Source organism: Elgaria multicarinata, chromosome 2, assembly GCF_023053635.1.
Source record: "Elgaria multicarinata webbii isolate HBS135686 ecotype San Diego chromosome 2, rElgMul1.1.pri, whole genome shotgun sequence".
NCBI lineage: Eukaryota > Metazoa > Chordata > Lepidosauria > Squamata > Anguidae > Elgaria > Elgaria multicarinata.
Genome location: NC_086172.1, coordinates 54,035,398 through 54,162,860, shown reverse-complemented (window position 1 = coordinate 54,162,860; position 127,463 = coordinate 54,035,398). Strand labels below are relative to the sequence as shown.

The 127,463-nt window shown below is 41.2% G+C and overlaps 2 protein-coding genes across 4 annotated transcripts; one reads left to right on the top strand and one right to left on the bottom strand.

Annotated features, from left to right (window-relative positions):
• Positions 1–20,366: 20,366 nt before the first annotated feature.
• On the top strand, positions 20,367–81,992 carry LYPD6 (LY6/PLAUR domain containing 6). 2 transcript variants are annotated; one of them, XM_063116577.1, is made up of 5 exons: positions 20,367–20,398; positions 68,949–69,138; positions 74,632–74,730; positions 78,475–78,605; positions 81,726–81,992. In XM_063116577.1, exons 2-5 carry the CDS (start codon positions 69,021–69,023, stop codon positions 81,885–81,887), a joined length of 510 nt encoding a protein of 169 aa, XP_062972647.1. In that variant the 5' UTR covers positions 20,367–20,398; positions 68,949–69,020; the 3' UTR covers positions 81,888–81,992. The 2 variants fall into 2 exon arrangements, with proteins under 2 accessions (XP_062972647.1, XP_062972646.1); XM_063116576.1 differs by lacking the exon at positions 20,367–20,398 and adding an exon at positions 20,899–20,956.
• Positions 81,993–114,658: 32,666 nt separating this feature from the next.
• MMADHC (metabolism of cobalamin associated D) lies at positions 114,659–127,212 on the bottom strand. Of its 2 annotated transcripts, none has more exons than XM_063116565.1 (8): positions 127,132–127,212; positions 124,519–124,730; positions 122,685–122,829; positions 122,180–122,397; positions 120,305–120,413; positions 119,824–119,954; positions 115,886–115,972; positions 114,659–114,899 (listed from the first exon to the last, which is right to left on the bottom strand). In XM_063116565.1, exons 2-8 carry the CDS (start codon positions 124,531–124,533, stop codon positions 114,705–114,707), a joined length of 900 nt encoding a protein of 299 aa, XP_062972635.1. In that variant the 5' UTR covers positions 124,534–124,730; positions 127,132–127,212; the 3' UTR covers positions 114,659–114,704. The 2 variants fall into 2 exon arrangements, with proteins under 2 accessions (XP_062972635.1, XP_062972636.1); XM_063116566.1 differs by having other exon boundaries at positions 124,519–124,562; positions 127,132–127,189.
• Between the last annotated feature and the right edge of the window lie 251 nt (positions 127,213–127,463).

Genomic DNA, 127,463 nt, shown 5'->3' with positions numbered 1-127,463 from the left:
AAAAATTGCAAATGTTAATCCTGTTTGTTTCAAGTAATTGCAGCATGCAGAGAACAAATTAAAATTGAAAATGGCATCTTAAATTTATATTATAGACATTTTCAAAACCTCCCTCTTCTGTTTTTACTTCTCCAGTGTTCATACTGGGAACTCAGGCTTCCAACTCCTACATATACAAATGTGTGTAAATATATAGTGCACTTATATCCATGGCTCAATTGGATATCTAAACTTTATTTTAAGAGCAGCTCTACCCCATTGTATTTTACTTATACAAATACATTTTAATTACAAATTTTACTTACACTTCTACTGGACGAATATTTCATCATCTGCATTTCTAAGTGCTCTCTTGTTGCTCATTATAAAATGCTTTTCTACTTCCTACTTTAGCTCCAGTTATCACACTAGCATTGATACATCAAAAGCCAGACAAATAATGTTCTCCTAATGTACTTGCTATTTAAATGCCTGCAATGTACAGGACTTATGATATGCAAGGAAAGACTTATTTGTCAATTGCTGTTTACTCTCCTTACACTATGCTCTGAAAGAAAGCCTAAGGGAGTTGTACTAAATCAGGGTTGGGGAACCTCCAGACAGAGCCAGCCCTCCCATGAGGTGGGGTGAAACTCCTGCCTCAAGCTGTGCAGTGGGAGGAGCCGTGAACTGTTCCATTCCCCTTGCCTCTGCCAGGAGGAGATCCCTGTCAGTATGCATGTGTGGGTACATACATACTCCATGGCATAGAAACCTTTCTGAGGACAGGAAGCAGGTGGCATTGCTCTTCAAAATGCTGGCTAGGAGATCCTTCCTGAGACCCAGGCACTATGGGAAGGATGTTCCAAGAATTGCCTGCAATCTTTTCATCCCATGTAAGCAAACAAATCCAGGACCCAAACCATAGGAATTCCAACTGTGTTGACAAGAGAAAAGTTAAAGTATGAGTGTAAAGATGTTCTTTCAATATTCTGCCTTCATTATGTGAAGGAAGTTCCACCATAACTGTTCCTCAAACCATTCTTGTTCCCACACACATTGTATTCTTTTTACCTAGTGGCCCACAACAAGGAAGACAAGACAGGTCATTTTGGGTTGGACTTCACAAGACAAAGGTCAAGAAACCAACAACCCACATGCTCAGTAGAAACACTAATAAGTATTATGTGGGGAAAATAATCTTTTGGAAGGTGAATGCTAAACTGAAGATGATGACAAGATAATTACAGACTTGGAGGTATGCAGAAATGGTTAAGAGTGTTTGAGCAACACTGGATCTGGTCTCGGGAGGTTTTACTTTGCAGCAGGCGTAAAAGCAATTTGAAATGAAACCTGATGGGTGTGAAATAGCGGGAGAAACATCTGTTGTCATCCAAATCAGCTCCCTGTGAGTAGCCACGCATACAGACAATAGAAACACTCCACTGGTGGTTTAAAAGAAAACTTTACTTCGCAACATTTAACTTATGTCCTACAATGGGATGGCTTGGTTCAGCCATCGTAGTCAGCATACCATGCAGGTGGGTAAAAACAAGAAGGAAGGAAGGGTAAGGAAGGAGGGAGGAGACAGGAAGTAGCAAAACAAGCAGCAATCGCCTCTCACCTTATAGGTGTACATTAATCCTTTAGCTTCAGGTTCAATGACCTGCACCCCGAGTTCTGCTAACAACATCATGGTAGTTAGTATTTGAACTCCAGGACAATGGGGGTGCCTAATAGTATGCATAAATGGAGGAAGAGAAATAGGATATCCAGGCTAGGATCCAAACAACTAGGCAACTAGTTCCGTATGTACAAAGTGGCTTTGGGACCGGGGTTATGTGCAGCTCCTCCCATCCACCCTCCCTTGGAAGCTGCCTTATACTAGGGCAGTCATATGACTGGGATCAAACTTCTGGACCTACAGACCCAGGACTCCAAGTCCATATGGCCTTAACCTGGAGGACAATTCATAGACTTTATATAACTCACACCTCTGTTTTATTCTCAGGAGCATTGATATCCCAGCATTCCAAGCTGTCACTCTTGTTATCTGTTTAACATCACAGCTATTGATGAGGGTAGAAGTCAAAACGTCTAGCTTTAAATATATTTTGAAAGTACTCTGTTGTTAGTATATCTTTCATATATATGTGTGTGTGTGTGTGTTCAAGTATATATGCATACATATATGTCATCATGAAAACTAAAACAGTTTCTATGCAGTGCAACTTGAACTTCTCTATGTTTCTGTCTGTCATCAATATATTTCAAACCCATCATTATGCCTGTGTTCTAGTGAAGCATCTTTGGAATTTTTCTGGCCTTAGGCAGGCTATCTCTGTGCTCCCTTAATTGACCTTTAACCCCCTCGCTTGCCATTCTGGGATTGGAAGTGTGTTTTGCTTGAATATCACACACATGGATAATTTTCAATGGAACTAAAGCCAGCTGAATTACAGGTTGTCAGAAGTGAGGGGAGGCACTGGGTCTCTCAAGAAAAGAACCATTAATCAGAAAAAATGAGGTAATAGTTTATCAATGAAAAGTGCGGGCCCCTCATCCAGCTCCTTTTTCTAGCTTTTGGGATCCATCAGAGCTGCGAAGACACAATGCAATTTTGAGCTGGGCTGGGCTAATCACGTGGTGGCAAATAGGAATGTGCATTAGCTGCTAGGCAGGCAGCTCGGTTTTAGCTGCAGTAGTATAAACACATTCATAAATCAGATTTGCTTGCAAAGATGTGGATTCTCGGGTCTGGAGTTTCCATAAACATATTGATTTGCACTCCTAAACTTCCCCAAGAGGTAAAAAAAATTCCCAGAGGCAACCTTCTACACAGTATTGGTTTCTCCAGTGTCAAGAGAGTGTACTGAAAATGCACATTTTGTGTGATACAAATGTACCACCTTAGGAGGTAACCAGACCGTTCTATTCTGTAAATCACCATCAGTTCCTCTAAAGTATTTCTTCTTTTCAGCCAGCTTCAAAAACTCAAGAATTCTCGCTTTTCCTTGCTGGTTGCATTTCAAATTTCCAAAGCATTCCTTCTGCCACCAACTTAAGCAGGTGTGTTGTGTGTGTCCAATACGTAAGACCAATACTTCAACTGAAGCAAATGATGGTCCTCTACTTTGGACAAAACCAAAAATCATTCCCATTAAATATTGCTCCAGTGTTAACCCACTGTTCCTGCTTATTTCTGTACATTTAAAAAAGAAAATTGAATTCAACCAGTATAACTTATGAATAAAAATCTCCACAAAGACAAATCAGAAGTTCTGATCATGACTTGCCCTCCATCTGCTATAGTGGTGCTTCCAGATGCAGAGGGTTCCCAGCACTACCACTCAGACGGCCTTGTACAGCTATTCTGCCTTCCCTCCATAAAAGCTTTTCTGTGGTAAGGGAAAAGATGGAGGTAGCACTGGGGAAATCTGGGAGGCTTACGAATAGAAGATGTGGTCTTCTGGGCCCCCTGCAAAAATCCATGAAGGAGACAGAGCGATGGCATGATAAAAGCCTTATCATGCCCAGGGAGCTTCGGCTATTGGGCGGTATAAAAATGCAATAAATAAATAAATAAATATCTGAAAGCACCCATAGATAGGCAGGTTCAGTATGGGGCACATCTGGACTAGATTCACTGACTGCATTTAATCTTCCTCCAGTTTTCTGGTTTCATTCTTTCTTTTTTACGGGCCATTTTTTTAAAAAAATGTCAATGCTTGTTTCATGTTTTGCACAATAACTACGTTGAAATGTAGTTTCTTCTTCTGGAACTTTTAAGTGCATTGCAATTACATTAAATTTGCTTGACTCTGCTGGAAGCCTTTGAAGTGAAAGTGAAGAAGAAGGCAGCAGTAGGCCTCGAAGTTGATAGAATCTGTGATACACCAGACAGCTCAATAGCTCTGTGTTCTGCCTTTTGGATGTCTTCAATATTCCCATTGTTACCTTATTGCTGGTAAATGCAGGGAGATAGCACAAATGGAAGACCCACATTAAAAGACGACGACGACGACGATGCAAAAGCTAAAATGACATGACTTTGCATCTAGCCGTAAAAACAAAAAACAAAGACATAATTCTGCTTCATGAATAATGGAATGATTTCTTCACAAAACTACACATGCTGTTATCAGAGATAAATGATCGTATGGCATCCGTCTAAAGCTGTATGACTACGTAACTTCGTAGATTAAAATAATTTGGTATTTCTAACAAAGGAAAGGATGCTCCATCTGCTACAATGGTATACAGCAGTGGTTCTTAATAAATGGGATGTGATTCAGCCCAAAGGTGCAATCCTACTTGCCCTGCATATAATGAGAAGCACTTAAGAGCTGCTCCTTAAGAACTTGAATAGCTCTGTCAAACCATCTCTGTGCTGCCAGGCACAGAGAATTATAACCAGGGGGCTGTCTTCGTGGTGGTGGGTTGGCACCGTCTCCCTCTCAAACCCTGCGCTTTCCAATCCTGATGCTGAGGAAGTAGTGCAGGGGTTCTGGGCTGCCATCTGGGGGCTAGAGCCCCCCCCCTCTCCCTGGTGGAAGGCAACCAATTGCTGGTTCTTTCCACCAGGCACTGCCTCCAAATTGACCCCCGATTGGCCACCATTTGAAAAAGTTGTATTGACTTTTCAAAGCTACATTTGAAAAAGTTGGGGTAAATCCCAACTTTTTCAAATTGTAGCACGGTGGGGATGCCCCGCGGTGGCTGCAAAGCAGCACTTGTGCCCCCTGTCATTATATTCAAGGTGGAGTGGTCCTATTATGCTTCCCCTAAGAGCTGGAACCTGGGGAAGAGCAAGTTGCTGAATATTCCCAGAGGAGTTGAAGAAGGGTCTCATCAGCCAGTGTGGTGTAGTGGCTAAAGTGTCAGACTGGGAGTCGGGAGATCCAGGTTCTAGTCTCCATTTGGCCATGGAAATCTACTGGGTGACTTTGGGCCAGTCACAAACTCTCAGCCCAACCCACCTCACAGGGTTGTTGTTGTTGTGAGGATAAAATGGAGAGGAGGAGGATTATGTATGCCGCCTTGGGTTCCTTGTAAGAAAAAAGGCGGGATATAAATACAAAAATAAATAAATCTTGAAATGAACCACTATGATCTGTGCTTTGCAGACAGTCCAATGAAGAAGGAGACAGCTGCAATGGTTCACATGAGCGTCCACAAGCTGTTTTACACCGTATGTGAAAGTGGCCTGGTGGGAGCATTCTGTTGGTTCCTGTGGGGTGTCTTTACATACTCTTTTATTCAATTGGCATTTTATGCTTGTGAGTTGAGAGCAACTGGCTGCATCCTTAATTTTTTAAAAGAGACCAGTGGTAGCCTGGACAAGCAGCTGATAGTCATCTTTCCATGTGTTAACTACTTTTAGAGATGTTCAAACTGATTTTATAAATACAGTCTTTTGTGGACCAAAGTCTGATGTCTTTAAGATGTGTTGTTTTCATTGCAACAGACTAACATGGGCATCCCTCTGGAAGTTCAAACTGATGTTTTAAAAATATCTTTGCTGTGTATTAGCCCAGGCAAGTAGTGATATTTATTTATTGCACAGGTGGCCAATCTGCATGCCAAAATATCTTTCTGTACTGCCCAGTTCACACATGCAGAACTACACAATCTCCCACATCCTTCAGCCACATGGACCATCTGTTCAGCGGGACGAGGGGGAAGTCCGCAAGCCCTACTGTGCTCATAGTTCTTTGGAGAGACAGAAATTTTTGATTTAAAATATTTTTTCTATGTGGAGCCCTAAATGTATCTTAGTCCATCAAATGAGATTCACACACACACTGCCAATTTCCCACTTTATACTTGACAGAGTTCACACAATGCTTTCTTGATGCTGTGAATATTTCATACCTCCTGACCTTGCGATGACACGTCCCTAATGCATGGCCGCCATCCAGCATTCCATTTATAAAACAATATTATCCCAGTGCAATTTTTGCGTCCTCCGAGTTGCTAGTCTACACAAAAGCAGTTAATGAGGCAGCATCCATGGCCAAACAAGTAATCTGGGCCCAAGTCCAGGCAAACACTTAAGCATGCGGGCACATTGAAGCACATGAGTAGACCAGGCAATCCATGTGGAAATGGTAGATACAGCTTTAGTATTATTATGTATGTGAAAGATGTGTAATATTTGGTTAATCACAGATAAGTCTTGCTACTCTGTGAGCTTCTTTAGATGAGTGTTTTATAGTACGCTCATGACTGGCCACCCATGGAAGCCTGTGGGTCATTTTGATGATGCAGTGATCCTCCTGCATGTTTTCCATTCCTTCTGCTTTTTCTTCATTACAAAATAAGACTCCGAAACCTGACTTTTCTGAATTATACTGTTATTTCCTGCTGTGTGGAGGAGAAATTGTGCTATAAAAGGCCCACTAAAAGGCCTTGTCCAACTAAACTGAATGGGGCATGTGGTCACTGCTTTCTTCCCTGCATGATTCTACTCATTCTTATTGCAGAAGAGAAGCAGGAAGCAGAGCGACAATAAGGAAATGTGACCCCCCCCCATCTGAAAAGGTCCTGTGTCCTAATTTAATGTGCTTAATTTTTTGCCTCTTCTCAGGTTCTGTCACTTACTTTTTAACATGCCTTAAATGTAGGATGATAAGAAAAGCCGTTCTGAATCAGACCAAACACCTGTCCAGCCCAACATTCTGTTAATACCATGGCCAACCAGCTGCCTATAGGAAGCCCACAAGTAAGACATGAGTGCAATGGCACTCTTCCGGTTGAGTTCCTCTGCAGCTGCTTTACAAAGGCAAAGTGCCTTTGTGGGAGATAGGAGATAAGGAAGGTAATATATAGCCATAGGCATATTCTGATACTGGAGGTAGCACATAGCCATCATAACTAGTAGCCATTGATAGCCTTCTCCTCCAGGAATTTCTCTAACCCCCTTTTAAAGCCATCTAAATTGGAGGCCATCACTACATGTTGTGAAAGCAAGTTCAATAGTTTAACAATGCTCTCTGTGAATAATAATAATAATAATAATAATAATAATAATAATAATAATAATTTATTTATTATCCGCCTCTCCATTTTGATCGAGGCAGGGAACAACAGTAAATATAAAATACACAAAACTGAATTAAAACATAATATACATTGTTAAAACATCCTAAAATCATTGTAAAAACATCCTAAAATTACACTGGATAGCCTGCCGGAGGAGATCAGTCTTAATAGCTTTCTTAAATGCTGATAGACTGTTAAGTTGATGAGTCTCCTCCATGAGGCCATTCCACATCATGTCTCCTCACACTCAGCCGCTCTTCTTCTTCTTCTTCTTCTTCTTCTTCTTCTTCTTCTTCTTCTTCTTCCTCTTCCTCTTCCTCTTCCTCTTCCTCCTCCTCCTCCTCCTCCTCCTCCTCCTCCTCCTCCAAGTTAACTATGTCTTCAGTTATGGTAAGTTGAGAATAAATAACTGAATGGAATTTCTTGCTAGCAAAAGATCTAAAGATAAATTAAATGACAGTCTGCTGTCAACAATATTATGTTGAGGAAGAGCCAATTTATTCATCGTGGAACTTGATGAAATAAAAGATATAAAAAAAACATGAAAACGATGATATAAAAGAAATGTAAGAAATTGCTTTTCTATGCTCTCCAGTAATAAATCTTTCTTAACATTTTTGAGGTGAGACGAGATTAAAGGTATTACGTTGATTATAATTTCTTCCTGATGTAATGAGAGCCAAAACATATTAATCACAATTATGCATCACACTCATAATTATAACATCTTTCGTTCCAGGATGCGGAACCATATCACGAACAATAATTAGGAAATTAATTTAAAAACTTGTGCACAGCTACATCTAACACCCTTGTTTCCCTGATGCTAGCCTCCCCCAACCTGGTGCCCTTCATCTAGTTGTGGGTGATGGGAGTTGAGTTGAGATTCATAGATACTGGAACTTGAGGCTATAATATGATTTAATGTTCTCCGAAGCTTTCTGGAAGTGGTAAGTTTAACGCAACCAGGACATTCTCTGTGTGCTATGGCTGGTCCTTTGGATTAAAAACTGAAATACCAACCATAAACTATGTCCTATCCCTTCTCCAGATGTGTGACGTACTCTATGAATCCAGATCATCTAGCTTCTGGACTGCTTTTGGGACAGAACCTGCTTTGGTTGTGCTGGTAGACTTACATCACAAAAAAGAAAGGAGGAGTCTTCCTCTGTTAATTCTTCTAGACTAGCCATTCCTAACCTTGGGGTCCTCAGATGGTATTGGACTGCAACTCCTAGCTTTCCAATCCAACATGGGAAATTATCATGATGATGGGAATTGCTGTCCAACCACATCAGGATACCTATGGTTGGGACATTTCAGTGTCTTTCAGTACAGTGTTATCCTTCTGGCCTGCCTCTGGAATTGGGACATGGCATTGTAGTGATTTTTCTCTTCCCTGGAGGGTAGGTCCTAGACAGTGGTACTGGCAGATTATTGAGCACATTTAGATGAGCACTCTTAAATTCTTCGAACACAAGGAGGAATAACTCCTGAAGCAAGCTACAGTCTGCCTGACTTCTAATTCCTTTAAACACTTTTGTTTTAATGTCTGTGACCATCTCTACATTAAGGCAAAAAATGCACCCTTACCATTTCTTCTAGGGTGACCATATGAAAAGGAGGACAGAGCTCCTGTATCTTTAACAGTTGTATTGAAAAGGGAATTTCTGCAGGTGTCATTTGTATATATGGAGAACCTGGTGAAATTTCTTCTTCATCACAACAGTTAAAGCTGTAGGTGCCCTGCCCTCTTTTAAATCTGGTCACAGTTTAGCTGAAGCATAGCTCCTGCAGCTTTAACTGTTGTGATAAAGAGGAAATTTCACCAGGTGCGATATGCATACAAATGACACCTGCTGAAATTCCCTTTTCTATGCAATTGTTAAAGATACAGGAGCCCTGTCCTCCTTTTCATATGGTCACCCTAATTTCTTCTTCTTCTGGTGTCTTTCTGCATTGACTATGGCTCCTTGAGACAAACGGCAACCATGTGATTTGTTATTGAAAACTTCCCCTCTCCATAAAGTTCAACAAAACAGTGCCATCTAGTGGCTTTATTTTATCCCACAATAATTTTAAACAGTGCATTATCTCTGATTATATTTAAAGCAAGAATATCGGGGGAAAGGATGGGGGACATCCTGGAGGTTGACAGTGTCATGTAAAGGAACTAGAAACCTCTGTGAGTGGCAAGTCATGAATATGCAATAAATCGCTCATGTAGAGAAGCTCTCTAAATCTAGGCTCAACTTCCACCAACTTCTGTACTTACATAAAGTACAGAAATTCAAAAGTCCCTAACTAGGCCATTTGGATTTATTAAAAAAGATCTTTTTATTTCAGTTTAGAATCTTTGTCTACTTTTGAATACTTAAGTAGTCCTCTGAGGTGGGCCTCTTTTACTTCCAAACTAATAGGTACTTGAACTCCCGAGTATTAAAAGGAATAATACAGCTGGATCATGTACCTAATGACCGGCTATCTATCTGTTGGAAGAAGAAGTCAGCTTGGTGACCTGTTGCTTTCTCCATTGGCCACTGCTTCATGAAGAAGGCCCTGGGACCCTTCTCCCCTCACAGAGGCCATTCCAACCAACTGCCTTCTGGTCAGGACAGGAAAAGAAGTAAACAACCATCTCTTCAAATAGACTTTTAAAACAATTTTTAATTACATAAATCCTCCCTCCTTATCCCTTATTTCATGTGGGTTATGTCTTATATTTATAAGGGCAGGGACTTACATGCCATGTATCTTTGCATGTCATTCCTGGAGCCTTTTCGGCTAAGGAAAAGGTTTTACATGCTGTAGACAAATTAATTAATCAATCATTCAAAAAGTTTTGGACAACTCAAGAGGACCCTGATTGAGCACAAGATTTATTTATTTTATATATATATATATATATATATATATATATATATATTTGAACAGAGCTACTTGCAAGAAATACAAATGGCAAGCATTACCTTAAGAGATGGATCCCCCCTTTTTCCCTCTCACACAAGGCCAGATCTACATCAAGCAGAATATAACACTATGGAAGTGGTTTGAAAATGGTACATGGAATGTGTGATGGGCCCCAAGAATTGTCAGTGCATTTCAATACCATTATGAAGCAGTAGTGTAGATCCTGCCTAGGAAAGTTATTCAATATACTACTTCATTCCCCTTTCCCTTTTGCATGACCTGCAAGAAACACTGTGGCAAAATTGCAAGGCGATGAGAGTGGATGTGAAGAGGACTATACAATAAGAAGTACTATGAAGAAATGTTTTCAGAGGCTGGGAGGGGATCTACACTAGTATATGAAACGTTGTTTTTACAGTCATTGAACGTTTTGTTTTTGAACTATTTAAAACATTGCAGTTTTTAAAACGTTTACTTACATTTTCTCTTTCTGTGGGAATGCATTCTTTTTGGGCACACTAAGAAAATAAATCTGTTTGTTCTATTTCCCCGTCTGCCAATTTCCCCTCCCACTTCCTCTTCTCTCCACTTCAATTGCCCCTCCACCTACAAACATGCCTCCCAAAAGTGAAACTGGAAGTGGCTGCAAAAAAGAGGCTTGAAAAAAAAAAAAAAAACACGGTTCCAACTTTGGGCGCAGAAATTACATAAACACACCCCCTCCAGGAATGCGATTGGCTAATTAAGAAATACAGGAAACCCATTTAATACGATGAAATCAGCCACATCATAACAAATAGAACTACTTATTTCAGAGAAGTTCAAAATAAAAACCGGAGAACAGACAACAATAAAACGTCACAAACTATATGTCATGTGGCATAATACTACGAAACGCACACTTAAAAACGTTAAGACACATTCTAACTTGACTAGTATAGATCTCCTCCAGATCTACACCAACCAGGATATAACACTTTGAAAGCAGTTTGAAAGTGGTATGTGGAGTGTGTCATGGCCCCCAACAGTTGTCAGTGCACTTCCATACCTTTATAAAGCAGTAGTGTAGAAGGATTTGGAAAGAGCAGACTGAGGAGAAAGAAAGCACATGGGTGATTGGAGAGAGAGAGAGAGAGAGAGTGTATATCAAGGAGTTGGGAAAAGTGAGAATAGGAGAGAAAATCTGGTGGTGGGTGGAAAGCCCAGGAACGTGTTAGGGATGGTGGTGCTAATTGTACAGTAATGTGAACACACTCTGTAAATTTCCTATTGGCAACTCTTGGTAATCAAAGCTAACTGGTGGATAATCATAATCATAATATCATAGAGTTGGAAGGGGGCTATAAGGCCATTGAGTCCAACCCCCTGCTCAATGCAGGAATCCACCCTAAAGCATCCCTGACAAATGGTTGTCCAGCTGCCTCTTGAAGGCCTCTAGTGTGGGAGAGACCATGAAATCCCCCCTAGGTAACTGGTTTCATTGTTATACTGCTCTAACAGTCAGGAAGTTTTTCCTGATAGCCAGCTGAAATCTGGCTTCCTGTAACTTGAGCCCATTATTCTATGCCCTACACTCTGGGATGATTGAGAAGATGTCCTGGCCCTCCTCTGTGTGACAACCTTTCAAGTATTTGAAGACTACTATCATGTCTCCCCTCAGCCTTCTCTTCTACAGGCTAAACATGCTCAGTTCTTTCTGTCTCTCCTCATAGGGCTTTGTTTCCAGACCCCTGATCATATCCTCATTGCCCTCCTCTGAACATGCTTCAGATTGTCTGCATCCTTCTTGAAGTGTGGTGCCCAGAACTGGACACAATACTCAAGTTGAGGCCTAACTAGTGCTGAATACAGGGGAAACAGTACCTCATGTGATTTGGAAGCTATGCTTCTATTAATGCATCCCAAAATAGCACTTGCTTTTTTTGCAGCCACATCACGCTGTTGGCTCATATTCAGCTTGTGATCTACAGCAATTTCAAGATCCTTCTCGCTTGTAGTATTGCTAAGCCAAGTATTCCCATTTTGTAACTGTGTGTTTGGTTTCTTTTTCCTTTGGCATAACAATTGTTTTTCCTGGAAAACAGATAATGTTAAGTAGTATCTCATATGCAGGCAAGAGGAGGGGAGGAGGAAGAAACAGCAAAATGTGCACCATTTTTTCCCCTTTTACTCTCCATTAATTTCACAACTACTGGTCCCAACCCTTGTAAGGCTCAGGAAGGATTTCAGATGATGTTGCAGAAAGGTGAAGCTGTGTTTATTGGTTTGCTGTAGGTGTTCCTGAGATGGAGATAGTTGCATTCCATTTCTCCGGCCTAAGTTTGCATAATAAATGTCTGAAGTCTAAACTATTGAGTTGTAAACTATGATTCATTGCTGCCCATCCCTTTTCTGCCTCGTGGAGTAATTATTCTTTCCATTTAAAGACCGTTAAAGGTGAAATGAAGAAAACAAAGATGCAATCCTCGGCTGGCATTTCCTAATGAGGTCTTACAGCTTTTCCAAAGCTTCTCATGAATTTGCACCAATCAGAGATTCCAGCTCTGCGAAAGACTGTAGTGATCCTGCCTTAGAAATATTTTTACATTGTCCCAGTGTTTTCTGGCATGTTCCCAGTGCAGCTTCTTTTTTTGCATACTCTAATCAAGAGAGAGAGAAAGAGAGAGAGAGAGAGAAAAGGAGGAATTAAGTTCATTTTCCAAAACAAATCAAATAAGGCTTGTGTGGGCATTCTGGAGAAGCCACAAAATCAGCAAATTTCTCTCTTTTTAAAAAAAAAATCTGGGTGGAATGAAACAGATTTTAGAGCATTAAAGACATGGAAAAACATTTCTTTTAAAAATGCCTTTCTTAATACAAAAGCAAAAGTGCTGTGCTGCTTCAAAGACTAAGACATTTCTTATGGCCATATTGGCTGGGGATAATATGGAATACACCAGGTTGGGGAAGGCTGGTATAAGCTTTCATGGACCAGGCTCAAAGTCACACATTAGTCTTCAATCAGTGTTAAGTTTATATCAGTTTCTAATGTGAACATTAAAACCTACATTTGCCCAAAATGCACATTGCAGTTATAAACATTTCTTTCACTACTCAAGCCATGAAGGGCTTTTTAGGTTAATGCCAGCACCTTGAATTGCACCCAGAAATGAACTGGGAGCTGTGAAGCTGGTGCAATACTGGTGTGATATGGTCATAATGCCCAGTTCCAGACAGTACCCAAGCTGTCATATTTTGTACTTACTGAAGTGTCTGGACTGTCTTCAAGGGCAGCCCCACATATAACACATTGCAGTAATCCAATCAGAAGGTTACCAGGGCATGGATCACTGAAGCCAGGCTGTCACTATCCAAGTAGGGTTGTAATATGCATACCAGCCTAAGCCACGGAAAACACTTGTGCCTTTAGTGACAATGCTGGATATAAAAGTGTAACCCCTTCTAGAATAGGTTGAATACCACTCAGTTGAAATACCCACCAGCAGTACCTCCATCTTGTCCGGAATGACCTTCAGCTTATGGGCTCTCATCCAGTCTATTACAGTGCCAGGCACTGATTAAGCACTCCCACTTCCTCACCTGGATTTGATGAGAAAGAGAACGTTCCAAATGATCTTCCCCAGGCTTTCATGTAAATGTTAAATACCATGGGGGACAAAATGGGAATTTGCAGGACTCGAAAACATACATGACATCAAGTCGAGCACCACCCAGCATCACCTGCTAGAAACAGGCATCCAACTATGAGAGAAATCACTACAAAGTTGTAGTCAAACAGTCTCTTGAGAAAGATACCATGGTCAATGGTATTAAAGCTGCTGAGATGTTCAGGAGAATCAACAGGATTGTGCTCCCCGTGTCCCTCTCCTGGTAAAGGTCATCCCATAGGGCACCCAAGGCAGTCTCCGGGCCAAAACCAGGCCTAAACCTCAATTGAGATGGATCTAGGTAATCAATATAATCCAAGAGTGACTAGATCTGATCAACCACCACTTGCTTGTGCACCTTGTCCTGGAAGGTGAAGATAGCCATTGGCCTGTAATTCAAATCTGGGTCCAGGATATTTTTGTCAGAAATGATCTCACTCCTGCCTCCTTTAAGGGACCACTCTGTCCTGTAGGGAAGAATTTATAAGTGTTCAGTTCAGACTTGTGCAGGCTGCAATCCAATGGAGTGCTTGGAAGTCAATGGGACTTACATCTGAGATATGTATAGGATTGCACTGTAAGTGGGATAGAGAAATGAACGATATTTATAAAACTGTGGAAGGTGTGGAGAAACTGCAGAGAAGAGAGTGTTTGTCCCTTGTAATATTGGAGATTTGGGTTGCCTGATAGGCATCACAGTTAAAATGGATTCCCCCCCCCCCCCAGTTGTATGCTTTAGGAAGTGTTTTGGGAATAACATTATTTAGGAAATACAATGAAAAGGTCACCATTAGTTAGAAATATGCTTTAACCACAGATTGTTCAACATTTCAATTGGGTAGAAACATAAAAGCTCAACATGACCTTAAGTGAAAAACTCTTGTTGACAGCTGGTATTCTGTGGGGATCGTGAAAAATCAAATGCTTTTAGATGTGAGTCAAAGGATACACACAGACAAATACACATGGCTGTATGAATTGTCTACAGACAAACAAATTGCTTTCTTGGGCACTCCACATATTTTTCCATTGCAAAAGTGAATATTCATGGAGGAGGTGGAAGTAAGGAGAAGATGAGTAACAAATGAGACAGACAAAAGTCTGAAAGGTGAAGAATGAAATAGCAGGCAGCACTAGATAGCATTTTGAATTGCGAGAAAGAGTGTAACACTAACACTAAGCAATGATCAGTTGCTAACCACTGGGCAGCATAGATTATTCAAATAGACCACTATGGCCATTCTGCAGAGCATGGATTCTCAGAGTGGGTGTTTGGGTGGATTAACCCATTGTAGGTGGTGGAAACATTCCACAGACAAAACACAAACCCATCCTGTGTTCTGCCAGAAAATAAATTGTCATGGCCTAGCGTTATGTGTGAACCCAGCCAGTGTGTACAACTTTGTAGAAAATGTCTCTAAAGAGCTACTGTGACTTTTAACTAAAATTGGTATTCTCTATAAAAAACAGAGGGGCCTTTGCTAGACTTACCTGAAAATCCAGGGGGAGAGGAGGGGAGACCTCGCATTGTGAATAACGCGAGATCTCGCCCTCATTTACACGCAAGGCATGACGAGCTCAAGAAGAGAGGCACCGCGCCCGCCATGTTTTAATTTTCTTAAAGGGCCGGTTGCGCACGAGTGCAGGAGCGGAAAGGTAAGTTTTTTTTTAAAAAAAAATGGTTTCTCTGCTCCCCCCACCCTAGCCCGAATGGGCGCAGTGCTCCTGAGGAGCACTGCGCCCCGTGCATGGCTCCTGGTTCTGCATGAGTAATTACGCGGAGCCGGGAAAAGTCGCGGAATCCGGCCACCAGCCCTAGACCACGGGAAAAACCGGGCCAAAAGTGAAGAGCTTTATCCTGGAGCCAGGGAGGGATCATCCCTCCCTGATCCTGGGATCCCCTGTGCGTTATCTGGACGCACGGGTGATCCCAGGTATCAGCCTGGGAAAACTGCTGGTCTAGCTAAAGCCTTAGTTAAAACTGTGTTAGCACCACTTTTAACTGTGGTTTACATTCTGTAGTTTGGGTATCATGGGGGATTTGTGATAAGGAAGAGTGCTTTGCTCTTGGCTTTGATTTTTTACAGATGAATACAAGATGCTATTTGCCAAGCAGTAATTTTTGCCCATTTTTCTGGGCAGTTGGTCATCTGTAGCATCTGTCTGTGTGGAGAACTTAATGTCACCTATTCATTCACTTGCTTACATTGGGATGAATCCTATCTTCTGCCAGAAATGCCCTTCTGCATTCTACACAGAGCAAACAGGTCAGTCTATGGAAACTGAATACATGGACATAGATCAAATGGCAATACTAAAAAAAAGCCAATTGGGGAACAACTTTAAATAAATCAATAAAAATAAATTTGTTAGTCTTTAAGGTGCCAGAAGTTTCTTTTTTGTTTTTGCTGCAAGAGACGAACATATCAATAGACATCAGAGGCCCTGCTCTTTGATTGCCCACCATTTGAAGTTTAGCAGTTAGATACAAGAGAGCTGGTACCATTTTTGTTGTGGCATGAAGACTCCAGACAGCCCTTCTCAGGGAAGTCCTCCTGGACCCATCTTTACTTGCCTTCTGGCATTCAGTGAAAACAACTTTACCTTTGTCTCTTTCTACTGAAATGCTTTAAGTCCATATTGCATTGTTCATCTGTTTCATCTTGTGTTTAGATTGTTTTTACAGATGCTGTTACTCTTAGCCACTTCAAAGATTTTTTTTAGATGAAAAGCTGAATACAAACAATTAGAAATTAATAAAAGAGAATCAGATGTATTCTGTAGACAAGTGACTATAGAACTTTTGAACCCCACCCACCTCACCCACACAGAGGCAGGGACTTTGATGTCCATCTCAGTATTTGGATAAGTTCATATGAGAGGGGATAGTTCCTAAGGGATCCTGGCCCCAAATAATTTAGGGCAGAGGTGAACTTGTGGCTTTCCAGATGTTGTTGGAGTACAACTCCCATCATCCCTGACCACCGGTCACTCTGGCTGATGCTGAAGAGAATTGGAGCCCAATGACAGCCAGAATTAACACTTTAAAGTGAGCCCCAAAACAATCTGGAAGCTAATGAAGATGGCTTAATACAGAAGTAAGGAGAGTGCTTAAACCATGGTTATGTAGCCATCATGGTTAGGAATGGTTCACATGACACACTAAGCCATAATGCTTAACTCAAAATGTTTAACCATCAAGGTTTAGTGTGTTGTCTGAACAGGCTGATCTAATCCAGCCTACCCCAACCTGGTGCCTTCAACTCCCAGCAGCCTCAGTCAGCATGGCCAGTGTTGGGAGTTGTAGTACAAAACATTTGGAGGATGCCAGGTTAAGGAAGGCTGATCTAACCTGCTGGCCTGAATTAGTCCATGTGATTACACACACACACACACACACACTATATAGTATGAGAAAGTTCTGAAAAGAACAGACTTTTCCTCTTTAGGTGACTCCAGAGTGAACATCAAGGATTGGGCCAAGATTTTGTGTTCAGTTTAATTAAAATTTATGTAAGGACAAATAAAACATGACCAATGAACAAGATTTTTCCCTTACATTTTGGCTGCTCACTTCTGCAAGATGCTAGAGACCTGTGATTTCATTCGTGGGAGAAACCCGAGAAATCCCTGTGGCCTAGTTATATAAACTGGCTAGCTTCCTGTGTTGATTTATCCAACAGCCAATGAATTGTTCACACTCTTTCCCACTGCCTGGATTGAATTATGTACTGCTACAGAGATCAATGCACTCTGCTTATTTAGGTTTGTCAGTATCCTTCAGTCTTCAGAACCTGAAGTTTCCAATACCTCAATCAGAATAAGGGGGGAAAGATAAACATCAGAGCTCAAAGCTACCTAGAAGCTATTTCCAGAGGTGGCCCAACACACTTGATGTTTGAGGCAGAAAATCCAAATGCTCTCCCCAACACCACCAAGGGTGATAAAAATAGAATACTATGCTAAATAACTGACATGTAGATACCCTTTAATAGTACCCCAAATCTGCTGCTTCAGCAGGCTAGCCCTTCAATCTGACTGCCCTTCAGCCTCCGTGTACAGCCATGAGAGAAATGGCACCAATACAAGCTTCCCTCCTGGAGCAGGAGGAATGGGGAGGAATATAGGGTTTTTTTTGGTCAGGACTATGATGGAGAAAGGGTTAAACCTGCCTTCTTGTTTCCTGCAGTCCAATGAAAATTGCTCCACCCTACGCTTATTAATTTGTTGTTGTGTTCAAGATGAAGCAGCAATTACCTAGTGTGATACTGGGCTCTCCCACACTAGAGGCACTCAAGAGGCAGCTGGACAGCCATCTGTCAGGGATGCTTAACTGTGGATTCCTGCACTGAGCCGGGGTTGGACTCGATGGCCTTCCAAATGTACTGCTCTATGTTTCTGTGATTCTAAGTGCCGCACTTATTGTCACATCTAATTTGGCTCAACAAAAAACTCCTTAACTTGGTCAGTTAAAAAAACTTTTTCTCATTAAAGAGGCATCTAGAAGGAGAATTGTTGTGTGATATATTTTGAGCGTGGATGCTAAAAAGAGAAATCAACTCTGGTGCTTGATAAACATGTTTATCAAGCACCAGAACATTTTTGGATTTAAAGAATAAAATAACTTTTAACACATTTATCAAGCACCAGAGTTGATTTCTCTATTTAGCATCCACGCTTACTGGTGCGTTTTTCCCCTACATCGGCATATAGTGATATATTTTGAAGCAGGGCCTGTTTCAGATGATGGGGAGCCTTTGGCAATATGTCCTTGATGGCTTCCTCCCAGTCCTCCACCTTCACACTGCACCAGCACCAGCACCATGGCAGCAGGTCCAGTCTCAAGAACTCTGCACATGGAGAGGGCTTTCAGGCAAGCTGAGACGTGGCTTCTCCTTTGGATTGGATCCAGCCCTCTACACTGCACTGCCCAAAAGGAAAGAGGGAGTATAAAGGCAGAGGAGTTGGCCACTTCTGTTATAGGTCAGCCATTGTGGTGCTAAGAGGGTGATCAAGGGAAGGCCATCTGATCACTTGTTTGGGTAGGCAATGAGCTGCCACCCCTTTTCGCCTTTTTCTGGGTGGCAGTGCTGGGCTCAATCCCCACTGCCACTGGAAGAGGAGAGGTGAGCAAGCAAACAGCTGCTCTTTTTGCCCATTTGGGTGGATGGCCAAGAGATCCATTAACACTTGCCCAGACATTTTGCTGCCTGAAGTGAAGGATAAAATTTCTCCCTTCATCCCATTCCATATATGGAAACTGACCAATGCGATTGAGTAGTTTTGCTTCAGTACTGGAGAAGGGACAGTTCTGCCTTCCAACACCTCACTGCTGCACTGCCATCCCCTCAGCATTTGCTGTCTGAGGCAGCCACCTCACTCTGCTGAATGGCAGGGCTGGCTCTGCACCTGCTCTCTGAAAGCCATTTCATGTCTAAGTCGAAATGCGCGGCTCCCTTCACTTCTCTATCATCGCTCCAACGTCACTTCCTAATGACAGGAAGTCATTAGGCCCATTCAGTCTGGTAGGAGACAGCAGCAACTAGACTTTTTCTGGGATTTTTTGGGGTGCAATGAAGGCCAGAAGGGGCGGAAGAAGTGTGAGAGGCAGACGACGTCATGTGAGCAATCCGTGAGTGCCCAGTAATGAGTGTGCAGTAAAACGCTCATTGGATGGAGCTTTGAGTCTAGTTCGGGCAAGCATGAGCAGGTGATAGTGGTGTCAATAAGGTAGTAGTGTGGCGGTAACACAGGGGCTCCTCTGCTGCTGGCTGCTGGTTTTCATAGAAATCTAGCTGTGGTAGGTGCCAGTGGGCTTCCCACAGGCATTGAGAGCCTTGGCAGATATCTATCCCTTCTGCCCCTGGACACTGGCCCTGCTTTGAAGAGTTGAACTGTTCATTTGAGATTATTTGGGCAGTATCTGTAGTTAATGCCATTGGTTGATCACAGAAGCAGATCTGTAAGTATATAAGGATTTGAAGTTGGATTTGGACAAAGATCAGACGGCGCAAAGTGCACAAGGATGCAGCGGACAAGGGAGACGGAGGTTCATCAGACAAGTGTTTTATCACATGCACGCTACTGCCCACTTACGGATCTGCGTGCGTCCTTTAGAGCACAACATCCACCTCCCGCTGCCTGCAGCTCCCAAATCCTTTTAAAAAACACAGAAAGGAATGTGTCACAATTTCCTGCTGTGTTTAGGAAAAGTGGCGCGATCAAAACCGCTCACTGAATGGGCCATGTGCAAGTTGTTTACTTCCTCTTTCCTCTCCTTGAGAAACAGGAAGTAATGAGGGATAAAAGCGTGAGCGGCGAAGCCACAGTAAGGAAACGTGTTTCCCGTCCCCCACCTCCTTGTGATGGTAAAAAGGAAAGAGGGCAAAGAAGATACTCAGAAGAGGAAAGAGCATAAGGAGTCAACAGGTGAAGCTTCATCTAGGATGGCCCGAGTAGAGGATGAGAGGTTAAAGATGTACAGGGAAGGAGTCATGGGAAAGAAATTTGGGCAGGAAGGGATTTTACTTGCCTGCTGGGAAAGGTGGCTCCGATTGGTTGTCACAATTGGCCTGTTGGATCAGGAGAAGACAGTTCCAGACTTTCCCAGCACCTTGTGCCACAAGCTTGAAGGGGCGGAGGGAGAGTGGTGGCTGCCAGGGAAAGGTTCTTCCCTCCGTTACTAGGGAAGTGGATCGGCGCCGGGCTCAGGAGCCCCTGTGTGAAAGCCACCTCTCATCATGGTGGCTGCAGCGAGAGAGGGGTTGGCCGTCGCCGTAGGGTAACCCCCAACGCTGCCCTCGTCCCTTCGTCGGGTGGTGGTTAAGATCAGGACGGCTTGGGGAGCTGGAAACGTTTGGGGGGCGGTCGGGAGTGATTGCAGCTCGCGGGCTGGGCAGAGGTTGCGAACCCGTATGAAGGTTTGTAGTGTATCTCTGTGCATGTGTGTGTATCCTTATGCGGAAATGGAAGACTTTCAGAGCTTCGGTGAAGTGCAACCCGTCCAGAGCGATGGTATTTTAAACCCACTTAACCCTGGAAGAGCCACGGTGCTGCTCTCGACGCGATGCATTGTCTGCTAAAGCCCTGCCGTGCAAAGACTTGTTCTTGCTCTCTCCCTCTTTAAACTCGGGCGACAAGCCCTGCAGCGCGTCTCAGCGCACTCTGATCAGCCAAGCCACGCTAATTGGGCAGCCAATGGCGAAGCCGCCCAAGAATTTAGCGTGGCTGCCCGCGCCCTCATTGGCTGGCTGGAGTGTCTGAGAGGCTGAGCGTTGTTCCATCGCAGGACTGCAGTGCACGCCGCCAGCCTCGCTGCATTGTGCGCTCGTGGGATGGGGCGGCTGGCCGGAGGCGGGGGTCTGGTCACCGAACCGGTGAGTGGAAGGCTTCGGTCTGTCCGGGCTTGTTTTCGCGAGCACAAAAGGGAAAGGAGGGTCGGGGTGGGAGAGGATGAGGCACGTCGCTGTCTGGGAGAGGAGCTTCGGCTTTGTCGGCTGCTGCGTTTCCAAGCGGGATCTGCAGCAACAGATGAAATGTTGGGGAAATTGATCGGCGCTTACCAAGTGCACGATCAAGAGCGCGGTCGCCCCCCACACCCCGGTCTTGTGTCTGGCTTTTACTTGGCGCTGCAATCGTGTCATGACAGTTAATGGTCCAAGGTGTTGACCAAGTGCAGGCGGGCTGGAAAGGGCAGGAAATAAAATGCACGCCTCTCTCGGGGAAGTTTGGAGCTGGCGCTACACAAATGCATTCGAGGCTGAGTTCTCCCAGATAATAATGCCATCGAGGAGAGAGGGAGAGAGAAAGAGATTCCTTTAATTATTGAACAAAGTGATTTTTATTTAACTTTTCCCACAGACTGGAACATATTGTACAGCTTGATGGCTAATTAACTCAGTTCAAAAAGCATAAAGACATATAAATGTGGATCTTTGAGGTGCAGCTGTATTAATTTTAATTAATGAGACACCCTGGTTTTAATTGATTTTCCATTAGAAAGCTCAAAGACGAGACTAAGTATACACCTCAGTAACTACAAATAGCGCAGTTCAGACATTTGGATTTAGGGCTATCTAGTGCCAACGATTTTAGCCGGACGGTTTATTTGGCATTGCTAAATGTAAGCTGTGAAATATTCTTGGTGAATGATAGTTAAAGATGCAAAACCATATCAACACCTTTTTATATGACAGGTCCAATGGTTCACCTTTCCGGCCATTTTCAGTAATTTGAGATACCTGCAAATGTTTGAATGTGTATGTATATTTTCCTGTGAATTCCACATGTTGCTTCCCACAGTTCAATGTAGAGCATTTCATCTGTGAACCTGAGCAAGATGCTCTTCTCACTGAAGAGAAGACTTGCATCCGAAATGAATAGATGGAGGGTGTTGCATGCAGTGTATCTAATTTAAGGAAAGATGGATGCAAAACACAGTGCAATCCTGAGTAAATGTATAATTTACACAGACGTAAATCCCACAGTGTTTGTTGCACACAGAATAAATTCCACACCACAGTATTTATTGCATGCTTACCTGAAAGGAAACACCATTGAACACAGTGGGGATTACTTCTGGGTAAACATATGACGCTATTAGGCATTGATCGTAAATACATTTACTATAAACTTGTATTAGTGACATAAAGACTAATTCATGCAGGTATTTTATGTAGTACTCTGAACCAGCTTTCCTCACCTGGGTGCTCTCAAGGTGTGTTGGACAACAACCCCCATCATCCAACCAGCATGATGGGAGTGGTAGTCCAACATATTTTGATGGTTACAGGTTGCGGAAGAATCCTGCAGATTCTATCCTGAATACCATCTTGCGACTTAAAAATGTTTATCTGTGGTTGTTGTAGAAGAATAAATATAATCTTTAGTTTATACTATCTTGGGGCATAACATTTCTTTTATTCAACTTAGAGCTTTTATTATATTAAGTGGTATATAAATACTATTAATAAAAAATAAATAAAATAAATTTAGCACCTGATGGAGACAAGTCTCTCTTTCTGATAGAACTTAAGCATGGGGAAGCCTTATTATTATTATTATTATTATTTGGTTGTGTTGAGTGTTTGGTAATACCTTTTTCTGAAGTCACTTCTTTTGAAATCAAAATAAGTCTCATTAAAGTTAAGTCTATTTTGAACGATGGAGCTAAAAGGGACTTATAAAGGTTTCTAAGACATAACATGATAATAAAAGGGTATTGGTGAGATATACAGGATGTTTTCCCCTCTCCCTTGTAGCCCAATGCCCATCTGCTTTGAGATTTGGGAGGCGTGTAGGAGGATGAAGTGGGAAGGACCGCAAGGCGAAGTCCCAGAACTAGACTTGTGTGTCCTTGGATTTAAGTCATTATTTGATTGGTCTGTTGTATACATATACAATCAACCATTCGACCATTCTCACGAGTGTGTATATGATTTCAGCCTTAAGTTTGCTGCTAGGGAGCTAGAGAGCATGCACATGTTCTTGGGACAAAGCCCCACTGAACATAGTGGGATTTACTTCTGAGTAAACATGCATCGGATCAGGATGCAAGGGTGATTTTGCACCGCCATGTACATCACTTGATACAACATCAGGTAACTTATACATGTGAATGAGAAATGAGGCAAAGTGAGGCCATTAACTGGTTCTCAAGTAATGATGTATTGATGCTTATAATTGCCAGATGTGTCATAATAAAAATCTTTAGAGGCAAAGAATGTTGATGTGTTTTGATTTGGTAAAGTAACTAGATTGCTATACTCAGGCAATATTTTTAACCATTGGTTGGTGTCTTTTTAGAAACTCTCTGCTTTCCTGACTCTCAGTTTGCACATTTGAATGAGCAATTACAGATCTAGCATCACAAACAGAAGATCTGTATTATCTGGCATCATCTCAAGCTGTACTGTGATTCACATATGCAGTTTTGAAGTTAAGCAATGAGACAGTGAATGTAAGGATATGAATCTCTAAGTGGTCTGGCTTCATGTATTTGTGGATGGCTGATATTATAGACAGTAGATATGTAGCACTGAATGATGAAAGGCAGACTTTAGGCTTGTGTGTGATCTACTTTGGTGTTTTTTATTATTTATTATTTATTTATTTATTACATTTCTATACCGCCCAATAGCCAGAGCTCTCTGGGCGGTTCACAAAAATTAAAACCATTCAAAGTATAAAACAACAGTATAAAACCATAATATAAAGTACAATATAAAAGTACAATATTAGAATCCTCAGGTTCACAATAAGGTGCAAAATAGTGACTTGAGGGGGTGAACCAAATTTAAAATTCAGGGAGTGAATTCAATTACCTACTGCATCCCTCTGGACAAACATAGCATATACAGATCAGTGATGCTAATTTTGGGGAGAGGGAAAACATTTTTGTTGTTGCTATTGTTAAGTGACTGAGAGTCAGAAATGTTGCCAATCTGTAAGTAGATCCTCGCTATCTTTGGCCCACTCTGGATGTTAAAACTTTAAATTATACTTTCAGAAATGTTGGCTCTTTTGGATCTGCTTACCTTTAGTCTCTTGGTGATTGCCAGACATTGCCAGATTTTAGAATTTCCTATGGACCAACATGGTGAACTTCATTTTAGGATTCACTAATTATGGCATAGAAACTTGCATAGATAAATAAAAGCCGTGTTGGTCCGTAAGAAATTCCAAAATCAGACAATATATTTATTAGGATCAACCAAAAATGTACTAAATTGTAAGTAAGCTTTTGCAAACTCCAGATCTCTTCATCACGTTGGATGTTACACTAAGCAGAATGGTTATTTACACATATGTATATGTAACTACAAATAATTATACAATATAGGGCATGATCCTGCAAAGAGGGGTAGTTTTGAGTTCTGGTAGGATTAAATATGTACTTCACTGTGCAGTTCAGTTTATGTCTACTCAGAGGTAATTCCCATTGAACTCAGTGGGACTTACTTCCAGGTAGTATGCATTGGATTGGGGCCTAACCCATCTCTTCTTAAAACCAGTGGTCTTAAAATTCCATAAATGGCCAGATTATATATATTATATGTACTTTATATTTGTGATTCCCATGATTTCTTACACAGCTTTCCTGGAAAAATACATTTACATAGTACAATGATTTAATGGTTTGTGATGCCATAGCTTATGTAGCTCTCATTCATCAAATAGATAAGGCCTGTTATGAATCAAATAGTTTTTATTTTGTGAATTTGAAATGATCTATAAAACCTGGAAGTACTGTAGGGGTTGTATGCAGTGGTGGACTTGCACAAATGGAAAGCACTTCCACTTATGTAAGGTGGAGCATAGGATGTTCACTGACTACACCAACCCAGTGCAGCTTCCCATAGTCCCTGGAAAGCTTCTCCTAAGAGTTGGAGGACTCTCTGGAACAGTACGGTGTATGTCCTGGAGGACTGCATTCATTAGAGGCAAAAATTGGGTCTCACATCTTGCATGAGCAGAAGTGTTTCCTGCTAGCCACCATTGAATAAACTCATGAATTAGTTTCTGTTCTACATAGTTGAAATCAATGAGATTGTTAATTTAACAGAAGGTAGGAAGAGGGATTCATGCAACATGTTCAGTAAACCATCAGTCCACATGCAAACATGAGCTTGGGTGCTCCCCATCCCCTCTTTTCCAGTGCATCCATGAGGAGAAGATCAGATGCTTCCACTTCCATTTTAGTGTTATGTCTGAGTGCTAAATTGTGTTTAATCTTAACTCTGCTTAGTGAAAACAAGCCAGCTTCCTAAACTTTGAATTGGTGTTGAGTTGTTTCCACACAGTGGTTTAGACATAACACATATAAATCATATTTTAGAGTTACGAGAACAAGCATGTTGAACTTCTGGATTGCGTGGTTCCACTGCCATCTGAGAGGATGCATTCAGAAACGTTTTTTTTTTACTGTTTTAGTTTAACAACATGTTACTGTGTTAACTGAACTCTTACAATTTCCATAGTGGTAGCCGTGTTAGTCTGTGTTAATCTGTATTGCAGCAAAAATAATATTGTGGCATCTTAAAGTCTAACTGGTTTATTATAGTATAAACGTTCATTGACTAGACTGAGTCCACTTCCTCATTTATATGAGGTGTTACCAGTTTCAGTTATATCAGACAAAATGTAGTTAGTCTTAATGATGGTTTACTGAACCAATTCAAAATCAAACTGTGTTATGATATAACACTGAACAGAGGTTAATTGAAACTTCTGAAACAAACACAAGATGGATTTCACAAAAACCGACATCCCTACATTGCCTGTCCTGGAACCCTTGAGCCTGAAGGAAGTCACTGGATTGGATTAACATCCACTGAATAGAGATCTGTATGATGAAAGAATGGGATGACTCTTCAGTGCATAGTAGCTTTCTTAATGAGCCAATTTAAATATTAATAGAGTATCTGGGTTGCTATTTCCCTGTGGCTTCCGTACACACTAGTGTGGCAATCCAGTGTGTATGTAATCAGCAGATTGTTGGGATGTAACCACAGCAGCACTGCAGTCCTCAACAGGAGACCCAGCACTATTATGATTCTGTCTCACGTAAGTCTCCAATTTAGATGTTACTCAAGCAGTGTGGCAAGAAGTCAAAAGGAGCCAGCAATCACTCTGGTCTGGTAACATATAAAGTGACTCTTCCATGTATTAGAACCTGTACATATTTTTGGCTTTCATATCTGAAAAATATTATAGGCATTGCTTAATACTCTTCCAATTAAATTAGTTGGAATCTCAGCAAGTTCAGGTATTTGCTTAAATATGCTTTAAAATATTCAAATCCCAGGTGGAACAAAGTGTCAGTGGCTCGCCTAAAACGAAACAATGAAGGAGCCAATCTATCCTCTATAGGGAATGTGTTCCTCTATCCTAAAGTTGGTGCGTTGCTACAGAGAAGGCCTTGCCCATATGCTTACCAACCTAACCTCCTAACAGGGGCTGTTTTTACACCTGCCTTTTTTCCAGGGATTGTCCCGGGATCATCCCTGTGCATCCAAACGACACACAGGGGATCCTGGGAGCAGGTAGGGATGATCCCTCCATTTTCCTGGGATAATCCTTAGGTGTAGAAAGGGCCAGGGACTCCAAAACAGATCTTAAACTATGAGCACGGTCATATGGTTGCCATTGCAAAGCCACTCCTCTCTGGGTGATTTAAGTATTAATTACTTACTTAACGTGTGGGTCCCAGGCAGTCTTCCATCCAGATGCTGACTAGGTTGCATCCTGCTTAGCTTAAACAGTGGACAGCAATGTTTGCCCTTGGAGCATTTTCCTACTCTAGATCACATAAGTCCATCAAGATGCCCATTTCAAAGACAAATGGACTCTTTGACTGGGTTCAGACAACATGATAACCAACAGTGGTTTAAATAGTTGAGTGTCAGTTATTTAACTCACCGTGGGTTATCGTGTTGTGTGGAGGGAGGTTTTTTTAACCAACGGTTGGTTATTTGGCTCAAATAACCAACGCTGTGCAGAGTTGGCTATTTGAACCAGCGTTGGTTATTGTGTCATGTGGAGGGCACTATTGGTTATTTCCTCAGCCACAATTGGTTATTTCTTCAGCCACAGATTCACAAGCAAGAGTAGCCAAAGTGATGGTGGCTGCTCTAGTCCAGCTGGCAGGATAGATTTTCAGGAGCAATGGCTGGTGGGATACTAGCAGGAGGACTAGGAGGAGAGAGAGGGTGGGGGATGAGTGAGTCAACTTAGTGAGGACTAATAGTCAATTCAAGGCTGATCCTAATCCACACCATGTTTGATTATTTTTATGTTGTGTGTGGATTACCCCCCAGATAAACAACGGTTGAATTGATTATTACCCCTCCTTTGACTATTGTGTTGTCCGAATGCAGTCTTTGTAAGAACTGTACCTTGTTGTTTGATTACTACAGCTTGAATTAACAGCTTTCTTTGTGCTTCCTGAAGTCAGAATTAATCTTCTTTTGTCTTTATCAGAAATTTGACATCTTGCGGTTAAAATGTATGAATCCTAAATTTAGTCTATGCAATAGTCAGTATTTAAAGAGCTGCCTACATTTTTTCTTTATTTGCATGGCTACAAAATAATTTGTTTTATTAAAAATCAAATAAGGAACCATGCTGAATAAAATCCTGACAGGCTTTCTGTTTTAGTTTAGAAAATGAGTTTAACAGTAGTGGAATTTCTTATCCTTATTTAGGGTAGTTGTAAGATTCCTCTGGCATTTCTTTGTGTGGGGAATACTACAAATATGTACAGTTCATGTATTCTAACCATCAGAAGTAGATGAATGGTACATTCTACACATATTCCAAAAGCCCTACAATTCCATCTTATGTATTATTTGCTGCTGCTGAAAACATTTAAGATATATTTAATAATTCTGTTTTATGGCGGCATATATGATAGGCATGATAATGACATAATGTTGGGTTTATGGATTTTCTTAGAGCCAAAAATGGTGGTGTGCCTAAAAAGAGGGTAGAGACACCCTCCCCTTGTCGAGAAATATTTGACCCCCTGTGTCCCTCCAAACTCCCCAGACCAGTGGGAGTTGAAAGTAGTGGGTGTTCCATGTATAGTCTTCTAGATCATAGCTATAGTAGTACATTTTCCCTCCGTCCATCAGCAATCTGGCTAGGATCCAGAAAGCTGTAATTGACTTAGTTACCCCCGAAACCCCTATCAGTAGTACCAAACATCTGAAACAGTTTTTGCCTAACGTATCATATGTGTCAAACTGTGTATACTCTCTCTTGACTCTCTTTATAGGCATTTTTGGAACAGTAAAGAGAGTGGAAATCTGTTAACTAGACTGACTAATGGCAATAGTTACAGAAACATGTGCCTTCTAAATATAAAAATAGGCATGCTATCGATTCATATATCAACCTTTCATGACAAAATCTCTGCTGGATTCTTAGAGCTCTGCAAGAAATTGGCCTTATCTAGTAGAATGTCAACATGAGGTTCTAAATGTTATATTGAACACTGATCTACGCCTGCAATTCAAAGAGCCTCTTAGTACATATGGAAAGTTTGGAAATTTCCTGTCCTGCTTTCAGCCTTGTGCCATATTGATTGCTTTTATAGAACATTCTTCAGCCTCCAGGATCAGCTCTTCATTCTGCTGTGGGTGGGAATGACAGGCCTGAAAACTGTGCATATGGAATTCCGTCTGGATCTTAGCCTATTTAAAGAGTTGTTGACAACAGTAGTACACTTTTTTTCACCCTGGAAAAATTTCTTCGGTATATTTCTTCTTCTTCTTCTTTTTTTAATAGAAGGTTTTTCAAACAAAAAAGAAGAGTAAATGTAAAATTCAGTACACAGTGCTTGTGTAGTTTAGGCTTATAGCTTTTTTGAAATACGGCTAATGTTTTTATAATTACTGTTCATTGTAACACTACTAATAGTCCTAGTAATTTCTAGAATGTAGATGAGTTGATGCTTAATAAGCATTTATTTGTGTGTTTTGTCAAGGACCAAGTAATTATGAACATAGGAGATAATGTTTTCACTTCAAATCTCATTGAAATTACTAGAAATTAGAATGTACCTAGAATTTTGTGGGCCAAATGTAAAGTGATTTGGGAGACTGGTATGATTTACTGTGGTGGAAAATGAATTTGATATTTTATGTTCAAATGTTAATTATTTTGATAGTGCTCAACCAAAATGTTAATGAATAGAAAAGCCCAAATTAATTAGTATAGTTTGGTACATGCGATAGGAGGGTGTTTTTTTCTTATTGTAAGGAAAATAGCAATGATTGTATCTTCATTCTTAAAACACTGTTGTTATATGTTGCAAATATGTACGCATAAGTACTTCTATCTTGGATGTATAGGGAGATTTTATGTATGGTGAAGAGTAATATTTTTAGCATAACATAAAGAGCAAATAGATGTGGACCGTAATTGTTCTATTTTGAATACATTCTTAGTACTATTGTTACATGCTTGGCACAGGTGCAGACTAAAGCTTTGATTGTACTAAGCAAGTTTACAAATGTCATTCTCTTTCATGTGGCAAACACTTATAATCAGTTGAGTAATCATGTAGTTGTGTTTCGGAGCTACTGGAACCGTTGGCCATTAGTAAAAAATTATTCCATGCTGCCAAGTCAATGCTTGAACTAAAATAGCATTAGTATAACAGCTAGACCAAGTCATGCTATATGCTTCCAGGACATCTTGCTTAACAAGAGAAGTTCTAATGTTCTAAGCCTGCAGTCTGAACACACCTTGGATTACATCCTATTAAACTCAATGCAGTTTACCTCTGAATAGATATGTATAGGACTGCACAGTGAGTAACCTTTGCAATGTATTGTACAATCTGCCAGATATTTCTCAACCTTTAAGGGGAATGATAAACAGTTGTCCCATAGGCAATATCCATACAGCTATTGGTGATGAGAATGGAAGAGGGTGGCCTGAATTTACTTGGAAGGGGAAAAAATAAGGAGTAAGCATGGCCTGTGCAACGAGTTTCCCTTTACTGAAACTGTTTACAAATGACAGTAAGTTGGCCTGGAACACCCTGTGTAGGACCTGCACTGGGCTATAAAATTTGATGATTAAAACTGTATGGTTTTACAAGCAACAATGTCCCTCTTAATTCCTGCATTATCTGTAAAGTGAGCAAGGAGATCAATTATACCTGATAATCAAACAAAGCTACTAGTTTTTCTCACAGTTCAGGAAAAAATGTTTGCTTCATAAAGTTGGCTTTCTTATTAATTCCCTTCACAAACAGACTTAGGTTGATGAGATCTTCGTTCATCTGTCTCTGTCTCCTTCATGACATGTCTTTGAGGAACAACTGTTATATTCCATATCTTCTAACTTGCACTTCATTGGCTTTCTGGAGCATTCAGTTATCTAAACGAACATTATCAAGAACTCTGTATTTCCAACCAGTTAATTGTGTTGTTTGTAATTGATGCTAACAGCAATATTGCCTAAATAGTAAACCAGCAGAGAATCTCAATCGCACTCAAATGCTGATGAATAAATAATAGGAAACTAGCAGAGCAATCCTAGCTCCTAGATCTGCTGGCTGGCATGGATGAGGATAGTATGGAGATGCCTCCACATTGTTGGAAAAGAGCTCTGGAAAGCTCGGAGGGTATAAATCTACTGCCGGTGAATTTCCTTCATAGAAATGCAAGCTAACATATTAAAAGACCCCTCTGTTGTGTTGCATTCTGTTGTGTTGCATTCATCGACCAAGGTTTATAAAGCATTCACTGTAAGGCAGTGCTCCTCAAGAGCAAATGCGCATTAGTTCTTAGGGTTGTGATGCACTTGATTCTGGCATGGCATGCCACACAATAATTGGCTTAAAGGAGTGATTCCTCCCCACTCCTTCCTAGTATTACCTTAGAGCTCCACCTCTCATTTTATAACCAATGCAGAGTTCATGGTGGCCACTTCAGATTAATTCATGCTGTGCCTTTTACGTTGTGGTGAGATAATAATAGGAAGGGAGTGTCTTACGTCAAAACATTTGGGCTGAAGTGTAAGACTAGAATTTGACAGGCTGTGTAACAGCTTGATCCTGTACACCATTATTCAGAAGTAAGTATTATTGGCTTCAACAGGACCTAATTCCAAGGTACAGTAGTGCAGACCAGGCGCTGTATTTACTGTGCATCTGGGGATAAATTGTATGACTACAAGGATATCTGTCATTAGGGAGAACATGATGGTAGCTTGTGAAATGTGATTCCAAGGACCTTTGAAGGCTGACATGTGGCTGAAATGGGGTTAGGGCTAAGGGGCTTCATACTAAAAAAGTTGGTCTGGGCAAAGTTTGAATAAGACCACAGGTAGAATGTAGAGATGTGACAAGCAGTGGTCTGCATGCCTCAAATGACATTTTTATATTCTTTGCGTTTATTTTTTATCTGATTGCATATGGTTAGAAGATACAATGTGCTCTTGGATATGGTTTCCTAAGTAAGTTCCTTGGAGGAGGAGTTTCAGTTAGGGGATTTGTAAGGTTCATTATTTCTTTACTATTTTTCAGCTTTAAGCCCATATATCATTACATTGTAACAAGTCATACTGTAGAGAAGGTAATGTTGAATTTATATGTGTTTCTGGTGTCATCGGAACATTGCTAATATAGGCTCCTTTGCTCATCTTAGACAGTTTTTGTACTGGTGTTGACTTCAAGGGCAACACTTGGAATGAAATCCTCCACTTGAGCAGGGAGCTTATTTGACTTACGTTTATACTGCTGAAACTGGCACAGAATTGATATGACTTCATATAACTGGCAAGATAGACTCAGCTCCAGGCTTTATGGAAATGAAATCCATTTACAAATAATTAATGTAAATGGGTCCTTTTTGAGTTGAAGAAAAGGGTGTATTAATCTTTACTGCTGAGTAAGTAGGTGGCCATTCTATAAAATAGTTAGCTTGATCCATTTCCCTATACCTTTTTCCATTTGTGAAGCTAGTTTTTTTCTTTCGCTTACAAGCGCCAATGTGGTCTAGTGACTAGAGTTTTGGACTGGAAGTCGGGAGACCCAGGTTCTAGTCCCTGCTTGGCCGTAGAAGCTCACTGGGTGACTTTAGGCCAGTCACAGACTCTCAGCCCAACTTTCCTTACAAGGTTGTTGTGAGAATAAAATGGAGGAGGAGGATTATCTACACCGGCTTGGGTTCCTTAGAGGGGGGGGAAAGTGGGCTATAAATGTAATAAATAATTAATTAATAAATAAGTAGAAATGTAAAATTCCAAGAGGTTTGGAAGGCATGGAAAATTCCATTTTGTTGTTGTTTTTTCTGGAAAAAAACCAGAAATTGAAATATTACTTCTTTATCAAACCTGAACTTATTTTTTCCTGCGTTAACAACATAAAATGTAGCCTTTATAACTTAACATATAAAATAGTACTTTTTGGCATTTTTATGAAACTTACAAAACAGTGTCATTTACTTAGATATTGTAGGCCATCTTTTAGGGTAAAAGATTCTCAGTGCAGCTTACATAAAATAATACTATGCATATTTATGCAGAAGTAAGACCTATTCTGTTTAGTGAGGCTTTCTGCAAGGTAAGCATGCTTCAGATTGAAGCCTCAGAAGTATAACTGCCTTTATTTTGTACAACCAAAATGGTAAATATACCCAATTCTGCATCCTATTCTACCCACCTAAGCTCATAAGCTTTATTTTTTTGCCAGCTTGGGAAGTAAGAAAAAAAATGCAAGTAATAGAAGCCATTCATTTTGTAGTAAACAAAAGTGTGTTTGACAGTCACAGTATTAATGACTAGCAGCATATTTAGATATTGAGTTAAACATCATAACAAAATTGAGTTCTTCATTAGAGAATTATTATTCTGTAATGCAGATTGCCTTACATAAAAAGTCATACTAGACATTGTGAATCAAACTTTGCTTTAAAAAGCATGTAACTCCTTCCAAAAGAGAATATTTCATAGAAAGTTCTTTTTTCGGTGTTCCCACAAATTTCTAGTTTTTCATAAAGTCCTTGTGGGTGATGTGAGGAGAAACAGAAACACATCCTGTTCCAAATGTTCCATTTTTCCAGGTGTCTTTTCAACTCTGCTTGAGAATAGAATATCCAGCATCTTTTTCTTAAATAGTTTCATTTGAAAATAGTGTGTCTGTTCCAGGAGTAAATGGAAATTGGTTTCGAGAATTGCAGCCATTGGTAGCTCAACACAACACAGAACAAATGTGCATAGGATGGGGGAATACTGGTGATGGCGCTTTGTCTCTGACCTACATGTGTTCACTCTAATGTCTAAAGTGACCCTTCAGTAAATCAACAGAAGATTTGTCATGGATCTCAATTTTTGATGAGCCTCAGTGGGTTATAAATTAGGCCCTTAGTATATGAGTTACAACTTCTACCTTGCAGACATAAAATTTGTCCTCTCTTGTCCAAAGGACAAAACCTGATAGTCTGCAGATGTGTAGCCAAAGACAACACTGATACATTTGGGATTAGGCATTGGATTAATATAGAGTAGTGGCTGGAATTATGTCTAGTACAGATTCTCAAGATCGTTGACGTTCTTGCACAAGGCACTGTAGTGGAACCTGTGGAAAACAGGAGCCTCTCACCATGCCTTTGACCGTCTTGGATGCTCTGTGCAATTTGAGATGATGCTGGGACCTTTCTTGGTCTTAGGGGGCAAAGCAAATGCCTGCTCTCATTATCTTCTGTAACTGGCTCTTAGTATGTCTACTACAGATTTAAGAGATTCCCTCTTCCCAAGAAACCATGGAGGTGAGTCAACAGTAGGGAGCCCTAACAGAGAATTCTCAGAACCCTCACCAAATTTACAATCCCTAGGATTGGCTAGTGGCAATCTAGGATAATCAGGTTTCTAGGCACTTCTTCCTTGAAACAACTCAACTATGTGGTGTGTTGTTGTTTTTAACATAGGGAACCCATTTGTCTTTAGGGGATATGTGCAATATAAAGTTGACACCTTATGACTTGGAGGGGAAAAAAGAAATGAAAACAAATCTCATGATCTTTCATAGTGGTTAATTATTATTTGGCACTCTTCATCTTCAAAAGCCTTTATGAACGTTAATAAATAATCACACAGAGTCCCTGAGGAACAGGCGAGTATTTATTATTGCCACATAACACATGGGATTCTAAGGAGGAGACAGTGATTTTCCCCCTTCTCACCAGAACCACTAATTATAATCAAGATTAAATTTGAGAGGTTGATGTCTGACAGGTTCGTCTCTGCCCCTCCCCCTCCTGTAAAAGGCCTGGCTACATATTCTTGCTCCACGCTATGCTCCTTTTTGGCTGTCTGACTGGGTGAAGATACTCTCTTGTGATGCCTGGATCTATAAATTATCTGTTTTCTCTGTTTTAGAAATTAATGGCTTCAGTCCCAGAATAAAATTAAAGTGGAAAGGGAAATTAAGTAGAATCGGTCATCACCATTGCCGAGACCTGTTCAGCTTCTTTGCTACTGGCTCCTTCTCCATCTCTCTGTCTCTGTCTGTCTCTCTCTCTCTGTGGCTCTTTTTCTAGAGTCCAGCATGCCCAGGCAGGTGTTGCAAGGTAAGCAGTTAATGAAAGCCATGGGAGAATGAGGAGTGGGGGATGGAGGCAGAATTGTTCTCAGTTCTAGGGTTCACATAGTGTAGAAACAGTCTTCTGGATTTCCGTGTTTGCAGTGTGTGTGTGTATGGGAATCTACCAAACGTCAATCTCTCAAGTCTAATCTTGGTTATAATTAGTCGTTTGGTGAGACGTCACTCATCTGTGGTTTTGTGTGTGTGTGTGTGTGTGTGTGTGTGTGTTTGTTTGTTTAAAGAATCACTGGGGCTTAAGCCTGTGTGCATGGGGGAAAAGGTGGTGCTGGTAGTGATGGGAAATGTGAAGTCGGCACCTAGTTGAAGTCAGTCTCTTGGATCCTAAGATAAATTAATTTAAGGATGTTCATAGTTTCCCATCCTTTCCTCCTACCTGTGCCCTCCAGTGCTTTGAGTAGGGGTCCTGAGGAGGATCCAGACACAGGGGGAATGGTCCTCCAGCTGCCCTCCAGCTGCTCCACTGCCTCTGCCCACGATAGCGCACTGTTGCTCCCGGCAGCAGGAGCGAAAAGGAATCACTCTGCTGGGAGTCTCTCTGCCAGGAGCCACACTTCAAAGAGGCCAGGAGGAAGCCCCCCGAAGGCTAATATTGCCTCGTAAGCCCCTCCTCTGGCTAGTGTCACCACAAAGCCCCACCAGTGCTGGGGCTTGAGGAGCGTCTCCTCATCCCTCCACCCCTTGCAATAGCCTCCCTGTGATCAGGCAAGCCAAACGTGGAGCAGGGCATCAGTGTCTACAGTGCTTAAGTAAATGAATAAAAATAATGTCCTTTATGACTGAGTATTCAATAAAAGTTTTCTTAAAACAAAACCAAAAATCCCTGGGTGGACACCCTAATGAAATGTGCTGCGCACACTTATGAATTCTGCTCATCCGCTGTGATGTAAAATCTAAAGTCCTGTAAGCTGCAGGAAGTAGGAGAGGATGCGAAGTGAACATTAATTATTGGGTGGATTAGAAATGTAATAAATAAAATAATAATTGGAAGGTATAGGCGCTGTCTCTGGGCCAGGCTCTGGCAATCACATTTTTGAACGGGCCTAAAGACTTGACAACTGAAGAGTTGTGGAGCAGGGAGAAGCTTGGCAGACCTGACCCCTTCCATTGTGAAGCGTCTATGGTCTCTTTCCTTTTTCCTCCCTAGGCTCCTTTGGCAGCAATTCTGCACAATTTTGCTGGTGGTGGGGACCATGCAGTCTCTAGGCAGCTCCTTAGGTTTTATGGAAGACTAGATGTGATCTCCTTGGCCTCTCCCTCTATAAATTACTTCAGTGTGACGGCTTGGATAAAACGTGTACATAATTCTGTAGCAGTGAAATCCAAATATATTAAGGGTGCAATCATGTGTGCATTTAGACAGAAAAAAGTCCTACAACTCCCAGCGGCCCCCAGCTAGCATGGCTGGCAGTGGTAGGACTTTTTCTGTCTAAACATGCATAGCATTGCGCCCTAATCGAAGTTTCTAATTTAGCCATGCAAATCTTTCTTCTTTTTTTTTACTTGTTACAAGAATTAAAACTATATAGGCTTCCTGATCTTGATACTGTTCAAAAAATAAATATTTCCTGCATTGTCAACAAATCATTTTGTCAAAGCACTTATTTCAGACTTTAGAGTGCAGAAAGTATTCAGAGTAGTTTTTAGCACCCCAAGTTGTGTCAAATAGTAAATACGCATTGTTGGGTAACATTGAGTAATGTACAGATCTGAGAACTTTGTTGTTGAACCATGGTTGCACACTGACTCTCTGGATGAAAGGTCTTCAGTTGGGCACCCTGCTGCGCTTCTTAAATAGCAGGGCTCCCACCAAAACAAACAGGCTTTTCATGACAGCAAAGGTCCTAGTGTTTTGACAGCTTTGTTCAGACATCACATTACACTATACTGAAAATGGAAGCATTTGAGTCAATGAGTGTTCGTGGATGGTGTTCTGTTAATGACTCAGAGCTGAATATTTACATTTCAGTTAGAGGAATCTCTGACTCAAGGCATCAGTTCTGCATAAGGCTCTTCTGTCATCCTTTGCTCCATGTTATGTAGATCCTTTGGTGATCATTGGGTCCATGTTTCACATCTTGCAGAATCCTTGCATTTTAAAAGAAGTACTGGATTTTTAAAAGTAGTTGGATTTTTGTTCTGCCTCTCTACAGTCAAAACAGGCTACAAATATATGTCATTGATGCACCCTTTCTTAATACATCTTAATGGTGAAAGAATGGCACAATTTAGAGAACTGAAAGTGTGAGGAAAAGGACAAGACGGTAAGTTATCTGCTCTTCCCCTACCCTTCTGGTTAAACTACTTTTATTATTTATTAAAATAATGTGTATGCCAGATTGTATCAGTTTTTATATTCAAAGTGACTAATGGCAAATATGATGACCAGAAAAAAATATATAAATAAAAATACAAATGACTCATCACAGAAACAAATATATCAGCAGGCCTATTCCCAAACAAGATCAACAGAGGCATTCTTTAGAAACACACACATTTTGACCGTGTGCCAGAAAGCTAGTAGTAAGATAGTTTCCTTATGCTGAAGGATTTAGTCCTGAACATCAGCATTATGTTTGTCTGCAGTGTGAATACAATGTGTCACCTACAACATTGGTGTAATTTATAGATCACTAAACCTATCCGAAGTATTTAATTTCCAGAGAAGCAAGTTTTAGGATAAGGTTAGAGATCTTGACACTTATTTACATTATATATAAATGTTTTCAGACAATTTATAAAACACATTGTGCTGCAGAGCGTATTCATTTGGCTGTTGACATTTCTAAGAGTAGATAACACTTGGAGCTGAAGAGAATTGGGTACTAGATAAAGAATGCTAGTGAGGTAATCCTAATGAAAAATATCTGTGTTGTTCTACAATTTTAGAGAGATCTGTTCTTCCTTAACATCCCCCCTGCAATTATCAGTGTCTTCTTATATTACTCTGGGTAGAGATCTGGTAGCATGTTGCAAATCCTTTGAGATGTTCTTATACAGCATATATGTAAGAATGTAACTCCTATATAGTAGCAGTTCAGGCTGTAATCATGCATTCAGTTAATTTGGTGAAGCACATTATCCTAGTTCACACATAACACTATTTAACTCAGGTTTTGTTGCCCTACCCTGCGTTTGTCTGCAGATGATTGAGCAAACTGCATTTTGTTTGTTTTCAATACCTGGGTTGTTTGTTTAACTCCTCCTTTGCCTACCTCTCCTCTGTCCCAAATACCTTTGAGGCATGTATTATTGGCATGTAGAGTGGCTGAGTTTTTGTCCACTCTTGCCTGCTGTTTCTGTAGTCCCTCAAAACAACCCATGGTTCTGGATTCACATGTAATGACAATCCATGGCTTAATCAAGCCAGAATTCAGAACCCAGCAGCAAACCATGGATTCTCTTTTTGTGTTGTTCTTGGTTAACAAACTATGGTTTGTTAGCCATGAACAACACATCATGACAACCCAGGATTCACACATCACGAGAACCTGGGATTCAACAACCCAGACCATGTGTTAACATTATGTGTAAAATTGAAGTATGCTTTACATCTTTCTTTGGATTTTGTACGTAATGGCCCTGCTGTGTCTGAGTGCACAAGTTGCCTAAGTAAAGACCTTATTATGGAGCATGAACACTTGTAGATGTGTCAGTTTGTGTGATAAGTTTGTGTGATAAAGTACAAGTTCTGTTTCCTCCAGTCTCTCTCCATTATCTAGATGATAGCCCTGAAGTTGGCCCTTCCTGCCTTTGGTGCTAGCTTTGATCCAGCACAAGTCGGATCAGCTACTCGCAGAGCCTCCCCTTCTGGGAACCTTTCTATAGTGGAAATGTGCTGAGTTGCAACCTCCCTGATTCCAGCCTTCAGTTGGAGTGGGGCTAAAGTGCAGCTTTCCCATTAGCACTAGGTTTATGCTTGCCATGCTTGTTGACTTAAGAGCCAGTAAGGTGTAGTGGTTAGAGTGTTGGACTGGGCCTTGGGAGACCTGGGTTCTAGTCCCCACTCTGCCATGAAGCTCACTATATGACTTTGGGTCAGTCACTGACTCTCAGGCTAATTTTATTTATTTGCAATATTTATATGCCACTCCCCATTCAGAATTTTGAAGCAACGGACAAATAAAATAAGAATAAAAACACATTAAAAATCATTTTTAAAAAACACAAAAGTGCAAAATAAACCATGGCTGGTCATTAAGGGAAGGCTTCCTGGAACAATGACATTTTCAAGAGGCACTGAAAGGAATACAAAGTTGGTGCCTGCCTGACCTATATCATAGGGTTATTGTGTGGATAAAATGGAGAGGACATGTAACCTACCTTGGGTTCCTTGGCAGAGGAAAAGATGGGATATCATCACCATCCTCCTGCTTGAAAGGGTTGGGGTTAGGCTTACTGTGGATATGTTTGAGACTAAACTTACTGCATTACAATAACTTTTTTATTACTACTTTAAAGAAAAAGCAATGAAGATGTACACTCTTGCAGTGGGGGGGGGGGAGTGAGAACACATCCTGCGGAGAAAATAAGTAAAGCATGTGAGGGCCTGCAAAAATCCATGTGGCTCAGAGGCGGCATTTCCTCTGAGTTCAATGCTTCTTTTGGTAAGATGCAGCACATACTAGTACTACTTAACGGATTGTGGGAGGCTGGTGCTTTATCCCAGGAGCTCTTAGGATAAAGGGTTGGCTTCTCAATATTTTTCCATCTGATGGCAGCCTTGTTGAGGGAGAGAGACAGTCACACCTTCGTTCAGTCAGCATATTTAATTCCTGTCCCAGGGGCTGGCACCTTACAGACTGCCTTTTACTGATGGCAAGAAATCCTTGTGGAAAAAGTGAGTTATACATTTAATAATAAAATTCCATAGAGGCATGAGGAAAGTAGACATATGCAACCTTCATTAGGGTCAGGTTGGGAACTTGGGATCTATTCAGCCCCCTTTGATATTTTCCTGCCATGGATAGAAACTCTCACCCACCCTGCAGGACCACCTATTTTTCATCTCTTTGTCCATCTGCATGCACTGTGGCTTTTATGTATAAGAAAGATTTGCAAAATAGTGAGTTTTTGTAAACATTTTCTTTTATTATGTTGTGTGGTACCCAAAACTCATTCCAGCATTGTTTCCCTAAAGTGTAGTAACCAGGACAAAATTCTAATTAAGGACATGGCATATTTATACAGCCAATTAATTGTTTTGAAAATATGAGGGCTGGAATTGTTTTAGAAAATGTCTTTAAACAGCTTTTGTTAGTGGCAAGTGTGTTTGCCCAATAAATGTGTGTGCGTGTAGGAAGTGAATTTTAATGGGAAAATAATAATGTTTACAATTTAAAAGTAATGTCTTGGGGACCTAAAACGCCTTCTATAAATGTTGATTTGTAGTATATTAACGTTTGTTTATGAGAAGGTCACAGTGCTCTGTAGCTTGTTCTGATTGTTTCCAGGTTTCTCTGTTGAAATATATTGTACATTATGTTGAACTAAATAGGGTTGTTGTTTTTCCCTGCACATGGCACCTGATCTATTTCAAACTTTCGATTACCCCTGGAGTATTCTAAGCATTTGAGCATGCTTAGAAGTTTCATTTCTTTCCGTGTACTTGTAAGCAACTGTATTAAATGTGCCTGATTGTAATAAGTATAACAACAACAAAAAAGTTCTTCGCAAAGAGATTCTCAGATTTGTGGATATTGCTGGAAAAGGGACTTCAATAAATTCCTTCCTTATCTGTGACAACGACCTGTCCAAGCTGACTTATAATTAGAATTTCATCACTTTCTTCAGGGCTTTTGTAACACTGAGCTACATCGGGGAAGAAATCGGTGGGGAAATAAGTGACGTATTTTATATTTTAATAAAGTTCAACATCCAAAAATGACAATAAGGAGCAGCCGTACTGTAAACATATTTTGCTTTACCTCAACAAGTGCCATTTAGATCACCAGGTGCAATAGTATTAAATGTTCTGCAGAATGTTTGTTTCTACTTTTAATGCCAACCACTCTGAAAGTGCTAAATTTAATGAGTGACTGAACTTTTTTTCCCCTGAGGGAGCTGTGGTTGATCCTAGCCGTTTTTACAAAGTTTATCTTCAGCTTGAAGTAACATTAGTTAAGAAAGTAGTCCAAATTTTAAATTTTAGATGAAGTATTTTGGTTATACTGTTTTGTGGGAATTGTGTTTCTGAGCAATATGCATTTCAGTATTGGTAACACACATTCTGCTGTTACAGGGAGAGAAAACCCGTCTCTCCATGAAACGGGGTGGCTGTGTAGGAATCTATGTCTGGAAATATGGGAAGAGTAAGCCCTGCTTACTCATGCTTCCTATCTTGTGGTTCTTTGGAATGTCCGAAATAGTTCTGAGTAGGATGACAGATGGTGCTGCAACATGAAATAAGATATGGTAAGGATCCTTATATGAGTCTCCTCCCTTATAATAAATCAGTGGCAAGTTTCAAGGAGAAGGAACCATTGGCCAGAGGCTTGAAATTTCACATGATGGGGGGGAAAACAAAAAATTTCATGTTCTTTTTAGGAATAAATTTAGGGAAGTAAGGCTTCAATCCTATGTATGTTTAGACAGAAAAAAATCCAACAATGCCAATCATTCCCCAGCCAGGTTGGAGTTGTAGGGCTTTTTTTTGTTTAAACATACATAGGATTGCACCCTAAGGCAGCAATCCTATGCCCATTTACCTAAGAGCATGCCAATTGAACATGTATTGCAGAAGTGGGCACCACACAGTCCATGGACTGCATGTGGCACCCCATGGTAGTTTTTGTGCTCCCCACTGGGTCCCCTACCAGTGTGTCGGCTGCTGCCATGTTTCTGGTTTCTAAGTAGAATCAATTTTAAAAGCGATGAGGGGGAAGGAAAATAAATAGAAATATATGGCTGCTCTAACAGAAAACTATGCACTATTCATGCTGAACATTCAGAATAGAGGAATTGGCACTGGAGAAAGATGTGGGAATGAAATGGAGTCTGGGATGATGCTCATCTGACATACCGTATTTCTTCAATTCTAAGATGCACTTTTTTCCCCATATAAACATCTCTAAAAACGGGGTGCGTCTTAGAATTGCAGGTGTTTCTTAGGTTTTTTTTTCTGTTGGTGGTACTGAAATTAGTGTGCGTCTTACAATCGATGGCGTCTTACAATCGAAGAAATACGGTATGTTCCAGTTTAATCTGAATGTGTTGATTTCCCCGCTCTTATTCACTAGCTTGTGTATATACACCCCCACATCTAATGGAAATTACCAGTATGGACGCTGACAGGGTTTGGCAACGGGGAAATTGGTACCTCCGTATGTTATGCTTTAGTAGTGTTGCTCTGCAACATTCCTTTCTCTGAACAAACTGCCTTTAAATGTGTAGCTATAAAGACTGATCTCTTCTGGCAGGCCTATCCAATGGAATTTAGGATGCTTTTAGGATGTTTTTAGGATGTTTTTTTAAGGATGTTTTAACAATGTATATTATGTTTTTAATCAGTATTTTATGTATTTTATACTTACTGTTGTTCCCCGTCTCGATCAAAATGGAGAGGCGGGTAAGAAATATTATTATTATTATTATTATTATTATTATTATTATTAGATTAAACTTGTTTGTATGGGGATCATAGCCTTCTATAGGCTGGCTGCAGTGCAGAGAAGTGAACATGGAGACAGGCAGCTTGAATAGCCTAGAGTGCCCTCTGTGCTAAGGATCTGTCTGGATAGCAATATATGTCCCTGTTCAGATGACACGCTAAGCCATGGTAATGAAGCATTTTGAACTAAACATTATGGCTTAGCATGTCGTGTGAGCCATGACTTAGTGTGTCATGTGAACCACTCCTAGCCATGGTGACTATATAACCATGATTTAACCATTTTCTGCAAAAGGGTTAGCAGCCTAACCATGGCTTAGCATGTTGTCTGAACAGGACCTATGTATGTGACTAGCTAATGCTTGTACTAGTAAGGGTCATAACCGTATCACATGATCTGTCTGTGTCGAGGAACTTCCAGGGTTACTCTTAAGCATTTGTATGCCATTTTAAAAGGTAGAAATGTTTGAAATGATGCTCTGGCACATAGTTTTGTGTTACCCCAATTACTGGTCATGTTTGTGTACCTACCCCTCTTGAACTCTTTCTTTTCCATTTCTTTATAACTTTTGCCAAGCAGTCACCTCAGAAAGATGCTAATCTTTTCTGCTGTCAGAAGCATAATAGCCATCTATGCCATTTCTCCGAACCTAGCTGTTTCACAATCACATCTGAAGTTTTTTGTTCTTGTTTTGTACTGGCATGTTGTGTCAAAAGCATTTGCAGCGTATGTGGAGGAATATATTAAGAAATGAGAAGTTGAAAAATCCAGAGTTGGTGGTCTTGGGAGAGAGAAGCACAAGTTCTGGGACAAAAGCAAAGAAAATGTCGCCAAATCAATAATGCTTTAATCATGATTAATGTCCAGTGTAGTTATGATTAATGTCCTATTTAGTTTAGGGATGTGACTGTGAGTCTCTGAGTGACTAACTTTTTTTGAATTGAGTTCTTGTTCTGGGACAGTAAAGATAAACAGTGAATTGAAATAGGCTGTGATCATATTTACTTATTTTACCTACAGTGTAAGTAAAGGGTGTGGTATAAATGCTGTAATTTTTATAGCATTTATACTCCACCATTTAGCCAAGAAGGCTTCTAAAGCAGCTTACAAAGATAAGTAGTATGACAGTTTCTGCCCTTACAATCTAAATATAAGACATGACCCACAAAGAAAAAGAGGCGGGGAAGGAGGATTTGTATAATTAAAATTGTTTTAAAAGTCTGTTTGAGGAGATGGTGATGGTTTGCTGCTGCTTCCTCTCAAGCTCACAGGGCAGTTGGCTGGAATGGCCTCTGATATCCGCAATTATCTTCAGGTAAGGGCATGCAAAAGAATTTCTCTAACCGAGGGAGGTGGGAAGTGGCGTAGAGAAGAGCTGCTGGACTATTCTGGTCATAGCCTCAAGGCTCTGGCACGTGTGTTGCTCAGCTTCCTTTTGCCTCTTTCAGAAAGAAATAGAAGGCTCATTTGCTCTTTGGGAGTTGAGGATTATTCATATTTCATTTCATATCCTGCTTTTGTTTTCATCATGAAACTTTGTGCCATTCATACGTACATAGGATTCCCAAGCAATCTCTCATTCAGGCACTGTTTTTTGTATTATTTTAATGTGTTTGCGTTGTGAGGTCTGAACCAAACGTTCTGCTAATCACACAAAGCAGAGCTCTATGTGCTTGGCTTGCTTACTTGTATAAGCACACACACAGCCGATTTGGATCAAGACTGTGGTGATTCTGGAGAGGGGATTTAAGCTTCCCCTCTCTGTTTTCAGCCCTAAATCCCCCCATGTCTCCATTGGATTCCCCCCTCCCGTATTGCCATGGTCCTTATCCGAATCAGCCTGTACGTGCTTACACTAACTGTTGTTGTGCATTTGACAGTGGCTGCTGAAGTCTCTGCACAGCTGGGCCCGAGCCATTGAGAGTTACTTGGGGGTCCTTAGAAAGCTGGGAAGTGGGGACCTGGTTCTCCAGGGGGAAGAGTTTTATTATTTCAAATTATTTTTTAGACTGCATCTCAAGGTGGCTTATATTTTTTTAAAAACCCACAATACAACAACAACAACAACAACAATAATTCAGTTCAATTAATAAACACCAGTAGTTAATATTACTGAACATCCAGCTCAGATAATGCTAAAAAACCATCGACATAAAACATAACTCAAGAGAGTAGGTGTTAGAAATATGGCAGGTTCTTGTCCCTGACCTTAGGTACGAAAGACGAGCGTAGAAAAACACTGCAGAGGACACCACGTATCAGTATACTGAGGTGCGACTCGAACAGGGTCGGACCCTGATCGGAGCTTGCACACCACTTTTATTCACATAGGGTCAGCTGACAATGGAAAAAGGGGAGTGGAATGAAGGGGGTGGGATGCACAAAGAAAAAGGGGAGTGGAATACATTTACACAACCTGTGTGAGAGAAGTGGGATACAATTATAAAACCTGTGTGAGAGGAGTGGGCTAAACAGGATACCTTTACCTAATCCCATCTCCCTTCCCTGCCATTCCACATCTCTCTGGAATGTGTGAGTCAGCCACTTCCTCTTGCAGGGTCCACAGAAAGCACAAAGGGCAGCTTAGAGTTCAATTAACCCCTTCATTTCTTACAATCCCCCCTTTGAGACTCACTTCCTCTTTAAAATGATGTGAAGTCTCACTTATTTCTTCTACTCTCACGGGGTATTGTAGTGTATTCTTCTCTCAAGTCTCGATCTTGCTGGCTTAGGGTCATGTAGGTAACTCTTATTTGCTTTTGAGTGACTGACTCAGACACATTACGAATCAAAACAGTAAGGCAGGGAATACAGCATGGCAATAAAAGAAACAGTAATGACACCATGAGCACTATGGGAACCAGACTGTGAAGCCATCTAATATCAAGCAACCATGACCATAACCAAGAAAAGATAGAATCACTTCCTTCGTTCTTCTAAGGACCTTCTTGAATCAGCGTTTCCATATGATGGATAGTGCGTTCAATACTTGGTGCATAATCAGAAATATACATACAACAATGGGACTTGATCAAAACACACACACTTCTTTTCGCGGCTAAAATAAAATCAAGGGCTTGGCGATTTTGTAAGGCCACATTCTTAATTTCACTTTGTTCTTTGGCCAACATTTTAACACTAGAAATTGTATCATTGAGCAAACTCTCTGTCCAATTGGATAATAGGTGTAAGTCTCTATAATTAAAGGCAACTCCCACTCCTGGAATTATTCTTCTAGCAACCTCCGTCCCTCAATTAAATCTTAAGGGAGAGTTAACTTCCCTTCGATTACGAAGCCTTCTTTTGATTGTGACCTATGATGAATAATTAAAGGGGATAGCATGCACTACCAATCTTTTACTCCCCCCCTTCCCGGTGGAACATGCAGACACATCTAACAATCAGATACATTTAGGGTTTTTGACAATTGCTTAATATCCTGAAAATATGCATTTTTCTCTCATAAATGTTTTTCTTCATATTCAAGAGCATATACCTGGGAAAGAATGGTAAGGAACAACACAATTTTTGCCCACACTCTCATGATTCTACAATTGCGAACTCCCCAAATATAACTGTGAGAAGCACCAATAGTATAAAAAGTATGAGTGCAAATATTCTCTTGTGTACTATTGTCCGTGAGTGTAGATTTTAAGCTTAGCCCTCCCAAGGTGCTTTGAAGTATATGTCTTTTCTTTGCTGGCTTCTTGTGTGGGACCCCTGTCGGCTCCCGGTACTGCGGCAGGGGGACCTACGTTGGTGTCCTCAGGGATGTATGATTTTAATCTACAACAATGTGTCCATTTAGCCGATCCCAGCAATTTTACACAGGCATGCGTCACCAGTCCAACCACATATGGCCCTTCCCAAGACTCCCCCAAAGTCACTTTATTCTACTTGTTCAGCCACACTCGGTCTCCTGGCTTGTATTGATGCAAGGGGGCGTCCAAGGGAAGTGTCTGGGTCGTCACTGCATATTCTCGAAGCTGTGAAAGACAGGACTGCAAGCCAGTTAAGTGTTCTCGTAATTGGCTGTCTCCTATCTCCCATGTAACTCTAAATGAATGTGGCCGGGGAATGGGGGGTGGAAATCCAAAAAGCATCTCAAAGGGAGACACCCCCAACCCCTTTCTGGGCATGATTCGAGCTTTTGTCAGGGCTATTGGTAACGCCTCTACCCAAGACATCTGAAGTTCTATTTGTAATTTTTGCAACGTGCTCTTCAGAGTCCTATTCATTCTCTCAACCTGCCCTGAGGCCTGAGGCCTCCAGGGTGCATGCAGCTTCCACTCAATTTGCAAAGCTTGTGCAAAAGCCTGTGTTACTTTTGAAGTAAAATGAGACCTTAAGTCACTCTCTAAACATTCAGATACTCTATACCTGGGGACAATCTCTTGTAACAGTTTAACAACTACAATGCAAGCTGTACAGTTTCTACAAGGAAACGCTTCTACTCACCCCGTAAGCTGGCAAACAATAACCAAAAGATATTTATATCCCTTGGAGGGCGGGAGCTCAGCAAAATCAATTTGCACTCGTTGGAAAGGGTAATATGCAAGCGGCCGACCACTTGGTGGCACTTATTTTGCAGAAGGTCCAGCCTTCTGACATACTTGACAACTCTGGGTGACCCGCTTCGCTGCCATGGTGATCTCTGGGCAAAACATTTGCTCTTTAACATATTCAATCAGGGCTGTCATTCCCGGGTGCCCCAACTGGGCATGAATCATTACAGCAAGGGGGTGTACTAAGGCCTCTGGGATACAAATTCTTCTATCTGGGAGCCCCTTCCATCTTTCTGGGAGGTCCGTCACGGTCAGCTCTTTTTCTAGCGGCCTCTTGCGCTGCCTCATCTGCTAGCTGGTTTCTTTTTCGAAGGTATGGATCAGTGCTCTTCTCGTGTGCCCGCACATGCACTATGGAGACTTTTTCTGGAAGCTTGACAGCCAAAAGCAGTTGTTCTAGCAAACTCTGGTGTTGTACAGGCTGTCCATGTGAAGACACAGACCCCCGAGTGGACCAAAGTCTAGCATGGGCGTGGCAAACCCGAAATGCATACAAACTGTCTTTATAAATGTTCACTTCTTGCCCCTCTCTAAGTTCAAGGGCTCTCATTAATGCCACTAACTCAGCTGCTTGAGCTGAATATTTACTGGGCAATTTCTCCAGGTACTTTCGAGCGGGTTTAATCATGATTACAGCACATCCGGTATATCTCTGTCTATCTTTAACAAAGCTGGATCCATCCACAAACATCTCAAGGTCTGGCTTCACAATTCACCTGGTCCCTTCTTCTGCCCCTCTCCTTCCTTCTAAAATGCTGCTATCATCTTCACAGTTCTCTTTTCCTTCGCCCTTTCTTCTTCTTCGTCTCTTCTCTCAAACACCCCCCTTGCTATCTCTAGTAAGGCCAGCAGGGGCAATCTCAGAGCTCCCGGAGTCTTTTGGAGCTTTCTCTGAATATCTGGGGCAGCCTGCCCGATACATTGCATAGTCATTAAACACAAATTCTCTGGTAGGCTCATATCAAGGTCCGTATATTCTTCGAACTCTGTCTTCAGCCTTTCCAAAAAGGCAGCTGGAGTCTCATTCTTCTCCTGCCTGATATCAAGGGCCTTACTGAGATTCGGGGCTTTCCTGGCTGACTTTCACATTCCTTCTAGTAGCAGAGAAAAATATCTCTGGTGCCTTTCTCTTCTTGCATCACTATTCACGTCCCAACCAGGGTCTTGTGTAGGAAGGGCAGCTGTAATTTCATTTTCAGTGGCCCCAGGCTTCCCGGACAGAAACTGCACTCTTGCTCTTGCCAATATCGTGGACTTAATCTCCGGCAGGCAAGAATTAAGGAGCATTTGGGAGTCATGCCATGTGGGGCAGTGGGTACTAGCGAGAGATTCACTCTCCTGACACGGATGCCATGGGGCAGTGGGCATGGTATATGGAGGAGGCACAAGATCATCATCTTCTCTTTGCTGAAACACTTCTTTTTTCACAGAATGTTTCAATGATTCTTCCTGAGGTTTTATTCTACGGATCACCATGACAGGGTTGCAGGCAAACACCCATTTGGGTGGTGGCTTAGAGGTGACCACAGTCTGCCAAGGAATCGATATAGGGAAATTGATCTAGTCTCCCTGTGTCTGTCACTATAACATGAACAGCGCTAACAAGTGCCGGGGAGAAAGAACCCCCCTTTTGGCCAAGAAGGATACAGAACAGGCCATTCTTTTTCACATAAGTGCTGCAACCTATCCCTCTTCATCTTAACACCATAATCACCACAAAATGCCTTAAAATTCTTCAAACAACATCCTAGAGGCGTTTCCCCTCCTGAACGGGACTGTGCACCACCCATCGTGACGGGGTCCTAGGGTCTGCTCCCAAACACTCTTGCCAATCGCTTTGCTCCTCGCCGGCCCTGATCCGCCTTTCAGCTTGCAATCAGAGAACCGCAGCTAAGAGCTCCACACTCGCTCGGACCGTCGGACCCTGCTCGGAAGGTCTCCTTAGTGTCCTTCAATCAACTCCACACAAGCAGACCCTGCCCTCCCTCTATGTGTCTGGCGTTTCACAGATCACACTCACCGGGTCTCGGTGCACTCCTTCCGTTCCCTCGGCCGACCCTTTAGGCGCGTCTGCAGTGGCTCGAGCCTAGCCCGTTTCCGACCAGTGGGTTCTACGGAGCTCCAAAGCGCGGTCCCACGTTGGAGAGACAGCTGAACTCAGCCGGTCGCGACTTCTCTTCCACCGTGCCTTCGCAGCTTTGGACTACCGCAGCCCACTCAGGGACGGATCCGAGTCACGGCACCAGAAATTGTTAGAAATATGGCAGGTTCTTGTCCCTGACCTTAGGTACGAAAGACGAGCGTAGAAAAACACTGCAGAGGACACCACGTATCAGTATACTGAGGTGCGACTCGAACAGGGTCGGACCCTGATCGGAGCTTGCACACCACTTTTATTCACATAGGGTCAGCTGACAATGGAAAAAGGGGAGTGGAATGAAGGGGGTGGGATGCACAAAGAAAAAGGGGAGTGGAATACATTTACACAACCTGTGTGAGAGAAGTGGGATACAATTATAAAACCTGTGTGAGAGGAGTGGGCTAAACAGGATACCTTTACCTAATCCCATCTCCCTTCCCTGCCATTCCACATCTCTCTGGAATGTGTGAGTCAGCCACTTCCTCTTGCAGGGTCCACAGAAAGCACAAAGGGCAGCTTAGAGTTCAATTAACCCCTTCATTTCTTACAGTAGGGGAAATCAAGTGGGCCTTCAGAGTTTTACTAAAGGCTTGCAAAGATGGGGCCTGACAGGTGCCAGATGGCAACTCAGTCTAGAGATGTGGGGTCACTACGGAGGCGGTCTCCTCCCTTGTATTCACCAGCCTAACTTGCCCTAAGTGGCGATAAGTGAGATGGGCTTCTGTTGCTGACCGTAAAGTGTCGGCACACTGATAGAGGTGAAAGCCGTCCTTCAAATAGAACCTAAATCATTTAAGGCTTTAGAGGTTAACATCATCACTTTAATTTGGACTCGTAAATTCACTGGCAACTAGTTCAGCTGATGTAGTAGAAGTGTCACGTGAACTGACCCACTGATGTCCACTAGCTCTAGTTTTTGACATGGCCAGTTTATTTCTGTGCTGATGCCTCTTTCAGCTCATTTGTGTTAGTGGCATGCAGCAAAGGAAGTTACTGTTCTGGTGCAGCACAAGTGTACCTGCAACAGTAGTAGCGACGGGTATGTGTAGAGATTCAAACACAGTTCCATGGTCACTGCTCTGCAGGGTCCATGGAGGTTATCAGTGTGCATTTCAGCACAGGTTGTGATATTTCAAAATATAAAGGAAGCATGGTTCTTGGTGCAGCGATTGACAGATGCACCTTGCAGGAGTATGCCAACAGAGGAATGATTCAAAACTTCTAAAGAGATGTTACCTCCATTTTGTCTCAATGAATTTGTCTTCATTTGAGTATATCACTGCTGAAATTTAAGCTTAAAGCCAAGCTGGAAATCTTTATATGGTTGGCTAACAAAAATTACCCCTAACAAATTATAGGCCTTGATCTGTCAGGACAAAGGACAATCTGGTTTTGTTTTCTCTCCAGATCCCTCCATGGTGGACTGCTGTGTTGATATATGTGTATCCAATATCATCCGGAAGGCTAAGGGAACTTATGCTAAGCTATAGTCTAGTATACGAATAGTGGTAGCGGGGATGGATTTGATCTTTATCCATTTTTGTTAGCTATATATACATACATGTCTAATTTCTGATAGCTTAAAGAATAATAATTGCTTTCAACTCTAGCAACAAAGTGTGCCTAACTGCACAAGAACATACAGTATGAATATAAATGCTGCGTTTTGGTGGCTAAGGACCCTGGGTCCTCAGCCACCAAATCATAGGATACAGAGGGTGCCTCGTACAATAATCCTTTAATGAGGCTAGAACTGGAAGTTTTAGTGGAGTAACACAAAATTGATCTGCGTCTCTGCCAAAACAGCTGCACAATGTCAAGAAGAAGGTGCAATTTGAAGTGGAGTAGTAGTAATTAGGGAGGGCTATTTAAGCTCTCCTTGGCTTCTATTTGTCTCTTGGCCCAGAGTTCTGGACCCATGTTAATTATGATCCTCCAGCTAATTTTATATATTTCCAATTGGCCTTTCAGTACAGACCAAATTGCTTACTTGTATTGTGTTGCAGGGAAGACATCGCTTCAGTAACTAACATGCATTCAAGTCATTCTTATACTGAAATTGATGCTATCATGTTTAATATTTCAGTGCTTTAATCTAGCTTAAAGGAATGTCAGCTTAAACTCATTCTCCCGTACTTCCAGAACAGCTGTGGAAAGATCAGCTCGGTTGAAGTGGTTGTTGCTGCTAGCTCTGTGAGGATGCTTCAAAGCTTTCTGAATCAGTGCGTATGGACTCACCCCCCGCCACCCCCCGCCTTTTGCTCCAGCGCTCTGTTAACAAATATAAAATATTCATTTGGTTCTTGCTTTCTGAAAATGAAGCTCCCAAATTATTAATGTGATAGGAACAGAGTGCGGTAAGAAGGCTCGGTTCAGAGGGGGTGAAATACTCAGACACAATATTGTCTTGTACATATGTTTTACTAAAACAATCCAAATATTTGTGTCAACCCAACTGGTGCTTGTGTGATTTCTAAGACTGCATGCACCCATGAAAGCTAATAAATGGAGATATTAATGCATAATTACGCTTGTTATGAGCTCTAAAGGTGGTGGTTTTATATAGTAGGGCATAATACTTTTAGGACACAATCCTGTGGGTTACACCCTTGTGAGATGGAAGCCTTCAAACATGGAGGCTTCTATGTATCCAGTGTACTGCCAAGCTGCTGTTGACAGGGCAGGAGGCCTTTTCACCTCTGTGTTTCACTTTTTTCTCTTGATGGGACTCTAATCCCATCTAGAGAGGGCACACTGATGGACACAAGACTGGAACAGGAGACACCATAGGATTCCTTGTATCTTTAGATCCTCGTTGGTTATAAAAAAAATGCTATAGGCATAGACTTTGTTTGGTTTTCTCAGCTTGAATTTAAAAATGGGACAAAAGTCTTGAATTGTTTAGGCAGTCTTGATGGCTGATACATCCAAAGATATCCTTGAGCTTTAAGCTTATTCCTTTAAACTAGTACTTGCAGGAAGAGTGGAAAAACCAGTCAGAGACTTAACTGTTGTTATTGGGGACCCCAGATCCACTGCAAGTTGGTTAAAAATAGAATTTGGACAGAGAAAAGGCTTCTTCCTAGCATTCCCAGTAAGATCAGCTTGGGACCTTTTGGTAGCCGATCTCCAGTGCTTTATGTTCTCTGCAGGCCTTAGGCCTTAGATAGACCTAAGGTTTATCCCAGGGTCGTCCCAGGGTCGTCCCTGCCTGCTCCCGGGATCCCCTGTGTGTCATTTACATGAACAGAGATGAACCCTGGACGATCCCGAGCTAAACCTTAGGTCTAGCTAAGGCCTTAATCTCTTGGATGGTGCTGGCAGATTGTGTTGTTTTATGCATAAAACCTGGTTCTGGATTTGTGGGTACTTTGTTAGGGGATAAAGCTTCTCTCTGGATATACAAGACAAAGGATTAATTTTAGGCAAACGAAGCATAAAAGCAGGGGGCTCTGGCCATAGAAACTTAGAATAGGTGCCAGAGCAGAGTGAGGATTTTTCCTATGTGAGCATTCATGATGGAAGGAGGGCAACCCTGTTTGTTTTCCTGGGCCTCTTGGTGGCTTTTGACACCATTGACCAAGATATCTTTCTGGAACACCTGGTAGAGTGGGGCTTTCGGGTGCTATTTTGCAGAGGTTTTAGTCTTTTCTGTTGGGTCCCCAAAGATGGTATTGGGGGTTTGCTGTCTGACTCCACAGCTATTGGTCTATGGTATTTCACAGGGTTCTGTTTTGTCTGCCATGTTATTTAACATTTACATGAAACTATTGGGAGAAGACATTTGGATCTTTGGAGTAAGGTGCCGCAAATATTCTGCTGACACCCAGTTCTATTGCTTTTGGCAGTTAACACCAAATAAGAAGTCAAAGTTCTTTGAACGTTGCCTGAATTTGATAATGGGCTGGATGAAAGTGAACAAGCAGAGGTTAAATCCAGGCAAGACAGAGGTGTTGGGCATTAGAAAGCCTGACTCGGGAATTGGTATTCAACTATTCTGGAAGGGGTTGAGCTCACCGTAAAGAATGAGGCCCTTTCGTTGGAAGTGCTCTTTAGTACACTATACCTGGATGTTCAGTTGATGGTGGTAGCAAGGGTGCATTTGCACAATTAAGCTTGATGTACCCTTCCTGAGTCAGTCTAACTTAGGCTCAAACTAAACATTCAGCAAATCACACATAGTGGAGCTATGTGTGATAGTTTTCTTTGCCTTCATATAAGTGAGAGCCAGTGTGGGGTAGTGGCTAAAGTGCTGAACTGGGAGTGAGGACATCCGGGTTCTAGTCCCCACTTGGCCATGGAAACCCAATGGATGACTTTGGGCCAGTCACAGACTCTCAGTCACCTACCTCACAGGGTTGTTATTGTGATGATAAAATGGAAAGGAGGATGAGGATTATGTACACCACCTTAGGTTCCTTGAAGGAAAAATGGTGGGATATAAATGCAATAAATAAATAATAATAAATAAGGGTGCAGATTGGGATCCTGACACTCCAGGGAAGGGAGTATGCATTAAACCTTTCTCCCCCTGCCTCCACCCATTCCTCCTTCCTGAAAAACACCCAAGCAAAATGAACTGCTGCCTGAACTCTAGAGCAGGTACGGGATTCAAATAAAATTTTACAAAGGACTCAGTATTCTCAATGAAAAGTATCAAGGTAATCCAGGTGGTTTCTGAACCTGTTGACCTGGCTGGGGATGCTTCACAGTTGAATCATATTTCCTACCAAGGCTCTGGATTTGCCAGTTCAAAGGTTCCCTGATGGTTTAGTTGGCTAGATCGTGGCATGGCAATTAGGCAGGCATTTGCATAGTAGCAGGGACCAGTTCCCTTTAATCTAATCCAGCGCTGGCAACTTGAGGCGCTCCAAATGTTTTGGCCTATAACTTCCATTATCCCTCACTATTGGCTATGCTGGCTAGGGCTGATGGAGTTGAAGGCCAAAGCCTCTGGAGGCACAAGTTGCCCTTGATCTAATCAATGGAGGGAGCACATACACACTGTGGTTTCCTGTGTCTCTGTGTCCAGAGACTTCCTGGTGACCTTATTGCCATCCTTCCATACTGCTGCTTCTGAAACCAAAATGGGTTCCTGAGCTAAGGTGTCAAGATAATGCCATTTGAATACACAGAGCACTATACAAATGACAGGCTTTGGATTGGAGCTCCAGGCCTTGCTGGAGGCAGGTAGGAGGATTAAGTTTCCAGAAGTCAATACTAGAGTTAGTGGCTTAGAAAGGCTTGTGTTTATTTGAAGTAAGGCTAGCAATTAATAGATAAAACTTAGATTTTACCTTTCATTCATATATTTGGCTTACAAAATGACATTGATGGTTAGAACTGAAGAGGCTGGTGTAGACATCTTTGCAAAATCTAGATGGGGAAAATCTTTTGAAGGTTATAAATAACTCATCGGTTGCTAATCATATAAACAGAAGTACACATCTGGTTACAAAATTAAATGGGGGATAAGGTGTTTTCTGTGGTGATGCCACTTCTTTGAAAATCCCCTTTCTAAAAATGTCTGCTTGGCTCTGTTGTTTAGGAACCAAGTGAAGAACATCTTATTTTCTTGGGCCTTAAAAAAGAAAAGAAACCAAAACTCAAGGTTTAAGTAGTTATTACTATGTCTACTGCTGTTTTCATTTGCTGCTGACTTTTTGTTTAATGGTGATTAATCTTATTTTATGATGTGTTCAATTTTTTATGAGCAGCTTTGAATCACTATTGGAGGAAAAAGCAGGCTATATCAACACAAACTTGGTTAAATTATGAAGAAGGCCACGTGTGTGAAAGAGCATATTTGTGCGTTACTTAAAAATTTGCCGGATTTTCTACTCTGTGAACTTCACTTGCAGCTTGTAATTAGCAGCAAGACTAGATGGTCCACTTTTCAGAGAGTAATTAGTACACTAATTGTGTTTGACTGTTTGACCATACTTGCTTGCTGTAATTGAGGTGAGTTGGTGAACTCCTTCACCATGTCTGCTCCTGGGTCTTACTGATGACAATGTGATATAATGAAGCCTGCAAGGACGTCAAAGCGGCTAGAATATATTTGACCTTTCCCAAGGCTCGAAAGAGAAGCAAAATTGGAAAGTAAAAAATGAATGGAGGTGTTGGGCGGAGAGAGATTTGTAGATGGGAGAAAGACTTGAAACGCAGTACAATTTTAGGCTGTTGTTAGAAATGTCAAAACAGCCAGCCCTGGAGAAAGAGAGAGAGAGAGAGAGAGAGGAGGGATTGTGGTGGTGGGGAATAAAGACCAGTAGAGAATGAACAAACAGAAAGAAACTTCAGGAGAATTGTGGGATCTAGCATCACTAGTGGTTTATTAATTAACACATTGCTTTTCAATGGATGGGTTGTAACTCACAAATGTGCTTTTTATATTGTATTTTGTATTTGGGTTTTTAGATTGTTGGATGTTTTATTATGTTTTTAATAGTTTTAATTTTTGTGAACCGCCCAGAGAGCTTCGGCTATTGGGTGGTATAAAAATGCAATAAATAAATAAATAAATGAGTTGCACCCAAACCTAAGTTAAGTCATAGCAGTGGCATCACCACTTTTTTAAAAAGAGTGTCTAGGGGCAGAGGGAGATGGGCTTCCTGTCTTTTTAATAGATACTGTATGTAGCAAAGGGGATTTCAGCAGACACACCGCATATCTTATCCCTACCTGAAAAGCTTCATCTCTAAAAAATCTATGTGCTGTTCTGTACAACTGTCAAGTTACAGGAACCTGTACATCTGGCCACCCTAAGAGAGAAGCAGGAAGGTTGACATATATGGTTAAAAGTGGGTCCCTTGTTGTAGTTGAAAGGTAGGTTCTGGGATAGATTTAATGATGCTGCTAAATTGGAGCGAGTATGGGAATAGCACTCTGAATATTTATGTTTTATACTATATTTTAAACATCTGGAAAAGCTCTCATGTCCTGCTTTCCATCTGCTATGACCTCTCACATCCTTTTCCGCACCACTACTTGACAGATGGACATTTCTCAGGTAATAACTCTGATTTGGGTGGTATTCACGCAGATACAGGGCTTTGCCTTTTATCCTTATCGAATTTCATCCGCTTTATTCCTCATTTGCCTGTGCTTGTCCTTACTTTGGTGGAAACAAAACAAAACCCTTCCAAATATAACAGTAACAGGAAGACTCTCAGTATTGTGAAACTGCGCCATGTGACCATTGTTATGAAGGTTTTGTCTCTCTGTGTTTCTCTAGTTACAGCAGTTATACAACAGGGTACAATAAAAGGTTATGAGAAAAGATGCAGCAAAGAGAATGGTCATAGCCAGCATATGTTTTGCCTATGTTATATTTGCAATACAGCAGTTTGTGGATGCTGCACCCTAAATCCAGTAGTTGTATGTTCAAAATGGAGTTGGCCATTGCCTGATTTCTAATGTAGAGGTTCAAGCCTACCTTGAGGCTGCATAGTCTGACCTGAAATTCTGTACTGTTAATGTCCAGTGCATAAAGAGTGATTGGAGATCATAAGTCTGTGGCAAAGGCTAAGTATTTTGTACTATGCTCAGATAACATATTCATGTTGTTGTTAATGCTTTGCCCTTCAAAATGCATTCTAGGGCAAAGCTGGCTCAGCCCTAGGGATGTATGATGTTAATTTCAATTTGTTTTTGACTAGGATTTACCCCATTTGCACCTTCCAGAGTGAGCCCCGACTCAAACGCAATCCACAAAGTCCAAACATTGCTGAGGGTGCAATGTGATTTGGAGACCCCAAAAAATATGTTCAGCAACTTGTGTATATTTGAAAAATATGTACTCTTTAAAAGTGTGCACACTTTTTAATCAATGGGAGAAGAATGCTTACATTTCAAAGTTGCACACAATGAATGCTTATATTTGGAAAAAAGCTCATAAAATATGGGCCTTTGTGTAAAAATAAAATAAAATAAAGATCATAATCTGATACTTACATGAGCTTCGAAGTGGAAATTGGAGAACTTTGATGAGCCTGAGTTTTGCGTCAAATTTATTACTACTCAGGCCTGATTCACACAGGCAAACAGCATAACGACATGGTGGTGTATTGAAATTTGACTTGAATGGGGGCTGTTCCACATGACAAATTGTGTGTGGTATAGCTTGTCAAGTGACCTCAGTAGTCCTTGCCATCACATCCCCAAATATATTTTTTTAAACGTTTATGGTGGGTGTGAAGCCTCTACTGGTGGAGACATCCATTTTAAATAATTGCTATGCTGATGTTGCAGATAAATTTGGCTTTTGGATGAATCCCCTGTTTGTAATCAGTTATGGGAGAAATGCAAGCTGGGTGGAGATGGAAAATTAGTCTCGCATAAGCTCCGTAGCCATTTAAATGTACCAGCATGTTTAAGTTAATAACATGAAAGATGCCTCTTTTTCTTGGCCATTAGCCGAGTATCAGTTATTTAAGGCTGGAGCTTTGTGAGAGGATGGGTAACCTTTACCTCCTCAGGTGAGAGATGGGGCAGGGATTATGAGAGGAGACCCAGGTGAGAGATGGGGAAAAGATGAAACCTCTCGCTGCCAACCTGCGTTTGTAGGCGAATTGTGGGGAAACCCATGTGGCCTTTGTGGAATGGTGATTTATCTAACCTTGTAGGGAGCGTTTTCAATATATCTTTGTTATGCTTTATTCTTTCTCCTGTTTCACATTAAATTGTTGGATTAGATTAGTTTATTTGTACTGTTCTATTCAATATTGATGTATTAATACTTGTATTGTGTATGTATTTGCCAGTATTATGGTTGTTTATAATTGTTCCTATTGTATTTTTTTAAAAAATACTGTTGCCTTTACTGCTAATCATTGGTTATGTTGTGAGCTACTTTGGCCACAGTTTTATTAGAATGTGGCATGATGATCCTCATAATGCTAAACCATGATTTAGTGTTGTGTGTCAACAGTCATTTATATGATACCGTATTTCTTCGTTTCTAAGATGCCATTGATTGTAAGACGCACCCTAATTTCAGTACCACCAACAGAAAAAAGCTTTGATTCTAAGAAATAATAAACGCACCCGCGATTCTAAGACGCACCCCATTTTTAGAGATGTTTATATGGGAACAAAGTGTGTCTATGGGCGTTACTAGACGAGGCTGTAGCGCGCGTTACCTTCGGCAGTCGCGTCGAGGCTTCCAGATGACATTCACGACGATCCGTCGTTATCCTGGGGTGAAGCCTCTTTATCCCGACTTTAAAAAAGTGAGTTCAAGTGCGCCTTTTCCTGCCGGGCCGCGGTAATTCGGAGTACGTGTGGGAGGATGTGAGGTCACTGAGGTCAGCACTGGTCAGGAAAAGGCGTGCTAAGGGGAGTGGCCAGCGGCTTCGGTCAAGCCGCGTCCGCCATTTGCGCCCAGCCCGCCAGCTGGGGCAGCGCGGCGGAGCGGCTTTTTAAAATTATTTCCACAGTGACAGTTAGCACAGGACCGGAGGACCGGAAAAGTGGCTGGTGCGCTGCTGGGGCATGTGCGCCTGTTTTTTCTACTGCAACCTCTGCGTGGGTCAGTTTTCGGAAAGCCGAGCATCCCACAGTCCGCCTTCATGGGGAGTTGGTGACTCCTCGCGGTGGGCAGCCACCGTGGCCACATAATGGCGGTGCTGTACGCTGCCTGTTGGTGTGGGTACCAGGCTGGCAGAGGGCAGAGCTGTTTGTGGGCTGCTGCCATGGCTACGGCCAGATGTGGGTTGGCTCCTTGGGATGGGGCAGAGGGCACAGAGGCGGTCATCGGCGCCGACACCTCAGAGGCATGATGGGAGATGTAGGCACAGAGTGCCCATGCAGACGATTGACCTTGGGTCATATTACACCCCCCACGACCCCCATCAGGAAGTGACCGCATCAATGTTGATCCTCAACAGCACCAGCAGCACTTCAGCTGGCACTGGCACTGCCGCCGGCGCCGCCGGGGCTGGCGGCAGCATCGCTGACGGCTGCGCAAGTTTGCGGTCTTTTGGACTTGCGCAAACCGTGCGGCGAGCGAAAAAAATCAGGCCGGTGTGGCTGCGCAACCGTGCTCGCGGCGGCAGCAGCACAACTGGCGCAAACTTCCGCCACAAATCGAAGGCAGGTGTGGATGATGAGGCGTCACGGCTGAATGGGAAAATCCGCTTTCACCGCTCCTCAACGGCGGAACACCCGGTAGGTCTAGCAAAGCCCTTAGAATCAAAGAAATACGGTATATATTTTCAGCTTCAGTACATTGGCATGGCATATGAAGGCTTGGCTTCTCCTAAACGAATAGAAGTCTCCAGAGCTAATAATGTATTACACACCAATAGGTGTAACTGAATCCTGACAGGAAATTTGACTGGATAAATACTAGAAGATGAGAAAGAGTGCTTAACACCCCCCCCCATCCTTTGCGTTTCCTGTCGAAATCCCCTTACTCTCCACTCCGCCAATGGGGTTTGAAGTGCATGTTTACAAACGATGAGAATAAAATGTTTCTACTTCTGGATGGGATTCTGCCTTTTGGGCTCCGCAGCTTTGATAACCTAGCAATGAAACTCCCTCGAAATGTTTATTAAACAGTCTAGGACATGTAGAGAATAAACTACACAGGAATGCTAATGTAAGAACACACAGAATAGGTCTACCTATGGGCTGATGGATTTAATATTTTTAGGCAGTTTCATCGTTTCATTAAAATTCTTTTGTTTTGAGGGTGCTAAATGAGCTGTTTCTCTCAAATACAATATCAGAGAGAAATCATTTTTCCCCATGAAGAAAATCACGTGAAATACATTGCCTGACTCTTATCTCCCCGCACCATTTACAGCAGTGCCACTAGCAATTCTTGTTCTTTCACAGGAGACGGATCATATTAAAAATGCACATCTTAAGTATGTGATTAATTATTGGATTGGATGCACTAATTATTGCTGGAAAGCCTAAAGTTAAGATATTTTTAATCATTGGTGGGAAAGGTGTTGCACTGAATACATTCTTATAACAATAGAGATAAGGGAAAGATCCAGAGAATCCTGCTTAAACGCCTCCATAGAAGGCACCTGAAGTACATTTGGGATGGGGCGAAACACTCTACTTTTGAGTTAATACTTGTTCTGGTTGGATATTTTAGCAATTTACTAACCTAGGGCATGTCTACACCATGCCTGTATCCCGGGATCATCCCTGTGCATCCAAATGACACACAAGGGATCCCGGGAGCAGGCAGGGAAGATCCCTCCATTTGCCTGAGATAGATAATCCTTAGGTGTAGAAAGGGCCATAGTCTTTTAACTCTATTTTGAATCTGTATTTTGAGCCTCTGCATTGCTGCTCGGTTGTACTTTTGGTTGTATTTTTGTATTGTGATTTTATATTGTGGTTTTAAGCTTTCGTAGTATATTTTATACTGTGCCTATGGTTTTAACTTTTGTGAACCACCCGGAGAGCTTCGGCTATTGGGCGCTATAGCAATGACATAAATAAATATACTGTAGCCAAGGAGACCTGCCAGACACTTAAACTGGAATGTTCCCATTTCTGCAAGTGATACTCCATCTGGCTAGTTGTAGCTCTTGTATCAGCAAAGGACTATCTGAGATCAAGGGCTAGGTGCTGGGTATGGTTAAGACAGAATGCCATGAGACACTCTGTAAATCCAGCCTAACGTTCAAGGGGATTAAAAGTTTCATTACTGCTGGTGCTACTGCAGCGCATGGGCAAGTCTCTGCTACAGTTTATTATCCCCAGCCTTCTATTGTCTCTTGGGCGGGTGATAGCAAAGACAGCATGTCGCCATCTTAATCAGATCTGACAAATGAACAATTGTGTTGCTGCTTGGTGAATTTGCCTGGGTGACTTCAGTTGCTCTGTTTCAGAGCAAAAGGCCAGGGAAGAGCAGGCCCGTCGAGCATTGGGGGAAGATGTGTTGGTGCTTGCCGCGAGCTAGGTAAGGCTGAGAGAATTTCAAGTTAGCCAGGATTTCAGGCCTGAGTGTCGGGAATAGCTTGTGTGTAGTGTGAATGAGCTAAATAAGGTGCAGGATGTTCCTCCACTGCACTGTGAATCTGCAGGGTGTTTGGGTCACTTTCCTGCAATACAGCTCACTTGCTAGAACCATTTGGATTTGTTTTTAACTAAGGGCGCAATCCTATGCATGTTTAGGCAGAAAAAAAGTCCTACAGCTTCCAGCATGCTCCATCCAGTATGGCTGGCTGGGGAATGCTGGGAGTTGTAGGACTTTTTTTCTGCCTTCACGTGCATAGGATTGTGCCCTAAATGTATTCTTGATTGAAGATGCCACTGACTTGCTCTCTACATAAAGCACAGTGTAATCACAATGGTATGGACTAATCCGGCCTTCCCTGATCTGGTGCCCTCCAGCTGTTCTGGACTATAACTCCCATCATCCCTGACTATTGACCAAGTTGGTTTTGGCTGGTGGGAGTTGAAGTCTAAAACATCTGGAGAGCACCAAGTTAGCGGAAGGTTGTTAGGATATACGAGCATAGATCATTTTGTCTCAGCATAAAGGACTAGATCATACTCCCCTTATACAAATCTATGATGCGACTGCACTTAGAATATTGTGTACAGTTCTGGTCACCGCACCTAAAAAAATATATTGCAGAGCTGGAAAAAGTGCAGAAAAGGGCAACTAAATGGTCAAAGGACTGGAGCATGTCCCCTGTAAGGGAAGGTTGCAACTGATGGGATTGTTTAGTTTAGAACAAAAGGGGAGTAACAGGAGACATGTCAGAGGTGTACAAAAATTATGCATGGTGTGGAGAATGTGGATAGGAAGGCATTTTTCTTCCTCTCCAATAATAGTAGAAGCTGATTGGAGGGAGATTCAGGACAGATAAAAGGAAGTACTTCTTCACATAGCACATAGTTAAACTATTTGGTGTCACATGATGTAGTGATGGCCACCAATTTGGATGGCTTTAAAAGGAGTTGGATAAACTCCTGGAGGAGAAGGCTATCAATGGCTAGTAGCCCTGATGGTTGTGTGCTATCTCCAGTACTCGAGGCAGTAAGCCTGTGTGCACCAGTTGCTGAGGAACATGGGTGGGAGGGTGCTGTTGCATTATGTCCTGCTTGTTCATCCTTGTCCAATGGCTGGTTGGCTACTGTGAGAACAGAGTGCTAAACTAGATGGACTTTTGATCTGATCCAGCGTGGCTCTTCTTATGTTCTTAACTGTTTCACTTGAAGGGTTGCCTTTAACCAAATTGTTTTGCCTACATTTTAAGATTGGCAATAGGGGCCCTTCTCCCTTGCTGTCCTCTGACAGTGACTAGGTTGCCAGATACGAAAGAGAGGGCCTTTTCTAATGTACCCTCTTGTTTCTGGAATCTATTACCAACTGAAGTCCACCAAGGCCCATCACTTCAGCCCTTCAGGCCTCAAGTTATTTGTTTTCCTTGGCTTTCTCCTGTATTATGGTATTTTACAGGATTGCTGATGTTTTTGACTGTGTTGTTTAGTATTCTTGTGGTTGGATGTCTGTTTTACTATTGTCACTGGCTTCTATTGACATTGATGTTGAAAGTTGTATTATTATTTTTATTTTGTGAGATGCCTTGAGAAGTTTTTGTACCTAAAAGGCAGCCTAAACATATTTTAAATTAATTAATTAAATACATATTAAGGGAAGATGAATATTGAGAAGCAAAGCTATAGAGATACTTGCAAATTATGCAGACTGTTGAAGTGAAGGTGAGAAGAAGAAGGAAGCCAGTGAAGTAAATGGTATAAGGGGAGTAGAAAATGTGGAGTGAGCAGAAAATGTAAGCCAAGAAGCAACATTTAAGACTGCTTAGAAAGGCTTTCAAAGTAGAGGGAACAGTGGCTGTAGAGACGGACATGATTGCAACTATATTGATCTACTGAATATGGACTTAACAAGAGCAGGGGCATATAGAGAAAAAGAAGAATCAAATAAAACTTGGAAATTTAAGTTAGAGCAGTCTCAGTTGGATGAAAGCGAAAAAAGAGTTAGAAAGACTCAGAAGAGAGTTGTAAGAAAAAGAAATAAGACACAGGGAAGATCACATTTGAGAACTTTCAGACAGAAAAGATGGAAGTGAAGGCAATAAGGACAAAAGATCAGGAGATGAACTTTGTTTAAAGAAAGGAAAGGAAGGAAGGAAGGAAGGAAGGAAGGAAGGAATAGATGTATCATAAGGGAACATACCAAAAAGTAGGAAGGGAAAGAACTATAATTATAAATATGCAATAAAAAGGCGAGAGTCAAAGAAGCAATAGAAAAGAGGAAGAAGGAACTGGATTAAGTATATGTGCAGTATTAGGATAGATCCGGTATGTTAATTGGGAGAAAAGTGAAAAATAAATAAATTAAGTTTGTAAAAGGATAGATAAGATAAGGATGAAGAGATGATGGGCGAAATCTTATCCAGAAAGCTCACCAAAATCTAGGGGGAGAACTACTTTCCCCAACCTGGTGCCCTGCAGATATGTTGGAGTGCAGTTCCCATCATCTTCAGCCAGAATGTGCATGCAAAACAAACATAACTACATAACCAGTGCTTGAATATGGTTTATAATGCTGGCTGGGAATGGGGATTGCATTTCAACACATCTGGGGGGCATCCAGGTTGGGGAAGGTAATGACTTGTTTGGTAGAAAAATGCAGGGGAGGATTGCAAAGTTAATTGGTAGAAAGGAACAGGAGTTGCAGAGAACAGACTGTGTTTGGTTTTGGTTTGTGTTCATTAGTTTTTACAAACAGAAAAATGTAAACACCCTATTCGGGAGGATCTACCTCTACCTTCAGTCTAATTATCGGCTGAGCTGTAATCGCTTTCAAACCAGTCAGAGGTTTTAGAAATCCAGTTAATGGGTGACTTTGATTTTGAGTTGATCTGGAGAGGATGGCAGCTCCTTTAGCCTGGGACAGACTGTCCACACCAGTATTCTTTTCTCTGTCCTCCCCTCTTTTAGGTAGAATATTGCTTCAATGAATATTATTATTAAAGCCCCGATTACGTAAGAATTTTTTGTTTTACTGGGGTTGTTTTCTGACCTCCCGGCACTGTATAAGAAAACATGCACTTTCTGGCAACACTTTATTATAACAAAATATCAGAATCATGTAGAGTGAAGCACTGGAGTCCGGTAACCCCTTGTTTCATTTCCCTCCACCGGTTCTTGCTTTATTTGCTTCATAAAAGGAACCAGCTTCCAAATATGAATTGCAAATAGATCACCCTCCATAGTTAAGTATGTAAATGTGTTTCCACTATGACAGCAGCTGTGACTAAGACCCAGATGACTTGTCTGCTAGGCTTTGGGAGCTGGTGGTAATATGCATACAGTAAGTTAGAATAGCTCTGCCTTAGGGCAGTTTTAGTGTATTTACTGCTCCCTCTCCTTTCCCTTGAGATTTTGCAGCTTGCTCTTTTGATCTGCCTTTTATCTCCAGTTCCTGGCTTTATACACTCATGAGCTTTTACAGCACAGCTGTAAAGAAGAACTTGGTGGCAAGTTGCTGGTTATATCCATTTTTCTTGTTTACTCCAGGGAATAAAAACCAAGTTCTGACACAAAAACACCAGCTCAATGTGCAGAGAAGACACAAAATGGCGAAATATTTTCCATTGGCTTGTGCTTGCCTCCTTGAACCTGGACTAATTGCATTATAAGAATTAACTTCTGTAATAATATATATGGTGACTCTTGTACTTGTGCGTTCTTCAACCTGTAACTTTTGTTCATATGAATAATTGTTCCTATATATACTGTACTTTTTTGGTCACTATTTTAGCTTGTATGCCACCCAGAGAGCAATGGTTAAGGTGGTTTATAAATTGGAAGGAATGAATCCTTAACTAATACTGCTCTGTGTTCCCTGCTGAGTAAAATACAGGGCGCACCAGCTATTTTTATAGTGGCAGTGCAGACTCTCAAATCTGGAAGCATATTTTCCCTCTGTAGATTGTGCCCCATGTATGCTTACAGCTACAGCTACATCTTTTGTCGGCAGGGACTTTCCCCTCAATTTTTCAACCTTATAGAGCAGGGGTAGGCAACCTTTTTGGGCCCATGGCCACATTTGCAAATTTGAGAAACAGTCCTGGGCAACACCAGGACATTTTATTTATTTATTTATTATGGGTGCATTTTATTTATTTATTTATTTATTTATTTATTAAATTTATATACCGCCCCACAGCCAAAGCTCTCTGGGCGGTTTACAAAAGTTAAAAACAGTGAACATTAAAGAGTATACAAAATTTAAAACCATCAAAAATAAAAAAAAAACCAACAGTATAAAGCAGTATCCATTGCTGATGAAAGCAATGCACTCACCTACCATCTTCAGTTCCTAATAATGTCTCTGAACCTCACATGTAGCCCAGAGGCATTCAATGGACCAGAAGATGGGAGCAGAGGGAAGTCCTCACTTTGCTTTGAAGTGATCCCAGCTGCCAGTAAGAAACTTTAAACAACAAAAAAGTGGGAGGAGTAGGAAACCTTGGCAGACATCAAGAAAGGTATCTGAGGGCACACTAGTGCCCACAGGTACCATGTTGCTTACCCCTCTTATAGGGTGGCATGTGAAGGCATGACTGATATGGCGTTTTTGCCTTGTCTGGATTTCTGTCTGGACTGCTTTGGGTTTCTTAGCTCCCGCTGAATTGAAATTTGATTTGTGTGTTTGAATTTTAAGCCTTTAAGAAAAGTGGGGTAGATATCCTATTTCTAGTATTCTTTACAGCGTGTTCACCCTCCCTCTCCTGGATTGTACAAATTCTGTTGCTTAGAAAGAGAAGTCAACAGCACTCAATGGCTTGCATGCAGCAGCTCTTTCTAATGTCAGGGTGGGGAGCCAACAGAAAAGGTTTGGCAGGATGGACTACTAAGGATAAAAAAACATCATTTACGATTGCCTTTTATTGATGAGCAGGGAGAAGGATGTGATTACTGCCAGTAGTTAAGAAGCTTCTAGGGGCCACATCTACACCAAGCAGGATATGACCCTTTGAAAATGGTTTGAAAACTGTATAAGGAGTGTGTCCTGGGCCCCAACAGTTGTCAATACTATTATAAATAGTTTTAAAGCAGTAGTGTAGATCCTACTAGGGATCTGCTTGTTAAACCCCCAGAACAGCCAATCTCTCCTGGCAGGCTGGGTGAGAGAACAACTGATCAAGCTGCCATGTTGTGTATCAAGCTGTCATCATACACCACATGAGTGGGTACCCTGTCCAGTTGGGATGGCAATGTGGAGACTTCGCCACAGAGGACACATTGGGTTATTCACTGAAAGTGTGAGGTGAGGTGTAAAAAGGTTGCTGTTGAAGTGTGATCTTTGAGGTGTGAACATCATTATGACAGAAGTGCATAATATGCAGTAATATGCAATCTCATCTGTACTGCATGTTCTCTCAGACTCAATATGCAAGAGGCTGTCGATGTAGACTACAATTAAAACGTTAAACTGCCCCAGAAGAAACTGTCGGAGAGCAGCTTTGATATTGGAGGAACACTAGATGTGGTAATAATGAATAGGTTGCTTTAAAAATTGTGGGGGCAAAATGTACACTTAGCATTGTTTCGCTCTCTTAATGTGTTTTTGAGGAATGTGCAGTGCAGACAAATGGTAGGCGTGGTGAAGGAATTTCATTATTGAAATGAGTGCTCAAGGATTATTATTTAGAGTCCAGTCGTTCATTTTTATTGCCTAAATGTTATTGCAGGCAGTGCATACAGTGATGGCATCCCACCTGATCAGAATAGCAAATGTGTCACTTTTTGCAATGAAGGGTAATTAGATGACCTCACCAATTCTTTTTTTTCTGCTTTTAATGTAGGCCAATGTACGTATAGCTTGTGGAAAGCACCTTCCACTAATCTTTTATTGTTTTGTTTCCTCTGAAGAATATATGACAAGAATATGTGACAAGAATATGGAAGTTGTTCCAGTTCCTTATTTAAAAAAATGTAACTCAACAAAGGGACTTGAGGACATTTCACATATAATCACTGTATTTTCTTCTGTAGATTTCAATAGACAAGAATGTGCATTTTATGTATTTATTTCATTTCATTTCTATAACTGCCCAATAGCCAAGCTCTGGGCAGTTCACAAAAATTAATATTTACTTCGTCTCTACAGGCGTATTTTAATGCAGTTCAGCTTCGTGACTCCCAACTCTAGATGACTTCTGAACATTGCTTCCTATGTGTCCCTGATCGCTTTCAGCACTCAGTTTGGTTGGCATGATTTAGAGGGCCCCTCTTGTGTCATTTTTTCAAGAGTGGAAACAAGGATGGAAAGTCGTTGCGAAAGCCTACTGCAGAAATAACAATTTCTGCACCAGAATATTGGGTCCATTATGTGTGTAGCCACCGCTTGTTGGACAAACTTGTTTTCCAAACCAAAAACCAACCCCTTGTCCAGCCAGTGGACACAGCAAGGGGCCATCACTTGTGTGGCACCTCTTCAGAGAACCTAGTCCCACCTCATTACCAGTAATTAACGACTGCAAAAGTATATGAAGGGCTAGTTCACTCTGCTGCATTTGTCATGTGATCATGTCATGTACTGGTACGTGTTGCGTAGAGAAAGCATCTGGATGGTTTCACTCTTGAGCAGTTCTCATGGAGCCGCTGTCACATACGAATTGGAGCCAAGCATGTTGCTTAATTAGAATTTCTCGTAAATTACTTCTGGAGCAAAGATGTTTTAACTCTTGGTGGGACTTGCTAGTGAGAGATTGCTTGAGGAAGCATCTCTGTGATTAGGGGTACAAATCTCGGCGTAAAAAAAGTGATTCCTAGCGGTTAAAAATACTGAGCATTGTGGCAAAAAGCACAGGTTTCACTGTGGCTAAGGCTATAGACTGTTAACAAGAACACAGTATTTAATCTTCCTCTCCCTTGTCTTTCATTGGCAATTGCCCAATAATAGTCTCTCTTGATTTTTTTAAAAAAGGTAGCTGGTAATTTTTAAGGCATTAGCTCTCGGTGGACTGCAGGGCCCTGCTTAATAAACAGAAGGTCATGTGGACTTTTATCAAGTGTTCTAGGCTTACATCTCTTTGTTGCTTTCCCAGAGTCACAGATTTTGGCTCCAATCCCGAGTCCTGACTGGGGATTTTACTTTGAGCATTGTGGTGGATAGTTTTTTTTAATTCTGTGGACAGAACAGAAGCAGTTGCACTAATCAGAGACTCTGTGTTCTTGTTTTCATGCCCGTGAGATAAAAATGCACAAATTCAATGGAAATCCAATTAAGCCTTGTATTTATCTTGAAGTGAAGAATGCTTCGTATATGACATTTACATTCATTTGCTGTATACAGGTATGCAGGGGAGGGGGGCACTGTATATACTAGATGTACACACATTGAGAACATGCTGCCAGCGACAGCTTGTAAATTGTAAAACAACCCTCTATAGTCTCCATGCATGGTGGCCTTGAGTCAGTTCAGTGTTGCATCAGTTCCAGCAGTGGCTTTCTATCTTTTCTGAGTAGCAGCTCCGGATCCTTGGCAAAGGTCCTTTCTAGCTTTGCTACCCAATGTTCTTTAACACAAAAGTGAGGAATCTGTGGCAATCCAGATGTCGTTGGGTTCCTAACTCCCATCAGCCCCAGACAGCATAGCTAGAGTTCAGGGATGATGGACGTTGTTGTCCAACAACATCTGGCAGGCCATAGATTTCCCAAGCCTGCTCTAATAGATGTGAAGGACTGGATCTTGGAAAGAATATGCTCTTGCCCTGCTTTGTTAAAACAGAAGTTGGACCATATTGATCTGCTCTGACATGGCAATCAAGTTTGGAGTATAAGATATGGAACAGATCCGAAAGCCTTCAGAGTCTGCAGTGGGTAGTACTTCTTGTCTAGTTTCTCTTTCAGTAATGTGCAGATGTGGAATTGAGCTGTTGGGTTTACTCGCCTTTTTCGTTTTTCTCTGTGTCCTTTTAGGTGCATATATCTTCTGGATACAAGGAGAAAGTTTTCCCAAGAAATCCGCATGTTTGAGGCTCCCCCTCTGCAATGGAATCTTGGCCTACGCTGGCCTGGCTCCTGCTCCTTAGCTTGATTGTGGATAGCCTGAAGGGAATTCGAGCCCGAGACTTTACAGTGAAAGATATTGTCTATCTTCATCCTTCAAGTAAGACTCACGGAGCAGCTTAATATAATAAGAGGCCCCGTCCCTGCACTAAGGAAAGGGGAGACCAGCTAACATTCAAAGAGCAGAAGCAACAGATGTATGAATAGGTTAGCTTTTGCAGAAAACAAATGGCTTTCCAAAATGGGAAGATATTGTGTAGTGTGGACACTTATTTTGTGTTAGGTCATTGATTCTGGTTAATTTAAACAAGACAGCATGGTAAAACATGGTTTGATCATGGCTTGTTTCAATAAACCATAGTTCAAACAAACTATGGTTTATCCTTTTGGGGATGTAACAGTAAACTGCTGTTAAACAAAAAACAGGGACCAGAGGCATGCTGGAGGAGAAGAGGAGATGGGGAAGTGTGCAAACCTGAGGCTCATTCATGTAGTGCTAAACTACGGTTTAGCATTCTGTCCAAACCAGGCCCTTTATTCCAATATATTATTCTTCTGCAATAAGGTTGGCTAACTTGTAGGCCAAAGCATCTGGATGGTTACAACCCCATCAGCCAAGAAACGCTCATTCAAAAGAAGGGACTGTTGGGTCATACAAAACTACACTGGGGTGAAAACCTGATTAAATGATTAACCATTTTGACTTTCTCAGACCCAAACTTCATTTTAATATGTAGCATGCAGCTTTGCCAGTGCTTCCACCCGTTCTTACTCAAAAGTAAGTGGAGGGAAGCTTATCTGGCTTGGGACCCTAATGTTGGGAGTAGGGGAGCTTTGAACCTTTGCCCCCTGCTGTGGTCCCAATCTGGTTTTCCACAACTGCATCCTGCCATGGAAAAAAAGCCCCCATTCACTTCAATGGAAGCTTTTTCCCCTCCTATGCAATTTGCAGGTGCAGGGAGCCCAATCAGATTTGGAGCCACAGTGGAGGCAAAGGATTAAATCCCCACCAAACTGGGTCTCCTGAGATTATTTTTGAGTAAGAGAAAAGCACTGATGTATCTACATGGCAAGCTGGATATCTGGGAGTCATCCCAAACAGGTAAAATGAGCTTCTAATATAGGAGGAATAGAAAAAGCAAACTGCCATAAAAACATGCTGTATATGCTTCATGTAATATTAATCCCATCTGTAGTGCTTTTTAATCTATCCTTGCTCTTTCTATAGTCACCGTGGTGTTTGTTCTTCAGTGTTTCTCCTTCCTTTCTCCTAACATTCATAAATCTCCAATGTTTAACCCACATTTAAGACACACTTTCATCTTCATGGGTTTTTAAAAAAAAATGAGGTAAGAACAGCTTTGCACAACTACGAACAACCTCTTTTTTTCTTTTCTTTTGCATACAACTTTAATTTGTTTTTGTTACAAAGAAAACAAAATGTTTATCTGTGCTATTTTCTTAGTTTGATATAGAAGGTGCATTATCATTGACTGTGAGACTTAATGGCCAGATATGGTTACAGGCAATTTCTGGGCACTGGGCAGTTTCTTTGTATTTCATTTAGAATAGTCCTCTTAACGGAATTGCGGCCTTGTGCCCTGAACCACAGTCTATCAGGCTTATTAACTTCTCTGATTGTGAGCCAAACGAGAGTCTCTCACAGTTGTTGCGATTCTGCTTTGAAGCTTCCTTTTCAGTACCAGTATTTAAATAAATAAATAGCAGTGAGGAAAGTACCAGGCACTTCAGGAGCTTTTCTCAGACGCTCACTCGCCACAATGGTGTGTGTATGTGTTGTTTGTAGATAGGAGGAGTCCTAACAGGGAGTCCCAACAGTGGGAGTTGCTTTCTCTTTGAACACCGGCATAGTCCCTTCAGACTGTAGCTACGTTAGCTTAGCTTTCCTCTCAAACATACACTTGGCTTAATTCAAATGCCCTGAAAGAACCGAGGACCTGGAAAGCTATGATATCAGTCCAGGTTCAGTACTCTCTTGAATATGGTTTCTGCATTCAACCACTGTGTTTTCAAAGCTTTTAGGATGCTTTTAAATAAAAACACACACAGGGAGACCCTCTTATGTGGGATGCAATTTGGGATAATAGAATGTATAAATTAATAAATCAACATCAAGGGAAGAAATCAGTATAATCAGAAATAGTAAAAGATCTTACAGAGGTTTCCTTGGGTAAGTGTATAAAATTATTAAGCAACAGGCATGTATCTTTTAATCAATAAAGTACTGCGGAAGAGAATCTCAATGGCCTTCTGTACATTTCGAACAGGATATAATTTTTCTATAAAATCATCACTTTGCTGGAACCCAAAATAAGTCTTCCTCAGTCTACAGTGCTACGGTGAGAACATTCCGGCTGGACATCAGAAAAAACATCCTGACTGTTAGAGCAGTACAACAATGGACCCAATTACCTATGGAGATCATGGCTTCTCCCACACTATACTTGAAGGGTTGTCACACACAGGAGGGCCAAGAACTCTTCTCGATCATCCCAGAGTACAGGACATGGAATAATGGGCTCAAGTTACAGGAGGCCAGATTCTGGCTGGACATCAGGAAAAAACTTCCTGACTTTTAGAGCAGTACAGCAATGGAACCAATTCCCCAGGGAGGTAGTGGGCTCTCCCACACTAGAGGCATTCAAGATGCAGCTGGACAACCATCTTTCAGGGATGCTTTAAGCAAGGGGTTGGATTCGATGGCCTTATAGGCCCCTTCCAATTCTATGATTCTATGAACTCTCCATATTATTTAAGCCTTATAAATAACTTGTAACAACTTGGAGAAGAGGAAATCATTGATATTTATCAAGGATAAAGCTGTCATGGCTGCCCGTCATGATGGCTGTTTATGGCTTGCTGTATCAGTAGCAGCTTGTCTCTGAATACCAGTTACTGGGAAACATGAGTGGGAGGGTGCTATTGCATTGATGTTTTGTTGTGCATTTCCCACAAGCTTCTGGTTGTGAAAATAAAATACTGGATTAGATGGACCTTGGGTGTGATCCAGCATAGCTGTTCTTACATTCTTATTGGCACTTGAGAAATATATCCAGAGCTGACGGTGCAACTACTCTTTGCCTTAATAGTATAGGGTCATATCTGTTGTATCCATCTGCCAGTGGAATGGACACTGCTGGCAGAATGGATTCCCCCTCCCTGCTGCAGCGCCCTGCTTGCCCCCACATCTGTTCCAGAAGAACACCTTTGGAGAAGATTTGGGAGATGCAGAGGGATACAGGTTAGGGAGTGAAGGAAGACAGATTCCCATTGCACAGGCAGAAGTCCGCTTGTGAGACATTGGATGTCAACCATAATGCTCTTCTGATGTGAGGAAAGCAGATGACATGTGTTATCTTTGTAATCCTTACAATAACTTTGTAAGGCATGACAGTATTATCCCCATATTGCTATTACACTCACATCCTGCTTGTGAGTTTCACATAGCAGCAGGTTGGCCACTGTGGGAACAGAATATTGGACTAGATGGACCCTTGATCTGATCCAGCATGGCTCTTCTTTTGTTCTTATGGTTGTGGAATAGAAGGTCTAATTCTTCCCAGTGAGTTTAAGGCTGAGCTGAAAATTGAACTTTGGGTTTCCAGCTCATAGCTGTGCTGTGCTGAAAATTTTGATTATTCCATTTTTGGCATTTTGTGGAGGGTGGGGAAAAATGAAAACTCTAGTGAAAGAAACTGGGAGAGGTGAGAATTTTGAAGAATTTTCTCCTTGGGGAGTGGGACAGGGTTTCTGCAGACCTTTTAAAGCAAAGGAAGTTTTGAGGGGGTCTGCTTCGTATTTTTTTAATTTAAAAAACAAAACAAAACACCCCTGGCACTTGCAGGAGCCCAGGAGTTCTTCCTGAATGCCTATTAGAGAGAGTGAGATCACATGGCCTCCAATAGGCATTCATGAAGAACTGCCAGGCCCAGGGACTGGGGGTATTTTTTAAAAAAGAAAGAAAGAAGACCCCTAAACAACTGGTTACACTTTTAAAAAGCTATGTGAAAACGTTGTGCCCCTCCCTGAGGAGAAAATTCTCTGAAATTCTCCCCCTCTCTATGAAATGGTTAGAAAAAACAATGCCTCTTTCGCAGGGAGAGAAAAAGCTCCTGAAAATTGGGGACAGGATTCAGCACAGCACTACTTTTCACTACCAGTTCTCTATCTGCATGTTAGTACTCTCTATAGCTTTTGTGATCTGTTTTCATTATGATAAAATGCAATTGTTTGGCATGTACTTATCTGGCACATTTACTCAGAAACCATTAATCTGAGTGTGTGGGGGGGTGGGGAGAGAGGTATAGTTGTCAGTATGTAAAAACCCCAGCACCCTCACTATATGTAGATTTGGGTGCTAGACAACTTTTTACTTGTTTCTGACTCTTGTACTTTGGCTATCACATTTTTTACACAGACAGTTCTTGCTGCTTGGGCTGTAAAAATGTGTCTGAAACGTCCGTTGCTCAGTCCTGCTAAAATTTTGCGATCAGAAATTATGAGACATCTTAATCCATCCTTCTGGACTGATGCAGAATTCGCCATGTTCAGTCTATCACAGGGCTTCCTGCAGGAGGAAAATATGATACATGGAGAACCAGATGTGGAGAGAGCTTGGTACAATGGGGTCTCAGATGCCTTGGTGTTAGAATCATACTCCTGGGCATCATATTTGTAGGTCCTGGAGAACCCAGGCCCCAGATTCCGTCCCTTCCTGCAGCCCTGGCAAACAGCATAAGGACTTCTTTTTGTTTTTTCTTTTGGAAGATACTGGTTCCTTCTCAGAACATAGGACTGAACTATATGAGTGTTCCAAAGCCCAAGGCACCTTTTGTGAACTAGCAATGATAGTTATGATATATGAAGTTGATGTAGGCTCCTTGCCAAAGAACAAGCACTATAATAGTTTTTCATTTTTCCAAGGAGGAGGAAAGTTTTTGTATTTGTGATGGCTTCTAGAGAAGACAATAGCAAAAGTCTATACTTGAATTCAGATGTTTCGGGGGTGGGGGGAGGTATAATCTGCCGATGGACGTATAGTAAACAGCGTTTCTGAAAAGCAGATGGTAACGTGCGTGATGTTGATTGAAATTTTATGAGGTCTTTGCTTGGGGAAACAAATTTTGCATACTAGCATCTTACCCACGCTCTTCTTTTGAAATCAAACATAGCTCACAAATGAACAACAGAATCTTAGGACTGGTTTCGATATTATATGAAAGAGCCAATATGTCTCTGTGTAATGAGCCAATCAGCCTTTTGGTTATTATCCAGACGAGTCCTCTGAGGCACCACCCACAATAATGATAATGAGGATGATGATGATGATGATAATAATAAATAGTAAGGTAGTATTTCCTTTTAGCCAAATCATGTTGGCTTTAACTTCTCTTGTTTTGACTAGACGTGTTTTAATTTTTTTCCTGCTCACTCCATCATTAACATTTAACTTTTGTGTAAGTGTGTGAAAATCAAGTACAACCAGTTATCTCTCTCTCTCTCTCTCTCTCTCTCTCTCTCTGCTCCAAATGAATTTACAAGCTAATTTCATTGTTCCTTTAACATATTTCAGCCACTCCGTACCCTGGTGGATTCAAATGTTTCACGTGTGAAGAAGCAGTAGACAACTATGAATGCAACCAGTGGGCTCCAGATATCTATTGCCCAAGAGGTAAGCAAGCTTTATGTTGTTAGTGTATACACTTTGATTTTGTGGGTCGATTCTTGAGATGATAGAAATGTGCTACACAGATGCTTCACGTGAATCTGATCCCTTTCCGCCACCCTACGGAGTTATTCAGGGAACAGGGAGAGCCTAATCTTTGGCATGCAGGTCACGCGCCTACGTAGGGACCCTTATGCTGCTATGCATGCACAGTTCATCCAAGTATGTGACGTATCTTGAGAACTGCTGTTTTCATGAGTAATACAACCTTAGATATTCCCTTGCGTATTTCGGAACATGCCCCTACATGACTTCCTGGAGTGGCAAGGAGGCAGTGTTCATGCTTTACAGAGACCTAGCAAGGCCTGAGGATGTTTGGGGAGGCAGGTAGGCTGGCTGGCTGTGGAAGCCGGCAGAACCTGTCCAGTTGATTGCTTGGAAATTCGAAGTGAGTTGTGCCTCTTAAATCTTATTCTACCTCCATTTTTTGGAGGTTGGCAGCGACTACAGACCATTCCAGATTGGTGTAGCACTTACATGAATAGACGTTCTCATTATCTCTCCAGCATGGATGCAGTGACCACAAACCTTGTTGCAGTTCTATTGACTGGGATGAGACAAGTTGTGTTCATCCGAAAGCATTTTAGTTCAAGGCTACTTCGATTTTTAAAGAAACCCAGACATGTTTAATCAATGTTTGTGCATATGTGTGTGTGTATATATCTACATATATCTAGAGCAGCTTGTTTCAAGGCATTTTAACTCACCTGTACTGAGAGCATTTCTACACAAGCGATTTATTGCACGCTCATGATTGGCCACTCATGAACATTTCGATGACATCGTCAACCTCCAGGACACTTCCTGTGCTTCTCCCCCCATCCCACTTTTAAAATAACACAGAGATAATCAGCTATTTTTTTTAAAAAAAAGTGCAAAATCACCCCTGTGTAAAGTTGGTGTTGCACTATAATTCTGCTACTAGATATTATTATTATTATTATTATTATTATTATTATTATTAATAATAATAATAATAATAAAATAATATATCACTCAATTTTTTAACACAGATTCCAGAGTGGTGAACAAAGGTATAAACAGCAAAAGAAAAAAGATTAAAAAAAGAAATTAAAATTGTTCAGTTTAAAAACAAAGGAACCAGAAAAACAGTGGCTGGTCAGTTGAGGAAGGCTTCTTGAAACAGTTGTTTTCAGGAGGTGCTGGAAGCAGCACTTTTTCACTGAAGTGAATGGAGCATGCAGTGAGAGGAAGTATGTGGCTGCCTATGTTAATGGCACCAGAAAGCAAGCGGAAGCAGAAAGCCCCAGTAAAGCAGCGGGATCTTTTTTAAAATGTAGAGACGCTTATAGGGCTCATCTAAACCAAGCAGGATATTCCACTATGAAAGCGGTATATAAAAGGCCGGAACCACACCAAGCAGCATATAGCAGTCTGAAAGGGGTAGATGGTCTGTGAAAATGGGCCCCAACAGTTATCAGTGCACTTTAATACCACTATAAAGCAGTAGTGCGGCTTCTGCCTTTTATATACCACTTTCAAAGTGGAATATCCTGCCTGATGTAGATGAGCCCATTGTCTCTCAGACTTCCCGTTGCTTCCAGTTGGACAAACAAAGGACACTGAGATGGTTGACAGAAAGGGAAACTACTGGGTCTATAGAATCAGAACTCTTAGTCCATAAGGCCTTATTCTGGAGAACAATTTATACACTTTATACCACTCAGACCTCTGTTTTTGCTTCCTAAGAATGCTCCTCTCCCAGGATTCCAAACGGCTACTTCTGGTATTCATTTAACATGGCAGCTATGGAAGCCGAAATGTTTAGCACTCAATATATGTTGAAAATACTGTGTAATCTAACTTGAGTGTGTGGGTGAGTGGGTGGGTATATGTATGTGCGCACGTACACACTCACACACACATATGCCAGTTCCCAATGTTTTATTTCTGTCCTGCTCAGAATGACTAGAAGCAGAACACTGGGAGCCAGTTGAGAGGAAGGAGTGGAAGGCAATATATTGGAAACTCAGGAGGGAGGGAGGGAGGGAAGGCAGGTGGCATGTCTTGCTTTCTCCTGCTAGGGGGAATAATAATAATAATAATAATAATAATAATAATAATAATTCTTACCCACCTCTCCACTTGGTTGGATCGAGGCGGGGAACAACAGTGAATACAAAACACATTAAAAACTGATTAAAAACATATCATACGTGATTAAAACATCCTTAAAACATCCTTAAAACATTCTAAAATTTCACTGGATAGGCCTGCCGGAATAGATCAGTCTTTATTGCTTTTTTAAATGCTAAAAGACTGTCAAGTTGGTGAATGCATGATAGAGGAAGGATGCACTCTGCCAGGTTGCTTGAAAAGGATCATGGCCAAGAGAAATCAAACAGGATGTTCCTTTTCACCATGCTCTACCACAAAATAATGCCCATTACCATGCATATGACACTTTATTGAGCCCTTACCTAAGAATGTCACTATAGATCAGCTTCCTTCTGCTTGGGTGAGAAACAATAGTTTGTGGTAGCAACCACATGTATTACAAGGGGCTGTTTAATAAAACACAACAAAGTGAACAGAAGCTCTGACTTCTGAAAATGTTTTCCAGCTTCAAAGAGACATGAATTAGGACATTAAAGCAGAGCGACTAATTAGGCTGCATGACAGCTTACATTTTTGAACTCATGTTTTCCATTACTCCCCCTGAATTCATTAGTGTAGCTTTATAAGCTACCTGCTTTTGATGATCTAGCTGAGATACACTTGCCATCGTTAGGCTTGTATTAAGCCTCTTTTGTTTTATCTACTTTGAAGGACATCAGGAGTCTTTTACATTTTCGTCACAGCAGGATTGCTGCATATTTACAAAATACGGGATTTGAAGGCTGGAACTGACCAGGTGGAAAATCGAATACATCTTTTATCTTTGCCACAAAGGCTCCAAAATCTGCTTAGGTCCACAACTATTGGATGACACTGTATGCACTTAGTGCCGTTTATTTAGCCATAAAATGATCACAATACGTGGCAAACAGTGGGTCGGATCCATTGCTGGCAGTCCACTAGTGCTTACAAAGTTGCAGTGGCAGGAATGACCACTAGTGCAATGGGGAGCTAGTGCTTGCTTGCCACAGCAACCCCCCAGGTTAGCGTTTCCGGTTTGGGACAGGTCAACAGAGCTCCCTTCCATGAGCTCTACTGTCTAGCTTGGGCTAGTTTCCAGGATTTTATAGCAAGTACTATTTTCCCATGGCACTAACGGTCATTCCTCCTAGCGCAGTGGCACTATTGGATACTGCCTAATGTACTTTGCAGCTAGACGTTTGTCATCTTAACCCAAGATAGGACTCCTTATTTCTTAAAAGTGGGCAGCAAGTTCTTCTAATTAGTTACCCCATGGACATTTAGAAAGAATACAGTGTAATGGGATGCTTTTTATGAGCAGGTGACTTCAGGACAGCAAGCCTGGAGGCATTCGTCTTTATTATTCCCCCCGCCCCACAAAGAAATGTCCAGAATAGGAAAATGTTTAAAGGACCAGCATTACATTAATTGTGCAAGGGTGAGAGGAGATGGGTGAGAGATATAAATGCAGACGTGCTTAAGTGTACAAGTGGACGTTGTCTTGGGAATTTCCCAAGATTCTAGTTTTGCCTTCCAGTATTAAAGCGGAAGTGTGGGTACAGAAATATGTTTCTCTGTATTTCTTGGTAGCTACAAGATACTGCTATACTCAACATACACTGGAAGCCAATGGAAAGAGTGTATCTGTTACCAAGCGATGTGTGCCACTGGAGGATTGTTTGTCTACAGGATGCATAGATCTCCAACATAAAGGACTGAAGGTAAAAAGCAGAATTTAGGTGTATTGATGCAAGCAAACTCCAAAGCGTAGCAGTTGTATATCACACACAACTATGATGCTGTCATTTAGTTACAGCACTTTATATATAAATATATAAACAGATCCAAATGATTTGAGGTGAGGTAACAATTGATATGTTAAATGTTCATACTGTGAACATTTAACCAGAGAGCTTCGGCTATTGGGCGGTATAGAAATGTAATAAATAAATAAATAAATAAATGTATAACTAAGTAGATGTGCTTGCTAGACACACAGATGACCAAGTGGAACCGTTTGGAAATTTACGGAAATGGAAATTCTCAACTGATCCGCTGATGCTACAGATGGGTCCCATCCATGGATGCTACCAACATGGTTGTAGGCACACAATGACGAGTTACCATTTGGAAACGGTCATCTGTAATTAACCATTGAGTTGAATGGGTTCATTTTAGACACAGTAACATTTTAGATACGAAGAAAACTTTCTGTAGAATTCTTGAATAGTTTTACATTTCCTCTGAAATTCGCAAAATTGTGTTTTGCATTCCTTTCACAATTTGACAAAGATTTTTGAAAACACACACGTACTTTTCTTACCAGTTTCCTACGTTTCTAAAGAAATAACTTTATACATGAGCTTTGGTTAGCCAGATTAACCATTTGTTGCAACACGATGACTCTGATTGAGAAACCTACTTTAGGCATGGTAACAACTTCCAGGTGTTCCACTTCAGACTGGAAATGAGATTACACTGAATGGAGTTCTTCCCATGCCCTGTGTTTTTTTTAAGGCTGTAGACACATCCAGTGGGATTTTTAACTTTTAAAAAATCTTTGAATTGCAGGCCTTGATGCCACATCACAGTTTGCTTTTGAAAGTCCCTCTGCATACATATGCAGACATTCTCTCTCTCTCTCTCTCTCTCTCTCTCTCTCACACACACACACACACAGTATTTTCTTACTTTTAAAATGTGTCTTGGTTCTTAACTATGTGTGTGTGTGAATTCTATAGAGCAGGGTGGGCTACTTATGGCCTTCCAGATGTTTTGGCCTACAACTTCCATCATCCCTACAAGCTCAGGCTAATGGGAGTTGTGCCAAAACATTTAGAGAACCACAAGTTCCCCAACCCTGCTGTAGAGCTTGTGCTGTAGCTGTGTGTAGTGCTTTGTCCCAGCAACTCCATGCCATAACCAAGGCACCAGAATGTGGAGGCTCTGCTGTACATCTCTAAGGTGTACAAAGCCTTTTCTAAGTCTGGGCTGGTGAGTGAATAGAGGAGGTGACCTCTGTATGAGAAGCACTGGAAGGCAGAGCTAAAGAGACAGTGCTGGATCTTCTCTAATGGAATAACTGTGTGAGCAGGCTGGCTGGGGAAGAGTAAGAGAGGACCCTGTCTGTGACAAAATGAGTCCTGGACACAGTAGGACCTGGGCAGGTAGAGAGTTAGGGACGCTTGCGAGTAGGGATGTGCCAAGTGCCCGACTGGGTCCGGATGTCCAGCAGACCTCCTGCATCTGGACCACCGGACCCAATCGGGTGCTCCAGGCATGAGCGTGGACCCCTGCCCGAGCTCTCGCAAGGCCCTGGCGAGGGCTCGGCCAATGCCCACCCACATGCTGAAATTGCACACTTCTACTTCAGGTGGCAATGGCTGCCACCATTGATGTAAAGGAGGGATTTGCCCAATGTTGGAAAACTGAAAATTGCGCGCGCGCACACACACACACACACACACACACACACACACACACACTGTACCAGTGGTGGCCTTAAAGGCCCCATTGACGCAAGGGTGAAGGTGCAAATGCTCCTGAGCATGCACTGGGCCAAGCTGAGCCTCAGAAGAGGAATGTGACGCCTGGTGGGCGGGGGCAGGTGGCAGCCGGGCGAGTGCCTGCTGCTGAGGTGAGTGCAAGCGAGTTTGCCCATCCCTTCTTGTGAGCAATAGCTGGGCTAAGTATATACTATCTAAAATGGTTAGCAGTCGAATTGTCCTGTGAGTTTTAAGAAAATCCATAGAAGAGCTTTTATATCTAAACATATCTGAACATTCTTAAAATTAATTTTAACTCTGTCCTGGATTTTCCTATCAAGTCAGATTTCCCCCCCTATGGCTTAAAAACATCTGGAATATGTTGAGAACATAAATTATATAGGGAAGCAAGTAAAAGGGAAACTGACTTACCATCCCCCCTTCCCTCCAGGAATTGCAATGATAGCTATATACAAGATGAAAGACAAGGCAACACGGCTAGACATTTTTACAGTGCACATGAATGCTTTGGGGAAGAGCGTTCCATCTGTATTTAAAATAGCTGTGCTTGTAATTTATTTTAATTGTATTATGCTCTGTATCATCAGTGCTTTTTTAAAAAAAAATGTTACAGAGGTTTGTAATTCATGCAGATGATGTAAGGTAACAACTTGCCCACATTCAGCTTCATCCCATTGTCCAGTATAATACATTGTAGACATTTATAGGTGAACTACACATTGTATTCAGACACTTGTAAATGAGTATAGATGCTGTTTGTTTCTTAAAGTGAATTCCACTTGTGGGAGGGGATGGCTTCAGAATGAAGATGCCTGGGGAGGAACGAGTGCTTAACCCTTTTCCCATCCACCATTTCCCCTTCTAGTTTGCTCCATATTTGCAGCAAACATCCTTTTGGAACTTTTATTGAATGTGCTCTTCCAGACACATGTGCAAACTTGTGCACTTTCTGAAGGCGTGCATCATGCATCTTTTAACTTGGCAATAGTGTGTTTTTTGGCAAAGGGGAGAACCCAAATAATACACACTTCTTCAATAGGAAATTTAATAACCACAAAGTTCAATGGGGAAGTTATTAACCATAAGCAAGAATTTAAATTGTACACTAATTACTTTGGTGAAGGTAACTTGGTAGAGCAATTGTAATTCAAATAGAATCATACAAATCAATTAACTCTCCTGCAATTTGTGTGCTCTAAATTTTCCCATCCTGCAGTAGTTTTTCATTTTAACAGTGTCTGACCTTGGTGTGTACTGTGTTATTAGCCCCTGTGGGGCAACGCTTTCTCCAAATGTGGAACACTGTTCACCAAAATTCTTTTCCCCTCCCCCTAGGTCTGCACCTCTTGTTGTGAAGGAAACATCTGTAATTTGCCACTACCTAGAAATTCAAGTGATGCCGTATTTGCAACGACAACCCCCATAAATCACACTCAGAGACATTTGCAAGGTGCATCAGTCATAATATTGTGTCTCCTGTTAGTCTTTGCAACGTAGATGTTCTGGGATAAAGTGCCAGTTATGTACCAAGGAAAGCGACTGAAGATTAAAATATTTATGCATACATATATGATCTTAATTTAATATATGTTTCAAACCTTACTTTTTTAGTGACATTTCTAAGCTTACTTTTTTTAAATAAATAAATAAATGAATCGTTTTAGCTTTGGCTGGTTCAAAAGCCATATTTCAGATCTGTGTCTTTTTTTAAAGTGGGGGAATTTTAGTTGTACATCTAATACTTTGAAGGAAACCTTTTGTAGCCCTTAATATTGTAGTCACTGAAATATTTGTTGGAAAGAGTGTAAACCCCACACACACAACCGCCCATCCCAAATCAGTTTTTCTGTGCTTGTGAAGGGAATATGTCTAAAATTGTGTACTTACAGTAAATCAGGGATCCCCAATAAAGTCACTCCACTATGCAAAAAAAAAAGTTTTTGATTGATCTGCCCTAAACAAATGTTAGGGCACAATCCTATGGAGGTAGTCATCAATCTGCAAAGGCTATCCAATGCAAGGTGGCCGGAGCACGGAGGTGATCCTTGCCTCCGTGCTTTGGCCACTATGCATTTTTGCTAGACAGATAATCTCGCTGTCTAGCCATAGTGCTTCAGAGCAGGAGGGGAGGAGGTTGGGGCAAGCATAGGAAGCTGCATAAGGCGGCTTCCCCATTCTCCTCCCTTCTCTGCCCCCCTTTTCGCATGTCCAAACTCAGGTTTCAGAGTGCGGAGAGGGAGCTGGCGCGGTTCTCCCCACGCTGGCTATGAGAAAGAGGAGCTGGGGAGTACAGTTTACTGTCTCCAAGGGACAGGGTCAGCAAACCAAACAATCTTATGCCTCCTCTGCCTGTGGGCCATAGGATTTCTCTCTTAGTTGATTAAATTATATGAGATTGGATCTAGGTTTAGTCAGAGTAGATCCACTGAAAACCATGGGACGTTAGTCATAGGGTAGGCCATTGAAATAAATTAAATTAATAAATTAATCATGACTAAATCTGGATCCAGTTTGCTTTATTCACATGCAAGTGTGTGCAATTAACGAAAACTATCGTTTTGAAGGAAAAAAGCATTCTTCAATGCTTGATTCATTGCTATTCCTTTTAACCAATCAAAAGGCTTTTAATTGATTTAATGTAACCAGTCAATAGGCTAAAGCCTACACATGCACTCGGGAGTAAATGGAGCTCAGTAGACAAGTATTGGGTTACGCCGTGAGGCTGTCCACCCAAGACACACTTACCTGGGACGAATTCCTATTGGATTAAATAGAACTTAGCTTTTAAGTAAACATACTAAGGAGGGCACTGCATACGTTGCAGCCCTAGTTCCAATGTGCTTACAGTGGTGGACCCATTCACTTCAATGTCTAGGTCAGCTCTGCATACACATTCCCATTTCCTTTGTGAAGCTGTCACTGCCATTGAAGTGAATGGGAAAGTTCCTTACGTGTATTGGAACTTTTGAAAGGGTTGTAGAGTACTCCTATTGAAACGACTGTGATGTTTCAGTAGGGGTACTCTACAACAAATATAATGAGGATTCAGCCTTAATCAGAACATTTAGACCATCAACCTTCCTAATGCCGCGACCCTTTAATACAGTTCCTCATGTTGTGGTGACCCCCAACCATAAAATTATTTTCGTTCTTCTCTATACGATCCATTGTCATGGGATGGTTTGCTAATGAAAATAATACATAACAATAGCTTTAATAATACAAAAGATGATACATGACATAGTTCAGTCAATACAGTTTCCTAAGACCATCGGAAATATGTGTTTTCCGATGGTCTTTGGCGACCCCTGTGAAAGGGTCATTCGACCCCCAAAGGGGTCCCGACCCACAGGTTGAGAACCGCTGATTTAGACAGACAGAAATTTTGGGGACAAATGTCTTATTTCAATACATAAATGACTCAATTTAAATGTGTTTAATTTTTACTAGTCCAGGTGATATCTTTGGCACATGATATGATTTATTTTACTTACTAGATCACAATATTTATTTTTGTATGATACGATCAGAATTGATAACATGTAAAGAGTTCCAGTCTTGAGCAACTACCGGCAATGCTTCTGTTACGTCTGGCATGTGATGTATATTTTGTGATAAATGATGTTCAGGTGTTTGTTTGTTTTTAACTAGTGCTGGGGGCGGGGGCGGAATGGCTGGTAAGTGATATGTGTCACTGGCTTATGGCAGCAAAGAATCTTGTTAGACTTTTATATTCAGTGGATAGCCATATAATCAGGGTTATTTTTATGACTTGTTTTTGGCTAATATCGATCAGTGGGGACTTGGCACTTTATCAAGTTACAACATAGATTCATGCTGTAAAGTGTGGAAGGAGAAAGGAAAAGGGGAAACTATATGATGAATAAGGAAAGAAACTCTGCTTTGGACAGAGATTTTAAGCAAGCACTTCAAGTTAGGCAAACCAACCGGTTATCTACAAGCCTCATACTGTGTGTGTGTGTGCACACATATAAATACACATCAAAATCTCAAAACATTTACATGAAGGAGTCACTTTGTGATGGCCTGAGCAGTTGTATTAATGCAGGTATAAGGAGTTTGTGTAGTACCTTTGTGTCTGTGAACCTGCTCTCCCTATTAAATGTAATGGGGCAGACCATGTATGCCAGAGGTCCATAGCACACGAAGGCCTTTGAAGTGGGGGGTGATTATCTAGAAATTTTCACTGATTTTCAATAGGGCTTCAAAACATTCCACAATTTTGTGGAAATATGTCCCGTGTATACTGCATGGTTCAGATGGGCCTCTAGCTCAAGGGATAAACGAAATTACTTGGAACCAAGATGGGTTGATGCAGATCCGGCATCAGTGGTCAGCTACCTGCTGAGGGCCCACACCCCGAAGGGCCCCACTGATCAAAGCCCCCTGGAGATGCTCCTCCCCTTTGCCATTTCATTGTTCACTTGCCTCTCGCAGTGGCCCAGTCAATGGTGGTATAAAACGGAGGAACAGTCGATGCCACTGCCTAGTTGCTCACCAGCTCACCCCTTCTTATGCTACTACCACGTGCTTGCTTGGCAGGCAGAATGATGTTAGAGAGGATGAGGAGCAATAGAAGCTGGAGTTAATGGTGGTGAAAAGATAGACCAGTCACCAAGGGAAAGGATCTCTCAAGGGTCCTCAAAAGCCTGGAGCTGGCAGGGTCTGCAGTATGTGCCCCAGTTTTACTGTATTTCTACACTGTACCTGTTGTTATATGGTAAATATATATAACATCGGAGGGACGGGGTGGTGTAGTGGTTAGAGTGTTGCAGTAGGGCTAGGATTCAAATCCCCACTCAGCCATGGAACTCATTGGGAGATCTTATACTAGTCAGAATCTGAGCATTATTGTGAGGAGAAAATAGAAGGGAAAGGGGAGACCATGGGTATCGTTCCCAAGGGCCCTCAGAACCTGGAGCTGGAACTCAATAGCCCCTGTACATCTGAAGCTAATCATGATTAAGTCCCATTGAAAGAAATGAGATGAATTCAGTCATGACTGATTTATTACTTTTCTGCTTTCAACATGACTAATGTTATCAGGATAGAAGCTATTGAAACATAAGGAAACACATTTAGTTTCAATATCTCCCCTGCAGCCCATTCCATTTCAGAGGGTCCCTCACCCTGCAGGAGTGGCTTTTCAGAGTTTGTAGGGGGTGCAGTGGGCAGGAAAATCTTCTTCCATATGCTTCCGTCCAGTCGTGGTTCTAACATTCCAACCAATGCTGACCAAGTTACAAGCAGTGGTCCGTTTTTGTAATTTTTAAAAACACACATTTGTAATGACGGTGAATTTTTTAAATGTACATCGGTAACTAGCTTACTAAGCTAGCACTTCTTTACCCCCATTTTTTACAGCATAAATCCAATTTCCTACACAACAGACCTGGTAAAGCCCTTCCCTCAGGCCCTGTTCACAAACAGGTTTCAGTATAATTTCAAGGCTGAACATTGAGACAGCGCAGCTACCATTGTGGCATATCACCAAAATGTCAGGGAACGAGTAATGACACATGACTTCACCCAACCTTTTATCTTCCTTACGCTGCACTAAGGAGCTCATTTCATAGTATACACCGCTCAGCTTACCAAACTAATGCCATCAAAACTGTGCCAAAAAATGAGAAATATATACAATATCTGCTTTTCAAAATCGTGAAGCACCAGTAACTAGCTAACTAAGCTAGCTTTTCCCTATCCCATGTTATAAAAAAGGAGAAATGTTATTGGGCAGCCAAGAGTTCTTGACACACTAAATTCATGCACTCGCCACTTGGAGGCAGCGAGCCACGGCTTTTGTGTGCTCATTCCATAGCACTGCTGTAATGTGTAGTGCAACTCGTGCAGTGTGTCTGGATCATGTGGAGAGTTTTGACACCGGCAGTGCCTATTGGAGGTAGTGCTATGAAAAAATGACAACTGTGATATATGTAATCTTACACATTACAGCATAGAGAAGGCATCGTGGTGGTGCTGTTTCAAACTATCTCCATGTGGTGATGATTATTAACATGGCACAAAAAACAGAAGTAATTTTCAAAACGCATGAAATATATACTCCACCCAACACATTTCAGAAATACAATTCATTCTCCAGAGGCTTCTAAAAACACCTCAAAATTATATAATTACTCACAATTAAAAAGTTTTAAAATGTATTAAATTACAAACGGTTTTCTATTATGCAGTCAAATACAAATATATGGCTTGTCATTGGCATATTACATGTATCCTAACTTACAATTTTTATTCTGTTTTGTCATGTTTTTTAATTGTGCTTTTATCATATTTGTTTTAATTAAGTTTGTTTTAACTACATTTTTATTTTAAATTTTGGTTCCTATGTTGCCCTTGAATGCTGGAAAAACCGGGTATAAATCAAATAAATAAATATTGCAATTTTCCACTGCAAATATATATTCTTAATATTGCACTCAGTCACTACTGTAATGGCTCACCTATCTTCTGATGTAGCAGCTTACAGCAATGGCAAATATTCCAGAGCATCTTGGGTAATAGAAAAAAAGTGCAAAAGCTAGGTGTAAGGCTTGACCCGAGAAGGGAGATGTTTTGGGTTCTTAAACCTGAAAGTATGGTCCCAAAAGGTTTAAATGAGGATCTGGAATATTTGCCATTTTTGAAAGATTTTGATGAGAACTTTTGGGGAACTCGTATGTAAATGAGGTTGCACAAATAATGAGGAAGTGTGTCTCCCCTGTAGAAATGGTATTATCTTTACACACCTGTAGTTATTTGAGGGCTATAAGAACATGCCAAGTTTCCCCATATTATTCTGTTTTAGTAGAGTAAGGAACAGAAGGACTCATCACCACAGATTTGTGTGGCGACAAAAGAATGAATAGAAACACACACACACACACACAACCCTTTCAAAATTGTATCCCTCCTCCCCCCCCCCCCCCAATGTTAGACCAGGGTTGTTTTAAAATATTTATTTATGCGTGAGTTTGGTTTGATAGCCAGGTTCCTGGATTTCAGTTGGTTTGCCATTCAAATGGATAGATATAGTTATCTGTAAGTAGATTTGCAGGCATGAAGCCACTTTTTAAAGAAGTGGTTAGGTGTAATATTAAGAATATGTATTCTCAGTGCAAAGTTTTAATAGTTATTAGAAATACATTATCGCCAAGGGATAGGTTTGTCGTTGGTTGCGATATAGAAAATGATTTATAACTTTTAAGATGTTCTTAATTGTGAGTATTCATTTTATACAACTTCTGGATATTTTCAGAAGCTGCTGAAGAAGGAATTGTATTTCTAAAATGCATTGGGTGGAATAAATGCTTCCAACACTTCGAGAATTTACGTCATGTTTTTGTGCAATATCATGTGCCTTTCCCTTTTGTTGGTTTGTGGATTATTAATGTGAGAACCAGCCCTGAGAAAATGGTTTGCAGTGTATATTCTTTACAAAGATATGTGTTGCATACATTTGTGAACTCTCTGAAAAGGTGGTTTGCTTGCTTGTTTGTTGCATGATCTAGCCATATGTAACATACTTGGGAGCACCTGGGTATCCATTTGGCTTAGCACTTCGAAATTTACAAACCAGAGTGACTGAATCGTCCTGTCTGTGAAATCTGTGGTTATGAATGTGACATGATTGTCACCCAGGGAAAATAACATATTGCTCTGTAACCATTGAGTTGGGACTCATTTTTAAACCTTAACTTGAAAATTTGCAGTCCAAGCATGATGATATGCTAAATTAGTATTTTGACACTTGTATTTCACTGTGAATTTAGTTTTTTAGGCTGTGAAAAGCGATTCCTCCCCTCTCCCAATTTCATTATCAAAATGAGCATACAGTAAGAGCATGATAACCTGAAGCCAAATTCGTGCAACATTCCTGATTATTCTTGTACTGTCTTTTGTATTCTTCTGTTGAAGTGTTCCCATGTAAATAATGCTTCCAAGTGTTAATGTCGTTGTAAATTTTGTACATTCTATAAATAAATGATGTTTTAAAAATTCTATGCTTTGATTGCTCTCTTCTTCCCACCTCTCCAAATCCCCACAATCTCTTTGACAGTCTTTGTATCTCTTAATTCTGAAAGGGGAAGTTATGAACCAAGCTTTCTCTTTAGAGTAGTCCTATTTAAAGTAACTGTTATTGGCCTGAAGACAGAGGTTTCAGCCAAGCCTAAAGATAACAATTGACCCAAATAAAAATGAAAACTGCTTGCAAATTCTACACTACTGGTTTCCACAGAAAGAGAGCTCATTCCTTGGAGAAGATTTTTGTACTAGTCTCTTCTTATACAGGATCATCCGTGAGCTTCTGCAAGAAATTGCTAATAGATTCTGAATGGGATCCAAAAACTGTCTCCAGATAAATCACAAAAGAGCTCAACCAGCTTAAAATATTCAGTGCTAACCTCTCCAAACTTGAATGGGCATCAAAATGACAAATGCAGTTCAGTGTAAGCAACTGCAAACTGACGCATACTTGAAGCAAAAAATAAAAATTTAAAAATCAACTTTATGTATACAATTGTGGCATCTGAGTGACTGGCCAAAAAAGAGATTTTGGGGTTCTGGTGGACAGCTCGATGAAAATGTCAGCCCAGCGTGCAGTAGCTGTGAAAAAGGCAAATTCCATGCTAGGCATAATTAGGAAAAGAATTGAAAACAAAACTGCCAAGATCATACTCCCCTTATACAAATATGTGATATTATACTTAAAAATGCTGTACAATTCTGGTCACTGCACCTAAAAGAGGATATCGTAGAGTTGGAAAAAGTGCAGAAAAGGGGAACTAAAAGGATTGAGGGGTGGAGAAACTCTCCTATGAGGAAAGCTTACAACATCTGCGATGGTTTCGCTTAGAAAAAAGTGAGTAGGGGGAGACATGACAGAGATGTACAAAATTATGAGTGATATTTATGAGATAAGATACTAAAAACTGATGTCATACGTGCCCCCTTTCTGATTGGTTGTTTTCACATGGCCTGCCTGCGCGATGATGTCACGTGATGTTTACTTGCCTTTGCCTATTGTCAGTATATAGATGTACCTGAAGAGTCCTCCTCCTCGGAGTCAAAGCTGCGGTGCTGGTGACATCCAGGGAAGCAGCAAATGGGACTGTTTAAAGTACGTTTTGGGGTTGGGGGAGGACAACTGACAATATAGGAAGGGAGACCTTTTATACCATTTTACTGTGCATGTTCATGCAACAGTTCTGATTTCAAGAGCAAATTCGCAATCCTTTGATACAGGTTCAAGGGTGAGCATTACTTCCTGGCAAGTTCCGACCAACAAGTGAATCACAAAATTTGGCAGGATCACTACTTATGGCTGTCACTTCATGCTTGAGTGGTTGAAAATGGAGAGCATGAATGCAGCAAGCAGATGTTTGATAACCCTAACATGTATCATGCAGGTGTAGTCATGAAAACCAGCACTGGCTGCAGCTGCCTGTTCAGCGTACACTCTGTGGCACACCTGTGTTCATTGTGTGGTGTAGTTCTCTTCACACCCAGCAGAATCTAGGCACACATTCAAGCAGTTAAATCCAACTGATTTCAAATACCTAACCACCACCCCCAAATTGCACCCCTAGACAACAGAAACGTCTGGGGATTGTTATGTTTCTCCCAAACATTGCAAAAGTTGTAGCCTTCAGGTGCCAGAAATTTCTCAAAAAGATAAGAACACAAGGCAGCTGGGAAGCTTCGTTTCAGCATGTCTCACCGTTGCTTTGGGCATTTCTGCACATACGTTTTTAGGAGTGGGAGGAAGTATCTTTTTAGTCAATGGATTTGGTGGTAATATTTCTTTGGAAGCTTGTTTTTGTCAAATAAAGGAAGGTTGGTTTTGATGGCCTCTGCAAAGACATTTACTTGAAGACAACAGGGGCACAGAAGCCAGTATGGCATTGAGAAATTAACATGTATATATGTATAGCACCAGACCAATTATTATTAATAAAAGTCACTTTGGTTTGTTTTTTTTAAAAAAAACACTAGTTTGATTTCTAGTTTAAAAAGAAGACACGAACTAGAACAACAAGACATTAAACGTGCCAGAAGAAGTGTTAAGAACAAAGAATTAGGAAATGCTTTGATGTAGGGATGAAATGCTAATCTTGTGTAAAACTTCTGCATTCCAATTGTTCACTCTTCCTTTAATGCAGGATGAAATAGGAAAGTGCTAAATTTCACTTCAACTATCCACAAGAGACTCCTTCCACATCTGATGATCAAAGCATGGCAAAGGAAGCAGGGTTGCACCCACGGTACCTTGCGTGGAACATTGGCAAGAGGGGTCTATGTGGAAAGGTTTTTCACATTTCACCGAATATGAGGAGGGTGGACATGGTTGGCACAACCCTACTTCCCTCCTCTACACATTGAAAATCCACACAGAGGGGGCACTTATGAATAGCCATAAAACAGTCAAGTCACAAATATCCTTTTGAGCTGATAGAAATGGCATCCTAATATTACAAGCTTCTGATTAAGTGGATCATATCAAGTGTTGCTGGTTTGTTAGCTCAGTTTCTCACTTGACAATCTTCATGAATAAGAAGGCTGTGAGCTGCATCTGCTGTCCTGTCTACAGACTGGGAACACAGAAACGTTAGCTCAGTCGCTCCCAGAATACAGTCATGGGCATAGTGATATGTCTTCAGAGGATTGCACCATGGAAAACGAAATGAAACGATTAAAAGCTTTCATAAATGCATTGAAATTTGGACGTTGAGCAAAATTTCCTATTTCTCGGCTGTCATCTTTGCAGCAATCCTAAAAATACTTCAAAGTCAATCCCATTGAAATCAGTAGGACTTACCCTGATGAGCTGGAAGTGGGCTTTAGGCTCCACAGTCCCATATCTCTGAAGGACACTTGGAATACGTGGAAAAGATCTTTGTTCAATGTTTTGATAAATTGTAAAATAAAATGAATGAATTTAATTATTAATTAAAACTGGTAAAAGATGTTACGCTTCCAAAGTAAAGCCTTTCAATGAATTTACTGAAGGATGCTTTCAGTTGAATTCCAACACACCCACCCCTTGAAAATAGATGTGATCACATATGAGAAGTTTGATAAACAGGAGGAGAGCTAGGTGGACAGATTCTGGCTACTAAGATGGGGATTACCCAGGGGAAAGGACCTGATAAATCAGAATCACTTAACTTGAATGCCTTGGGAGAGAAACTGATTTATAATAGTGAGAATGTTTTGATTTCTCTGGAACATCTAATCTTTTACTTCCCTGGCCACATTCCATGCACCTGTATCTTTTCTTGTTTACTTTTACAGTATCTCATGCAACAAATCAATCTTCGTGAAAGCAGATGGAGACAACTTGGTCACAACAGCACACATGCATCTTGCTCTTGTGTACAAGACACTTTGGATAGGGCTTGTAAAACTGAAGAGCTCTGCTGGATCAGATGATTGGATAGGGCTTGTAAAACTGAAGAGCTCTGCTGGATCAGATGAAGGGCCATCCTGCTAGTCTGGCATTCTGCTTGCCACAGTGCCAAACCGAAGAGAGCTTTGGCTATTGGGTGGTATAGAAATGCAATAAAGAAATAAAGAAATAAATAAACCGGATGCCTCAGGGAAGCCACAAACAAGGGCTCGAAGGAAGGGCTGGCTTTGGGGATGGTTGAGCTGGATGGTTGACCACCTCTAAAGGTGCTGAGCTGAAGGGGAGCACAGAGTTGAACTGAAAGGGGAGGTCAAGCTGAGCTCAATGGTTGTGTATTTGAATGTCCTATCTGCAGTGAGCTAGGATGGCGAAAGGCCATGAAAGAAAAACAAAGCACATATAGCATTCTGCTTGATCCCAGGGCAAAGGGGAGGTGCAGGTGAGAATTTTCAGATGTAATGTGTGCATGCAATAATTCTCATATGTGACCCCCAACTTTGTAAATATATGTATGGGTCCTTGTAGGGGGTAACAGCAGAGTCCCCAACATCACACCTGGGAGATCACCGAAGGCACGCCTCACCCACAGTGCTATTATCCTAGGGCTGCTCCTGCTTCAAGGTTTGCGCCTTCACCCACTATTACATCTCAGCAACTGATACTAGGATTCATAGAGGAGCTGCTTCTTTCACATCAGTAATCTTCTGAGTCCCTCTGGAGGAGCCTGGAACTTGGCTATTGCTAACCACTGTCAGGGACTGGAAGAGACAGCCATACACCCACTCCTGTTTTTAAAACCAGCACCAAGAGTGCAATACATCAAGCTCTATTCCTAAATGCCTTCCATACATTTCAGCAGAGATTGCCATTCCACCCTCAATGGACTTTGTTGCTTCCTTTTTGATATGGAAGATTAGAACCAACTTTGGGATGAGATAGGAGCTTCATAAATCAGACACATCATGAAAAACCTGCTCACTGCTGTGCAGATAACTGGATTTGGATCAAACATGCCCTCCCAAGAAGTGCATATAGAAGAGATCTGAGGAAAGCAAAGCATCTACCCAGGGCTTTGAGATGCTAAGATTAGTTGGAATTATTCTAATCCCCAACCTTCATAGTTTACAATCACTGTGTAGTAAAAAGCACGGTAATAATTAAAATGCAGTGCACGTACGTTCATGTGTGTGTGTGTGTGTGTGCGCGCGCGCACACACGTGTGTGTGTTCATCCACACTGTGAACCCACTAAATTTCCCTTGCAGTTAAACGCAACCCTGGTAGCCACAGGTGACAAGGAATTCCATGCAGGTGAGTGAATGGGCTGGCTCAGATGTTCCGCCTCTGAGCCAAGCGCAGAAATGCAACAAGCTGCTGCAGGAGAAATAGAGCTCCCTGTCTGCCAGCCTCAAGCAGGCCAGTCAGATTTTGGCAGGCTAGCAACGTTTGTGGACTTATTTGCAAGGCAGCACTAATTGGATAGTGCATCTGCCCATCTGAAATGTAACTGAAGCACAGTATAGTAGCAGAAATGTTCTAACAGTGACAGCTGTTTGGCAGTGGAACAAACCACCGAGGGAGGTGATGGGGAGGTATTCACCGGAGGGATTTAAGTAGAGGCTTGACAGCCATGTTGCTGGAATGCTGTAGCTGCGCCATTTAGTGCTACACCTGCATTGAATGGGAGGTTGGACTGGATGATCTCCCATGTCCCATTCAACTCTATGGTTGCCCCATCTCTTCAATGTCCCATCTAACCCAAGAGGCTCTCCAATATTAATAAATAGCTAATTATACCCAATGGAGGCTGGTAGCTCTGATGTCAGTGGGATGGTGAATCTACTCTGAGTTTCAGTCAGAACTGTAATGGCGGAGCACCTTGGATAGTTCCTTTAGCGTTCTTGGGTGGAATCAGCTTCCACAGATTATACCCAAGGTCTTCTCATGTAGTGCCACTGCCACCACTCCCCGCTGCCATATTTCTCTGGCTGGACCAGGAGCATCCGTGACCTTTGTTGCAGAAAGCCAAGGATAAAGTACCGTGGGGGAGGTCTGTGAGGAAGGAATCTCTAAAATCACACCATAGGAGTCACTGGCTATTCAAATTGAGTCTGATTTATTCACAGGCAAAGGCAGGGTTGCAGATGGAAAACACGGCTACAATCCCTAAGGAACCCTGGGGTCCCTTTGACACTATATATGCATTTGACAAGACATATTAAATCCACCAGCTTTTCCCTCTCAAGTGCCAAAGAGGCTGTGCTCTCCCCTGCGACCCTGATCCTGTCAAGGAAGAGATGCCTCCCTCTTGACAGACAGCTCATCAGGTAGAGCTGCCAAGCCTGCAAGATCACTTTGTTACAGGAAGAATAAACCTCCTTAGGAAGAGTCCCACAACTTTGCGTACCACTGCCAAAAAGGCTCTGTTCTAAGCAACCATTCACTGTACCCTAGGCAGAAGGTCTCTGAACAGGGCCTTAAACTACAAGTAGTTAAACATGGATAAAGGTGGTCCTTGAGGTATCCTGTTAAAACAGCACTTTGAATGTGGTCTGGAAACCAGTTGGCAGCCAATAAAGTTGTTTTAAAATTGACATCACAAGTTTCTTGCGGCCCACTCTTATCAGCATGCTGGGAGCTGCATTCTAAACCTGCTGGATGTTTGAGAACTTTTCAAAGGCATCCCCACATAGAGGTCATTACAGTAATCTAATCTGGAGAACAACAACAACAACATATTTATTTCTTACCCGCCTCTCCCTCTGGATGGAGGCGGGATACAACACAAATACAAAGCACCATAAAATATATATAATTGATTAAAAACATATAAACAAATACATTATTAAAAGGCAGCATATTATTAAAAGGCATCTTAAAATTCAATTGGGTAGACCTGCCGGAAGAGATCAGTCTTTATGGCTTTCTTAAATTCCACAAGACTGTTAAGTTGACAAACTTCCTCCGGCAGGCCATTCTACAGTCTGGGAGCAGCAGAAGAGAAGGTCCTCTGGATAATGGTTGTCAGACTAGTTTTTACTGACTGGAGTAAATTCTTCCCAGAGGACCTGAGCATGTGAGATGGATTCTATGGGAGATGTCACTAAAGTGTTAATACTGAGATGTCACTAAAGTGTTAAGTCTACCACTGCACCAGCACAATGGTATAAATTTGCTTGGAATTCAAATGCAATACCCAAACTCTGCACTGCTGTAACAGTTGTTGTTATGAAGTAATACCAAGTATTTATTCCTTACTACACCAGATAGTAGGATTGGGCAGCTGGGTACTTTGCTGGTATAATGACTTAATAAATGACACCATTTTTCTTTTATTATTCTGTAAAACAAGCATGTTCCTTTACATTCCAGCTTTCTGCACCTTTCTTTAATGTGAAGTAGCATTAAACAAAGTTCAATGTGAATTAACACTCGATAGATTTTCTCTCCCTGCTGCCCCTCTTGAAACAAACATGCACACACGCGCGCGCACACACACACACACACACACACCCAGTTGAACTCTGTGGTTTGGAGTTACCTTCTTCCTGAGACATTAACACACAGGCAATTTCATTTTGTTAATCCTGTTCGCATTTCTTCGTAAGCATTCACAGTGATTAATGCCTTGTGTGCATGAAACTTCACAGACAGTGGAATTTGAAGTCATTCTCAAACTTTAAAAATGAGTAATCTCTGAGAGAAAGAAAAATGCTTGCACAGAAAGGAATCTCATTATTTAAATTAACACAGAAACATGATTTGAATGAAAGAAGGTCAAGGCCTATGGCATGTAGAAAATAAAGGGAAAAAACCCTTGGGTGTTCCATATAATCCTTAACTTTCATGCAATGCCAAGATGGTATTTTTTTTCCAACCCAATGGCCTTCTGCATTATAAACCAAAAGGAAAACAGGTTTTCCTAAGCAGCAGCTTGATGGATGTCTCAGTGTTAGATGTCATCTCTGCTGAACAGTCTAAAGCCAACACCAGATTATGTGCAAGACTTGTGGCTATCCTTTGTCAGCCTATGCAAATAGAAGTGACAGGTGTAGTCCTCAGACTCTTGCCTAAGGGTACAAAAGTAGAAAGAGTAATTCTTGCCCCCTTTTCCATGAAGTGGTCCAGACAAAGCCCTTGAGAGAAAAAAGCATCCTTTCTGATTTCTAGGACTTTGAGGGCCCAAGCAAACATGACTTTAAATGTTTGTCTAGCAACTAACTTTTCATTTTGAGATCCAGATCTTAAAAGCCTTGCTAACCTTGCAAGGCTAGGGTTCTGATCCAGATTGGGGGGCCCTGCACCTACTCTAGATTAGAAATGGGTGTGGGGGTGTAGCTATGAGACAAATGTTTAAATTAATGCTCGTTTTGCCTTGAGAAGTAGAATAATTGTGAATGTGGGCCAAAGCATAAGCACTCTGAGTCATATCCCACATTATCACTACAGATATGGAACATACATGAGGCTTTGGATTCACCCATGTAGATTCTGAACCACTGCAGTTAAAAGACAAAATTGCTGGACTTAATGTCTTATTTTATGGTTTGTGTTGAGTTTCAAATTGGTACACTTTCAGTGTCACCCAGAAAGAGAAGGATGATGATGGCCACCTGAGAGGAGTGCTAGACTCCAAAGGTGCTTCCAGACCAGCCTTTTCATGCGCAATGGACCTGACTCATTCACAGGAATGTATTTGGAGGTACGGAGATGCTGTTGCCACCTTCCACAGATGAGCCTTTTCCCATCACTGCTTCTGGCTTTTCTCCTTCTTTCCCTGCAAACCTAATGTCCGAATCAAACCAATGACACTCATTTGCTGATTCTTGGACACTAGCTTCAAGTACGTTCCTGGACAGAAGAGCAGGCGGTAACATGCCTGAGATCATTCTCCGGAAACCGAAAGCGGCAGCTTGAAAGGTGACGAACTCTGAAGAAGTATAAAAGCCGTCTGCGCACTGATCGCATGCAGAGCGAGTGAGTTACATTTCTCTTCGGGTCCCCACATTGGATCGTATGCAGCTCTTGTAAAAAGACCTTAATAACTTTGCCTGGGCTATTTAATCAGATTGCTACCAGACTAATCTCAAAATGACTATATCAGTTCAACACTGAGCTCGTTATTCTTAGCCTTGTTGTTTCTGGCAGGTCGTCAGTGTGAGCTTTCCATTCCACCCTCCAACCCTCCCTGCTCCTTTTTATATGATGGGTCTTGAATTTCTACCGGGATCAGCCTGCTATAATTGTGGTTTTGTTTGCTACAAAATGGTAAAGGCAATGGAAGCATTGTGGCATGGCTGGAAAAGTCACCCAGGTATAAATATGCTTTGAGTCATAATCCCACCCCACCACAGGTGTAGCGCATACTTTAACAAGATTAACTTTAAAGAGCCATGGCCATGCGGAACTGTACAGATTTTAAACCTTTGCCCTGGTGGGCAGAACCAGAGATATATTTAATCAAATTCCTGAGAGGCTGCAAATCATTGGTAATAGTAGATGACAATTCCACAAAGGAAAATGCTTGCTTCGATGGATTTACTCCATATTCATTTACTCAACCTCCATGACTGGGCTATTCTAAGAGTTTAAATCTAGGTTAGGACACTCTAACGAAAAACTCATAAAACAACTATTTTGAGTAAGTGCCTGCTTATTCGCCGACCGAAGAGTCGCGATTCATTCCCCTCCATAATGAGCGCGCTTGTGATGGATTAGGCCCATTTATGATCTGTTGACTCTGCTATGCTACAGATGTTGCAGTGCAATGCGTGACTGCAGGAAGTCTCGATCCTTGTCATAGCAAGCCTCTCAATCAAGATGCGAGCTGGTTGAGCTTCCTCGAGTGTAGCTAAGGGAAAACAAAGCTGACTTGGCTCATTGTTATCGCAGGCATGGTGCCAAGCATCTCAGTGGAAAAGAAACGGAGCATGGCGTAGTTTAAGGGCACTGTGGGAAGGGCTCCAAGGAGTAAAAACAAATATCTTGCAAATAATAGGGTTCTTTCGCTGGTTTCCAGAGTCAGCAACTAATCCAAGTGAGGGAGCAGAGGGTTGTTTGGCATAATCATTGGGGCATTTGAAATGTGTACACGCATGCATGCATTCGCCAGTGAGGTGTGTCAGTCTGCCTACTCCTGATCAAATCAAGATGTATTCACCATTTGCATTGATGGTCCAACAAATTTGTAACATGTCTGGCAGCTGTTTCGAATCTCATAAGGTTGTCAGCCTTGCACCTTCAGAAGCCTGGTATTAGACAGTTTTACTATTTTAATCTCAGCCTGTTCACTTCAGAATACGATCAGCTTCATGAGAAGTGTTCAAGACATGCTGGATTCTATATTTATACAGGAAGATAAATAGGTCATCTATTCCAGCCTTCCCAAACTGGACTCCCTTCAGGTGTGTTGGACTGCCAAGTCCCACAGTTCCAAGCTATCATGGCCAATAGCCATGCTTGCTGGGAATTTGGGGGCCTGCAGGCCAACACATCTGGAGAGGGATGGGTAAGGGAAGGCTGATCTAGTCCAATACTTTCTAACTCTGCTGTCCTCACTAGATTCATTTATTGCTCATTTGCCTTTGTAGCTGAACAGTGATGGAACAACAAATGATTTAACTGGAGCATGAGGACAGCCACTCAGGACAACTTACCTTTGATCCTTAGGGAAGAGAAGCTTGATATGCGAGTGTGTGGGCGGGGGGGGGGAGAGTGGAATTTTGGAACAGGTCTTTTCTGTGTCCCATGTTCACAGAATGTTCTCTCTAAGAAGGCTTGCGTAACACCAACACGATCGTATTTTCAGTACCAGGTGAAGATGATTTCCCCAGACTTTTGGACATTAGTGGTGGCCCAATTATTGTGAGCTGTTTTTGGGATGTGTAAAGGATGTGATGGGGGGAGGGAGAGAAACTTTTTTTGGGGGGTATTTTGTGGATGAACAATTTTTATATGGTATTGTGGGTTTTTAGATTATACTTCTATGGTGTTTATTTTTAACCACATTATTGTGCCAATTATGGTTTATATTGATTCCCCCCCCCCCCCATTATACCAATACAGAAATGCATAATTTTTGCAGTGGGCACTGACTTAAATACGAATACTAATAACAGATGGGCTTTCCACCATGGCAGCAATGCTGACCTGCGCATGTATTGCTCAGATTTCATCCCAGCATGGAAGTGTTGCATTCCTGTTCTCAAGCTGCTTCTCCAGATCATCCCCACCCCAAATAGGCCTTTTGACACATGTGAATCCATTTTACATTCTCTATGACCATATACATCACAAGAGTTGAGATGAAGTGGAAGACTGTAGGAGGCACCCTGGAAAAGGGATGTATCAGCATCCCCCAAGTTATTACAAAGACCAAAAAACTGCTAATGTGTGGATCTTGCGGGCCAATTAAATCTGCACACCCACAGGTGAACCTGTGGTAAAAGCTCCTGCTTCTCCCCTCACGCAGAGATACTTTAGGCAAGTGAAGCTGTTCTTTCTCATTTGACAACACTGTGTCTCTTTGGGGGTAGTATTAGTAATTTGGCAGATGACTTGAGGTATAAATTGACACCCAAGTACCAAAAGATGTGAATATCACTACTTGGTATGAAAATTATGTTCTCTTCAGAGCCAATTGATGGCTGAACTAGACAATATGCAGAAAATGGGAGTCCAGACATCCACTCGGTTTTCCTTTTACTTAACCATGGCAGTGGGAGGCTGCTGATTTGATTGGTACTGTGATGGGAGACACATGTGCTTAACCCTTTTCCTGATTAAAATTTCCCTTAAGTTGCTTTCCTCCCCATAGGGTGGAAGAGGTTGCGGGGAAACAGTTTATGCATAAAGGTTTTATAACTTCCTTCCCCTCATTGTTCTTTCGGGCAAATCTGTGATCACACACCTTTGTATTTCAGTATACATTCAGGTCAGGAGACTACTGCTGCTGCATCTCGTCTAGTGTGAGACTAAACTGAAAAACTGTTTCCTTTTAGCGGAAAAATATCCCAATTCCCCTTTGAATTAAATCTTAAACCTCTTAGTTTAAATGTGATTGTTATAAGGACATTTAACCATAAATACATCCATTATTCTCTTCCATTCCCCCGCCCCCCAGAATTGATTGCCAACATAAGTTTTCATTTGAATGCGCTGTATTCAAGATTCTTATCTAAGTGTTTTAGGATCTATTCCAAGTGCCACTTTGTATTTGGAATAATAATGCTACTCCCAAAGGGTAGACAACCCAATACATTTCTTCCAGATTTTGGATTCTATACCACCCTTTTCCAGCACTTTGCTCTTCACTGTGAAAATACTTTCCTCGCATACATAAAGCTCCACCCAACGAGCATTTTACTGCACGCTCCTTACTGGGTATGGATTACTCACATGACGTTGTCTGCTTCTCGCGCATCTTCCGCCCCTTCTGGCCTTTGTTGCGCTGCAAAAATCCCCAGAGAAAGTCCAGTTGCTGCTCTCCTACCGACTGAAAGGGGCTAATTACTTCCTGTTTTCAGAAAGTGACGTCAGAGCGGTGACAGAGAAGGGACGAGAGCTGCGTGTTTGACCTAGATGTGATGGGGCTTATATTAAGAGGTAAGAAGCACATCAACTGGGGCAGTGTAGGCAGAAAAGAGGCTGAGCAACAGATAAAGGATTGAATCATGTCTGTGTTGCTAGGAGTATTAGGCAATCCACTTTCTGAACAGGTCTCAGTTCACACCATTGGGATAATACTGACCTATACTATAGGGTTGTTGTAAGTCAGAATTCCAAGATAGTGTATTGGATCCAAAGGTGGCATTGTGTTTGCACGTCAAGAAGAGGCTTCCACAAACAGAAGTGTGGGCAGGGGGAGGAAGTGTGTGTGAGTGCACGCACACATGTTTTAATGCTGATTCCTCTTCCTCCGCACAGCCCCTGTACCGCTTCCACCATATTTTGAAGAGGGTAGAGATGTTTTTTGCAGGGCGGTTACAGTGGGAAGCAGAGAAGACCCAATGTGCAGAATTCCAGATCAAATATGGTGTATGAAAAGTGATTTGAACACTCCAAAGGACAACGTAAATCAGGGACGGACAACTTGTGAAACTCTAGATGTTTTGGCCTACAATTCCTATTTTCCAATAATAATAATAATAATAATAATAATAATGAAGAATAAATTTATTTCTTACCCGCCTTTCCCTTTGGATCGAGGCGGGGAACAACATTAAATACAAAAATACTAGAAAATACAGTAAAATACATAAAACTGATTAAAATCATATATGGATATATTGGATATGCTGGCTAGGTTTGATGGGAGCTGTAGGCCAAAAGATCTGATGGGCCACAAGTTGCCCACCCAATTTAAATTATACCTATTATAAATTCTGCCCTCTAGATGTTTTGGACTACAACTCCCAGGCCATGCTGGATAAGGCTTATAGGAGCTGAAGTCCAAAACCAACTTGAGGAAGGCTGCCCTAGAGGAATACTTGAAAAAACAAGATCTACCGTATCACTGATTTGTAGAAAGAAGGGTCTTATTGAGGTCAACGTACATTTCACCACCACTTGAAGCTCCATCAAACCAGGGGTTAACAAGCTCCCTACCTCACTTCTCTGCCCGTGTTTCTCCTTCCTCAAGTTACTTCCTCTTTCAAAAAAGAGGAAGTACCCAACAAGCATGAGGCCCATTGAGTCCACTTAGATGGCGCTGCTTCTCCTGCACACAGCAGGAGAGAGCTGCAATACCGAGTTTTAAAAAAATCAGACTTAATGAGGGTTTTTTTGTCGCGCGAGGAAGGCCAGAAGGGGTGGAAGGCATGTGGGAGGCAGACGTCATATGAGGGACCTGAGCAAACTCTGTGAGTGCCCAGTAATGAGCGTGCAATAAAACGCTTGTTGGATGGAGCTCTTGGTTTAAGACTAGCTCTGAGGTGTGTGTTTAAGAGTTAACACACATGCTTCTCCTGTAACTCTGCGGCACTGCAGCCTCAAGGCATACCACCGCTGTGTGGAATCTTTGACAGGTATCATAACATCACCAAACAAAACCTGGCCAAGTAAGTAGTTGGGAAAAACATTTCTAGGAGTTGGGGTGGGGGATAAACATGCTGACATATTGGTGTTTAATTATGCAGAGTATCAAAGTCATTAGATTTTTCTCAGAGACTGCTGACATACATGAAAGATACACATACAAACATTATGTACAATTGCTTCATATTTTTTAATTTATCTGGGCTGTCACACACAGCAGCAGTTCCTCCACAGGTCTCAAATACCTTTCACTTAAGGAAAATCAGGCCATTCCACACAGCACGGCAACACATTTTTATCCCATTTTGAGAATTTAATAGTAGTAGAACTCGGGGAGGTGCTTTAAGGAAGCAAAACAATGTACGTTTTAAAAATACGCTGCTGTCTTCAACCCACTAAATATGGAAGAGTCTCACTGTTTTAAAAGAGATTCTTTGAAATAATGTGCAAATTGGGTTGGCACTTGAAGAGAGCTGAGGGCAATGAAGCTGCAGTCATAGGGAAGAATGGGACACACAGGAGCAAAGATTCCAGTTTGGAAGAATTGGCAGCAGCAACACATTTGCCTAGTAAATTTTATACACAACTAAGCAAAACCAAACGTCTTATGCTGATGAAACTTTTGGAACAAAGCAAAGAAACATTAAAAATGAAGGTATTATGCACATCAAGATATTGAAATATTTGAAGTTAAAAGAAGTGGAGCCTCATGTCGGTATACACTCCGAAACTCAGGATGATGATGATGATGATGATGATGATAATAATAATAATAATAATAATAATAATAATAATAATAATAATAATAATAATAATTTTTTACCCGCCTCTCCCCCTGGATCGAAGTGGGGAACAACATAAAATACAAAAATGTTATAAAATACATAAAACTGATTAAAACAAATAAAACTAATACATTGTTAAAATAACAGCCAGACTTCTTAAAATTCAACTGGGTAGGCCGCTGGAAGAGATCAGTCTTTATGTGGGATGAATCCACTTAACAGTTTAATGAAGATGTTAAATAGCATAGGGTAAAAACCAACCCTCATGGATCCCCATACCGAAGAATTCACAGGGATGAGCAATATTCCCCCATGCGCCACCTTCTGGAGCTGGCCATTCATGAAGGAGTGCAAGCCCTGCAACCACAGTACCTCCCCACTCCCACCTCGGATAATTGCCCCAGAATGACACCATGGTTGACGGTAGCAAAAGCTTATGAAAGATCAAGGAGAATCAACAGGGTCACAAATCCCCTAGCTCTCTCCTGGCATAGGTAATCATACAAGGAGACCAAAGCTATTTCTGTGCCCAAACTCAGCCTAAACACCAACAAAAATGTTTCCAGATAATTGGTCTCATGCAAGAACATTTGGAGCTGGTCAGCAACCACCTGCTCAAGGACCGTGCCCAGGAAAGGAACATTGACACCAGCCTAAAGTTGTTAAAAACCTTTGGGACTGTGGAGGCCTAGCTGATTAAGCAATTTATTTTATTTGGTGCAATTTGGATGGGAAATTACTAGGCTGGCTTTGCCTACTGTGTCATTTAAATAAATCTTAGTATTTCTAAATTTGCATATCATTATAAATACATATACAGATTTGGATGGGCATGAGCCTTAAATATTTTAGGTAGCTATCAATGCCCCTGGCCAGGATTAAGCACAATTGCTAATTGGAGGGCAGTTTGTGGAGGAAGGTTGGATGGGATGGACAGGTGACCAGCTGCTCTCCTCTCTAAAGCCCAAACTGTTTGATCTCTGACCTTGTCCTTTTCCTGGAGGAACAACATCTAGGAAACAGTTAGTGCCAGTGCTGCTAACTCCCTAGATCACGAAAGCCCTGGGCTGCTTGGATTCGTGGCTTTCAGCTGCCAAATCTCTGTGAATCACTTTGAATCAATCAGAGTTGACTCTCTGCCTTGCCTCTTCCCATGACAATTCCTTACAGGTCCCACTTTTTAACACTGCATACAATGGGGTTTGATGAGGGGCTTGTCCCAGGTTGGATCTGCAGTGGCAGCAGGTCATTTATATGATGCAGCCACCATCACAGAGCTGCCCCAAGGCATTCCTCCAAAGCTCCACTTTTAAAATGTCGGGCACTTACCCGGACTTTCTCATGCCAGCCAGGCACAGACGCGCATCTCCTGTCTATTCCCATCTTCCCGCTTTACGCCGGAGGCGTGTCCCCAGCCACTGGCAAACCCTCATTGGTCGCCATCAGCCACAATGTGGGCCCGTGGAGCACTGGTTAAAGAAAAAGTAAACAAACAAACAAAACAGAAACTGGAGCCAAGCGCGGTGCACCCGGACAGGTGGGAGGGGGTGACTGAGCAAGTCGATTGGACGCTGGCCGACCTGCAGGCCTCCGCGCATTAAAACAAAACTGAAAAAAAGGAGCAAGGAGCAGGCTTCTCCCTCCATAACTTCGTTCTTTTTGACATAGGGTGGAGGAATGGGGTTCTGGGACAGGGGGGAGGCGGCAGCCCAGTGAGCTGAATGGCTGCCAGACCACCTCCTCGGGTCTGTGCATTTAAACAAAACAACAACCCCCAAAACGGAGCGAGGAGCCAACTCCCCCCCATCCACAATTCTTTTATTTTCTGCCACGTGGGGGAAGAACGGGGTGGTAGAGGTGGGGGGCCACCCGAGAGCTTCTAAACCCTGCATTTCCACTCCATATTACATTGGAGGAGCGTAAGTGCAGGATGTCGGACCACAAGGTGCCAATGCGACCTTATATAGACATGGCCAAGGTATCATAATGGTGTGCTCTTCTCCCTAACATATGTGCATTCATTATGCTGTCTGAAAATGACTCTTGTCTATGCATTTGGAATACTTTTTTTAAAATAAAATAAAATAAATGAAGGTCCCCAAATACACAAGGTGAAGTTCAGCTGGGTCCATTCATTCCTGGAATAGCATCCACCAGCAGAGCAAACTCAGCACTGCAGACCCCACTCTGATTCTGCTCTGGAGGATTGGGGGACCTTGTGGGGCAGATCCTGGAGACTTTGGGGAGGAGAAGACAGCAGGAGAGCAGCAAGATTGGATGTAGACCACATACAGTGTGAATGTGTGCATTGGGGGATGGACCATGCAATACTTTCCCCTGCTATAGCAGCCTTTCACCTTCTAGGTGTTTTGGACTACAACTCCTAGCATTCTTGACCATTGACCACACTGACAGGCTGGTAGGAACTGATATCTGAAACATCTGGATGGTATTTGGCTAGGCTAGTCTCAGGATTCTAGCCCCATTAAAGACTGGACAATAAAAAAGCCCTGAAAAACACTTTTCAGTTTGTGAAAAACCTGTTGAATTTACTTTTGATGAAACACTGTTGGATGTACCTTAAGACTTGTTTGTAGGAGCATCAGCTCCTAAACTAAAAAAAAAAAAAGTGGTACCTGCATATAATTTGGGTTGAAGCTGGAGTACGGCTACTTTTAATGGGCTAAAAGAAAACACTAGAAGTTTAGGGGGGATCTAGGGGGAGAAGACAACACAAAAGCTTTCAGAAAGGTGTGTGTGTGTAAATAACTGCCCTTTACCCCCTTGTTTTTTCTTGCTGGTTGGTTACATGTATTACTTATCGGTCTGTATTGAAGCAAAAATATATTATTTGCATATACCAGGCCAAAACAGAAGTTTATTTTGTTATTAAGGATCTATATCAAATGAGCTGGTGGTGACTGTCTTGGAGGGAAATGGAAAACCTTGTTGCCTGTATGGACACAACCATCCTAATAGGTTGCAAAGATGAAGTTTTTTCCTGAAGACATCTTTGAATGGAGGTGTAGCAGTCTTACAGATTATTGTGGCTTCATATCACCATAAAGACGGGTACAATCATCCCAAAGGTTTTTTTCATGCCACACATCTGGCCGGAAAAACCTTATGACATTCTCTCTGGTTGGGGTGGTGGCAGCAACAGTTACATCCTCCATGACTTACTGTCTGCTACCCTCTGACCCAGAAGTGCCTACATTTCTCTGGTAATGTAGACACTACGTATAGGATGGTGTTTCTTTTCAGTGGCTACTGCTGGCAGTCAGCAGGGAGCCTCTTTCCTACTGTTGAAATTTATTCTCAAGTAGATGTGCCTTATTTTCCTCTTTTATAGTGTTTAGAACACAATTGAAATACCCATGTTAATGGTTTGCTGCACATCTGATCCCAATAAAAAAGAAAAAGCGAACACTGCCAAAACCACTTTTGATTCCCAACGGGCGTTTTAAAAAGTTGAGCTCCAAATGATAATGCTTATATGATATCCACCAGTAAATCTTTGGCATTTCTATTCCCATCACCACCACACCCAATTTCATGTTAAAACTATAGGCTGCGCTTGACAGGAGAAAAGCCATCCTATTTATGAAGAGACGAGGCAAGCTTAATTTGCTATAAGTATACTATTAATGCAGTGTTTCTTCTGCTCAGGGAAAAACAACAAAACATCTCACCACTGTGGATCTTACACAAGACTACAGAATTTTGCATAGTTAAAAAAAGTTAAACTACTCAAAACAATAAGTCTACCAACAATGAGCTCAGTCAGAACCAGCCAACTCTAAGGTGTACTTGTGCTCAAGAGCCTCAAGCAACTTAAGGTGACAATGAAAACAGAAAATGACATTCTATTATACATTCAGATGCATGATTGGAAATGCCTATTGTTAGACCCATACCATAAAGTTGGAGCACTAATAATCCTTTAAAAACAAAATAGGGCAAAAACATTGGTACATTTTCGGGGCATGCGTCAATCACAAGTTCAGACCCCAATTCAGTGATTCAGAAAATAGACCACTTAGTTTGAACCGATTCAGAAGCCACCTGCTTAAACTCAAATCCAAATCTCGATTCAAGTAATCCAGATCTTCATTGGAAATCAACAAATGGCTATAAGCCCTTTTTGTCTGTCAGAATAGGGTGGAAATTTCAGGCATAGTAGTCTCTTATGAGGGGATTACACCTGCCAAATGCCAGGCAAGTAAGTGCAGGCATTAGTGTGTGTGTGTGTGTGTGTGTGTGTGTGTGTGTATGAAAAACTTTTCTTCAAAATTGGAAGAAATCTTCAAGGATAGTTGCCTATTATAAGGGGATCAAACCTGCCAAGTTTCAGATAAATAGGTGAAGGAAGCATTACGCAAGAGCAGACTTTATAGTGCTTTTGGGGGGGGGGAGTGTCCCCAAAAGAATACTCTTAACCCACTATATGTTTTGTGGGCAATCAAGAAACCTGCCAAATATCAGGAAAAAAGTTGCGGAGCTAGAGAGTTATTATGAATGAAAAACAGATTAAGACTTCTTTGGTTTTATTTATTCCTTTACAACATTTATATACTGCTCCACATTTAAAGAGATTCAGGAGTGGTGAACATCAAAATATAAAAAGATAAAAGAATAAAACACCATAGAGACATTTGTTATTTTAAAAAATGGAATACTAGTAAAAACCGTGGCTGGTTAGTCAAGGAAAGCTTCTTAAAATAAAGATGTTTTCAGGAGGTGCTGAAAACAACAGTGTTGGTGCTTGCCTGATCTCCAGAGGCAGGGAGTTCCCTAGAAGTGGGGCCACCACACTGAAGGCTCTCCTCCAGGTAAAAACCAATCAACCATAGGTCCATGTGCACCCAAATCACAGAAAGGGCAATAAGACAGGGATAGATGATGGATGAGGAGAATATAGTGGCAGAGGCAGAAAGACTTGAACATCCAGCATTTTCCAAGCAGGCTACAGTGTCCCTGGTCCCATAGACTCCACTTAACCTCTTTTAATGTCCCTGCTCTTGAGAGAGAGTACAAGCCAAGAGCACTGAACACTGGATCAGTCCCATGATATATTAATTCAATATCCTTCTCCTAAAGTACTGAGATTGGAGAGCATGGGTAAAAATATTTATTGTGCTTAGAAGCTAGAGCTGCCAGGTACAAAACTACACCCCCTCCCCTGTTGGGGTTTTCCTTATATGGAGAACTTGGGGAGAAATGTATAAATTTTTGGTTTGTTCCTCCGGAACTAGAATCTTCAGGAGTTTTCAGATTTGGGTTTGGTCAGCATTGGAGAAGACCGATTTCAATTTGAACATCTCCCAAATTTGTCCAAATCAGCCCAGTTTAGGGTGACCATATTTTGGAAACCAAAAAGGAGGACAACATGGCTGCCCCAAAGAAGCATGCCCACCCACATGTCCAGCCCCCAAAGGGGCATGCTCGCCAATATGCCCAGCCCCCAAAGGGGCGTGCCCACCCAAACATGGCCTTGGTCACATGTCTGACTTCACAGCACACAATTAAGACAAACTTGTTCTACATAACATCTGAATGTTAAAATCACTGGAATAAAGAACAAGCGAGACATTCAATGTATCTGAAATTAACTTCACTCATTCCTACTTTTGTAGCTTTTGCTGTACTTTGAAGCTTTTGCTATACTTTGTGTGATGCAGTCTCCCCTTCCCTCAAATATCTTTTCTGACTGCAAATCCTTCACTGGATGACGATAGTCTAATCATTCCTAACATTTAACACTCTTTCCCCATCACCTTTCTCATATCCATACTCACACATTCAGCATACTGCTACTACTGAACAAATGAAGCAGTTGACAAGTACAGAAAAATCTAGTACAACAAACAAGCATTCAGAAAAAGTATAAAACACTATTACCCTGCAAACATTAGCCATGGAACAAAATGGACTAAAGGCTAGCACCTCTTAGCTTGTTTCAACTTCAGCCAGACATAACACTCAAAAACAACAAAGAAAAACACACCTACCTCATTGACATAACAATACCTACTGACAAACATATTGCAGAAGAGGAAAAGTGAGGAAAACATACCCCACTGGCTATGGAAGTTAAAGAACTATGGCAACAGGAAAAGGTTACAATTATTCCGTTAGTCACATCAGTCAGCAGCATCACATCAATTTCTTTTTCTTTTTACAGAAATTAGGCCTACCAAAATACATGCATGCCAACATCCAGAAAGCAGTCATACTTAAAACATGTTCAATAGTCAGGAAATTTCTGAATCAGTAAAAGACAGCAAGTATTTGCATTGTAAGTTTCAAGTCAACATAATTTTGTTTTGCAGCAACTGTGGATGATTCTACTGAAGATTCTGAACAATGGCTGAGTAATAAGAATGTATGACTGATTGTGCAGATTTACCTGTCTTCTGTCAGCTGTTAAACATTGTCTAAAATTACAAGTCTGTTCACTCAAAGTTTATTAGCTACAATATCTCTTCAATTACTCACAGGGGGCAAAAGGCTTGAAATGAAGGGGGTAGTCAAAGAATGGATCCTTTCCTCTTGAATATGCATCTTTGACCTTTCAGATGTCTTGAGGGCTGTTTTATTCATGACAACAATGGTGAACAGTCAACAGAATCCTCTATCTTTACACTCTTATAAATGAGGCCGTTTCAACTATTTGGATCATTTTTCATGCTCTTGAACCACCCAGATGGAAAACACAAGCTTGATTGACAACCTTCAGCATGCTGTGTAAAACTAGAAAGTGAAAAGGTGGCTCTTAATAAAAATTGGCTTTACACACAAGAATGTGGGAAGCAGGTGATTATCATACATCTGATACTAAACTTGGAAACTTTACACCAGTGTTAATTTTGTTTCACTTCGTATGAGCTATTTTGTTAAGTCAGTGTTAAAAAATTAAAAATTCATTAAATTTCTTTTAAAAATGAAGCTGAGATAGTAATTTGTAGACTTACAGATTTGCGGCCATATTGAACTCAGCGTTTCAGGCATCAAGTCTCATTAGATTTACATTTTGCATGATTAGCTAATCAAGAGAAATGTAACACATAGACTCTGAAGTAATAGTAATGTTTTTAAATAAGTTTTAAAAATACTGAAATTTCTTTCAATTGATAAGTGAATACTGAATTAAAAATAATCCATACTACTGTATGTCCCTTGTAGATTTTGTGTAAGATGCCCTCTCTCAATACGAATACGAAAGTACATTACAGCTGCAATCCAATGCACAAAATAGGGAGTAAGCAGTGTCAGATACAAAAGTAAACATGCAGAGAGGTTTGTGCTGTAAAATTGTTGTTTTATTACATCCCATTCAGGGGGGCAGCTAGGGCCAGTGTCCAGGACTATGCAGCCAGGCGTGGGTGGGACAAATGACCACCAAGAGAATAGAAAGTAATAACAGCATCAGAAGCCAACACCATTTTATTTCTGTAATCATAATGGTGCTATGGTTTGTGAGTTTAAAATGGAAAGCTACTTAGGATATTTTTTTAAAAAAAAACACCACAGGGTTCACAAATAGTTTTGTTGTTATTCTAATGTATCAAAAATGTAGAAGCAACTATAAACATAGAATCACTGCTGGGGGCTGCTCCAAGGCTCTGGAACTCCTCCCTGGCAAGGCTGGCTCCCTCTGTGCTACACTTTCAGAGGCAGGCAAAAAAAAAATTTGGTTCCAGCAGGCGTTTGGAACTACTCTGGACCTGTGTTGATGTATTGGATTTTATTTATTCTTTAATTTATTTTTTTAAAAATGTTAATTTTACTATGTGTTTATAGTAACTAAAATAAAAAAATCAGCTGCTTAGGAGGTCAAATATGGCATGCTCCTTTCCCTCTCTACTCTGGCTCTCTAATGTCTTCTGGTCTTGGCTTATCCTCTCCCATACTAGTGCTGTGTTGCTGGCTGCCACTGTATACACTACACCAGGAAAGAGAGGACTTTGCCAGCATCTGTGCAACCATATGTGGTTAGTCTTTCCACTGTAGTGATGGGATCAGTACAGAATGCAGCCAGGGTAACCTGCTGCACCACCTAGAGCACCCTGGAGATGGGGCCCTCCCCTCCATTTGGAAGATAGAACACCCAGGGCACGCCTTTGATGTTCTGGGATATCATTTTCCCAAGGCTCCCTCCAGGAAATCAGCCATTACTCCTGAATGATCTACACATGTTCAATATAAGTAAGTCAGGCACTAGCAGAAGAGAGATGGATAGCAATGAAGGAAGTGCTCCAGCAACCAGATGTAAATTGTAGCAGACATTTCCATACCAGCATTACTAGTATGACTAACAGCCTGATTGCATTATATGGATATAATGTAAATAAAAATTCACCAGCCAGTAGAATAGGTAGCATAGCTAACTTGCTATGACATCATATTGTCATGTTTTTGCATTCGACAATGAGCAGCAAAAACTTCCTAAGAGCGTGCACACGCTAAACTTGAACTACAACTGAATGAAGCATCAGTACAGCACCATGTGCATTGATGGTGCTATATAAATAAATAATAATAATACAGTACATGAACTTAAGCAGATTTACTCCTAATGTAAATAAGCAATTTTTTGTCTCAGCTCTTTTGCCAATATATAGCAGCTTGCTGGAACAAGGAAGTGTTTGAACTGTGGCTTAATATCCATTGTTGAACATCTTTGCAACCAATAATCCATAAAACCCCCAGCACTTGGCTTGGAAAACATAAAATAGCATTTTTTTTTGAAAAAACTTTTATTTTATTAAGAATTACCAAGAAATATCTTTGTTCTTCTTTAAAAATAGTTAAAAATCAACTTATTTTTCAGTCATTTCTCTTGTATTAAACAAAAAGATGTTGACAATACAAAGAATGTACACTGTTAAAACACTGCTAAACTAGCTACATCACACCCATGTTAATGTAGTTTTGAACCCCTGGCTTATTCCTCAAAAGAACCAAGGACATTGGGCTCCTACAGAAAAAATCTAGGATATTTCTTTCAGTATTATTTACTCACTATATAAATTATGAATGAAACATTAGCAATAATAATGTGTATCTATGCACATTGATCGTTGGGAGGTTTTATACAGTATAAAAATATGCCTAAATGTACAGTTGTTTATATCTCCATTTTGAGAACACTTGTGACACTATTTCAAGATAAGTGAATGCAACCTTGTTTTAACAAATGTTCATAACATGAAGATTTTATCGTTTATTTTTCAAGCTAACAAATTGTTCTTAACCTGCACAGGACAGCAGAGTGCAGGAACTGCTCTGTTCTGCACCAACCGGTTGCGCTCCAGCAACAGCTTCCATTGAGGATTCTTCTTCCGCACTCTGGGAGAAGCCCTTGCATGTCACAGCTTTTCTACGCAAATCAGGCTTTTTTAAGAGTGGGAAAGAAAAGCCAGAGGCTCAACTGAACAAACTCCTGTGCTGCTTAGAGTCAAGTAAACCAGAGTAAGGTGACAGCTTAGGAGGCTAGGTTGCTCTCTAAAAGGTGGCCACTTATTGAAGTTGCTCTTTATGCAGCAGCTCATCAAAATAAGACATTTAGAATGGGATTTAAATAGAACTGATTAGGAACAAAAAAATAAAAAAATAAGCCTGATCGACACATGCAGCAAGATGAGTAACAGAAGACTGCACCACTTTGGGTGCCATTAAAAACTAGAACTTGAGAGAGAGAGGCTTAATCTATACAAATCCCTTGCTTTATACTTGGCTGGCAGGTTTTTTATTTTGAGGCAAGGGAGCACTCAAAAGGTGATTTCCTCACCTGTAGCTTAAGGGAAAAATCAGATTATGTCTGTCCACTGAAGGAAATGGACCCACCAACAGAGCGGATTCCCCTAACATCTGCTCCATCTCTGCTATGGAGGGTTGGGGAACCCTGCAGAGCATATTTTGGGGGAGCACAGGGGAGGAGAAGATGGGAAAGACCTACTGTGTGAGTGGAATTCCACTTATGTGGATGTAACCCTGAAGTAGTACAATCCATAGATTCAATTAAAACATTTTAATATCATTTTCCGATCGAAAATTTCTAGGTTGGTAAGGAAAAGTCCATTCTAGTATCTCATTCTGTTACAGGTTTTAGACAATGAGAGCACATGTAGCACCTTTAACCACTGTAAAAAAGATGACAGGAAAAAATTGCACAAATTATATAAATACACACACACACACTATATATAGATATATAAATATATTACACACGCACTTTGTGTGTGTATATGTATTCAAATCTATATAAAATCCAATCATAAACCTGACCACACAGGAATCTTTAACCACCACCACCACCACTATAATCATGGATCTTCATGGAAGTCTACTGAATATCCACTTATCTCTTTACTCGACAACTTTGGCACAACATCAGGCACCCAGATAAGGAATGTTAACCAAAGAAATCCATGATGCTAGGGAAGTTTACCATAATCTGGTGTGTTGGTCTGAAGATCATTAACATCTTAGTACTCAAAAGGGTACACTCAAAAGTGTACTCAAAAAGGTACTTAGTACTTAGTACTCAAAAAGGTACACTCAAAAGGGTAAAAAAAATCAAAAAAAATCAGTGACCTACTGCAATGCCTCAACAGACATTCCAAAAAAGAAGAAGCAAGCATTAAAACAAAACAATCCTTCTACTGACAGAATTAACTCTATACCTGTATTCAAGATATAGCCCACAAGTGGGAAAATCAAATCCATGAGATAAATAGCACCTCAGAAATTTTGTTTACTAATGCAAAGAAAATATTACATCATCTTATGTTTTACTATCAGTAGCAATAAAATTAAGAGTAAAACTGGTTTTGATTTACACTGATATAAGTTGTTTTTCTACCAGTGCAAACCTATACTGTCCGCCCCACAATCCTATACTGTCCGTCCCGCACACTCAGGTCCTCTGGGGAGAACTTACTTCAGTCAGCCAAAACTAGGATGGCATCTGTTACCCAGAGGACCTTTTCTTCTGTTGCCCCCAGATTGTGGAATGGCCTGCCAGAGGAGATTCGTAAAATTAACTCTCTCTGTGATTTTAAGACAGCTTTGAAAACTAGCCTTTTCTGACAGGCCTACAAGATGAATGTGAAATCAAGTATTTTTAAGATGTGTTGATTCTTGTACTAATGTTGTTCCCCGCCTCGATCCAAAGGGAGAGGCTGTTAAGAAATATATATATTTATTATTATTATACCTGTCTACTCAGAAGTAGGTCCCATTGAGTTCACTGGGCTTAATCCAAATTAAGTGGGTAAAGATTTCAGCCTACTTTTTAAATTCATTTTGTTGTGGCAATCTAATGTGTGATGCAATTACTCATGTGTTTCTATAATTAAATCGATGAGGCCTGTTAGAAACATGTTTCAAGTCAGACATATTTAGCCATAGTAGTTGCAAGGAAAGCTGAATATGACCTTTAAAAAAAGACAAGCTGGTAATATTGCGTGTTTATGTTCTTCATGAAATAGGCACAGACTCTTCCTTGAAACACATTCCAAATAAAACATGGAAAACAGAAATAAGACAATATTGGTTCTGATATAAATGAAGTGTTGAGATTGTTTTCATTTAATGAGAGCCAGCTGTAGAACAGGACAATTGCTACCTAAAATGCCTTTCCCCCCAAAATTATGAAAACGGAAGACACAAAACACTGCTCAATTTTCAAATAATTTGCAATCTATATCAAATGGCCATATCTGCAATTTATAAAATCTTTTGTAAGTTAAATTATATTTGGTGAGGAACACACCAATGGAAATGCTATTAAAATGTTGAGGATTTGTATTCCAAAATAGGACTGACTGTGGGGGTTTCGTTTTATTTAATGTATGGGAAAGTAATACCTTAAAATAACCAACGCATTACATATACATACCTCTCAAATAAAATTTGTATTACCTTAAAAATCAAGTATAGAGACTACATATCCCAAGATGATGAAAATAAATAACAAAACTTTCACTATCTATAAATCAGTATAATCAAAGGTTTGATACGTCCCAACAGTGTTTATTGACCAAGTAAGAAGATGTAGTTAATTGCCACGCAGTTTCTTCATGATAGGACTGTCAGGAGTAGCATTGGTGAAAATGCTTCCTACTACCACGTGCGTTCCCCAGAGATTATGACGAATAACTTTACAGCAACCAAGGTCTTCCACAGAGAATCCTAAATGGCGATAGCGTTCATCCGTTTCAAAAAGGGCATTGTTAGTGTAAGGGCCAAAAAACTGAAAAGGGGAAAAAAAAGAAAAAGAAACCTGGGGTGTGTTTATAATGACATTCTTGAATATACTTCAACATAGCAGATCTAATTAGTTTTAAGTTCAACCTTAAATGGTTTTAATGTTACACTTATAATAGAAAATGTACAATTGCTGGTTTTGTACCAACATTTCTAGAGGAGCAGCTATAATGCATCATTCTCCATGGTAACAAGAAGTTCCCTACAGAATAATATGTTGCCCATAGGATCATCGCTGTTTTGTATCTATTAGCATCAAAATGTATTCTTAATTCCTACACTAAGAAACAATAGATTTTATGAGTCAATAGCCTGGTAAATACTGCAATGACACATTCTAGCAAAGTGTCCACATGAACACAACCGACATTCATGAGTAAAAGTAACAGGAGAAAAAGCACATACATGTTTAGTAAAGGAATATAAAATGTCCTAGATTGTTGTTGTTTTATATGACTACTTTCAAATAATTTAGACACTATACAGTATGTGCCTTTGTGTGGAGTCTGATGGGGCAACTCCCTCTAGAGTGATTAACAAGTTAGAAATGATATTGATATGGTTGTGAAATGAAGAACTCTCAGAGAAGTCCCTAAAATATCAACCACTCCTAACAAATCACTATTATGGTCTGAATGAACATATATTTTTTAATGGTTCAAAAGAAATGAACAAACCAATGTAGTGCAATGTCAGACTAGAATGAGGAAGATTCAGGTTCAAATACCCACTCAGCCATGAAGGTCGCAGAGTGTCCTGGGTCTGCCATGCTCTCAGCCTAACCTATAACATTCAAATGGATGTTATAGGAAGAAAATGGAGTACAACATGTGCACCACCTTGAGCGTATAAATGACTTCAGGTAGAACCAGCAGAAAACAACAAGCAAGAGAATCCATACTTCATTATCCATACAAAGACTAATGGTGCTCAATCCACCTCTCCTTACCATGCTTTGGTAGAAATACTTACTGCCAATCCTGAAGTTGGGTCAATGAAATCCGCCCAGTAGCCTTCAGCAGACAAAGCATAGCAAATTTCCTTGGCACCATTGATAAACTAGAAGAGGGAAAAATATAAAGATACACGTTTAAGGTAATAAAGCCTATTGCTTTTCCTTGCACAAAATTAATGTGTAACTGAACATACTTCTGGTTGAAAAAAACCTGAATGACAGTACTAAGAGGATTAAAATTAATAACCTATATTGAGATACTACAGTCACATGAAGCTTAGAAGGAATTCTTTGTGCTAGTCAGTAAAGGATTAATAGTTTTGTACAACTAGGATAATGTAATTGCTTTGATTGCTCATGTGGACTGCAGTGTCATACTTGTTAACTTCTCTCTCATTTCAAAAATAAAAAAATCTACACCTTACCCATTTTCCACACTTTTGTCCATTTTCATATTGCATAAAGTTTATTTTCTAATCTCAAGACACCTATATCTTGATAACAGTACGCTGTAGTTCTCTGGTACACAATAACAATAAGAAGAACAAAACCTATGCCAAATAAATTATTTTCAAAGCAGATGAGCGCAAAGATTCTGTTAACTCCTAAATATATGGTGCTAAATACAGTGCCAGAATCTAAAGGGGATATATACGGGTGTGGAAGAAAACTTTGCATATAGCTGGAACTCTGGCCCTGTTTGCACAACACAGGAATGATTAATAAGCCAAGGTGACTTGTTAACCACCCCCACACATGCTGATTGCATGCTGGCTCATTGCCCTAAACACCATTGCTGGGCGCATCTTCTTGTGATGTCCAAACCTGGTGAGAATGGCTTGTTAACTGGTTAATAAACTACCCAGAAGCCATGGCCTATTTAATGGTTGTGGGTGTTTTGTTAACCACTCCAACAAGACACCCTCACTGGGTTCAGATGATATGAGAAGCTATTTCGAGGCTGTAAATCAGCAACCTGGCACCTGTGGATGCCGCAACTCACTGTAGCTTAAATAAAGCTACGATGGGCTACAGTGATTGTGCGAACCAGGTCTCTGTTGTTAATTTCAACCGGAATAGCTCCTCCTGACAAAGAGACAAACTGCAATTTTTTAATGCATCAATGGCTTGTCTCTTCGGTAATGGAAATTACTAAGTATCGCACATCTACCTACCCTTCCCACTGTGGTAAAAGAAACATATGAAGACAATAGCCAATCAAGGGAGTATCAACTGCTGCAAAAGCTGACTGGTCTAGGAGGTTGATTTGAAATGTATTATTATGCCAATTTGTACCCAAGCTTTACAATATTTAGGCCACATTCAGAAAGGTTACCCATAGTTTTTCAGTTTAAACAGAAGAGGAAACTATGGTTAATTCAATGTAGAGGGGTAATATACTTCTGTCTCAATACTGTAATTACGCATAAAAAGATTTTATGATTGGAAATACTTAGACTAAATACATATAAAGATCCTGTTATACACATATAAACACATGGTGCAATGTTTTAATCTTATCTTAACAATTGCCACAATCCAACCAAATGCAAATATTCAATTAACAAATTTCCAAACTACAAATTTAATTTGGACTATCTTAACCTGTATATTATATAGTACTGCTGCATCCATTCATTTATTTGGAATTAATACATTTTGTACTTTGCCCCTTAAAGCATATAATCCAGAGATCCAAACACTGTACCATATATCACTGGGACTAAATAATTCAGATTATGAATCTCAATGTAAATAAAGCAAGTTTATATTCATTGTGGATCTATCCCCCCCACAATTTATCTAAAGCTCAGAGGTCTAATTATCTGTCCATTTCAATTCTAAATTAAGACAATGGAATACCAGTAAACAATATATAAACGTTTCTTATGTATTGATTCTTTTCATCTTAGTTTATCATCTCTCAACAGCCACTCAAAACTGATGTTAATTAAAACAACGTGAGTCTTCAGTAGTGCAACACCTTCATTTGCCTGCAACTAACTCCCATTACTTTAGCCCAAGTATCTCATGCTAAGTTAGTTCCCTTGAACTAACTTATTTCAGACTGCCTACAATGCAAACAAACAGTCCATTCTATTGTGAATTTGCTGTTAGTAACCTTTAGGCCAGGAGGTTACATCTACCATCCCAGCACCCTTACAGTTAATATATTAGAACTGACAGGAAGGTGCATAAGGAAGGAGGAGGACAATTAAGATATAATTAGACCAGATTACAATGCCAAAGACCAACAGACCATGACTAACATAGAGACGGAGACACACTAAAATAGAGTTTTACTTTGTATGCAGTTTTCGTGGTGATAATTAAACGCTAGATTCTCCTCCACCCCAGATAATCTTAAACTGTATAAAGGCTATTTGCACCTGCAAAAGTATTTCAATCAAGTCAAAGGAACTGTTTTCTAGCTTATTTTAACTAAAAGCTGCTTAAGTAAATAAAACATAGAAAATAACTTTGTATGGTGAATACTCAGTGGTAAGCATTAGTCTATTGGGGTGCAACTTCTAATTTCTTAAAAACACAGTGACTGACTACCAAGCAAAAAGCAACATTTAAGGAAGGATGACCTCTAGTGGTAATTCCTCATATTATCACTTGGGCAAAGCTAAACGTAGTATTTATTTACAGCAAGTATAAACAGGCTTTGGGATCAAAACCCTTATTCAGGAAACTAAACACAAAGCAGACCATACAATCATGATGGGTTTAAAATGCAATGTCCAAGCGGTAGCCATGCATGCTCAAAGTATTTCTAAGCAAGCTTTGTTAACTCTGGGTCACAGTATCTTAAGCATACTCATCCCCTTTTGGAGCAGGCTCTATATTCTTAGAAGATGCTAGTATCAGAATGAGCACCATACTAATCCCTTTCTCTCTTTGAGACCTGGTTCGCACGTAACAACCCATCGATTTTAAAATTGATGGGCTGCTGAGAATGTGCATGTGCACTGCCTCCTGTGTGCCCAACTCTTCTGCTTTACCACACAACCCACAATTGACTCCTTTGTAGATTGCGTGTGCTGTGTGAACCCGCACTTCTAAACAACCCAGCAACAAACCCTGGGTTAGCCACTGTATTGTTTAGCCCCTAAACCAGTGGTTCCCAAAGTCGGTGGTACCACCTCCTTTGGGGCAGTGAGATTGCATAGGGGGGTGTTAAGAGGCAAGGGGGCGGCAGGGGGGCACTCGAGGTGGTCTTTTCCGAGAAGCGCCTCTCCAGAAGGTCTTAAAACCCAGGGACATTTTTATGGGAGAAGGTAGTTTGGTCCCAAGCCATATAGGAGAAGAATCCACACATGTATTAATACCGTTTAAGAGTCCTTTTAACGGTGAATTGAAATGTTTCAAAAGCACCAAAACACTAATGAAGAGAGACATACCCTGCTTGGTGTGCACCACCACGCCAGCTGCAAAACAGAGGCATTCGCTCTTTTTCCCCATCCCTCCCTTGGCAAGCCTGCGGCGGGTGCTTCGGATTTTGAATAAATACTCAATTAATTGTTACTGTTTTGAATTTTATTGTTATTGTCTTCCTTACTGGGTTACTGAAAACAGCTATTCTGAATAATGATTTTTATAGGAGACATTGGGCATGAGTTTGTGGAACTAAGGGGGCAGTTACCTGAAAAAGTTTGGGAACCACTGCCCTAAACAATATGGAGGTCTGTGTTCGCACATCACACTGCACAATCTATGAAGGAAGTGATTGTGGGTTGTGAGCTAGAGTGGAAGAAGCATGTGTGCAGGTGGCAGCACACTAGCATGTCTCTGACAACCCATCAGTTTTTAAACCAATATGGTCTCATTACTTGCAAACAGCCCTTGTATGTTTATATTGTGCACATACACATGCATGCGCAATTATTCACAAAAGTCTCATCTCCTTTGAAAAGCATATGTTCTTTCATCATAAGCCAATGAGACTTACATTTTCTATCAGAACATCGCGCTCATTTTCTACCTCTTCAGTCCATGCAGTCATGTCATTTAACGTTTTCTGTGTTACTGTCAGTACTGTAAGATTATTGGAAGTTACTTCTGGAAACATTGTCTCGAAATCTGCAAAGGAAGAAATCAATGGAATAACTTCTGATAGGTTCTACAGCTGTTTTGCTCTCCTCTACCAGCCCAATTTATAAAAAGGAGTCTTAAAAAGTGGAGATGTATATACTCCTGAAAGGAATATTGCCAGACTGCTAAGATTAACTTTTTACTCATGTAAAAAAAAAATATATTTTTTTTAAAAAAATGAAGACAAAAAAGTTAATTAATTTAAAAGAAAACTAATCAAAATACTGTGAAGCCCAATCAAAAAATCCAAAGTACTTTCTATGCAATTTCAGTTATGGTTGCTTAGTTAAAATTGTGAAAATGGGACCAGAGGGCAGGGTGGGGGAAACACACCATACCTTTGCGCAACAGTTCCGGGCATGCTTGTATTGCACATTCTACCCTTGCCGTTTCAAAGTAGGTCTTGGCATTACTAACTTCTTGTTGTTTATGAGGAACATCACTGCTCTGAAGAAATAAAAATAGTTAATTTGCGGATTTACTGAAATATACAATAGCAACAGTGGTGGAGTAGGTACAGAATGGTGTGCCCATTTCTAAAATTCTAAGGCTTAGCAAAAGGATGTATCTTTCAACTTCTGACCAGTTGAAGTACAACTCTATTCATGAGGAGTTGCAAGGTACCATCATGACAATATCATGACAGCCTGTTTGTAGCCAGGCATGAGTAGAGGTGTGCTAATTCTGAAATTCAGGAGGGGCAGGCTACCTAGAAAGGTTCAGTTCTGGAGTAATTACTTCATCTCACTATAAGTATAACAATGCTTAAGACACATGAAAAATGGGCACAATTTTTCAAAAAAGCCCAAGAAGGATTTGTCCCCTGGACATAATCAGGACAAAGGTGAATTTAATTGTTTAATATTGGTTTTCAAACTGTGTTCCTGGCAACCCTGGCATTCCTCAGAAGCTTATCAGGTGTCCCTCAGACACCTGAAGAGTAATAACAGACACATTTTTCAAAACCAGCTTGTCTACCATGCAGACCTTTCTCTGCAATGTGTAGATAAAGGAGTGTGTTTGGTGTATTCTAACGTGCCACATAGTTCATATAGAGCTACAGTGAAGGCCAACAGACTAGGCCAGAATCACACATGAACTGACTGTGAACCCTAGATAATACCACAGAATCCTTCATGATATGCCCAAGTCAACAGGTCAAGTGTTTTCTGAAGGTAGAAAGTTTGAAAATGACTATTGTGAATCAATGTGTGTGTCAAATCTCAAACTGGCCTCCAACGTAAGTATTCTTTGTAAATAATCAAAGATATGGGAAAAGGGAAACAGAATCCTATGCCCTTCCTTAACAGCAGCCCTGTATGAAATGCTTCGGGACATCACTGCATCATGCAATGTAGTTGTAACAGCCAGACTTGACTATGCATTTGGTAATGTGCTCTGGGGTTAATAGGCAAGGCTAGCAAGATATCGCATAACCCCTTTACTTATTTTGGGGTGGGATTCAGATTAAGGCTGCAACCCTACACACACTTACTTGGAAATAAATCCCACTGAATTCAGGAGGACTTGCTTCTTAGTAGACATGCATAGGATGCTGCTGCAAGAGTTCCAAATACTAACGTGTAAAATATTATTGGCTTGATAGTCAAGGCACGCACCTGAAGGCTGAGGAGGTCCATAAACCATAAAGATGAAATAGGGGGATGGAATACTTTGTTATTGACCTACATTATTATATAATGTGTTAGCTGTGACTCAACCTTTTCCCAAGATAAGAACCAAGCAATGAAATTGTCACAGTTTATTTTAAAGCTCTCTCAGCACTGTGAACGAAGCCATTCCGAAAACACCATCATTTCTGAGTTTCAGATTGACTGGTGTTGCTCTATGCTATTCCAAAATTGCTACCATTTTCATGACTTCAGAGGATAAATATTTAGCTCACTCTAACCTGCCAGAGATATCTAAAATTGTAGTGATACGTACTGGAGAAGTACAACATTATTTGAAACTAGCCTTGTGACCTTGTGTAGTCCACACAGTAGAACTTCTTGCCTCCAAGTCTGCACTCCCAGATTTGTATCTGGTCTTGATAACTGATTTGGGGTCTGGTAGGTATATTGAGGTTTATGGCACAGCAGCAGCTAGGCCTTATCATGCCACACAGTAGTTTTATCCTTGCAGAGTGGAGAACCCTCTTTCCAGACAAAAGTTCCCATGAGTCCACCTGGCACTGACACTTGGGTTCTTACCTGGAATTCATTGACGTACTGAGCCATCACAAATTCATGCCTTTCACTTGCCAACGGCTCCACTAATATGTCAGGTAATTTTTTATGAACTTGTATGGTCTTCTGAAACGTTGCACCATTTAGGTGACAATCAAAGCCTATGTTACCCGGTAGTTGAAATCTTTGGTCTTGGGGACCAAAAGGTCCCATTACTTCATCTGGCCACACAGTTCTTGGACCTGCCAAAAGTTAGGTTTATGTCATCTAAAAACATATACATAATTGTTTTCAGTTGTGAAAGACAAACACTTTTTTTACATACTGCTGCATTATACCAGACACTAAAGTTCAAGTGAAAAACTGAGGAAGTAGGTCACATTGCTCTCACTGATACTTAGTTCCAAGAATTGGCTTATATGTACCATAAAATACGGATGAATTTTAAAGTAGGCATGAATTTCCCCCCCAGAGAGATGATTTTTTAGATGTTAATTAATGTGAAATAAATTCTTTGAATTTTCCTTACATATGTCAGGAGGTTCAGCAGCAACAGAAGGCTCATCTGAGCCAGAGGATCCTGCTGTGGAAAAAGTCTTGGGAATTACAACCCTTTTAACCAAAGAATAAAATCCTGGCAGGTACGTCACCAGTCTAGCTCTGTTACAAAGTACCTAAAGAGGACACAAAGAGAACTGAATGTAGCACAGGTTGTACATTAAAATGACGACTTAGTACACAGCGCCTCATTCCATGGGGAGGGGGGGATCCATTAGCTGCATTTTGTACACGTTTTCTATTTTAGCAATTTAATACATTGTCTTTGAAATGTCAATTTTTAGCCTCATTTTAGCTGGGGGAAATTTGCACAGTATTTAATATATGGTTAAAATGCTGCCTCTATCTAACTCAGGGATAGGTAACCTGAAACCTTCCAGAGGTTTTTTTGGACTACAACTCCCATCAGCCCCAGCCAGTGGCCATGACCAATGATCAGGGATTATAGGAGTTGTAGTAGAAAACATCCCTGGTATAACTAAGTAACACTTTCTATCTAGGGAAAAAGCAAAAACCATTATATGGAATGTGTTCAAATGTCTGGTGCTCATGTATATATTATAAAAAAGGTATGTGCCCCAGTTCAAGGTTAATTAAGCAAAAAGACGACAAGTGTCACTAGTTTATCTGGAGATACCACATTTCCAATTACATAGCTGGCAAACCACTTTAGGGTAAGCTGGTTATACTTTGCAGCTGTAATGTACAGATGCCTAAGCTTAAAAGTCTCATCACAACAAAACCAGAAAAATCTTAAAACACAAACCAAAATGAAAAAAACACCAAGTTTTTTTCCCCTGAATCTGAAAACAGCCTGAATCAATAGGGATCAGATGTGTGATATAATTACAGTGAAGTTTTATTCTGAAGCCTAAAGATGACAAATGCCAACATTAGCTACTTCACTACCGATTATTTGATTGACACTGTGCTCAAGAACTTATCTTACAATTTGAACTTCCTCTAACCTCTCAAAACTTATTACAAAATGATCACAAAATTGTTAAAAGCTCAGAAGACAACCATCCTCTGCAGAAGAAAACCTTTAAGGGTACTTCATTTACTGCAGTACAAATGCATCAGAATGGGCTGCACCAGTCTGTAAGAATGAAACCTTTACAATGTATGGGGTGAAGCTAAACGATGTGAGCAGCATTTCTCTAAAACAACATGGCTTGCTCACCCTCATGTTGTGGCTTCCTGAGTACTTCCAAAAGCAAAGTCAGGAATGGCAAAGGATGTGAATAGGGCTGGTGGAAGGGGCTGTCAAAACTCCCCCCCCCCCGCCCCCGGCCCCAGGAACCTTTCTATCTGCACAAGCAGCCATTTGGATCTAATGCTACATCTTTACAATGCCTGCTTTCCCCTGACTCTTCCAAAGTCGTCTCTGTGTAAGTAGCCCTACTAAAAACAAAAGGAGTGCTTTAGGTATTTACAAAACAGTGAAAATATCCACTGGCTAACGTTTTTCAGTGGATGACCACTCAATGTTTAGTTATTTCAGTAGTGAAGCAGATTGCTACACACAGCATTGCACGTTAAGAAGCTGCACATCTCTCTAACAGGTTCATTTCAGTTAAACAGTACCTAGCACATCATAAAATATTAGAACATACATACTCCAGTCTAAGTGTTTTCATTTCTGCATTCACAGGCTTGCCACTAACGGATCTACATAAAGCACTCTTCATATGTCACGTAAGTTACTGAATTCACAACACAAAAGTGGAAATAAAAATACTTATAAAGAGGCATGTTTATCGGTACGGTACTCGTAAAAGTACAAAAATATCTATGTTACTTACACTGGCCATTTCCATAGGTGTCTTCGTTTAAAGAAAGATTCTCTCTGAAACAGAGGCACACACATATCAGAGTGGCTGGTTATGTAACACGCTGGGCCTGAGATGCAACTTAAGGGTCCAAGTCATGCTGCATTGTCAAGCAAATGTTTACTGTGCACGAACAAATGCCCAATTCTTCTCTGGTGAGAACCTCCTTAAATGACTGTTAGAACCTGCACAACACAAACCATAATAGAGAGGCATGAAGCGCATGAAGGGAGGTGACACAAAATTATTTTAATCCAAAAGAAGGCTAACAGAATATGCCAATATTCTGACCTCAAATGACGGCATGAATAGATCCTACCTAGCCTTTGCATCCAGTTAAACGTATACACTTCTAGCCTTGCAGACTGCAGAGAAAACTTATAAAACCCCAACAAAAACCTAAAGCAGGTTCAGAATAAATAAAAAGAAAAGAAAAGCCACCTATATGTAAATTTTTACGACTTGACCAATTAGAGATCTATCTTTATACTGCCAGAGCATTGTCATAGGCCTGAGTACTGTCTGTTGGAACTTAAAATTAATGTAAAATCCCCAGCATTATATTCAGAAACGAATGTGGTTCTGAAACATTAACACACACTACTTTTGAAACATTACCTTGAAACCACTACAAATGGAAACATACTTCTTTTCTACACTTCTTTTTAATGTTGGCATACTTAAAAAATTGCCCAAAACTTCCAAATTTCAGATTTGAGAACTTCAGTAATGAGAATAATTACTGAGGAAGGGGACCAGGATAGTTTAATAGGGACAAATGGGAGAAGCTTCACTTAATGAAACCATAAATGTCACTTTATCTCTCTCTTGTATCCCAGTTTCTTCTCACCTCCCAGCTGCTTCTCTATTCAACTTTTCTGCTTTCCCATTCTTTCTTTATCAGCCTACTTATATTATTTTAATTGTTGTTCTCCTTTCTTCTATTATATTAGTCATCTCTTTTATTTGGTCATTTTACAGAGACTAATAAAATACCTTAACAATAGCAACAGTTTAAAAAAAGAATGTTATGGCCAAACAGTCAAGATCATCTAATGTGGACCATGCAGCAGAGTTCTATACATGTTTACTCAGAAGCAAATCTTTTTATATTTAATAGTGCTTATTCCCAGATAAGAGAGCCTTTATTCCTTTTAATTCTATTCACAATGTTCAGCTTTTGTGTGTGTGATGAAGTGGACTCTTGTCCATGAAAGGTTATGCCTTAATAAATTTGTTAAGGCTCACTCTAAGAATGTTCAGAAGAAAAAAGTTCTACAACTCCCAGCAAACTGGGGAATGCTGTGAGCTGTAGCGCATTCTGTCTAAATATGCATAGGATTGCAACCTGAGTCTATAAGGAAGAGTGATGCAACTTGTGACTTTCCAGATGTTTTGACTTACAAATCCCATCTTCCCTTACCTTTGGCTATTCTGGCTAGGGCGGATGGGACTTATAGGCCAAATCATCTGGAGCCCATCCCTGCTTTAAAGTGCCAGAAGCCTCTTTGATGCTTTTGTTGGAACAGACTAACGCTGGAAATCGAAATCGTTATTAAAAAACAACATCCAGGGAGCTTTGGCCATTGGACAGCAAAAAAACGTAATAAATAAAATCAATGAATATAAAAGGTGGTGGCATGTCTCTCTCTTGCCACTCAAAGTGCTGCAATGTACCTAGCAAATGAAGTCAGGATTCTAACCTGTATTAGGATTTGTTAAAAGGTGTGTGTATGTATGTTTGTGGGGTATCTCTTGCAAATTAAGACAGCAAAAAGAGCCCCATACTACTTAGGCTGGCCAGAGGCCGCCTGCACTTGTAGTAGGTGCGTAGTACGTACGGGATTTTGGTCCTGAAGCTGTAACGCGACCCGGGGAGCGCGCAGGAAGCATTTTTTCCTCACAGCTGTCCCCTTCCCCTCTCTTGACTCCAAGCACCCGATCAACCCAAACACCCACCCCACCCCCAAACTACGGCCCTCCTAGGCACGTTACTTGGTAGCAAACTTACTTCGGCGTAAACATGCTCGGCATTGGCCTGCTTCCCTAGGGAGGTCACTAGCTCCACTTGTATTGTGAGTCAACACGCCCAGAAAACAAGGGAGGCCTAGGCTGCAAACCGACATCCCCTAACCTGGAAGTAAGCCCCTCTGAAAACAAAGGGGCTCACTCACTGCAGGGGGCTCTTTCTGTTCTAGTTTTGGCCAGGCCGAAAGACGACGTAGGCGAGAGCTCGAGTAAAAGCCTTTCCCGGAAGACTGCGGACGCGGTGGGCCCGTGTGTGTGTGTGTGTGAGAGAGAGAGAGAGAGGGAGAGGGAGAGGGAGGCGCTGAGGGGCCCCGACCGGCGGTAGGCTGATTTGAGATTGGGGACGCTAGTGGCTAGTCCTCATTAAGGAACAGCGCTTCTTAAGGCGGGGATAAAGCGAGAGGCTGTTCTGCGGCCTCGAAACAACAGCAGGGCCGGGGGACGTTTCTAACAAAAGGAGGGGGAAGAAGGAGAAGAGCAGAGGAAGAGAGGGGGCTCCATTGTGGGGGCCCAGAAGACGGAGAGGAGGGAGAGAGACAGAGATGCCAGGCTCGTTACCTCTTTCTTTTCACGTTCTGTTTGTTCCCGTAAAATGGAAACCCAGGGAGACCAATCGATTCTCCTCTTCGTCGATGGAGAAAGAGGCGGGGGAAGAAAACAAGAAACGCCCTCGCCCCCTCTTTTCCTTAAAGCCTGCAGGAGAGCAGCCTAAACCAATCGAGCCGACGATGAAATACTTCACGACGGAGCCGCAGCGTAACCTGAGGGAAGAGACTGTCGAACCATCGGCAGGGCGATATAATCGAGCCACGCCACTTCGATGACGGAGGGCGGGGAAAAAGCCAACGAGGTTGCCCCGCCCTGCCTGCGTTTGACCGCAGTTTGCAGAA

What these genes read in the sequence shown, in the direction of transcription:
- MMADHC (XM_063116565.1), bottom strand. An exon ending in TGCTGAACCTCCTGACATAT is followed by an intron (nt 122,398 to 122,684) that starts GTAAGGAAAATT and finishes AACTTTTGGCAG; the next exon opens with GTCCAAGAACTGTGTGGCCA. An exon ending in CCCGGAACTGTTGCGCAAAG is followed by an intron (nt 119,955 to 120,304) that starts GTATGGTGTGTT and finishes CTTCCTTTGCAG; the next exon opens with ATTTCGAGACAATGTTTCCA.
- LYPD6 (XM_063116577.1), top strand. Translation starts at nt 69,021, where the DNA reads ATGGAATCTTGGCCTACGCTGGCCTGGCTCCTGCTCCTTAGCTTGATT. An exon ending in AGATATCTATTGCCCAAGAG is followed by an intron (nt 74,731 to 78,474) that starts GTAAGCAAGCTT and finishes ATTTCTTGGTAG; the next exon opens with CTACAAGATACTGCTATACT. An exon ending in TCCAACATAAAGGACTGAAG is followed by an intron (nt 78,606 to 81,725) that starts GTAAAAAGCAGA and finishes CCCTCCCCCTAG; the next exon opens with GTCTGCACCTCTTGTTGTGA.